The 144,179-nt window shown below is 38.9% G+C and overlaps 6 protein-coding genes across 6 annotated transcripts; 2 read left to right on the plus strand and 4 right to left on the minus strand.

Moving 5' to 3' along the window:
- Positions 1-16,840: 16,840 nt before the first annotated feature.
- LOC149841289 (protein EXORDIUM-like 1) lies at positions 16,841-18,136 on the minus strand. Its single transcript, XM_090004743.1, has one exon. The coding sequence runs from the start codon at positions 18,023-18,025 to the stop codon at positions 17,096-17,098; it is 930 nt and encodes a 309-aa protein (XP_089860869.1). The 5' UTR covers positions 18,026-18,136; the 3' UTR covers positions 16,841-17,095.
- A 19,622-nt stretch (positions 18,137-37,758) lies between these two features.
- LOC149841290 (protein EXORDIUM-like 1) lies at positions 37,759-38,403 on the minus strand. The gene has a single exon (XM_090005236.1). It carries the CDS (start codon positions 38,401-38,403, stop codon positions 37,759-37,761), a length of 645 nt encoding a protein of 214 aa, XP_089861362.1.
- Positions 38,404-55,546: 17,143 nt separating this feature from the next.
- LOC149841291 (hydroxyproline O-galactosyltransferase GALT6-like) lies at positions 55,547-60,093 on the minus strand. Its single transcript, XM_090004744.1, has 7 exons — positions 58,769-60,093; positions 58,028-58,260; positions 57,612-57,902; positions 57,365-57,493; positions 57,104-57,277; positions 56,263-56,370; positions 55,547-56,175 (listed from the first exon to the last, which is right to left on the minus strand). Exons 1-7 carry the CDS (start codon positions 59,757-59,759, stop codon positions 55,969-55,971), a joined length of 2,133 nt encoding a protein of 710 aa, XP_089860870.1. The 5' UTR covers positions 59,760-60,093; the 3' UTR covers positions 55,547-55,968.
- An 18,720-nt stretch (positions 60,094-78,813) lies between these two features.
- Positions 78,814-79,791, minus strand: LOC149841292 (protein EXORDIUM-like). Its single transcript, XM_090004745.1, has one exon. The coding sequence runs from the start codon at positions 79,789-79,791 to the stop codon at positions 78,865-78,867; it is 927 nt and encodes a 308-aa protein (XP_089860871.1). The 3' UTR covers positions 78,814-78,864.
- A 7,206-nt stretch (positions 79,792-86,997) lies between these two features.
- On the plus strand, positions 86,998-87,912 carry LOC149841293 (protein PHOSPHATE-INDUCED 1-like). Its single transcript, XM_090005237.1, has one exon. The coding sequence runs from the start codon at positions 86,998-87,000 to the stop codon at positions 87,910-87,912; it is 915 nt and encodes a 304-aa protein (XP_089861363.1).
- A 27,854-nt stretch (positions 87,913-115,766) lies between these two features.
- LOC149841294 (protein PHOSPHATE-INDUCED 1-like) lies at positions 115,767-116,699 on the plus strand. The gene has a single exon (XM_090004746.1). The coding sequence runs from the start codon at positions 115,767-115,769 to the stop codon at positions 116,697-116,699; it is 933 nt and encodes a 310-aa protein (XP_089860872.1).
- Positions 116,700-144,179: the final 27,480 nt, after the last annotated feature.

A 144,179-nucleotide genomic window follows, 5' to 3' on the forward strand; every position in this document is an offset into this window, starting at 1 on the left:
CTCAAATGCCCATCCCAAGCTGGCTTAAATCTGTGTTTTTTGGTCCGATCAATGTTGTCAGTCTTATTGGCAGAAAATCGATACGATACTAACCTGAATCGGCTATTTTTTAATAAATGTAAAAAAATTGCTTAAAATTAAATTTGTAATATTATTTTAATGGTTTTAACATGTGTCACGTTCTGATTGACATGATTTTTTATTTTTTAGCCGATTCAGAACGATTCACTTGGGAATCAGTATCGACCGATTCACCTGAATCGTTGGCCGATACCGATACTGACAACATTGGATCCAATCAGAAGGGGAGGGTGTCAGATCAGAAACACTGGATTTGAGATCCTTGGCAATGTTATCAGTATCATATCCGTCGATATGCATCTTAATTATCCGCAGAATTTCAATACACTGCAGGGCCGACTAATTTTTAATGTAAAAATACAAAAAATATTTATTTAATATTATTTTAAAATTATTTTAATGATTTTAACACATGTCAAGTAATAATTTTTAATTCTTTTTTTAGCTGATACAGAACGATTCAGCTGAGTATCGGTATCAGCCGATACAGCTGAATCAGGTAGCCCAACGATTCAAGGCCGATACCGATACAGACAACATTGATCCTTGGTTCTCCAGTTCCTCCTATATCAGACTCGATTGCTCTCAAATGCACCCCTTCTACTGAAATCAAGAATTTCATGGAGTTTCTGCAAGTGTTAGGATATTGAAAGAATCGGAACTGGATATCCAAAAAAAACCTAAAATCTTTAATTGACTTTGTCGTACATTGCGCAAAATTCTTTCGAACTTCGAATTTTAGAGTCACTGGACAGACCAACCATTCTTATATAGAACCATCATTAACTGCCATTTTTACATTGTCACACAAACCTATGCGTTCAGATTTCACGAACCTTTCTTAAAATAAGAAATTTTATTTATTATGAAAATTTCCCTTACCAAGAAAATCCTGATACCGATATTTGTGACATTGATCTAACTGAGAACAATATCATCAGAATCAGTTTATGAATCCAATTGATTTTCCTAAAAAAGAAAGAAAGAAAGTGTGAATGGGTCAGAATTTATAAAAAACTATCCATGCATCCAAATCAAATGCTCCAAGAAGTTATTTATATAAAAACAAGCACATATATATGTATATATATATATATATATATATATATATATATATATATATATATATATATATATATATATATATATATATATATATATATATATATATGGTCAGAATTTAAAAAAAAAATACTGAAATTCAGGAACATTTCATTTAGCACAATGCCCATTTAGTAGGTTTTCATCTCTCTCTCTCTGATCAATCTTTTTTAATCTTAGGACATTTTATCTGCCAAACCAAGACCAACCCATTTAAGAGTCTTGACTAACCATTTTAGACCTAAGATCCAGTCAACTCAAGTCATTAAAGCTTCCTTTGACCCAATCCAACGTCCATGCATGACTCTTTTGTTTGCTCGTATGTTTCCAAATCCTATCTCTTTATTCCAAACAATTGACCTTGAGTTGGTCTATTTTCTAGAGGGTTATCTCTAACCCTTTGAGTTGCCTTTTTTATCTTTTTAATTATCTCAAGCCATAACCTCCCTTATGCTTACCATTGAGGCCTTTATTGCTAATTGTTTGATCATTATTCATTGCTAGTCGTTTGGCGAGATTGACAGGGTTGGGGCTAATATATACTCTTCATTCTTCTCATCTCTCTCTCTCTCTTTCTCTCTCTCTCTCTCTCTCTCTCAATGCCCCTCGTTGTGCTGAAACCACCATCGCCCAACCTCCTTTGCAGCTACACTACACCGCCCCTCAGGCAACAAGTTCTTTCAAGTTTTGGGGGTTTCATGTCTGCTGAAGAGGGCCTTCGACTATGGATCCTCAGTCCTTTAGAGATTTGGGGGTTGCATCGCCCTTGCTCACTCATCGTGCTCCAGCCCTAGGCCGACCTCCGACTACAGCCGTCCACCGCACCTCCGGCAGCCAGGTGCTCTCTCTCTCTCTCACACATTTTTTCCTCATGAATAGCTCGTCACGTGTTTTCTGAGGTCTTGCTTCCAATCGGTTTTTGACAACAAATCAGCAGGCCCTCTATATCATTCAGACTGCTCTTAATGACTGGGGCGCAACATTCGCCCTCCGACGATGGGGTTTCGATGTTGACCTGCCGTTTAGACTCAAGCATCGATTATTTTTCAATCTCTCGGAGGTCTTCCGTTTATGCTTGGATGCAGGATCTCTTCATATCTCAGACGTCAGAAAATTTATCTGCACCGTTAGGAGGGAGCCTCTCGAAGCCTGTTCAGTCATGGCTCTGCTTGACCCGCCTTTCTTTTTTCGAGAGCTTCCGCATTGGGTCACTAATTGGGGCTGGCAACAAGCCTTGTCTCCATGGCAACGCTCTTTCTGGCTCTTCGCACAAGATCTCAGTTGCATCGCACTAGACTGAGAGATTGGTAGTGCGTATCACGTTTCTCTCTGAATTTTCAGAAACGCTTTGATTGTCATAGGTGTGGTTCCTCTTTCCTTGCTCGTCGTCATCTTTTTTGAAAGTGAAGGGGAACAAATGTTCCTCAACACCATTCTACCGGAAAGCCTCTTGACTCCCACGATTCTTCTGTGTTGGAGAGTCACTTCGCCCGTCCGAGTTTTAAGCGACCTCCACAACATACTTCTTTTTTGTCATGAGTGCAGATTGGAGATCTTCAGGAGCCAAAGATTTCTTTTCATGCCATCAAGATTGGAACTATCTGGGTTCGGGTTCGGCTATCACATGCTCTGCCTAAACAGTTCACCGAAAAATCCTTTTCGACTCCTGTTCCAGCTATATCGTCACCTTCTCCGGCGCACGTTGGCAAACCCAACACGACTATTCGACTTCTCGTATCTCGCTCTCAACAGCTGTCGAACGTGCTACTCGGGGGCTTCGAGAAATTTGTTGTAGCTAATTTAGACTATTATCCTACTGGTGATCAGTCCATCATTATTCCCCATGCTCATGCTCATGTTCATGCCCATCATGGTTTCTCTGTTAGTGACTCTGTGCTTTACACGACTAGCGCCTCTTCTCAAGGTGGATTGATGACTCGGTTGGACAGTCATGCAAAATGTGAAAAAGTTGATTTTGCCCTCATCCTTCATTATTTTTTCAATCAGGCGTTTTGATTATATGACGGTTCACATTATGGCGTTTAATGCTCGTTCCACTAAGGCTCACATATGCATGATTATTGGCGTATCAGTTCCTTTTTTTTTTCTCAATGGTCGTCACTGAGGTCACTAATACTGCCCCTGCCATCATTGATTTCGTGTTTAGTTCTTGGGGGGGGGGGGGGTGGCTCCCCCTTCCGCTCCACCCCTTCCTCGGCAGTGCCCCCCTTTGTTGCCTTTGGGTGTTAAGGTTGAAGAGGCAGCCCGGATGCTTGATATTTCTCTCTCCTCATCGCAGCTGTCTCATATAACTGTCGATATGATTTCTACTATTCGCCAGTCTCTATTATCCTATGTGGCTCTCTAGGTCCTTCACTTGATGTTGTCTCTGGTCTGAGGGATGATTCTCTCGGTTCTTCGAGAGCTACTAAGCGTGCGAGGGTTGTTCGTCACTGACACGTTGGCAGTGGTAGTAGAAGTAGGAGGGGTAACCCACTCAATGTTACGACTTTCAATGGCAGGTCTCCACGAAGGTCGGCAAGGCCACACACTCCTCAGATTTTTCCTGATTGTGTGTCATGAAGTCTCTTTGTTGGAATGTGAGGGGCTTGAATTGCCTTTATAAGCGTTTGTTTCTGGCTAATTGGGTTAGACAGAAGAAGCCCAACCTGATTGCTATTTGTGAAACTAAGATGGATGATGTTTCTCGTTTTGTTGCCTTTGGTATATGGAGGGGTGCTGACTATTTTTTTAAGCCTGCGGTCAGCCATGCTGGTGGTATCCTTATTTTGGGAAAGCAGTCTTTGAATATTTCTCAGTTGGACATGGGTCTTTTTTCATTGTTTGTTGCTTTCACTTTGCAAGACAGTAACAGAAGAGTCGTGGTCACTATTGTGTATGACTCTAATCACGCCGTCATGAGGCCTGCTTTCTGGAATGACTTAAATAGGTTCATCGTCTCAAACGGGAAGTACCATTTTCTTATAGGGGACTTTAATTGCCTTTTGTCTATTTAGGATTCTAATAACCTCATTCTTCCCAATCCATCTATGCGAGGTTTTCAAGATTTTGTTCATCAACATCACCTTTACCCTATCCCTTTTATCGGGGAGTATTTCTCTTGGTCGAATAGGCGGATTCGCCCATGCTGCAGAGTTCTTGATAAGGTTTTTGTCACTCCAAATCTGTTAGACCTCATTCTCGATGTCAAGTGTGTCTTGTTAGCTCCTTCTATCTCAGATCATGGTCAATTAATCACTCTTTGGGAGGATAGTTTTAAATCCGTCAGGAGTTTTGTATTTGAACAATGGTGGCTCTAGGAGCCAGACTTTCAGACGATTATTTCAGACACTTGGAACAAGCCCTCCAATGAGCAGTGGGCAGCTATCTGGTGTCATGAGAAGTTATCTCGTCTCACTAAGGATATTAAAGCTTGGCTCCATAATCAAAATGTGGTTAAATTTCAGCAAATGGCTGCTTGGGAGCAAGAGATTTCAGCGTTGTATCAAACTATGTCTTCTCCAGAGTCTCTATCTGATTTGCACCTACAGAGTTTGCAAGCCAGATCTATTGAGTTATTAATGCTTTTGAAGAACTAGAGGGTCAAGGAGGAAATTAGATAAAAGCAGCGGGCAAGGGTGAAATGGCTTGCGGCTGGAGACAGTAACACTAAAATTTTTCACTCATATGCTTCTCATCGTCATAGAAGGAATGTCGTCCCATCAATCACCATTGAGAGTGTTTCGTACTGTAATCAACATGTTATTTCAGCTATCACTCAGTATTTTAAAGATTTATATTTTGTTTCACTTACTGCAGAGGGTGTCATTGGTCCTGTTTCTGTTGGTTTGATTCAGCAAGATCAAGCCAAAATTATGTAAATGAAGTTCTCTGAAGATGAGATTTTTAGGGTCATCAAAGGTTTGTCGGGGTGGAAAGCCCCAGGTTCTGATGGGTTTCATGTGGATTTCTTCAGAATTTTTTGGTCTTGTGTGAAGCCTGATGTTATTAACATGTTTGATGAGTTCTATCACAACTCCAGATTGCCTATTCAAACCCACTTGACAATCATTTCTTTAATTCTGAAAGATAATGTTGCCACTGATATCTCTAGGTTTCGCCCGATTTCTTTTATGAGTGTCCTTTATCGGATGATTGCCAAGGTGTTGGCTAATAAGTTGAAGGTCATGGCTAACAATTTTTTTTCAAACTCTCTGTTCGCTTTTATCCACAATAAGAGGATTCACTGTTCATTCATCTTGGCCTTTGAAGTAATTCACTCCTTACATCTTAGTGGTCAACCCTACTTTTCTCTTAAATTAGATTTTCATAAAGCCTTTGATTCTGTGCATTGACCCTTCTTATTTCAAATGTTATCCAATTTTGGCATTGGTTGTCGTTTTTCTAGGTGGGTGAGGGAATTGATCTCTAATGCTCAGGCCATGATTAAGATGAACGACATTAAAGATGGTTAGATCAAGTTGGGGCGTGGATTACGACAAGGCTGCCCTCTCTCGCCTTTGCTATTTAATGTCATTGCTGAGGGTCTCGTGGTGTTGCTCAAGCGTGCTGCGGAGAAGGGCCTGAGAAATCCTTTAGATGTTCCGGGTTTCTCGGACAATATCCTTATTTATGCTGATGATATGATTATTTTTGGGCGAGCAAACATGCAGCAGATGCTTAGATTCAAACTTATTCTCTAGTTCTTTCTGTCTCTTTCTGGGCTTTCTCTAAATGATAGCAAATGCACTCTTACTATGTTTAATGTTGAGTCTTCTATGCTTGCAGCAGGTCAACGAATTTTTAATTGCGCAATCTCTGAGTTGCCGATGACGTATTTGGGCATGCCGTTACAAGTGAAGAGCCTCTTTTTCGCTGCTTGAGCTCCAACTATTCAAAAAGTAAAAAATAAGCTTTTTTCGTGGCAGGCGTCTTATCTCTCTATCGTTGGCCGTCTGACTTTTATCAGACATGTTCTTTCTTCTATTTCTGAATTCTTCATGTTAATGTTTGTGATGCTTGTGGGTATGGAGAAACAAATTTGTCGTTTAATGGTAGATTTTCTTTGGTCTGGGTGTCAACTCCAGAGTAAGCGCCATTTGGTTGGTTGGCGAACGGTGGTGTTACCTAGGCGTATGGCTGGCTTAGGTGTTTTTGCTCCAAGACAGAAGAGTATTGCTCTTGTGGCCAAGCAATGTTAGATGGCCCATCATCCAGGTTCTCCATACGCTAGTTTGCTTCATGCTAAATATGGTGCTCCTGATTTATCTCTTTTTCGTCATGGAACCCGAGGGTTAGCGATCTCGCACTTGCGAAGCATGTGGCTGAGAGCCTCATCGTTCTTCAGAGATCAAATTGGAGATGCAGGAAATTACGATTAGTGGTTGTAATGGGCGATTGCGCTAAATGGTGTGTTCCACACTCACAAAGTGTATAGATCGTTGTTCCCCTCGGGGGCAGATTGGTTCCCTGAGTGTGTGTTATGGGGGAAGGGCCCTTCCTTAAGATCTTGGGTCTTGGCTTGGTTAATTTTGCATGACAGAGTTCAAACTCACAGTTATTTAAAGAAGTTGGGCTTTCAGTTTCCAAGCTGGTGTGGGCTTTGTCAAGCTGCTGAAGAAACTACTTCTCATTTATTTTGGTCTTGCCCAATCTTTGTGGCCCTATTTAATAGGACGTTGAGATCTCTGGATGTAATTGTCAAAGAGGAGTCTTTTGTGCTTGATCTGCTCCTGGGCCCTATTGGAATTAGACGTTGCAAGCGGTGGAGATTGATTTGGAAGACGTGGTTGCTTACTACTTGGTGGTTTGTTTGGATGACATACAATGATGCTACTTTTCGTTAAATTTCGTTCGTCCTTAATTATCTTGTCCATAAAATCTTGGTTGATGTATATGCGATTCTACGTATGCATCTTAGAGATCTCTCATTCCCTCTTAACAACATTCACTCATCGGTGGTTTCTTCTTATCCAACGGATCCTGGTTGAGCTTGGCTTTGTTGTCGGTTGTTATCTGTCTGTAGTTTTTTTTTCTTTAGCTATTTTTTGTTTTGTTTTCTATATTGTTCGGTTCATGGGTTCAACATTTTGTTGATCTTCATGAGTGGTAATGTTGATTTTCTTTCGGCTCTCTCTCTCACAAGCTCTCTGTACTCCCTAACTCATATGAGCCTTTCTCTCTCTCTCTCCATGTCTCTATTCTTAGTATGTTCAGACTTTGAGCAAAAAATGTATGCCTAGCTTAAGGTCTAAGTCTATCTTGAGTTTAGAGTTTACTTAACCTAGTTAAGAGATTATTCAAGGTTCAACCTTTGCAAATAAGCTAAAGCTTGATTGTATTTTGAGAGCAATGTTGCACCAATACCCATTGCAGCAAAGATGTAGTCTTAAATGAGTCAACTATTGTTTTAAAAACAGTACATTTAACATGTACCTCTCCAAACATAAACTTTACTCTGAGATAATTAATTAGTGTGAACCAAGATTTTATTTTATTTTCCTATTCAGCCCAAATTGAAGCCCTAATCAAAACTGAATCAACTCGTATCAAATAGAAATAAAGCTGATTTGGTTAGATGTTGACAACATTGGATGAGCGGTCTTGTCCATTGTATGTAATTTATGCACCACACAATCACACGCAATAAGAGGAGCTTCAATCTCAAACGTCGCTAGACATGAGACATGTATGTCTATAAAGTTAATCGCGTATATGTTTGTCTAAAGAACACTTTTCCCATCATTTGAAATAGGGTGGGTTCAATCATACCTTCAATCCTAGCCATCCAATCAATAGCTAAATGGTTCTGGATGGTTAGGATTGAATGCACGATGAAACCCATCTTATTTCAAACTAATTGCTGCATGGTATATCCCTCACGCTTAAACTGTAATCAATATGTTGGGGGTTAATTTTCTTGACCCACCTTTTTTGTGGGTATCCGACCCGAGTATTTGATATATATTTTTTATGAAAAAAAAAATTCTAAAATTATGTGGGTCCAGGCTTGAAATTTAGTTTTGTGACCAGACAAAACCCAAACCTGGTTATTAGTTATATGGATGGGTCGGGGGTCAACCCTGACCCGACCAGTTAGCCCACGAGGGTTAGATCTCCACACCTGGTTAAGTGGGTTGAGATCAAAGCCAATGGAAAACTATTCTCAGTACAGCGTACAAATGAAGTTCCGACGACAAACACTAAAACAAGGCTACAGTCAACTTGACACTTCTCAGCTCAAAGCAGGACGCCGGCTAACCTTGTTGCTTTCTCCAAACAAATCGTTTTGTCTTGACTAGTTTATCCTAAGTGTTTCGTTGCTAGGGGTATCAACGGGTTGGGTTTGGTTCGGACCAGGTAGAATCAGACTTGTGCTCGATTTTCAGGTATGGTATCATGTTCAGACCCAGGTTTAATCAGGTCCACTATAAGAGAAATCATACCCAGACCCGATAAGAACTACATGAACCAGACCTGAACCATACCTCGTAAAATAATAATTTTATCATTTTACATTGAAAATTTGTGGGTCTTAATTGAAACTCTGGTCGGGCTTGGGACTGGTATAAAATTTCACAAACTATATCCTGATCCATGTATTAGTCGGATCTTCAGGTCCGGACCTGAGTATTAATTGTCTTATTATTTATCACCATACCCGGACCTTATAGGGTTTGATCCGGGTAAGCCAGACCCGTTGACACCCCTACTCTTTACTACCAATGGGAGCTCCGATTGTCTGGTAGGAGCAGTGATTGCACGTCACCTTGTGTTGAGACTTTGCAAGTTCAAATCTCAATGGTAAGGTTTTATAACCTAACCCCAGCTTGCCTATAAAAAAAATGGCACGTTACTGATAATGATGTGAAAATATATGATATCATCTGGATGTCATACATGACAAAAGAAACATGAAAACCTTTTCAATAACTGGAAAGATATGACTTGATTTTTACCGTTAATAGCCGAAATGTAACTCATCAGGGGTACCAATTTCATTGTTTAATCCATTTCTCTTAACCGATAAATAGCTTTCAATGACAACCACATGAAGAAAACTTTGTGTTTACATTGCTTTGATCATCATGCTATGGATAAACATAGTGACAAATATATTGATATTATTGAAAATCTTGCGATAATATTGCGAGATTTAAAGGGTAATTTCTCTTGATATATTCAAAATATCATGATTTTTCGTCAAAACATAAATAGCGTGCTTTTAACACGATATTTACATAAATCATTGGCTGCTTTGTTAGAAATAGGTTAATTAGGAGAGAAGAACCTCAGTAAACATTTCTTTTTATTTTTTAATACATTAACTTGCTATATAAAATAATGTAGTTCAATACCCATGTCCAGTCCACATCATGTAGAGAAGCCCACATCAATAATTTATGCCCTGTTTTAGTATAAACTTGGTTGACATCATATCCCTACCCTGTCTATGATTCAAATCCATCACCTCCTTGATAATGATTTTTTTAGAGAGAATTTGGGTCCACCATTGCTCCAACTGTTGGTCTTCCCTGATTATCCCCTTCCTCAGGATAATCTTGGTTGATATCTCAAAATAGGACACCCTTTTGACACGTGTCCATGGTGACATGACCTGACATGCATGCTCATTGTTTTATTTTTTAATAATTTTAATAATATTTCAATCAAAGCTTACTTTTATATATCGAAATGTCAAATCCTCAAGTTTTATTTATTTTTTTAATTTATGAACTTGTGTTTCCAACTCGTGCCCAAGCAGGCAAGCACACCGCTTGTCTGGCAGGAGTAGTTAGTGCACGTCACCTTGTATTGGAACGTTGCAAGTTCGAATTCCAATGGTATGGTTGTATAACTGGCAGGGGTCTGCCTAACCCAACTTTCTCTGCCGAAAAAGGTTAAAAATGCTTGATAATAATTAATGTGAGTTTGCACAAGTGGACATCATACGGCTGGCTCATCCGGAGGCAATGAGCTTGACCCAGCTTAAAAGTGGATTTGCTACCGTCTGTAGATCCAGTAGAAGAGGATCTGATCCAAGAACCACAGATCCAATTCAGTGTTGGAACTCCGCACACCCGGACACATGATCCAGTTCATGGACAAGCAATTTACACTTGCAGATCCCTTCACATAATAATTAGACTTTTTTTCCAATACATTATTTTTTATTTATCTTGGAGAAACCACTAGTATGGTTTCGACATCCAATTACGGGCCAAGAGGTGTCACATTGACCATGGACCGGCTAGGTGACCGCAGTGCAAAACTCCATGAATACTCTTCTTCTTCTGCCGACCGAGGTAGTTTCTCATTTGCTATAGGCTTTGCAATTGCGGCAAAGGATGCACACCTTGGTTATTGAACTCTTGACCTCCTTCAACTTGAAAGCCTTAAGCTGACCCACCTATCTAGGTGTTCAAAGCCCTAATAAGCTCCTTTTGTTTAGTAGGTGCTAGCTTCTTTATTTTGCTAATGGGAGTGCCGGGTACTAACATAGTAGTAAGCGTGAATAAAAAACATTGTCCTATTAAGAACAATTGACCTCAAATCCACAAGATCCTCTCTGAGTTCTCAAAGAAAAAAATTAATGACATATGCAAGTCGAGTATATTGAAAGTTGAAAAGATGTCCATATCTTTTGAAAAATCAATGGCATATGCATGATTATTAATTTTTGTGATAATATGATAAGTCTCATACTTTCTATTCTTGAGCTTGTTATAATGTTCTTGCAGGGAAACACTTTTAAAAAAATGAACAATTACCATGTCTTCTTCTTTCAATGCATTCAAGCGATTAGTTTATCTGCATCTTCCTTCTATTTAGCATTTTATTATTCTAATTGCCTTTTTACATCCCTATGCACTGATTAAATTCTATTTGTACTCGTTCTAGAAAGTTTCAGCAACTTTACAAGATCTAAAGTATGACTAAAACCCCTTTAACAAACAATTTAAAATGATGACTTGCATGTCATTCTGTTCACCATGTTGTTATAAACAAATTCTGTTTGTTAGCTTCTTAAAATTAGGCAAAAACTAGAATAAATAAATTTCCTTTAATCAAAGCAAAACTCTTTTTTACTTCTTCACTTCACTGAAACTTGCTTTTTTTCATGCTATCTGTGATTTAAGTCACAATCGAACTAAAGTTTTTTTATGAATCTTCAATTGAAAGTAGCTATACTCATGAAAACTTTGAACATCATGAAGGAACTTTGATATAAATCATTCCCTAATTGCTTTAACCTTTTCTTCATCAACCTTGATGCCTTTAGCACTCACTGTATATCACAAAATATCATATCATTATTCATAAAATGTCTCCTTTAAATTGATGTATAACTCATCTCTCAAATGCCCTACATGTTTACCCTCAAATAGACTATAGACGAGTAAGTCATTAAAATGAACAACTATGAAGTTGCCAATAAAATGTTTAAGTACTTAATTCATTAACCTTATAAAGGTACTATAGGCACGAGTTAACCCAAAAGGCATCTAGTTAATCATTAACTTTAAATACAAGTTTTTATTTATCTCGAGATTTAATTTGAATTAGGTGATACCCCACTTCTTAAATCAATCTTTGAAAATACTGTTTAGCTCTCAAATATATCCAACATATCATTTAATTGAGGTATAAGAACTTATTATTTTACAGTTATCTTATTTATAGCTGGACTATCAACACACATATGCCAACTTTTATCATTTTCAAGAGTAAAAATAGCACACATAGGACATGGACTCATGTTTTCTCTGTTGTGACCCTTCTCGACCAAGTCTTCTACTTTGCAAAATTTTATTTTTGTGGAGAATCATACGATAATATGAAAGATTTAGTAAATTTGAACCTAAGAGAAGTTCAATATAATGTAGAATATCCCTTAAATGAGGCAACCCATCTAGTAGGTCTTTTAAAGTACCAATTTAGTAGGGATGCTTGTAGGTTTAACTTATAGTCCTTTTTCTATTAAGGCATGTAATTCTTCAAATTCTTTGACCTATTTATGAAAGTCACTAACTGTCAGAAAGAATTTTTCATTCACTTTAAAAGTTTTGGGTGAAACTACTTCTTTTCACAGGAGTATAATATTTTTTTCATCATTGAAAAAGTTATACACATTCTCTTTTCCTCCTGAATGTTTACATTACTCACTTTCTTGATCCATCCAATTTTATAAGGTGTCAGATGTAGTCCAGTCTTGAGCTTCGATTTATTCACCATGGTTTTTGACACTATGTTCTCACTATCAATAATTACATCACATACTCTTTGATTATCTTTGCATCGGGTTTTGAAAATAGTATGGCGTTGAGTATTTTTTTCTTGTTTTGAAACATACATCAATCTTCTCACAACCAAAGAAGTCTCTACATCGGCATAAGTCACATCGTCATCATCGTCTTTTCTTGAATCATTTTCTTGTTATTTTATAAGTTCATCAATTTCTTTCTCGATAATATTTATTGTCCTTCTCTTGGGACAACTTTCCCCCATCGATAACGCTTAATAGGTTGAGGGTGTAGATAAGGATTTTCTTAGTTAATCTGGCTTGACCCTTGCTGCTATCTACATCTTGGTTTGGGTTGACAGAAAATCGAGATTTGCTCTCTCAGTGCTTTGCCCACTAAAATGTTGAGGTAAGATTCATGCAACAAGATCTTAGTTTGAAACTCAGTAAACCTTGCCACTTGTGAATTAATTTTTGTTTTACCATTCTTTAAAAGTTTCTAAACTCATTCATGGTTATATGTTGATATTTAGGAGTAATGTCACAAGAGTTGCGGTCCTAAAACCCGATGTTAGCCATTGAACCAAAAAAAGAAAGATGCTCTAATGCCAACTAACATAGTTGGGAGGGTGATGTCGTTTTACAAGAGTTGATATTGAATCCACAAGATCCTCTTTGAGTTTCTAAAGAAAAAATTATGATCCCTTGAATCCATGAGAAGGGGCAAATACCCAAAGAAAACTACCAATGGGTAGGAGTTGTCAGTGCATGTCTCCTTGTAGTTGGAGGTTCAAACCCCAATGACAATAATAACGGGTGGGGGATTTGCCTAACCCCAACTTGCCTTTAAAAGAGAAAAAACCCAAATAAAACTCACTTTTATATATTAAAACAAACTGAATACAAAGCAAAGAAGTCCCCCTTATTTATAGATCCAATAACCTCACTCTAATTAAAGACCAAATCCTCCTAAGGACCCTAAGACATCCACCCTAATAAAATCTCTTTGAGTCTCTTGCCTTAAAAGACTCTTTGCACTTTCCTGTGAAAATCATAACTCTAATAAGTAAACATTGACTCCATCTTGGACTTATCTTGATTCTCTAGAATTTTCTAAGCCACTTAAGGGATTAATACCAGTCTCTTGAGTTTTCTATCTCGCAACACCAGTCTTCTTAATTAGGTTTTGATTAAATATTCAATTAAACCAAATCCATTTAACTGGATTTTGCAAGTCCCTGGGATGAGGTTATCATATATGCTGAAGAGATTTTTATCCAATTAGTTCATTTTATGCGTAGCTTAATAGTAAGATAAGGAGTTGGATATGTAAATAAAGGGTTTTCTTTTTTTTTAATCAAAGGTTCTTCTTCCCCTTCAAAAAGTGTCAATCTTTCTTCTTTTTCTTTTTTGTTTTCATTTTTCTTTTTGGGTGGCTAAATGTGGGTCGGCTCAAGAAACTTAAAGTTGAAGGATGCAATGATTTCGGTATCTAGGGTGTTATGTACGATTGAAGCAAGGAGGGGATGTTCACGTAGAGGTAGGGGCACTTTGAGGTTTCACATGGGAGAGGTGCTTGAGGTCCCTAGAGGGTGCATCGGTTCCACTCATACACTATGTCATCCCTAATCTTTACAGCCTTCTTAAATTTAAAGATTAAAGATGTTTTGATCAAATTTGACTTTATAGATGGATTCAGCATGGTTGATCTTGTAGGAATCTACTCTTGGTTTGTATTTTTTCAATGGAAAATATGATTTTTTTATATCAGACGATTTAAATTTTGTTCTTCACTAAATGAATGATTTAGATCACATCCATGGAGTCCAATTTAATCAAAACAACTTGCATCAATGAAATCCCAAAGAAGGATACGAAGATAGGAATGACATAAGGGATGAGTGAAACAGATTTGCTAGAGGGTGCACCGTCCAACTCATCTCCAACCATCCTGCATGGGTGGTTTCATTTAGGGGGGTGTCAACAGGTCGGGTTTGGTTCAGACTTAGGTGAAACCAAACTTAGACCTGATTTTCTGGTATGGTATTGGGTTCGGACTCATATCTAATCGGGTCCACTATAAGAAAAAGCATATCAGGATCCGATAAGAACTGCATGAACCAGACCCGCCGGACTATACCCGGTAAAACCATATTTTGTATCATTTTTACATTAAAAATTTGTGGGTCTTAATCGAAACTCAGGCCAGGTCCAGGTCTGGTATAAATTTCACGAACTATACCTGAGTGAACTATACCTGAGTCTATGTATTAATAGGGCATTTGAGTCCGGACCGGGGTCTTAATCAGGTCTACTTATTTATCACCATACCCGGACCTTATAGGGTTTGGTTAGGGACAGGTCCGGGTCCGGGTCCCTTTGACACCCCTAGTTTCATCGTTATATAAAAGAGGAACTAGTGCTAATCTCAATCATGAATAAAGGTGGAAGGTTGGAATCAAAGTGGCTACAGTCCTTGAAAGTCTTACCGTATGTTATGGCAATGATGATGATAATGAAGATAGTCTTTTCACTTTCTCATCAATATAGGACCCATTTAGTCAACCCTTTAACTCAATCTTTTGTCATGAGAAACGTAAAGAAACGTATAAATAAGAAAAGAAATTCCAAAGCAATTCTCTGATTGGAATAGAAAGAGCAAAATTCTAAAGTGATCTTGTGGGTGAGGTCTTATTAATATAATCCCATAGGATAAGTATCAAAGCTAGTTTAAATAAAACATATAGCCTTTATTCTTGCAGCTACATATATTCGAGTATTTGATTATTTCAAATTTTATCATTAAAAAGTCAAAAACATAAGCTGATTTGGTGGTATATTTCAACATCAACTATATACTAAAATGTCTCAAAAATTAAAAAAAAAAAATCTCTAAAAAAAGGCTAAAAGGGTTCCCACCGCAAGAGACTTTGGTGATGTAAAACTGCAAGGCTGTGGAGGGGACCACTTTTGGTACGAAAAGGGTTACTAGGTTTGAAAAACCACCTCCTACCCCCCTTTCATACGAAAACTCTTTCTTAGCCTTCCGGGTGGCAAAGACTTTTCATATGAAGTGTTGAGCCCTCCCCACATGACCAAATGCACTGCCATGTAAGCTTTGTGCAGGTCTCGCATTTTCTCGCATTTTCTCGCAGGACTGTTTATTTCAGGCAGGTTGGGAGGAAGCCATTTTCTTGTGAAAATGGCAGACTTTCCAACGAATCAAAGAGGTCAGTGTATTTTTTGAAAGTGAAAACGGAAAAAAGGGAAAATTTGGGTGTTGTATGAAAGTAGGAGTATCAATGGGCCTGGTTTACCCGGACCCGACCTGAACCAAACCCTATAGGGTCTGGGTATGGTGATAAATAAGAAAACCCGATTAAGACCCGGGTCCAGACCCGAAGTTTCCATTAATACATGGACCTGGGTATAGTTTGTGAAATTTTATATCAGACTCAGACCCGATCCGAGTTTCGATTAAGACCCACAAATTTTCAATGTAAAAATGATAAAAAATATGGTTTTACCGGGTATGGTCCAGTTTGTTTCATGTAGTTCTTATCGGGTCTGAGTATTTTTTTTTATAGTGAACCCGATTAAACATGAGTCCAAATCCAATACCATACCCGAAAATCTGGTTAAGTCTGGTTCTCCGAACCAAACCGGACCCGTTGACACCTCTGTTTGAAAGGTGATGGTGATCAAGTTCACCAACTTTAACCTTTCCATTGATTGCAACTCATGAATTTGGCCATATATCACGTGCTTCCCATCGAATCACGTCGATCCGTATCAATTAAATGATTAGCTTTGAGAATAAATATTCAAGTTCACGCTACCACCACAAAATCTTATAACAACAACTACATTAAAAAAATAAAAAAATGATCAAACAAACAACCCCGAGTCCCTCACCATTATCCCAATTTTACTTTTTACTTCTTTTTAAATTTCAAGGAATTTAAGTGAACGGGCCCGGGCATGGCCTAGTGGGATGGGTCTAGGCCACTAGACGTAAGCGTCACCCCCCTTCATTATTAAGCAGAAGCAAAAAAAACTCTCTAGAAACCATGTTTATGCAAGAAGTGACACACCCATGAGAATTGAACTAGGACCAGCTGCCTAGCAGCCCAGGACCCAGCCTACCACGCCACACCACATTGGTGCAACTGAAAAAACTATTGAAGCATAAATAACATGAAGCCAACCTCTGTCTCTCTGTCTCTCTCTCTCTCTCTCTCTCTCTCATACCTATCCATTTTCTCCGTAAAGAAACCTTTAACCAGAAACACAGAACGTTCTTTAGTTCTCACTTCAATTATTTTCATACTAAAAAAAGGCTTCTATCTCTAAAAGTATCGCTAAATCTACAGCCATAATGACCACTTGCTGCCATCCATTTTTATAATATGAACATCTTATTAACAAGCTATAGAACACCCTCAACAAAAGAATGAAATAATATACTTCTCATCTATACAACCACAGAAAACAATCATTAAAAGACGAATACCCACTTCAACACTTTCAACAATTCTCTTTCTTCCCGTATGAGAGTTCATCTTTTATCTCCTTCTCCCTTATATTATATATATATATAAAACAAATAACACCAACTAAATAAACATAAGAGAGAGTAGTTAAGAAGAAGAAGAAAATAAGAGAGAAGTATCAAACAGGAGTCAAGCACTTCTCAGTAAGTGGATCCCACATTGCGGGCACCATGAACCGCTTCCCGTTCAGCCCGTGCACGTTGTAGCTGGCGTGCGTCTTGTTGTCGACGAGGACCGCACCGGGGTAGCCCGGGAAGGCGCCGGTGGCGAAGGTGCCGGTGCAGGCCGAGACGGCCTCGAGCGGGAACGTGGACGGGCCCTGAAAGTAGCCGCTGTCGAAGGGGTTGGTCACGGTTCCTGCGAGCAAAGTGGCCACGGTAATGGCCATGCCATCGAGCCCGACATCGCCGTTGGGCGGGACCAAGGGCGGGGTCTGCGGACCAGAGACGGGCTTGCTAAACGGCCAGGCGCACTCGCCCGGGCACTGGGTCGCCGGGTTGCCGACCCACACGTAGGCGAAGCGGGTCCGCCTGCCTGGGCTGGTCGACCACCCATGGGACCCGCACACGTTCATGCAGAACCCCTCAACGAGCACGTCCGCGGCGGTCAGCACCACGTTGATGGAGTAGCTCTGACCGCCTAGGGATGCGAGCTTCACGATCTGGGCTCGGGTCAGGGACAGGCCCAGCGAGTAGCCCGGGTCGAGGACCTGCTTCACCAGGGAGAGGTGAGTCCATGAACGGTGGGACCAGGGGGACCTGTACGTGGAGGTGGTGTTCCACCAGGTGGCGAGCGAGGGCTCGGGGACGCTTCGTGGGCTCGGGCGGTGCAGGGAGGCGACCAAATCGGCGATGACTGCCTGCTGGGCAGGCGTGAATCGGCCGTACCAGATGAGGGTGACGTTGAAGTTGCCCCTGAGGAGGGGGCCGTTGTGGTACTTGAGGATGATGGGCTGCTGCTGGACCAAGGCCAGTAATCGGGGGTGGGCCGACGAGGAATCGGCGAGGAATAGGAGCAGCAAGAGAGCGAGGAGAAGTGAGGGCTTCATTTGGCCCTGAAGGGAAGAAGAAAACTGAACTCCCTTTGTTTCTTGCTTTGCTTTTTCTTGTTTTTTTAGATGGGTAGAGAGAGAAAGGGTGTTGAATTTGGTTTGGGGATGAGAGAGAAAGAGAGAGGGCAAGGGAGGGAGGGGAAGGTAGGGGGTTTATATAAGGGTGGTGGGGGGTGGGTCCGAGCCTACTTGGACGTAGGGTTTTGACTGTGTGGGTGTTGCGGGCACGAAAGTTGGTTGCCAGGCTGGACAGTATGACGTGGAGACCACGTAAAGCTGAAGCGATTTGACCTGATGCCTTCGGGCTCTTGTGGTATATGAGGTCCAGTGTTTACTCTCCGGGACGAATCGGTCGTACGGTTACCGACTCGGGTTTTTGATGCGAATGAGAGCGAACCGTCTCGGTTTGTAAGGCGTGCTGTGCTTTTGAAAAATGTCGGTGTTTTTAAGATTTTGATTGTTTTTTTAAAAGCTTTTATTTTTTCGCGTTTTGGGGGAAATCTCAGTTAAATTTTAAATAAATTGAATATAAAAATCATAAGACAAAAATTAAAAAGAGAAAAGCACAGTGGCAATGTTTTTGTCTTTATCTCAAAGCACGTTACACAAAAATATTTAAATTTTACTTTCAAGTTTCACCTTTGAAAGATGTTTTCTTTTCCAACCTTTACTTTTTTGGATGTGTTTGTTTTCTTTAATGGTTTCATTTTTTCAAAGATTACTTTTGGAAACCGTTCTTGATGCATAAGAGAGAGAGAGAGAGAGAGAGAGAGAGAGAGAGAGAGAGAGAGAGAGAGAGAGAGATTATTTTAGTGAAATAATGACATTAAATGAGAATTAATTTGCCCAAAATAATATACACTACTTAATGCATCTAAAAATGTTGACTGCTTACTTTCTTTTAGGGAATCTTCCATTTCATGATAAAATTGGATATACTTGTAGAAATTATATTATCACGATATTTTAAAAATATCGCACTAAATAGCCGTTTTAAACTTTCTGACAATCTATTGCTTTTTTTCATAAAAATCGCCCATATTTGGCAGCCGAGTCACTGCCTTAGTATAATATCTATTATTTTCATGATTTTTTAATTTCTGAAAAAATGATAGTATAGATGGATTTTTGCAATTTTTGTGACTAGTTACGTTCTTACGGATTTTTTGAGAAAAACGATCTTTTTTTCAACAAAATCAGAGTTGTAATTAGTTTGGAGTGCGCACTACAAGTTTTAGAGATATTTTGATTAATTTCAAGTAGTTCTTGAAGCATTTTCGTATCAACTGCATGAGGAGATATTACCAAAATTATTTGAATTGTGTAAATGACATTCTTGTAGTGTTATTTTGGGAAAAAGGTAGACATGGGCTAAATAGGTTTGTTTGTCCAATATTTTGTTTGAGGCCATTATGGTCTTTTTGTCACCCAACTGCAACGCCAACAGGTCAAACTTGTCAGAGGACCAATGCCAAGTGGTAGACCCTTGCTTTTGGCTGTTCTTTGTTTGGTTAAGCCAACTAGGTTAAGACTTAGTTAAACAAACTAGTGGGCTAATTAGGAGCCCACACCCATAGTTAGTTGGGATTTGGTTGGAACCCAGCAGATCTAGACTTGTTGGACCCAGTATGCCCAAGTCCATACCCATGACAAGTGAGACCCTATATGAACCCCTTTGAGTTTATGAAATTTTCTTTCTTTTTTCTCTTGGCTAACCCGCTATCACCTTCTCTCTCTTACTTACTCTCTCCTTCTCCTTCCTTTGGTGGACAACCCATCAGTTCCACAACTAGCTCAAGGTGACTTTCACTATTGCTGGAGGTTTGCTCCATTTGGAACATAGTGTGGTGGCACCCCAGTTCATGCTTGGACATTGTTTTGGTGTACTCAGCTCCCTAGTGCATGTGTTGTAGCTGGGAGTTCGAATTTGTGTGTGGAACTTCTGTATAGAACATTGATAGTTAGTGTTGTGCATTGTGTGACCCTATTTTTGTTGGATATAGCGATTCAAGGTAGGTGCTCAATTTTTCTTCTCATAGGTAGTGAGCATGTTAGGATTGCATCTAGTTTATTTTATGGTGTTCTGATATGTTGGAAAGATCAGTTTTGGGTGATATTTTGGTTGTAAGTTATATTTAATCGATTTTAAATACTTCTAGATGTGTTGGGGTTGGGTTTCATTCGAATTGAAGACTTTGAGCTCTCAGATTTTGGGAGTATGAAACTTAACTAAAAATGCTTTAAGGGTCGACTCCTGTGCATTTTTATGTTCTCGTAAACTTGATGGTTGACTTTGTAGAATAGGGGACTCCTCCTCTTTACACTCTGTCTAGTGTTTTGGAAAGACAGAGAGTCAACTCCTTTTGTATAAGAGTTGACTCTTTTTGTCTAAAAGTCGACTCTTGCACATTGAGAGTTGACTCATTTTGGCTGCAAGTTGACTCCTTTGGTGAGAGAATCAACTCCTACAAGCCTTATGAGTGTTGTTTAACTTGAGGGTGGACTCCTAAAATGAAGAGTCAACTCCTACATTGTTCTTGTCTCTTTAGCTCAAGAGTCGACTCCTGCGCTCAAGAGAGTCAACTACTTAGTGGGATAAGTGATGAATACGGTGTGTGGTTGTGCATTTTCGGACTGTTTATCTTGAGACTTTGTGGAATCAACCCGAAGTAGTTACGCATTGGTCGGTTAGACCAGTACTGTTGATGCTCTCTTGCTCTGGACTCATATTTTTCATGAATTTTCAACTGAATCATGTGTTTTTTCTCGTGTCTTTGCTCAAGTTAAGATTTAAGAAAAAAAATATCTTTTATTGTTGTTGTAAAATGTGTATATGCAAATCTGGATCAGTTGCTAACTACAAAAGGGTATTCACAAACAAAATTTGTGTTTCTATCTTATGAACTAAAAATCTTATAGTTCTTTCATGTTTTCAAAGTATTCAAAATCTTATTTTTGTACATATCCGATGAACTAAAATTTTTGTAACTCGTTCATATTGTAAAGAGGGTTTAAAAATCAGATTTTTTTATCCTGTACATGAACTGAAATATTGTTTTACCGTGTTGGATGTTTTTAAGTGTGTTTCTTTGAAAAATAAACTGTTAGTTTTGAGGAAAAATCATGTTTTAAAATAGTGTTTTTACAACAAATTCCATGTGAAGACTGAATGATTTAGCATGTTTATTGAATTTTACATGCTTCTAACTGTATTGTTGTTTGACTTTTTGGGCAAAAGCTATGCCAAAAATGATAAGTAGTATTTTGTAAATGAAAAATGTGTTTGTGAACTCATTAGAGATGGATTTTAGGTTTCAACATGCATATGTCTAGCTTGTATAGCTAAATTCAGATTCATGACTATAGTTGCTGAAAATTTGTTTTATACTTGGATTTTTTTATAAATCATGTATGTTGTGATTGTTCGTTTTAACTCTTAGCATGTTGGAATGAAGTTGATGGAGTAGAACTACCGTTTGATAAAGTTTTGCAACTTTCATTGGTGTTTTGGTGGAGCTACCCAAATTCTGCAAAGCATAAGAGTCTACCCCTATTGAGCATGAGTCGACCCTTACAACTTTGGAGAGGTTGGAAAGACTCGATGGTCGACCCTTGCTTTCTGGTGATTAACTCCTCTTTCTAGACAGGGTCAACCCTTGTTTTTTATAAAAAGTAGACTGTTGTTCAGAAGAGTTGACTCCTGCTCTCTATAGAGTCGATCCTTACAGTGAAAGAGTTGACCCCTATACCTTATGAGTCAACTCCTTAACTAGGAGAGTTGACTCATGAGAGTTGTTGGAGAATTATCTACCTAAAGGTCAACTCTTATGTTTAGGAGAGAGTTGTTGGAGAATTATCTACCTAAAGGTCAACTCTTATGTTTAGGAGAGTTAACTCGTGTATTTTAGATTTTGATATTTTGATGTTTTGAGCTTGGGTAAGGGATATTAAGCCTGAGATTCAAGTGAATTATCCTGTGAACAGGTTGGGTGACCTGTGTGTTGTATTTGTGAGATTGATGCATTATTATGTATTTAATGATCCAAGGAAGACTCAGTTTGTGTTGAAATGCACAAGTTTGCAAGTATGCATATATGAGATGATGCATATAAATGTGATTCATGTTCTTTTACTTTTAGTATGTTTGATTAAAGGTTTTTGTTATGTCAATGCAAGTGTGGCATTTCATGGTTTAAGCATGAATGGTTTTGTTTGGCTTGTACTTGGAAGTATAACAATACGAGATTATGGTGTTGTTGTGGGCCCAATTTTAGTTATGTACTATGGATGAGAAATACATGGATGGACGAGTTATCGTGTTGTGAGGGTTTCTCTTTGGTTTTTTGAGTTGATCCTTTTTTTTGCTTCTGTGGCTCCCGATTAAACGGGTTGGCGGGTAAACGGGTTGACCCGCCCGCCTAACCCGTTTATTAAACGGGTCAGCCAGGTTGGCATACCCCTAACATGAACCCGACCCGTTTAATAAACGACTTAGGCGGGTCGACCCGTTTACGACACAAACCCGTTTAAACCAAAACCGAACACAGCTAAGAAGCGGGTTGGCGGGTCGTGTCAGATTTTGCCACCCTTACTAGGTGGGTGGTATAGGTTCAAATCACATGAGTGTCACCTCCCTGTGCAGGCCGAAGCGTAGTGTCTCCACCAAGGGGAGGCGTAAGCTTTTATGCTGCTAGGACAACTATTGTAAATATGGCAGGTAGAGCCAATACAACTAGGTATATGATCTTGGGGGCAGTTTCTCCAAGTAAAAATAAAAAAAAGTTTGTTCTAGCCTTCTCGGTCTAGTTTTCGTATGGTAGGGGAATTGTAACAGTTTCACTGATACCCTGTCTTCATATCTCTCTTAAATCTTATGATACAAGTTGTTTTGATCAAATCTAACACTATAGATGGATTCGACACCCTTGGATTATATATTTTAATTAACAATATGATTATTCAAACCAAACAATTTTTGTGTTTTGTCAACTGTTGATTTTTGTATCACCAAAAAATCATGCACACAAGTTGAAAATGTTGATCTTCCATTAATGAATGATGTGGTTCACATTTATGGAGTCCGATTTGATCAAAACAACTTGCATCAATGAAATCCCAACGAGTGATACAAAGATAGGGATGACACGGGATGAGTGGAACCAATTCCACTTTTTGCCTGCCTAAGGTAGGTTCGCATCGCATGGAACATAACTAAGTTCACAAACTCTAAAATTTAGGATGAAGTATCGCATCTTAAGTCGAGTTAAAGTTGTGGTTAGTGATTGTATAATTAATTTTATGCTAATCCATACTCTATTGAGTTAGGCTACGGTTGACTTGACTAATGCTTGGTTAATTTTTGGTCTTAAGTCGAGCATGGACCCTTAGACGTGCTGCCCATATCTAGTGTTCTTGTCATCACCCTCATATAAATGTTTGATGACAAAAGGAAAAAGGAGACAAAAAGTTTGAGCTTTTTTCAGAGATGAAGTTTGAAATTTGTTAAAATCAGAGATATGATTAAAAGTAGGTTGGTTTGTACAGGGCCAAATATGTTGTCGATAAGTAGAGCTGAGTCAAGATTCCAAGATACGCTTACAAGAAAAAGCATGCAGAGGCAGAAGCCAAAATAACAACAGTAGTTTTTTTTTTTTTTAAGAAAGGCAAGCTAGGTTTAGGCAGACCCCTACCAGATATCTCTTAAGCCCCATGCCGCAGAGGGATTCGAACCTGGGCCTTAAGCTTGGCACAGGACCCCGCTTACCACATGGGATACCACCGCGGTGGTAGGTGGGTTTAGTTGATAGAAGCAGTGAGAGTAGTGAACTTGGGGACTTAACTTTGCACAACTAAGATCATGAACTTGTAAGCATGTCGAGATCATGAACTTGTTCATGTTTTAGTTTGAAGCAGAAATGCATTAAAGTTTTTCACAATCTCATCTTGAATTTGGTGTTTTGGGTCAAGATTGATTCGGCTTGTGTCTTGTTCGGCTGGGCTTGAGCTGAGTGAATAAGAGAAACGTTTGGTAGATGGATGGCTGTGTGCAACCTCTTGAATTCAAGACTATCAGCAGTAGGGCATAATTTTCAAACTTTTATACAACAAAACTTACTCATAACCAATATAAGTATAATGAACAATCCTATTGAGGGCATGTTTGGAGTCTGAGCGAAATGTGACCAAGTTCATGAATCCCACGTTTCTACTTTTTTAAAAGTTAAGAGTTCATGAATATGCAAGTTTGACATGAGACTCAATGTACCCAAAATTTGCTTTTCTCTGAAATTGAACAATTGACCAAATTTTTTACCCCATCAATATGTTTTTATGTGATTCTTGTCTTAGTCTTGTGGTTAGGTTTTGGTGGGTCCCAAGTGATTTCAAATAATTCTTTTCGGTTTAATGATAGGAAAATATCACCTACACCTCTTCTTGATTCTTGAAGCAACAGCTGACATGCACCGTGGTGGTATCCCATGTGGTAAGTGGGGTCCTGTGTCAAGCTGAAGGCCCAGGATCGAATCCCTCTGCCACATGCATCGGCTGTTGTTATGGTAGGGGTTCGCCTAATCCCCAGCTTGTCTTAAAAAAAAAAACTTTGGTTTTTCCCTCCCAAAATAACCTCATATGCATGCATACATCCAAAATGGCTATGCTGATTTTTCCTCCCTAGTACTAAAGAACATCTTGAAAGTAAAAGAAAAAAGCAAAGAGGGAAATGGTTCCCATGATCTAGTTTTTGCTAAATTATTGCTTCTCAAGAACAGAGTGCATTATTGGCATTGTGAAATTCAAAGAGTCATTGTTGCTTAAAGTTGAAAAGGTGGTGGTACAAGTTGGACTTTGCCTTGGTACAGGACAAAATAAGTGTTTGGGGGGAGCAGTTGAAAAGGTGTAATTGGTTACAAGTTCGAACCCCAAATGGTATGATTGTATAACCGGTAGGGGTAGGACTAACCTCAGCTTTCTCTGTAGAAAACAAAAAGTGTTTGGGAGCACCTGTAATTTGAGGAGGTGATGAACTTAAACATGCAAATGCAAGTGTCCTTCATTTTGTGAAAGGATCAACACAGGACTAGGGATAGCAGTGGACCGGGGGAAAATAGGGCTCCGCCCGGCCTCACCCCATTTGCACTGGAGATGGAGGACACAAAATGGGGATGGAGGTTAAAATCAAAACCCGTGTGGGAATGAACTTATGCTTTTCCCTACCCTGCCCCTTCCCGTCCCGTCCCCGATCCCTGTTAATAAAATAACTAAAATACCTTTAGGGATGAAAGTGAATCGGTGCGAAAGGGAGCCCCACCTCACCTCGTTTGGATGGGGGATGAAGAACATGAAATGGGGATAGAGATTAAAATCAAAACCCATGTGAGGATGAAGCATAAGTCCATTCCCATTTTATTCTTAATTTTATCTAACCATAAAATTAAGAAGGCAGTTTTTTTTCCCTTTTTCATTCTTAAAAAAAAAACAAATTTGCCCACGCCAACTTTTAAATTATCCAATCTTTAGTTTTGGGAGAGCACATACGGTCATACTGTATAATGTTTTTTTCATAATCATCCTTGTCTTTTGGACTTATAGGCAAATTTCTCCATCACTTAGGGGTGTCAATGGATTGGGTTTGACCCTAACCTACCCGTACCATACCCTATAGTGTCAGGGTTTGGAAACTAGATTGTCTGATTAGAATCTGGGAGCCAGTTTGTGAAAATTCATACTACTTGGACCGGACCCGAGTTTTTTTTACTAAGATCCATAATTTTTCAATGTAAAAAAGATAAAAGAAATATTATTTTGTCGGGCACGGTCCAGGTTTGATTCATAGAATTCTTATAGGATTCAGGTATGGTTTCTTTTATAGAGAATTCGATTAGACCTAGGTCTGGACCAGGTACCATAATCTTAAATCAGGTCTGGGTTTGATTTCACCGGGATCTAAACCAAACCTGACCTGTTGATACATTCAATAATCCCAAAGTTTCTTTTTGATATGATTAAATAAAAATATGATCATTTTCTTTTCATGTTTAGAAATATTCAGGACTCCTGGTGTGCAAGGAGAAAGGGTTGTTTTTGACGCTGAAATGAACCATCAATAAATAACATAAGAATAAGATAAAAATCTAGACTAACCTTTTGTTTCATAGTACTATCTTGATACATAATCATGTTATGAAAATACAATAAAGATTTGCTCATATCGAACTAAACGTGCTATGCTATTATTACTTATATATTCTATATGGCAAAAGCATAGTCTTATTTTTTCCTCAAATCAAATAAAAACTCATTGGCGCCGAGCAGGAGAGAATGCTAGACGTTTTGTAAATTCTCCTCCAACCAAGATGAAACATCCCATATAAGCAGCAACTAATCCCATGCATATTGTATGGACGTATATTTGTCGGGAGAATTTATAAACTAATAGAAATCTCTAGTATTATCTTCCATACTAAGGTATACCATGAGACCAACAAGTTAATTAGATCTCACTATCAATGCCTTGGCCTAAAAAAAAGTAATCTTTCTCGATGAAGTCGGTTGATTGAAAAATATTGTATTCATGCGGAACCGTACACGCACCTTTCAAAAAGTTTGAAAAAAAAGAATCAATGTGTCAATTCCAGACCTATTCCCTTTCGGTTTGCCCTCCCAACCTAAAAAAGAATTCACTGAACTTATCATCTTTTTATTGATGTATTATTTCATCGAGATCCAAATCACGATGTTATTTTCTTGTTCGTGAGCCGGCCTCTTCACTTATTTTAAGTTTATGCTCTACTTTGGGTAAAGAATAGAGTGAATTCTATTTACACATATAAGACAAATGACCCTGTTACTACTTATTAACTTTTTTTTTTGTTCATGTCTTTCACCAACCAAATATTCGATGTATTCATCACATTATTAGTGGTTTGAGATATTATTTATGATAGAAGTGGTAATCAATAATACATGTACTCATTTGATATTTTCTGAACCGATACTTCATTTTATTGTTTCAAGTCAACCATAGAATAAGATAATATCTGTGGTCCAAATGAATTGATCCATTTGCACATTTCACGCTCCAAATTATTAAATTGACCCCTATTATCACTTCACATTTCTCGAAAAGATCCCTACTTTTCAATGTTAGGACGTTATGCCCTTCTATCAAACTGGCGTTGAACTGAAATGTTTCAGGGTAGAAATGTGATTCCAGTGAAGGAAAACTGTTCCAATCAATTCATCTGATGGGATTTAACTAGGGGTGGGCATCGAGCTGGCCCAGCCCTGCGGCCTGCCGAGCTTTAAGTGCAATCCAGCTCTCAGATGGCACCGACCCGTTGACTAACAGGCCAAGCTTTGGTCCGGTTCTTAACGGGCTCGGGAGACCTAATATGTTCAGTTTCCAGCCTGTGGCCACCCGGCCCAGTGCCTACCTCTACCTTATCTGATGCAACCAGGGTCAAAGTCTTCTGAATCTCGCAGTAGTCCGATTGAGCTAAGAATCGTGACAAAATGTGCCCATAAAAGTCAGTCAGTAGGTGAAATTTTTTATATTTAGCTGCCCGGTCAGTATATCAATGACAGGAATGCTGATTACAACTGGATGCACATATGACAATAATGAAACTGCTGTTTTGTTTTCGTTTAGATGCTCATATATATATATATATATATATATATATATATATATATATATATATATATATATATATATATATATATATATATATATATATATATATATATATATATATATCTGAAAATGAGAGAGAGAGAGAGAGAGAAATGAGTAACTCCTAAACAGCCTATCTCTTAAACCATCCCAGACGACCTAAACAAGGACAAAGTTTCTGTTGTTTATTTAATTCGAACTCATGCATATATTCTTTATAGCTTACACAGAAGAAAACATGTATTACATTAAGACTTTTTCGTATTTAGATGTGTATTTAGAAGCCAAATCAAGGTTTCTCATAGAATCGATTCGATCCAAAGTTTGTTTTTTAATAAGCAATGATGAATATATCTGTAGGTTACCAACGGGGTTTAGTAGGAGTAGTTTATGCAAGTCACCATGTTACAGGACATTGCAAGCTCAAATCCCACTGCCTGATTGTATAGACACCAGTAGGGCTTGTCTACTGGAAAGGAGGGCTTTAAAATCCCTCAGTTTGATCATAAAAATAAATCTACAGGTTAAGATAGTAAAAAATATGTCAGTCCATTTTTTTTAGAAGTTTTTTAAGAACGGTTTAGGACAAAAAATGTTTAGGAGCTATTCATCTCTCTCTCTCTCTCTCTCTCTCTCTCTTATATGATGATTTTTTTACGTTTTAAACTATACTTGGTAAATCTAACCTCACAGATGTACTCAACACGATCCATTTGCCACGAATAAGCGGTCAGTTTATGTTTTTTAATGAAAAAATATAATTTTATGTCTTTAAATTTATAAAACATTTAAACTGTTAATTTTTGAGGTTTTATAAAAAACTGCTCATATGTTATAACCAGCTGTTCCAAAAGTTTATTCTTACTAAACATCTCATGTAGCTCACCTCTGTAAAGTCATATTTCAAAAAGTGAAGAACCTACTACAGTTTTGGTTAAACAGCGACGGATCACACTCAATTTGATGGTCACACGCTTTACAGTCGCAAAAAGAGCATCCACAAGGCTTTAGAAGACACACCTTCACTCATGTCTCACCAAGAAGGTGGTAGGCAGCTGCCACCTATATATATATCATATATGGCAATAAAATTTCAGTTCTCCACAAACATACATTGTTGCCATTCAAGAATATTACATCTTAGTGGGGCTGCAGTTCAACATGGAATTGGTTCCACTCTTGGGATAAGCCACACATCGTAGCAGTTACCCACAATTTGGTAACTTTTTTCTCTTGTATTCCTTCCGATAAACATACGGAAGATTAGGAAGAGAACAATTACGCTAACCAACCCTCCTGCTACAGGCTATATAAACGAGTGTCAATGAGAAACCCGTATGAGGGAAAAACGCAGGAAAAGGGTTAAGAAAAGAAAACTACATTTTCTGCATTTTTCAACTAAAGAGGGAAGAGGAATCCTGCTCACCGTTGTTGAAGGAGCCTGTGCTCATTGGAGGGCTGCAATCTGAATGAGGAGCGAAGCTCACCCTGTTCCAGCCACCAACGCCAACTATCAATTGTTGTCGGTTCTCAATGGCTTCTTCAGGTACACCGCCTTCTCTGCTTTTGTTGTGCGCAGGTCCCAAGATCCCAACATTGGGTTATAGGCCCACGCCATGCATCCGCTGTGAGGGCTCAATGGCATTTTTTTGGTGATTTTCATCATGGGGAGACAATGTTTTCTGGCAGAACAGAGTCATCGTGGGGCGATGTTGCTGGCAGTCGACAACAGGTCGCCGTGGGGCGACATGGTGTCACCAATAGACGACGACTGTCGTCGTGGGGTGATAGAGTAAAAGAAAAAATAGATCGGGGTTTTACCTATGGCCGTCGGGCTGCAGAAGCTTCAGTTGTCACCGGGGGCAGTCGCAGACTATCGTCGAAAGGGGGGGTTGCTTTCGCCAGATCGTTGGCATTCGTCCGACGACGTGCAGCATAAGGGTTTTAATAAACCCCCCTTTTCCTTGTTGCATCTGCCGTCAGGCAGTGGGGTTTTCTCGCTGTCATATGCAGGACGTCGTGGATGTGTCATCAGGAAGAGGCGACCTTCATCGGCCGCTTTATCGCCATCGTGGTCCGTCTGACATCATGCGGCATCCAGGGTGGCGAAACCTCTTTTTTGGCTTCCCCTCTACCATCGAGCGAGGTGGGTGGAGATGTCGCCAGAGGCCGTTGGGGTTGATGTTTTTCTGCCATGAGTTGACCGACGACATGGGTTGCCGGCCGACGATGTGGGTCGCCGACCGACGACATGGGTCATCGACAAGCGACATCGGTCAACGACAGGAGACATCAGTCATCGGCAGACTGGATGGGAAAAAACCCTTTTTGGGTTTCACTAATTTTAAACAGAAACCCTTTCTATTTTTTGATTTTTATCGGTGGGACTGAACAGAATTGGGTTCGGGTATGGGTGTGATCTGGAAAGATCGGGTCCAACCCAGATATGGTTCATACCGTGCCGGACCCGGATCTGATTCATACCAGATCGAACCCAGATCTGGTTCATACTGGGTCAGACCCAGATCTAGTTAGTACTGATTCGGACCCAGATCCAGTTAGTACCGGGTCAGACCCAAATCAGGTGAGTACCGAGTCAGACTTGAATTCAGTTCATTCCGGGTCAGGCCCAGATCCGGTTAGTACCAGGTCAGACCCACATCCGGTTCATTTTGGGTCAGACCTAGATCTAGTTAGTAACCGAGTCAGACTCGGATCCAATTATAACTGGGTCAGACCCAGATCCAGTTAGTAACCGGATCAAACCCAGATCCAGTTATAACTAGGTTAGACCCGGATCCAGTAAGGGTCCAGAAACTATTTGGCCTGAACCGGATCAGGGACTGATTCGACCCTTTTTTAGACCAGTTCAGAGCCATTTTGACCGGTTCCTTCCAGTTTCTCATCGGTTCCGAGATGCTAAGACCATGTTTTCATAAATATAGGAAGATACAGGGATTTTGGCATAGAGTTATAGGTTTTTTATGAACTTTTATTCATACTTGACACTGGTTCATAAGGTTCAGAACCAGTTCGAACCCTTGGATGATCGGTTCAGGGTTGTTTCATACCGGTTCGTGGTTATTTCAGATTGGTTCAGATTGTTTTCAGACCGGTTTCTGCTTGAAGACCCAGGGTTTTACCCATTTAAGCTTGGCTTTTGTTATTGTTCATGCATTTTATTTGTAATTATGCATGCATAAATGTATGTATAATATTGGCATCAAGGATAGCTAGATGACTTAGTGAATTCATATCACCAAAGTGACTGAATACACGTATATTATCAAAATTTTTGTATTGTCATATAGATTTAGCCAATATTACTATTGTACTTAGATTCATGAAATGATAAATGACCCAAAGGTAGTTTTATCGTGTTTGGAATTTAGGTAGAGTAAAATGAGGCAAATGTGTTGAGATACATCACACATGTGTATCCAAATATACCATGTATTGATGGTCTAGCTTCACATGAGCCTCAGTTTTACCAATTATAGTCGGTAGGCATAGTGATTATGCGTGTTGGAGCTTTTACCAAAGTAGGATTCCGATGACTCCCTACACTCGCTCGAAAATAAGCAAATTCAGGGCCTTTTATTTATTGCTTTTTTCATCAAGCTTGTTTCATATATGCTTTCTTTTGATACATGCATTTTGTCATGCAGTTTCTAGTTCTGTGATTTTAGATGACTCAAGTTCTATATCTTTTCTTGATGGATCTAATTTTAGTGATTGAAAATAAACTATTCTTTTTACATTAAGGTATATGGATTTAGATCTGGCTCTAAAGATAGATGAACTCGTTGCCCTGATTGATCAAAGTACTCCTGATCAAAAGAATGCTTTTGAGAAGTGGAAGCACTCAAATAAGCTTAGCCTACTGCTTTTGCAATCTAAAGTGGTTAAGAATATTCGCAGTGCTATCTCACATTGCAGGTCAGTGAGGAAATTCCTGAGTGCCATTAAAGCACAATTTGTGAGTTCAAATAAGGTCAGAGCCAGTACCCTAATATCAAAGCTTATAACAATGAAATATTCTAGAGGGGGTAATATTCGCCAGCACATTTTGGAAATGAAGAACATAGCGTCTCACCTGAATGACATGAAGTTGACCATTTCTGACTTATTCATAGTGCATTTGATTCTGGCGTCCTTACCTTTGGAGTATGGACATTTCAAAATCTCTTACAACACACATAATGATGAATGAAGATTCAATGAACTTATGTCCAAGTATGTTGAAGAAGAAGAGAGGTTAAAAGGAGAGAAGATGCAAAGTGCACATATGGCTTCTCATGGCTCTAAAGTAGGACCAAAGAAGAATGCATTCAAGAAAAATGCTAGGAAGAAGTTAGCAAGAGATAAGACAAATCAGAGCAAGCAACATGATTCTGCTTCCATAAAGTGCTTCTTTTGCAAGAAGGAACACAGGAAGGCGGATTGCATAAAATACAAAAAATGGTTGGAAAAGAAAGGTAATTTGTCATTTGTTTCTTATGAATGTAATTTATTATAAATTCCTGAAAATAGCTAGTGGATTGACTTTGGTGCTATTTCTTATATTTTCAGTTATCTACGGTCGTTCCTAAACAGAAGAGAACCAACAATACATGAGAAGAACATCTATTCGGAGAACAAAATGTGTTTGCATGTGAAGGGTGTTGGGATTTGCAGGATCACTTTAGATACAAGCGTAGATTTGGATCTTCATGAAGTCTTTTATGTTCTATCATATAGTAGAAACTTGATTTCAATTTCAAGATTGGATAAATTTGGATATTGTTTTAAGTTTAGAAATTCCAAATTATTCATTTACAGAAATTCAATTGAAATTGGTTCTGCATCAGTTTATGCTGGTTTGTATAAATTGAACATGAAGATCCAAACTCAAGAGTCTTTGACTTCTGAATACGCATTGGTTGAGAATAAACGTAGCATGATTAATGATAAATCATACATGCTTTGGCATCAAAGGTTGGGCCATATCTCTAAAAGGAGAATAAAGAGACTTATAAATGAATGGATCTTGAAATCTCTAGATTTTACTGAAAATGACCCATGTGTTGATTGCATAAAGGCTAAGCATACAAACACATATAAAGAGGGTGTCAAACGTAGTAGTGATATATTGAAGATAGTTCATACGGGTGTATGTGGATCATTTACTCACTATTACACAGGCGATAAATATTTATCACTTTTATTGATGACTATTCGTGGTATATGTATCTCTACTCGATCTTTGAAAAACCTGAAATTTTTCGGATGTTTAAGAAATTTAAAAAAGAAGTAAAAAAACAAACCAATAAAGTTATTAAGATAGTCAGGTCTGATAGAAGTGGCAAATATTATGGTAGGTTTACTAAGATGGAATAAAGAGAAGGACCATTACCGTGATTTCTCAAAGTGAAAGACATTGTATCTCAATATACCATGCCTGGTAGTGCCTACCAGAATGGTGTAGCTCAAATGAGAAATTATACGCTTAAAGAAATGGTCAAGGCCATGTTGAATTATTCAACACTTCCCATGAAGTTGTGGGGTGAAGCCTTAAGGACTGTTGTGCATATTTTGAAGAAGGTTCCTATGAAATTTGTGCCTAAAACTCCCTACGAGTTGTGGACAGGTAAAAACCCATCACTGTCTTATATGCACATATGTGGATGTCCTGCAGAGGCTAAGTTGTATAACCCCCATATTAAAGTCTTTGATCCAATAACAATCAGTGTATATTTCATTGGTTATCCAGAGAGAGAAAAATGATACAGGTTTTACTGCCTATCTCATTCACCACAGATTGTTGAAACGGATATGGCAAAATTCTTTGAAGGTGTTTCAATTGGATTAAATGCACTTTAAAACCTTGGTTTTGAGAAAATATAGGATCCAGTTTCATTACTTGTTAAGGAAAACACTGAAAGATACCATATTGTTATTCCTAATAATGATGTGGTTGATCACTAGGTTGTTGATGCACAAATCCAAAGTGAACCTATTGTGGACAATGCAGAAGAGCACGAACAGGATGAACAAGTTCAATTTGAGCCTGAAGAATGACATGTTTGAAGATCCATAAGAGTTAAAAAAAATTCCATACATCTTGATTATGTTGTGTACCTTTAGGAGCCTGATGATTTCATAGATATAGATGATGATCCATTGACTTTTATGGAAGTTGTTGAAAGCAAACAATCTTTGCACTGGATAAAGGCCATGAAAGAAGAATTGGACTCTATGGCTAAGAATCAAGTGTGGAATATTGTTGAGTTACCTAAGGGAGTGAAACCCGTAGGGTGTAAATGGGTCTTTAAGACAAAAAAGAACTCCAAAGGTGACATAGAGATACATAAGGCAAGATTGGTTGCTAAAGGATTCACCTAGACGGAGAGCATTAACTATAATGAGACATTTTCTTTAGTCTCAACTAAGGAGTCAATGAGGATTATTTTGGCCCTCGTAGCTTATTATGACTTAGAGCTACATCAGATGGATGTGAAAACGTTCCTCAATGGGGATCTGAATGAAGAGGTATACATGGAACAACCTCTTGGTTTATCTGAAGATGATCGTTTGGTTTACAAGCTTAACAAATCAATATATGAACTTAAACAGGTCTCCCGACAGTGGTATATTAAATTTTCCCAAGTCATTATGACTTTCGGGTTTATAGAAAATATTATTGATCAATGTATATATCTTAAGGAAAGTGAGAGTAAGTTCATTATATTGATATTGTATGTGGATGACATTTTGTTGGCAACCAACGATATAAAGTTACTTACAGAGATCAAACAGTTCCTTGCATCACATTTTGATATGAAAGATATGGGGGAGGCTGCTTATGTACTTGGCATTGAGATCCGTCGAGATAGAGTAAAAGGTTTTCTAGGCCTCTCTCAAAGATCCTACATAAATAAGGTATTAAAGCGATATAGGTTGAAGAATTATTCTCCTGGTGCAACACCCATATCAAAATATGACAAATTGAGCCTAAAGGATTGTCCACAGAACGAAATTGACAAAGCACATATGAGTGCTTATTCATATGCATCAGTTGTTGGCAGCTTGCAATATGCGCAAACTTGTTCACGTCCAAATATTTCTTTCGCAGTAGAGATGTTTGGTAGATTCTGGTCTAACCCAAGCATATCTCATTGGAAGACTGCTAAGAAAGTTTTGGGTATTTTCAAGGGACAAAAGACTATATGTTGACGTATCATAAAGTTGATCACCTCGAGGTCACTGGCTACTCAGGTGCGGACTTAGGAGGATGCCTTGATAGTAGAAAGTCTACTATTGGGTATGTCTTCTTACTTGCTGGAGGCGTGATCTCTTGGAAGAGTGGGAAGCAGACGATCACTGCTGCTCACACCATGGAGGCAAAATTCATAGCATTATACGAGACTACTTTGCAGGCCATATGGTTGAAGAACTTCATATCACAGTTAAAGGTGGTCGATTCCATCGAGAAGTCACTCAAGGTCTACTATGATAATGAAGTTACAATATCCTTTTCGAACAACAACAAAAGTACTACGTCATGTAAGCATATGAAATTAAAGTATTTTGTTGTTAAAGAAATGACAGAAAATCATCTATTGCATATTGTTAATATTGGTACCAAAGAGATGATTGTTGATCCTCTTACTAAAGGGCTAGCACTGAGATTATATTTTGAACATGTATTGAGGATGAGCTTGTTAAACTCTTTATTTTGATATATGCATATGAATAAAGTGATCACATATAGTTTATTGATTCTCATTATAGTTATTGTTAATCTCATAAGGATTAGAGATTTAACTAAGGATTTGTAAAATAGATTTTTTAAAGGCCAATCTATTCATCAAGAAATTCTCATAAAGTTTACTGATTTATCGCCGAAACAAGTGAGAGAATGTTGGGATAAGCCACACATCGTGGCAGTTACCCACAATTTGATAACTTTTTCCTTTTCTGTTCCTTCTGATAAACATACGAAAGATTAGAGAGGGAACAATCATGCTAATTGATTCCCTTGCTACATGCTATATAAACTGGTGTCAATGAGAAACTCGTACGAGAGAAAAATGCAGGAAAAGGGTTAAGAAAAGAAAAATACCTTTTTTGAGTTTTTCAACTAAAAAGGGAAGAGGAATCCTGCTCACCGATTGCTGAAGAAGCTTGCGCTCATTGGAGGGCTGCAATCCGGTTGAGGAAAAAAGCTCACCCTGTTCCAGCCACTAGTGCCAACCATCAGCCGTTGTCGGTTCTCAATGGCTTCTTTAGGTACACCGCCTTCTCTGTTTTTTGTTGTGCGCAGGTCCCAGGATCCCAACATCCACTACATATAGGATGTTAATGAGCCTGCTTCAATATTGAAGGACCATCAGAACTGCATAAGCAAATGTGCAGATAGGATTGGGCTTCGGTGTGTTGTGCGCTTGGCTGATGATAATGACTTGTTTTGAGGTCATTAATATTTTGCAACACAACATTTTTTAACTCAAGAATAAAAATAAGTGTCATTTTAAGGACACGCCAGAGGCATAGTTGGACTAAGGGATCTTATAATCCTGGGCCAAGCGTCGTACTCGATAACATCATTTTTTTTAAGAAGGCAAATAAAAAAAGAGTGCAACATGAGAACTTCACTGGAGGTCATATTATTTTTACCTAAGAAAGCTTGACTTTGGAGTTCTTATGGGATCTGGTACATTAGTGACAATATGATTGCACCCCACTCTATAACATCATTACAAATGAAATCTCATGTTTGGAAAAATCTCAGCCAGGACAATGATCGTAAGTACGGTAAGGAGAGCCAGCGGCTAGGTCTTTGATCATGAGAGCGGTTTATCCATGTAATTATAAAAAAGTTTATTACATCCAAACGTTTGAGTCAGGTGGAGGGAGACTGCTCCTTAGAGGATGTTGTGTCGTTGTGCAAATATGCTTGATCCTTGCACTGAAGGCAAATTCGCGGCAACCATAAAATGCATCAAGTTGCCCAATAAGTAGGGCATGAAAACAAGACGATCTGCTTGCTCTTTGGCTCTGCTCTGCTTATGAAATGCTTGGTTCAAATTGGGAATGGAGCTAGGCCAGCCAAACTATGAGCCAAATCATTTAGGTACCAAAAATAGCTAGTATGAACAAGGGAAGCTCGACTAGGCTCTTTCAGACTCGTTTATATATTATATATTTATATATAATATTTTACACATATTATATATATTGACAAATTTGAAAAAGAAATACTTAAAAAAAAAAACTTAGAACATAATCCACCTCGTGATTGGCTTATAATGAGCTTGGGCTTGAACTCAGCTCATGACAAGCTCACTAGCCGAGCTTGAGAAGGGGTTTACCCTTAACAAGACAAGTCTGAACAGCCTGAGCTTGGCATACCATTAGGTAAAGGAGAGATTAGAGCCAATATTGTCTTTTATTTCAATACTCTCTGCACTGGCTTTGCTTGTCGTACTTACAGTCTCTATCCTGGCAGTGTAAAACTCCGTGGGCTTACCCCGTGCCTCCAGGGAGTTGCCACGCTTCAGCTTTCTCAGGGGGTGATGCCTGTAGAATTTGAACCTAGACCATCTGCCTAACAGCCAAGGTCCCATCCCACTTAGTGGTTTTGGGTTTGTCTGATAAAGGATGGGACGATTATGGAAAAAACTCACTAACTTTATAACCTAGTTAATTTATCATGGTGACAACTTAGTTTAGTCATTTGGTTTGTAGTTTTAGTCCAGTATATAGCCTTCCCCAATTGGATCTGTTTTTTTTTTACTATAAAAAAAACATGGCAATAAAAAAGTCATGATGAGATCATGCCCATACTTATCAGGGGGACATAGCTTGCTTTCTCCCATAGTGACATTCGACAATGTATGCTTATTAATTAACAATAAAAAAAAATTGAAACATTCTTATTCAAAACGTTCAGCAATTACATCCTACAACAAAACATGAAGAAAGAAGTAAAAAACTGTAACTGAACCCATGTTGTATGCATGAAAATCAGAATGACCACCATGGTGTTCTTTTCAATCTTCTTCTCCACTAAGCTCTACACAAGAGTAAAGCAACTAGATGTCTCTGGGTTCCACAATGCCGGCAACAGATACCAACGCTCGTTGATTCCATTTGCATCGTAGCTCGCACCAGTGCTCGAATCCACCAACAAGTCCCCTGCATAACCAGGGTATGCATTCTTACCATATATCCCTAGGCAAGCTAAAGCTACTTCCAGAGGAGCAGCATCTGGGCCTTGGAAGTAGCCATTCATGTAGGGGTTAGTGACTGTGCTAGCCAACATACTTGCAATGATTATGATCATCCCATCCACACCCACATCACCATTTGGTGCCACCAATTGTGGGGTCCGAGGCCCATAGACAGGCTGGTGGAATGGCCAAGCACACTGTCCTGGACATTGGGTCTCCGAGTTACCTACCCAAATGTAGGCAAACTTGCCCTTCAAACCATTAGGTAAAGGAGTAGAGTCATGGAGGTCGCAACTGCTCATGCAGAATCCCTCCACTGCAACATCCTTGGATGTGAGCACAAGAGTGATGCCATTGAGGATAGCAACATTGGCAGCCAGGTCTCTTATTTGGGTCCTCTTGAGTGACTTCCTCAATGAGTACTTGTCATCCAAGACCTGATTTCCTAGCATCACTGTAGCAGTACCCGGTTCGCCTGCCTTGACCATGTACCCTTCCATGAACTTTCACCAAGAGGAGACACATGGGTTCTTCTCTTGGCTCCCTTGGTTGAGAGAGACAAGGAAATCATCAACAGTGGACCTCTGAACGCCTGTGAATTGTCCGTACCAAACAATGTTGATGGGGAGGCTGCCTTGGAGCAAGCCACCCTTGTGGTAAGTGAGAACCGGAGGGGTTTGCTTCACTAAAGCAGTAAGGCTCCTCCCTCCAAGGGAGGCATGAACCAAACTCAAGAAGAGAACAAGCTTCACAAGAGAAGCCACTCCCATTCTTTGCTTTACTAGCTTTGATGACCAGGGATACTTCCCCACTAACTTTGAAGGATATGGAACAATAATTGAAATAAACCAAGAGAAGGTTGCTAGCTTTGCTTTGGTCTACAGGGTGCATGTGTTGTGTTTAAATAGGGAATGAAGGAAAAGAGCAGCAAATGGGTAGTAGAGAGGATTGAGTAGACAGGCCTTTTCCCCCCTCCTTCGGATCACTTTCTCTCCCACTTGTGCCAATGATGATTAGAGTATGAGGGCCTACCTGTCCCTGAAGTCCCAAGTTCCCAACTTTGCCTTTTTTTGTTTCTTCTGTTATTGAAGTCTCTACGGACCACGTACTGCATCTTGTTTGTGTGTTGTTAAGACCGACTGGTCCAAAACAGAGGACCAACCACACAGTGCTTGCAATGGGTGGTCAAATATGCCGACCTGCCTCCCTTTCTCCCTTCCTCATCTTTCTTCAAATATTGCCCACACGCCTTAAGATATGGCCTACAAACTTTAATGGGTCCCACCACTCTCGTGAGACTTTGGTTGGTGAGGGTATGTCGAGAAACACTACCCGTTCACGTGAGCAAGACAGAATATGAATCCGACAATCACATAAGCACCGGAAAAATAGACACAAGAAAATGAAAGCAAAACAAGAATCACAAAGAAAAAGATACACTAAGATTTACGGTGACAGAAAAAACATGGAGAAAATTTGAACAATTACATTGACTTATTTTTTAGAGAGCAACACAAGAGACATACTTGTCTCGGTCAATAATCAAATAAGCTACAAAGAAAAGTACCAATGGAAGCTTGAAGAAGCCATCACCCTTCTCCCTTCTCTTTTCTTCCTCTCTTCTCTATAATCTCTCTCTCTCTCTCTCTCAATGCTTTCTCTCTTTTTTTTTCATTTCTTAGTCAATGCACCAACCCGAAGGGCACGTGTGAAACTGAAAAATGTATATGAAAAGTGATAAGAGATGGAAAATTTAGTACAATTTTTTAGACCCTTCCAAATGAGAGAATTTCTTTTTGCGAGAGTTTTTGTAAAAAATATACTTTTTGATAGAAAACATTCCTTTAAGAGGGAGGTGGAAGAATGTTTCTTACCAAAAGAAAATAATAAGGTTCACTCCCCAACACCCATCTCACCACCACCACTACCCACCACCACCACCATCATCAAACCCTCATGAGAGAGAGAGATGAATAAAGTGGAGGCATGAAATCTACAAGAATGTTAGATAGGAGGATGACAAGTGACAAGAGCAACATCATCGAGCTTAGTATGGGAGGGAACGTAGGCGAACATGAGATCTCATCCATCTCCTCCTCGATCGCAGCACCGCCGGTCTCAGGGAAGCGGTGATAATCGTTGGGGGAGGTGAATAACAACTTCAAGGATGTGAATGGAAGGTGCCTCTTTAGAGGCGATTGGCCTAGATGGATGCCACTGCAGGCGGCCGAGGCTGCGATGTGCTGCCATCAAAATCTCCTATTGCGAACCCTCTTGCTTCACCTCCTTCAATCGGATCACATCCATTAAGTTATTGAATTCCCAAGATATCTCATCATTGTGAGAATCGATAGTTCAGGGCATCGTTATATGCCTGGCTCACAATCAAAGGGTAGGAAAAGAAAGCGAAAGAAGCTCGACGATGAGGGATCGATGGGAGGGAAGAAGAGGGGAGATTAGAGGGGTCGATTGGGGGCGGGTGAGGGAATCTCTCAACATGTCGTTCAGGTCATCATAGCTAGGAGAGATGAGCGACTCACTGAGGTATCCACAACTGCAGAGCATTTTTCTCATGCACACAAACAAGTGAAAATCTTTTATTTAAAAAAAATATCATATCAAAACTTTTCATAAGCACAATTTTCTCTTCCTATGAGAATTTTTCTCACTTCTAAATGTGCCTCAAGATACACGCAAACATGTAGGCTTTCCATTTTCATTTTCTTTTCCCTTTACAAAAGCGAAATCCACAATGGGAGGTGGGAGGGCCACCTCTTTCCTATTGTGTCACCCCGCCTCATGTGGGGCTAGCTAACCCAACAAACCTAATTGTACTTTAAAGACCCTTATGTAAGATCATGGAATAGGGTGAACCCTAGTCGAAGGGTGTGCACTATTATGCAATGAATCACCAATAATAGCAATATGTTTATGATCCTAACCCTTCTTGTTTCATTCTTACAAGACTTTTCCTGATAAACACAACCATCATATTGACGACCTTATGAAATAACCAAAGGGGGTTGGAATGGTCATGTCTTATGGAGAAACTCTCCTTCATATCAAGAGTCATCTTCTGGGTTATAATAGGCTATGTATTATAAGTTTATGTATCTTAATTACTTAACTGCATAAATGATTTTTTTATGAGAGACGATGGTCCTTCCCAACGGTTACCTTATGGACATAACTCAACATTTTTCACTTGGCCATAAAGGGTGATTAATGTCACAAAGTTTTCTTTCATTCATGAATTTATCTTTATACACTAATGTTACTCATATGCTAGTCATGCATTCTGCAATATTTTTGTACATACCTCATAAGACTTTTATTCATAAATATCAAAGTCTTAACAAACCACATGTCATTGTACAACACAATGGGTTAATAATCTAATTATAAGACATAACTCACATGCTATGAAATTGTCTATGCTATTAGTTGTTACACTAATTATCATCAATGTATCTCTCTTGTTCCCATCATCTCAATCCAATTGTTATCATGGCCAGCAAAGTTTTCGACCAGTCTCACACTGCAGTCGAACACAATAATCTATTTTTCCTTCATTCGGATAATTCAGAGCAGGTATTAGTCTCAAGTCCCCTGAATGACGATAACTACTCGTCATGGAGCCGTGCTGTGATGGTAGCATTACCCACCAAGAATCAAATTTGTTTTATCGATGGGTCTGTGATCAAACAAGACACAACGTCTCCCAAATTTGCTGCATGGACCAGGTGTAACAACATGGTCCTCTTCTGGCTATTGAATTCCTTATCCAAGAAGCTATCTGAAAATGTCATATTCAGTGAAATTGCTATGGATGTGTAGAATGACCTGAAAGAGTGTTTCTCATAATTTAATGGACCACAAATATTTCAAATCAAACAAGACATTGTGATGTTACACCAAGAGAACCTTTCAATTACCACCTGCTACATGAAAATGAAAGTTCTTTGGGATGAATTTGATACCCACATCGTTTAGCTTACCTGCATGTGTAGCGCATCGAAAGCTCTTATGGAAGTGTATCAACAAGAAAAGTTGATACAATTTCTAATGAGCTTAAATAAATCTTATACTACTGTTCGAAGTCAATTTTTTTATAATGGACCCACTCCCCACGGTAAACAAAACTTATAATTTGTTGCTTCAAGAGGAACATCAAACAGATCTTCAAATCTCTCAGAACCTTGAGGTCAATATGGGTGCTACTGTTAATATCCACAACTCATATCACAAAATAAGCAAGTATAGTGGCAACAACTGATAGCCGACCAACTTGCTTTATAAGGGATGGTCGTGGAAGGGGTTGATCATTTTGAAAATGGCCAAAATGTGACTATTATGGGAAACTGGGTCACACAAAGCAAAAATGTTATAAACTAGATGGTTATCCTCCTAAAGCTAATTGTAACTCCCCCCCCCCAAAAAAAAAATAAAAATAAATAAATAAATAAATAAATAAAATTTTGGACCCAGGTCGGGTCTGGACCCGACCCGGGTCCCATCCCATTGGCGGGGGCTTACGGAGGGTTTCAAGGGGCGACACATAGGGGGCGCCCGTCCTCCGTGTTTCTTTTATAAAGGGCAAAGCGGAGGAAAGGGAGAGAGATTTGAAACCCCTCCCCCCGACTCCCTCTTTCTCCCCTCTCTCTCGGCTTCGACCCTCCCCAGCGCCTCCCTCCTCTTCGGCGAGCTCCCATTCTGGCGACCCTCACCCATCGGCTCTCTCTCCCCCTCTGCATCTCTCATCTCCCCTCTCCCTCTATGTCTCTCGCTTGGCTCCCCCTCTCCGGTGAGCTCCCATCTCGGCAACCACCACCTGATGACCTCCCTCCTCTTCGGCAACCTCAGGTGAGTCCCCTCCCTCTTGCTACTTACTTTCCCGTTAGCTACAGGCAGGAGCCAAAGGGCCCCAGCTTTGTTTTTCCAAAGCATCGACAGGGGCCCCTGCCCCTTGCCCCGATGACTGTCGAGGTTGACAAGGGCCATTGGCCCCTGCCTTTTTTCTCAATGATCGTCAGGGGCCATTGGCCTCTGCTTCCTCTTCTGAAAGTCGCAGGGGGCTTTGGCCCCTGCACTCCCTCTCTTCCTTTTCCTATGTCCGACAGGGGGCCATCAGCCCCTACCCATCTCCTTGGTTTTTGGCAGGGACTGACACATCTGCCCCTCTTTTTATTCCAGCAAGGGCAAGCCCCTGCCCATCCTCTTTTACGAGCTAGTAGGAGCCATCGGCTCTTGCCCCGTTCTGTTTCAAGTCAGCAGGGATTGTTGGCCCTGCCTTGTATTTCGAAGAAGCCGAGTCTTCTCTCTGTCCTTACTTATTCGTTTAAGTGCATGCTAACAACATACTTTTGCAGTTTGCGCAACAGAGTCCATTTGCGCCCCACGAACCGAACCAACGATCACCTATGCTCGCAGATGACTTCTTTCTTGCAATACCCCAAGGTAGGGGAAGTTGCACAAGGACTTAAATAATTGAATCGAGCTTAAATAATTAAAGATCGAAAGGACTTAATTACATATTTATATACATATACGTATATAAGTACACATTTAATTCAAGGATGTGGTTTCACGATCCTTGTTCTTTGCCTTCACTTTTCCTGTTTCCTGTTTGCCGCCGCGCTTTGCGCCCAGGTTTTTGATTTTGTATTTATTGTTTTCTGTCTTTTGCTTAAGGATGCGGTTTTGCGATCCTTGTTCTTTGCTTTCACATTTCTTGTTTCTGTTTGCCGCCACGCTTTGCGCTCAGGCTTTTGCTTTCACATTTACTGCTTTCTGTCTTTTGCTCAAGGATGAGGTTTCACGATCCTTGTCCTTTGCTTTCGCACTTCCTGTTTCTATCATTTTGCTTTGTCATCGCGCTTCGTGCCCAGGCTCTTGCTTTTCGCATTATTGTTTTTTGTTTTTGCCTTGCCATCACACATGCTTTTGCCTATTGCATTCTTCACGTAGAATTTCATGGTTTTGACCTCATGGATTATGCTTCGGCCTCCTCCACTCTCGCTCTCACAATTGTGGTGGATTTGAGGCTTAACCAACACAACCTCGAAGTTAATTGGGCCCTTAACGAGGTTTTCCGTTCTTCGATTGCATAGTTCTGCCGGTAAAGTTTGAGCCCCCCTTTTTGAGTGATGTGCTATTGCATCTAAGCCTCCCCTACTCAGCGTATTCGAGAGGAGTACCTTTTCTACTATTTTCGTTTACCCGATATGTTTCGGGAAAACCATTGATCTGGGGCAAGATCAAGTTGATGGGCAATGGGTTCTTTTGCGAATCTCATTTACTGAGACTAGTGTCAAGACTTGCGTAACATCCAGACACTACGTTATCAGATGCGAGATTCAAGAAAATCGCATGCCATATATAGACAAGTTGTTGATCGTTTTAAAAGATTTAGAATGTTAAAATAACTCTCTAAAACATTATATCTTTGCAAAACACACTGCTGAGGCTCCTATTGAGGACCTATATCCTTTTTCTCGTAGTGTACTCTTGAACATGTGAGGTATGTTAGTACTACAATGATTGGATGAGATGGTCTTATGACCTCGATTAGTGCTTTGTGCACGTTGTTGAAAACACATAAAAATGGGATCGCCTTCATAGGCAAGATGCTCGTTTGGTCTAATGGACCAAAGCATGAAGAATGAGGTGACGACTAAGAAACCCCGTCGTGCTCAATTCAACCTGGCTTCGCCAAGAGAGAGGATGAAGGGTATCAACTTCGATAGATAGGCCATTAATGGCTATTTACGGGCAAAAGACCCGGCTTCCCCGGTCATCCGAGGTCAGGGGATAGGGGCTACCAAAAGATAGCCCTATGGATGCATCCCTATCAGGCCTTGGGGGTTTACTCTCTCGACCACTGATCGTTCCCTTAGGAATAAGATTCAGTCAGACAACCGAGGTATCTTAAAATAAATAGCATAATGAACTCTCAGCTTGGTCTCGTCTATTTCGACTCACGTGCCATGTATGTACCCGCATGACCAGTTAACAAGTAAGAACTAAATTGAGCATGCTCACCTTTCAGTTTGTTACACACTCAACTTTCTAGCTTTTAGCTCGTGTGCAGTTCAACTTATGTGTTAGTTCATGTGTTGGCTTTCATGCTTGACTTAGTTGCTTATCTTGCTTGTGCAAATTGTTTGTTTAAGCTTTCTTGATCATCATATTTGCTTGACTTACTTGCTTAAGTAGGATCACTTAGCTTATTTGCTTAGTTTGCTCGTTCCGCTTACTGTTTAGTTACTACTTGTTGCATTAATTATTTATGCCTTATTCAGTTCTTTCTGTTTTTGTGCTCACCTACTAGTTTTTCGTGAAACTAACCCATTTCATGGGTACAAGTGATGAATAGGTGCGCAACAGGCGATGATGTGACTGTGATATGGCCTCAGGATCCATTGTTTCTGCCCGTAGTTCTTCTCCTAGACATTTTTGGGTTTTTGTTACGGTTTCCTTAGAGGAATCCGAATTTTATACAAACTTGACATTTTCTTTTTATTGAAGAAATGGTTTCCTAAGTAAATTGCAGATCGTCCATGGCAAATCCTTGTTCTCTCGCTAACATGCCCAAAGTTGTCAAACTTGTCCTTTTTCTTTTAAAGAAATCATTTCCACTAATTTTAGAAATAAACTCTATAAAGAAAATAAAATTTTTTAACTATTTCAAAGAGTTTATAAAGTTTAAAATTTTGGGGCATTGCACTAATGCCACACAAAGAGGAAAAAGCTCAATGAGCAATATGGTACCTCAGTTGACTATGGAGCAATATACACATCTCATCTCACAAGGCCATTAGGTAGTCTCTTGGCTCTTGATGAGAGGTAATGAAAACAAGGAATGCTTTGTGTTCTAGAAAAAATTGAGAAAAGGAAAGAAAATGACACAGGAATTGACGTCTCGGATGGAGCATTGGTGTGGGCATGTAACTTGCGAGATGAGAAGTGGTGTGCTGCTATGTCTTCTAAAATCCAAGCTCTTGAGCAAAATAGAGCATGAAGTCTTGTGGATCTACCTCTCTGGAAGAAACCCATCAGATATAAATGGGTATTTAAGATCAAATTTCATTTAGATGGGACCATTAAGCGATACAAGACTCGTCTTGTTGCCAGAGGATATACTCAACAAGAAGGCCTTGACTATCATGACATGTTTGCCCCAATCGCTAAGTTGGTCACTATGTGATGTCTCTTATCTGTAGCTGTCAAATCCCACTGGCCACTCTATCAACTTGACGTGGATAATGATTTTCTTCATGGCGACCTTGATGAAGAAATATATATGAAGTTGTTGCCCGGTTTCTCGCGCGAGGGGGAGACTTGTGTTTGTCGCCTACATAAATCCATATATGAATTCAAACAAGCATCAAGACAATGGTTTGCCAAATTTTTGGCTGCCCTAAAGAAAGCTAACTTCAAACAATCCCTGGTTGAGTGATAGATGAACGTTTGTCTTCATCTATTTTGATGACACCATCATCACCGGTAATGATGATGCCATGATACAAAATGTGAAGACCTTTCTGAATCAATGCTTCCTTATCAAAGATCTTGGCAAGTTAAAATATTTTTTTGGAATAGAAGGGGCTCGGTCCAAGAAAGGATAATTCTTGAACCAAAGGAAGTATACTCTTGGGTTATTACAGGATGTTGGTATGATGGGATCGAAGCCTAGTGAGGCCAAATCATAAGTTAGACCATAGCGGTGAACTTATCAAAGACCCTATAACTTATAGAAAGCTCATGGGTCGACTCATATATCTCACCATAACTCGGCCAAATATTACATATTCTGTTCATATTCTCAGTCAATTCATGCAAGAGCTGAGAGAACCTCATTGAGAGGCTACCATGAAACTTGTGAGATATTTGAAACACTCTAGGTCAAGGGATTTTACTTGAATCCGGTAACGATTTCAATTTATTTTGTTTCAAGTTGTCCGTTCACTAGAAGAACAACCACGGGATATTGCACTTTCCTTGGTGAATCTCCTATTTCATGAAAACCCAAGAAGCAAATCATAGTATCACGCTGAAGCAGAATATCGGGCTTTGGCATTTGGCAGTTGTTAAGTTACTTAGTTAAGATATTTACTTAAAGATCTTGGAATATCACAAAGGAAACCAGCTAAGCTCAAGTATTTTGTGATAACCAATCATATTGAGGCTAATCCTGTCTTTCATGAACAGACAAACATAGAGTTAGATTGCCATTTTGTAAGAGAGAAATTACAGCAGCAAGTTATAAAAACCACTTTCATCTCCAATAAAGATCAAAGGGCCAACATCTATACAAAAGCACTGGGTCGTGATCAATTCATTTGTCTGATTAACAAGATAGGTATAATTAATCCTCACAAACCCATATTGAGGGGGAGTGTTGAAGCTCATCCAAATGGTTCAGCTGATCCAAATAAGTTGTCTTTATCAGATCACGCAGTTCATACAAATCAGGAAGATCACGCCAAACATGAAAGGAGCCAAGATAATAAGTGTGTGAAATAAAATACGATCCAACCTAACAGATCAGATCCTAAAATCTAGGATCTAGTTTTTCCTTTCCTTGTATCATATAACCATTTAGGAGATACCATTTTTGGTCCTTTAATTTTAAGGATTTTTTTTATTCTTGTTTTTTACTCAATATATTTTCGTACTCATTCCTTGTAAAAATCAGAGTTTTTTACGTGTCTTGAAGTTCACAGCTCAATATGACCCTCCAGATGTGATCTACATGTTTAGTTTAAAAGAAACCAACCTTTCGATCATGTTTTACTGACATGTATGTATGTATGTTCTAAGGGTTAAAAAAATTAAGGGCCAACAATGTAGAATGTACCAAGTTATCAACCCTCAAAAAATCACATTTTTACGTCCAAGAAAAAAGGTCCAAGTATTTATTGACCATACTAAACACATCCATGTTGCCAGATCTTGTCAATGTTCTCCTTTGTTTTTTATATTTACATGAAAAAAACATCCCTGGGATCAGAGACCTAGCCACACTCGCTGCCTGCTGGTACTTACGGTAGCTTTTCATGGCAGCTTAAAACTCCGTGGGCTTATACTCCTTGCCCCTAGGAAGTCGTCATGCTCGGCATGCGCAAAGGGTAACACCCATGGGATTTGAACTTAGACCACCCGCTTCCCACTACACCAAACCCCTTTTGGGCAGTCAATGTTTTCTTATACAAAGGGTTTGAAACCCATAAAGGGTAGCCAACATTTTCCGCGTACATTCCTCGAAATTAAGACACCTACTTAATTATGTTATATGTTATGGAGCAATGGATGGTAAGCATGGGTTAGAAATAAGAGAGCCATATCATTTTTACAAGTTTTCTCCTTGTATGCAAGTACTAGTTTCCAAAGCAGTCTCCTCGTCTCTATTGGCCAAAAGAAATGAACCCACCGTTTTTCATTTATATATCAACCCACAGAACAGCCAATGAGAACTCTCAAACTGTTGGCAACATACATACTCACAACCTTTCCACTTTCCACAAGATTGAAGCACCATCAACACAACGTTATGTCTGGCTTCTGTGATTATGGATGCAAATGGATCGAATCCGGATCTGGTCGGAACAGTCAAAAATTAGAAAACCTCTATCCTGGATCTGACACATTTGATAATCATAAAACATGAGGAAGTTGGTCTGAATAATCCCAGGCATCAAGCACCCTTTTCATTTGGGAGATTGGCATCTGATTTAAAGCTAAAAGGGTCCCATCATTAAACATATGATACAAACGATTCCTATGTCGATCTTAGCCATCTAACTGATGCATTTGGATGGCGGCTACGTTCAGTCTAATCCTAACCGTTGGTTCGAGGGCTTGGATTGAATGTAGAATGGACCTCATATCACTTGTTCTCTATCCCACCTTTCCATTTCAGGTTTCACTCCCTCTATACAAAAGGGATAATGACAGGATCAGTAGCGTTTTTCAGTTTTCCTTGTCAGCATACTTTTCAGAAAATCATTTTCTGCAAAGTATTCATACAGGCCGCACTTACACAGATGACTTCAAATTTATTAGTAAATAATATTATGCTGAAGCTCAAAATCCACCAACCTTATTAGATATATCCATTGTTCACCAGAAGCGTAAGCATCAAAACATTTCAAGGATGAAAAAGTAAGGAAATCCTGGAGGCATCTTAAGAAAAAAAAATGGATGTTACTGTCTATGTTCTGACCGCCTAAGTTTTTCACTTTGTTTATTTGATGGAATACCTTTTTTTGCTTGTTCTAAGTGTTAATGTAAACGGCTTTTCCCTAAGACCTCCCATGTATTAAGTGATATAAAACTCTTTGTACATGCTTTCTTTTGCTATAAGAAGTTTATGCATGTTTGCCTTCTTGCATTCTTGCTCCCTGCATTCTCTTTATGTGATTATACGCTGGTGTGCTTGTGTTATTGTGCCCACACACCCTTCGAGTGACTGCTTGTGCACATCCGTTGCATACTCTAGAGGTCAGCCTTCAGTGTTGGGGAGCACCGGGGTGAATCATGAGGGCCTTCACTTTTAAGCCCGTGACAAAGTAGAATTAAAGCTTTGTCGAAGCTGAAAAATGGACTCAACAGCCAGTGTCGAGCGAGCCTACTACAATCGTTTATTATGTCTTCGAAGATGACTAAACCACCTTCCAAGGAAACTCACAATCATAAGCAGAAAGAGATTGCTTCAGGGAGCCTGGTTCCTCCCGAAGAAGAGTTCATGGTGAATGACTATGTCAATTTTGCTGAATAATGTTGCCAAGCTGATGAATATTGTGTCCAACATAGAGCAGTTGGTTAATGATGCAAACACTAATTTTTCGATGCTTGATCACAAGATCAAGTCTCCAGTGAAAGGAGCGGAGGATTTTGTGGATAGTCCTACCACCAAATTCGAAGATCTTTTGGAGAGATTCAACATTATAGTCAAAGAAATGGTCGAGGTCCGTAGAAAGAATGATTAGCTAAAGCAACAATTGTGAATTGTCTTAGCTGAAGGAGGTGCAACACATGGGGATAGGTCGTATATCAAATTGCCTGAACCTGCAAAGTATAAGAGTACTTACAATTTGATGAACCTAGAGAATTTTATTTACCTAATGGACCAATACATCGATGTTGCTAGAGTAGAAGAAGATGCAAACATATTATGTACCACAACAATGCACCTTGCGAATGATGTGATGTTGTGATGCAAACAGATTATGCCCAATATCACCAAGGTGGTCTATCCCGATGTATTGTGGGACAAACTGAAGTGAGAATTGTGCAACCACTTCTTGTTAAAGAATGAGAAAAGATTGGCACATAACAAGTTGATGACATTGAAGCAAATTAGGTTAGTTCATGACTATGTCAAGGCTTTCACTTCGTTGATGTTAGACATATGGATATGACTGATGAAGACCGTAAGTACCACCTCATGTATGGTCTACAAGGATGAGTTGCTACAAAGTTGAATCAACAAAACCCTCCCAATCTCGCTTCAGCACTTGTCACTTCTGAGTGATTGGCTGAGATTGATCGAGGAGACATGACATTTCAAGGTAGACCATTTAGAAATAACAGTAACAACAACAACAACAACGACAACGACAAGAGGGATAACATAATGAATGTCCACAGGGATAATGCAAGCAATGAAAATTGACAAGATGGATAACTAGCAAAAATATGGATGGCAGGATGGACAGAACAATAATCGACACAAAAACAACTACAGACGGTAAAACTATCATCATTGTGATTGTTATCACTATCACAATGATCACTGGGCAAATATGTGTCTCAATAAGAATCATGTTCAAGGGAATGCAGATAGCCGCATGCCTAAAGCTGCAAACGTCATTCAAGCTGAAGAGGGATGTGCCATTGTAGAAACTTCAACTGTGGGAGTCATGCATATGGTGATCGTCATGAAGGTGACATCTACCATTGAACCACCTATAAGCAAAGAGTTGATGTACTTAAAAGTCCTTCTAAACAAAAGACTTACAAAAACTTTGGTAGACACGGGTGTCACATATAACTAGTTTCTCTTGAAGAAGTAGAGCGATTGAGATTGCGTTGAGAAAATGAGAGTCGAATCAAAGTGGAAAACTTTGAAGCCAAGTCTATATACATTGTTGTTTGTGATGAGCCTGAGCTGGTCTGGAAGGGCCATATTTTCTGGAGCCCCAATAGATGATTTCAAGGTCAACCTTGGGATGAAATTCCTACAAACTAGTAAGACAATGATAATGCTTCATTTGAACATTGTCATTTTTTAGGATAAGAAACAACCTTGCATGATTGTCACACTGACTTCAGAGAAGCCTTATGAGTGTTTGGTATTTGTGCTCCAACTCAAGAAAGATCTGAAGAGAGGTGACAAGACCTTTGTGACTATTCAAGAAGTGAAAGCAAAAGATGTTGTTGATGTCCCAGGGGTTTTAGTACCCATATTGAAGGAGTTCAATGATTTGATATTTGTCGAACTATTAAAGAAGCTCCCTCCGTGATATGAGGTAGACTACCAGATTGACTTGGTGTAAGGTACATGATAAACCATGATAGTGTTGTACTGCATGACAACTATTGAGCTAGCAGAACTGTGAAAGCAACTAGATGGCATGCTTGAAGTCGAGATTATTTGATCATCCAAAGCACCCTTTAGAGCGAGCACCCGTGTTGTTTTAAGCAAAGCACAATGGGTTGAAGTGCTTGTATTGACTACCGAGAGTTGATCAAATTTATAATAAAAAATAAGTATCTGCTTCCTTTGATCGTGAACTTGTTTGATTAGCTCGAATAAAACTGGATCTTCTCGAAGTTAAACTTAAGATCATGTTATTGGTAGATAATAATTGTTGAGGGAGATAAAGCCAAGACCACATGTGTGACACACTATGGGCCATTCGAGTTCCTCGTGATACCATTTGGTTTGACGAACATGCCTACAACCTTCTCTATCCTGATAAACAAGATATTCTACCTGTTCATTACAATTTCATCATGGTTTACTTGGATGACAAAGTTGTGTACAACAACTCGATGGAGGGGCATGTTCAACAACTTCTGATTGTTTTATACTCTAAAGAATAATGAGTTGTACATCAAGTGGGAGAATTTCCTACTCAGCCAGAAGGAGGTACGCTTTTTTGGCCATGCCGTGGGAGGAGGCATGCTCAAGATGGATTGCCAGAAGGGCAAGGTCATTCAAGAGTGGGAGACACCTGCTAAGGTTCTCGAGCTGCGCTCTTTCTTGAGACTTGTCAATTACTATCTGTGATTCATTCAATGATATCCATTCATCGTTGCCCCCACTCACTGAACTAGTGCTTGTTAGGAGGCCTTCGAGAAGTCAAAGTGTACCTTGATAGAAAAAACCATGCTACAGTTGTTTGATTATCAAAAGTTATTCGAAGTGCATACTAATGCATCTGACTTTGCAATTTGAGGGGTGTTACTATAGAAAGGACATTGCATTGCCTTTAAAAGCCAAAAGTTGAATGATGTTGAGTAACACTATACAGTGCACATGCATGAGATGTTGGCTATCGTGCATTATCTCCATGTGTGGAGACATCACCTTCTGGGGTTGTAGTTTATTGTATGGACTAACAATGTTACGACAAGTTATTTCCAGACTTAGAAGATTTCGAGTTTGAGACAAGCCCGCTGGTAGAAGTTCCCCCTTCTGCAGTTGTAACTCATTAATCACCAATGTTGTTGTTGATGTATTAAGTGGGAAGGCGGACCTTGCAGTGCTACCTGAAGGGGAAGGCAACACTAGCCAACCGATGAGCGATCTTCTTAAATAGATTCAAGAAGGATTGGATAATGATCTGATGGCTCGACAACTTGTCACTTTAGTGAAAAAAGGAAAACCCTAAAGGTTCTGGTTGGAAGATAAGTCACTTTGCATCACTGAGAATCATATGTATACATACCTTGTGGTGGGGTACTCTGCGAAAGAGATTAATGCAAGAGTGTCACAACATGCACTGGGCTGGTCTTCCAGGGCAGTAGAGGACATTAGTGTTATTAGAGCGTGCATACTACTGGCCACATATGCATGGTGATGTTGATGAATACATGTGCGCTTGCTTGATTTGCCATCAAGATAAGGCCATGAACCAGAGACCAATGAGATTGTTAGAGCCATTATCTGTGTTGAGTCGTCTGTGGGAGAGTGTCACCATGGATTTCATTATCAGCTTGCAATTATGGATAGGTTTTTGAAGTATGTTGACTTAGTACCTGCCCCTGCTACTTCCTTATCTAATGACACTACGAAGTTGTTAGTGTGATACGTGATCAAGCATTAAAAAATCTCATAGAGTATTGTCAGTGATCGTGATGCTCGTTTCACTAAAAACTTTTGGCAAAAGGTACTCTGCTTATGGAAGCAGACTTGCATTTCAACACGAGTTTTTATTCCCAAATTGATGGGCAAACCGAGCGGATCAATGGCATACTGGAGAAATATTTTTGGCACATTGTTAGTGCCAACTAGAGAGATTGAATAAATTTTGCTTAATTCTGCTATAATCTTTAGAAGAGTGAGTGTCAAGCCATAGTCTATTTGAAGTTGCAATAGGACAACCACAAACCCCTCACTCTCTTGTTACTCGAGAACGTAAAAAAGTGCTTTATGTATACCAATTCATCAGAAACTATATTGATCAAGCAGAGTTGGCTAAGACGTATCTAAACAAGGCGATGAAGTACATAAAAAATTTGGTGGACGAGAAGCATTGACCTGCAAAATTTCTTGTTGGGGACAAGGTGTTGGTGAAGTCATTCCCTTAACGCAAAGCTATCTTTCGAGAATACCATCAAGGCCTCATTTACAAATATGATGGCTCCACCATCACAAGGCGTGTTGAGAACTTGACATACAAATTGAACTTGTTAACAAATTTTTAAGTGCATCCAGTCTTTCACGTGTTGTTCAACAAAGATGAGAAAGATCCACAATGAAGCATGCTCTCATTCCACTATGCACACTTGAGCAACCAACCCAATGAGAAGAAAACCAAAAGTGATCTCCAATGACTCCAACAACTACATCGAAGTAAAAAGGTACTTGGGGACGTGGAAAGAACTACAAGAAAAAAGCAACTAGAGAGAAAACATCCAGCATGTAGAATCATCATCAACTCGTGAAAGAGTACCACTGATGCTGAAGATGACACCAACTTAGGTGGGGAGAGCATGTTTTAAGAAGTTTTTCACTTTGTTTTACTTCATATAATACCTCGTTGTGCTCTTTCTAAGTGTCGCAAAGAGCTTTGCCTTAAAATCTTGTTAACACTTTATTTTGCGATAAGAAGTTTATGCATTCTTGCCTTCCTACTCCTTTGCCTTCTCTCAATTTAGGTGATTATTTGTGTTACTGCCTACTTGCACGCATTCGCTGCATACTTGAGAAGCCAGACTACAGCGTTGGGGAGCACCGGGGTGAGTAACAGGAGACTTCACTTTTAAGCCGATGACAGTCCAGACTTTCACCAGTTTTCTCTATTCAGGAGATTGAGATTTCCCACAAAAATAGTCACGTTTTTAGATGGACCCACAATCACGAGTAATTGGTAAGGTGATGGAGATGGTCATAAAACAGGACCAACATGGCCCCATGAGGCAAAAAATCTCTTCAGAAAAAGATAATAAAAAACGTGTCCAATGCGCATGCACATTCAATAGAAGCACGGTCTTGAGAATCTTAGCTAATGCAAGCACATTCACTAGATAAAAAGCAAACTGTGCCTTCAGAGCCCTTTTTACTAATAAAGTTCCTGTGGAATATCCTCACGATAAAGAGGTTTAAAGCAAATAATAAATCTTGTTCGTGAATGGCTTGATGGATGTGGGGCCAATCGTCAACGGCTAGTTTCCTTTTACTGAAAAAAACAGCTAGTTTGCTTATCAAAACAAGCAAACTCCCCCTCACCAACAGAACTTCAGCCAGAAGTTGAAGCCAACGGGTACATAAAAATACAAGGGGTCGTTAGTTTCAGGCAGCAGAAACCAATATCACTCCCAAGACAAGCAATAATATCATGATATTTTAAAAGTATAATAACAATTTGGCCGATCGAAAAGGCAAGCAAAATATCATGTTTTTAACCATATTTTTCACAATATATATATATATATATATATATATATATATATATATATATATATACAACATTCATCATCCGGCGAGAGTGATTTTATGACCTCTGGAAAAAGAAAAGTGAAAGAGGATGAAAAATGCAGAATCTTGAAGCACACTAAAGGGTAGATTTGAGAAGATACGGAAAGAAGCTGATCTGGTTCTCTTGAAACATAGGAAAAGAGAAGCACTGACTAATATAGAAAGCAGTATATGTAAATGTAGATGAAACCTGTGTGCAAGAAAAATATGAGAGCTAGCTAAAACCTGAATTTGATTCTGCCACAGTGAACAATTTTACAAAGTTGACTTGTGCAAGAAAAATATGAGCGAGCTAAAACCTGAATTTGATTATGCCACAGTGAACAATTTTACAAAGTTGACTTGTACCAAAAGCACCCTACTCGCCAAGATCCAAAACTCCATTACCACAGCATGCATGAATAATTTTCATGGCCAACTAATGAAATGCAAAAAGAAAAAGGCTGGAATGCAAAGCTGGGGGCACTGAAGTATTCCAACTAACTGGAATTCTCAGAAAAGTTAACAAATATACATAGATAAATGAGCATTTGTGGCTGACCGGGAAGCTATTTCAATAAATATAAAACTGGGGGCACTGATAGTTTTTCAAATTCCAACCAACTGGAATTCTCAGATGATAAGCAATTGTGTGCACTGTGTGCTGGATTCTGTGTGCCTGCCCCTCTGAGATTCACAAGGGTAGGAGGAGAAAAAAATAAATGAATGGAGCGGAGCGGCAGAGCCTGTAGTGGGTGGCAGTGCTGCAAGGACCTCCCCTACAAAATATACAGCACACCACCCCTACAAAATATACACTCATGCCAAGGCACCAAAACTTACTCGCAACTCTCACCCGCCAGCATCATCTCATGTTGCAGCACTGTGCTTTTCCGCTCTGCAGCTTATCCCACATACAGATCATCTGTCTAGGTGACTGGTAGTGCGCTGTGAAGTAGTCGTCTATGCAACCGAACTGACAGAACTTCACATCATGAAGGTACTCAACCGGTGCTGAGGCATTGAACTGTTCAACCCACATACCCATGCTCACGTCCTCCATCTTAAACAACTGCATGGTTAAAATAATAACATTACACAACCACTGACATGGTTTTGGAACGTATAAGGGAAGGTTTAGGCTCTTGTGCATGCTTACCCTCAATGTGTGCTTCTCAAACTCTGACACAACAAACTCAGCAATATCGGATGATACTACATATCCTGGCCCATTCGCATATGGTGGATAGTCTTCCTCAGGCCACTCCTGAAACGTAGAGAGAGAGAGAGAGAGAGAGAGAGAGAGAGTTGAATCAATAAGAAAACTAAAGCTCTTGAAATTAACAATTTTCCTGAAAAAGAACAAACTTTCTCATTGACGATGAAAACCATGAGATAAGAAGGCACAACAATGAAGTGTTTACTAAAGCATTCCAAATTTTTGTCTGCCACTCAAGTAGCTTCAAAATAAACCAAATCTTTTGAAGTTTGGACCCTAGGAGGCTAGGACACTTGGAACCATAGTTGTAAAGCAGGGAATACAGAAACTCAGTTTGTCATTTAAAAAAAAAAGGTGTTATAAACTAAAGAATTGATACATTCACATAACTATTAATATCAATAGCCACATTTTATATTTATTCTACACCATGTAAATTTCATCTACCAGATCAATTTCTGTAATTGATTTAAGGAATGTCATAGACATGCTTAAGAGCCTGACAGTTTGATACTCAATAGCACAAGAAAGCCTTCTCTTCTCTTTTTCTAAGCGAGAAAACTTTCCAAGAGAGTTGTGCCACGAGAAATAGCATAAAGTAAATCAGTCCGTGTTCACAGATGTGAGCAGAAGGTATGCCTCAACAGCGATTAAAAATTAAAAAGCAGCACATTTATCATGCATTAACCCAATACAAGATTATCTTTACATGGACAACAGTGAAGCAAAACAGAGACAATGGGAAGACCCTGACAATGAGTGACAGAGTCCTAAAACACACCTCATATGTGACAGCCCATTTACCAAAACGCAATGGCTTATGATAGTAGTTCATGTTCCCCACATAGAGGCCTTTGCCTCCTGGAACCTTCTTTACTTCCTTAATCACCGTGTCTACTCGAACAAATGTATCATCATCACATTTCATTATGTATTTAGCTGATACAGAACGCACCTGTACATGAAAATGCTGATTAGCAAAATTAGTATATTTCTCAAAAAAAAAAATCCACTACATAGGCATCACCACATGTTAACTCACCCCATACTCGCATATGGCCACAGTCTTCAAAACTACAAGATCATAGCTATCCATGAAGGGCACAATTATGATATCACCAAAGAACTCTGCTTCCTTTTTAAGCTCTACATTTACCTCCTTTCTTCCATGCTGCATAGGACGAAGTTCAACATGAATAATATTCCCCAAAATGAAATCACAACACTAGAAAATTAGGCAAACTGCTAATCAAGAGAAGCGAAGAGCATGAAGGAAGACAGAACCTCACCAATGCAACAAAGAAACGTGCTACCACACTTGAAGATTTAATTAGGTTGGACTGCATCCAAGACTTTCTAACAGCCATGCGTTCAGCAAAATGGTTGCCAGCAGACAGAATTCCAATGAAAAGTTCCACTGGGCCATCAGGTAGAGGAGGTGCTTTCCACCTATCTGACATCTCAAGAAGTCTCTGGGGAGCAAAACTAGGATGAGAAGTGGGCAATGACGCAGCAAAAACAGAGTGAACATCAACATCTCCATTTAGTGACAACCCAGTTGCATCTTCAAGAACAAACCCCTGTATTTAATTCAACGAACAAAAATAAAAACTTCAGAACATCAGTTTTCAGACCATTGAGGCATTAACATCAAAGCAGATGTGTAACTTTTACTTCTCAAACTGACTTACACAACAGAACTTACCGTGCGATAAGGGAAGGACACCACATGTCTCCCATCAACATTGATATGATAACCTTCTAAACCAGCGCTAAGAGTCAGGACAAAAAGCTTATCCTCCACAAATGGGTAAGGCCAATCAAAGGTAACCTTCTTTGTCCGTCCTATCAATCGGTTTAACCACCACGTAGTTTTGGATTCCTCAGAGTGATCATCATCATCTCTGATCCACTTCTCACACTTTACGAGACCATCAACTATATCCATGCACAAAAGGAGAGCAACAATCAGTTTACAATTTCAAATACTGTTAAACTGTGAGCACCTCTCTACAATTAAGAAAATAGGAGATCCAGACAATAAGAATTAGATTGGCCAGGAATGCATCAATTTGGAGAATGTTCTACTTCCCTGCCAATTTCAACAGTCAAAATCATATGGAAAGAGGGCAGCATCACGACAAATATTCATCAGAATGACAACCAATACAAGTCCTACTTGAATTTTAGCAGGAAACAGGCAGGTAAAATCAAACAATTGTACACATAAAAGTTCTTTAACATGACATAAAAACCATCAATAATAAGTCTTGCAATTTCCACCTTAAATTGAAATGAAGGTATAAATTAACATCACTGGCGCCTAGATCCAATATATTTCAAAGAACACATTTCTAGTTTGAACTTCCAAACAGCGAAAAACACAATAATCAAGCAAAAGATGCACGAGAGAGCAAAAATTCCGATTGGTACTTTTGAATCTTACTTGTTTCTTCATCAGCCCGAGATTTCCATCCCTCGCACCGGAGAGGGGTGCCCCACTGCATTCTGTAACAAGTATTGAGCTCTATGACCGGCTTCTCACTCCAATCGCCCTTCAACCTCGGATTGAAGTGCAGAATCCTCGGCGGATCTTCTCCGTCGACTGTCTTCAGTCCCTGGAGCTCCAACATGAACTGCGAAACGAACACAGATTCTGCTCCCTCCTTCAAAGCCGAAATCTTTGGGTCGTACTCTGCGTGAGCAGGGCGAGGCTTGCCCACCAGCGTGATGTGCGACCCCAGAGTCAATCCACAAGGGAGAAACACGATCCTCCCCCTCTCGGAGAACTCCGACCCCGTCAACGTGATTGAGTGCGGGCACGACTCTATGGCCGCGGCCCGTGATTCGTTCTTCTCCTCCGCCTCCACTGCGCTTGCCCCCAACTTCAATTCCTCCCACAACTTTCCCCCGAATTTCCACGCATCCATCGCCGATTTCTGAAGTTCGGAGAAGCCCCGATTCCCAGAAGACACCAATGAGGAGGAGGAATAAGAAGAAGAAGAAGAATTCTCCCTGTCCAAGAGGAGGACCAGGTTCGAGACGGTCGGGAACTCCCTCATATGGCGCCCGTGCGATGACCGCTCCGCAGCGACCGCAGACGAAGACGCCGACGCGGAGGCTGAGACCTGCGAGACCCTAAACGGCACCTCCGTGGGCCTGGATGGCGCCTCCTTCTTCTCGCGATCCTCCTCGCTCCTCCGCGGCTCGTTCTCCATCCCCCGCCGGAGGATCCGGCGAGCGTCTCCGCCAGCCGATAACCCATCAAGCCCGGCGATCTCGTCCCCTTCTCCGCCGACCCCGAACCCGTTCTGCAGCAAGAGCGGCACCTCCAGGAAGCTCAGGAAGAGGAGGTACGCAGCCCCGCCGCATAATAGAACGCAGAAGAACGCTCTCTTCCGCGTCGCCGACGCCGGATCCGTCCTTCCCTTCTTCATTCCCTTCCCCCCAAACACAAACACAAACCCAAACCCTAACCCCTAACCCCACCCTCCTCAGCACCACCGCCACCGGACTTTTTACCTCCTCCCGGAAAACCCTAATGCCGAGAATCAGGAGCACCGTTTCCCGGGAGGAAGGAACCCACGGAATAAATAGACTCCCTTGGCTCAGCCAAGGGTAGGAAAAATGCAATCGGGATTCCTTTTCCCGACCGGGGAACCGACTTTCCCACTCCCGGCAGCTATGGCGAAGAGACGCAAAGAAGGAAAGAGTGAGGACGGAGAGGAAAGGAACGAAAAGGAAAGTGGGGAAACGCGGAAAAAGTCAAAGTCGAAGAGAGGAAAAGTTTTTCAGAGTTTTTGATGGACCGGCCGAGGTATCTTATAATTAACGTCTAATTTTTTTGTTAAATAAAAATTCAAGACACGTTGTCTGCTTCCCATATAACCGTTGGTCTCGGCATTTATTGTTACAGCCAGAAGCGTTTTTCAAGTTTATTTATTTATTTTAAAAAACAAAATTGAAGAAGAAAACGGTTTGGGAGGAAGAAGGACATGCAGGGCCCACGTGCCGATGTCGCAAATCTCGTTTCTCTCGGGAAAATATCGGAGAGGAAAAAGTCGTTATATAGAATATAAAATTTTATCGCCTTGGGAAAAATAAGCCGATATTATGGGAGCTCCGTGGTTTGTAGGATTAAATCAACTTTAATAATCCCAATATTCTTTTATATTGGGAGCTGTAACTCGAGAAGATCTGTTGGATGTAATTACGAGTTTACTCCTTTTCATTATGTAAATGACTATGATATTCTTTTCTGGGAATTTACCATTCCGTTTGACGCGTTGGTACTTTTAGTTCTGGTTCGTATCGGATTAGGATGGAATTTACCCGACTACAAATCCAATCGGATATAGCATAACTTTGATAGATTTAGCAGCTTATAGGATTGGAGTCAGGTTGCAAGACAGTTTATGAAATCATAATCCGATTTGATTTGTCCTTGACTAAATCCAAGAAAATAGATCCGGTTTTGGACCCAAACCCCGAACTAGTGTCATCATTGGAATTATTGGTGTCGAGGGCTATTTTAGGAAATTGGAGAGCGATGAATAGAATAACGCGACCCAAAAACACCCGGCTAGCCGTTGGAATGGGGTCGGCCCCTGCTTTGAAAAGCGTCCTTTTTCTTTTTCAAGCAAAAATTTGGTGGAAAACCAGTGTTCGAGTAAAAAAAGAGGGGTTTGCCAATCGCGAGTCTGGATCTGTAAACTGACCCATCGAACATCCAAAGATCTGGAACTATTGGATCATGGGTCCAGGTCTAAAGGTCTGGTTCAAAGTGAATTATATATGCAAAAAATATACAGATCCAGATCGTTCCTCATCCATCCTGAGTTTGAGGGATCCATGCCCGAACCAGATACAGATACAGCTGGATCAAGGTGGTGCGTGTGGGCATGGGTCCATCGCAACTTGACTTTGACTCACTCCTAGGGGTGTCAACAGATCGGGTATACCCTGATCTGACCCGGACCAAACCCTATAGAATCCAAGTATGGTGATAAATAATAAGACCCGATTAAAGTCCGGTTCTGGACTTGAAGGTCTGATTAACACATGGATAAGGCTATAGTGTGAAATTTTATACCAGACTCGGGTCTGACCCGAGTTCCAATTAAGACATGCAAATTTTCAATGTAAAAATGACAAAAAATATTATTTTACTGGGTCTGGTTCATGTAGTTCTTATCGAGTCTGGGTATGATTTCTCTTATAGTGCATCCAATTAGAACTAAGTTTGAACCCGATACCATACCCAAAAATCTGGCCCAAGTCTGGTTCTACCTGATTCCGAACCAAACCCGACCGGTTGACACACTTACTCACGCGGCACGCCCACCATAAATAGCTAAAACTTGATCGAATCCCCCTGCCACATGAGGCGGCTGTTGTTGCTTAACCCCGGTTTGCCTTTTTAAAATAAATAAATAGAAAATAAAACCTCAGGTACTTTGCTTTTGCCCTTTTTGGCCTTTATCGTTAGTTTATTTTTTATATTATTATTCTTTATTGTTATTTTATTTTTTATATTATTATTCAATGCCATTGAAATGCATGAGCCGGAGTTTGACCGGATCTCGATGTGGTCAGAGATGACTGAACCAGGTTCATCTCCTACTGATGATTTGGATCCTGTCAACCTGACCAGTGAGTTCATAGCAGTAGCACCCACTTTTGATGGGCCCAAGTCCAGCGTTGTTGTTATCGAGCCAGGGGTAAAGATGTAACTAGGGCAGAAAACGGGTCGGATATGTGTTATAAATCCGAATCTAACTCAGAATGCATGGTGTAATTCTGGGTCCAGATATGATCTGACCAGCTTGGATAGAATTAGATAAAACGGATCAGGTCAGACTGGGTTGTGGCCTGTTTCCCAACCCATTTATTTGTTTCATTACACCGGATAGTTAATAAACCGGACATCATTAAAATGACACTATTTTATGGACCGTATCCATCTAACATGCCTTTCGGTAGGATGTTCGATCCAGATCCGGCTGCAACCAGTTGACAGCCCTAAAGGGTAGGCTCGGAATGGTTTGGAACTGTTCCTGTTTCTGACCCCAACCTGAATATGAAAACCGGGATATGGGTTAAAAACCAATCCAATATTATTCGAACCAACCCGAAGATGACGCATACAATTAGGGGTGGCAATTTCTGACACGACCCGCCAACCCGACCCGCCAACCCGCCTCTTAGGCGGGTTCGGGTTGGGCTTAAGCCAACCCGTTTAATAAACGGGTCGACCCGTGTAACTCGTTTATTAAACAGGTTGGGTTCGGGTTGGGGGTATGCCAACCCGCCAACCCGGCTGACCCGTTTAATAAACGGGTTAGGCGGGTGGGTCAACCCGCCAACCCGTCTGCCCGACCCGCCAACCTGAAAACCCGTTTACCCGACCCAACCCATTTATTAAATGGGTTGGTGGGTCATGTCGGGTTACCCATTTATTAAACGGGACTGGTTCGTGTTTGCCACAGCCGACCCGTTTAATAAATGGGTCGGGTTCGGGTTGAGGTATGCTGACACGCCAACCCGCCAACCCGACCCGATTGCCACCCTACATACAATATTTGGGTAGCACTCATGCTATGATTTTTGTTGGATATCCGGCTCAACTGGGTCCTAGCCCCAACTTAATTTATATGTAATTTTGTAGTAAAAACACATACTTTAAACACCCTTTAGGATTTATATGGGAATAAAACCCGAACCCGAGACCCACTGCCTGTTATCTGATCGGATTTGGGTTCACCCTGAAGGATTGAATGTCCGATCCATTGACAGCCCATGCATTTGACCATCGCATTTCTAGGGTTGAAAAAAATTGGAAAAAGGAAAAAGAATTTGTCATCATTTTCTAAAATATACAATTAATGATGTCGTTTTCGTAAATTTTCTGCATGGCCTCTTGTTAATTGTCAATAACGCATGCAGAGTGGGTCTGCCAAGACTATCCTTGGTTCAACCCATAACCGATCCAATTAATTAGGTGGCGTTAAGAAAATTCAACTCTACTAAAAAAAAAAATCAAATTAGTCCAACTTGAAACAATTTGCTTGAATCTCTTTTCTAAAGTATGAATTGAACTCGTAAACGTAACCAAGTTAACAGGACATCACAAGTTCAAAACCCATAGGCTTTGCTGCGAGACTGAGTGTACAGTCAAGAGGGCAAGGGAAACCAAGGTTTTTCATTGATTATCTTGTTGAGTGAAGTGGTTTCCCTAGTTAAAATTTAAAATAAACAATTGGTCCGACTAGGTTCGAACTTTTTTGGCTAGTTCTTTAATTATTATTATTTTTTAAAAGTCTACCAACCATTTGACAGCCTCAAATGAGTGGGGCAAGACATTTTGAAATTTCCTTCCAACTTTTGTTCTTGTTTTTATTTATTTCTAAAAGTAGACTTGGGACTTAGGTATCAATTAATTAAATACTAGGTCATATATTTATAGAAGGTTTATTAAGCAATTCTGAATCTTCAGTGTAAAGCAAATACTATATTACCATTCCATGGACTATAAACAGCTTGTTTTTTGGTGTCTCAATTATTATCATTCTTATTATTCATAAAAAATGAATCATTACACTTTTATTCTCTGTCACAAATCATATCGCTTGATTGGGAGCCTTAAACAATTAGTTCACCAACTTTTAAATGGCTTACACTCTATTCCCAGAAGAAAAAAACAATAATTAAAATATAAAATAGTTATTGTGGCTTTGGGATTTTCTGAAGTTGAGGTGTTTGGTGGCCAAACTGTGTCCTTATTGTCCCAACCAATTAGCCACAGAAGTCATGCTGTTAGTTGGTCAAATTTCATCCTTCATATAAAAATATGACGCATGTTGAAACTCAAAAGCATGATCAAAGAATTGTGAAATTAGAAAATATGCACTCTAGAGAGATAATAAAACAGACTTTTTTTTTTAATATTTATACGAAGAAACCACCCCCAAGATCAGAGAACTATCTGCACTGACTTTGCCTGTTCGCTATCCTGACAGTGTAAAACTTTGTGGGCTTACCGACTTAAAAATGTTTTTGACGTTAAAAATGTATTTTACTATAAGCTTTTCATCTGTAGGTAATCTGTAACGGACGTTTCCATAATGATACTTAAAAGTGGTGCACTCAAAATGCATCCATTTTATCAAAATAAGCAAACAGTTTTCGTGATTGTAGACATATAGAACAGCTATATACAGCTAACGCCATCTCAAAGATGGACCTTACTTAACGTGAGGGTTAGCTCTGTGAGGTGGTTATGCTAGTGGCCCATCCTACTAGGAGTGTCAACGGGTCTGGTATACCCAGACTCGACCTGAACCAAACCCTATAAGGTCTGGGGTATGGTGATAAATAAGAAGACTCGATTAAAACCCAGGTTCAGACCCAAAGGTCTGATTAATATATACATGGACCCCAGTATTGTTTGTAAAATTTTATACCAGACCCGGACTCGACCCGAGTTCTGATTAAGACCCATAATTTTTCAGTGTAAAAATAATAAAAAATATGGTTTTACCGGGTATGATCCGAGTTTGGTTTATGTAGTTTTATCAGGCTTGGGTATGGTTTTTCTTATATTAGACCTGAGTACAGACCCGATATCATACCCAAAAAACTTGTTCAAGTCTAGTTCCACCTGGGTCCAAACCAAACCTGACCCGTTGACACCCCTGCATCCTAGCACACAAAACCTGGCTGGCTTCAAAACCATTTGTACCAGATCCAAAACTAATATCAACAAGAACCAATTTCTTCACGTCTTCTTTACAGATGATTATAGATATATTTCCTAACATAGTATCTGGTTGGGGCAATTAGTGCACATCACCTTGTCTTGGGACGTTGCAAGTTCAAATTCTAATGGTATAGTTATATAACTGGTGGAGGTCTGCCTAACCCCAGCTTGCTTATCTAAAAAGAAGAAATGGGAGGGGTTCTGATAAGAGATACTAGGTTTTGAAATCAGATATCAAAATAAAAAAAAATGAAATCCAAGGCTCTTAGGGCTTGTTTGGAATCTGGTAGCTTGGATAGGCGTTTATGCATTTGGTGTTCCGGAGGTAAAATCTAGGTCAAACTACCTTTGTGGTTCCGGTTGAAATTTGTTAACAGGGATGGGTGTTTATGCATTTGGGATGGGAAGTGAGGCCCTTTCTCATTTGTATTTACTCTAAACAATGGATTTGGCAAACCGGCACTTCTTCAAATGCATAAACGCACATGATTCCATCCCAACTACTAGATTCCAAACAGGGCCTTAAATGCCCTCTAAAAAGGAGTGTTGAACATTCCGGTTCAATTTCTATCTTTTTTTTTTTTTTGGATAAGCAAGCTAGGGTTAGGCAGACCCCTAATGTAGCAGAGGGATTCAAACCTGAGTCTTCATCTTGGCACAGAACCCCCCGCTTACGGGATACCACCTCGGTGGTCTTAGGCTTCATTTCTTTCATTCTCACGAATAATAAGAAAAAAATACCATGAAAAAGGCATCCCATGATAAGGTCATTCCATGTGTGAAAAGTTTCATATGTAAATCCATTAGTAGGGGGTGCCGTGAATAGATTCTTTTGTATAAAATGCATGGTCAGCATAGAAAAACTCTTGTTGACTGTGGGCCTCACAGGAAAATGGGGTTGGCATGTTTGTTCACCTGCATAAGAAAGTGGGGGATTTTCACAGGTAAACACCCATTTTCATGTGTAAAATAGGCGAAACAAATATAGCTTTACTAGATTTTCAATCACTATCAAGTGTCACGTGGACGGCATAAGAGCCATACTCAATGTGGTCATGTGAGGTGTTACTAAGAGGAACATTATGGGGGTCGAGAAAAAGATTGTATCAGGTGAACCATGATGTTGGTCATCATTTTTTCGACCTTGGTGGTCCAACCGAATGCACCTAGATGGCTAACATCATATGTAATAGCAAGTGAGAATGTAAACGGCCAAGATGCAATCATTTGGAAAAATGAATATAGAAGCATCATTTTCTTTTTTATGACGAGGAAACTGCTTAGGAACTGGGTTCGCTTAATGCCCCTTGGATCATAATTTTTGAAGAAAATGAATTTTTAAATCACAAAATTTTATATTTTGTCAACCGTTCAATTTTTTTTAATTGCCAAAAAATCCTGCATACAAGTTAGGTTTCACTGATTTAAATGTGGTTTTACTAAATGAATAATGTAGATCGCATTCATGGAGTCTGATTTGATCAAAACAACTTGCATCAATGAAATCTCGAGGGGTGGATATTAAGATAGGGATGACGTAGGGGATTAATGGAATCGATTTCTTTAATGGGCCCGACCCCTGCAAAGGAAACCTGGGGTGAGTCTGCCAACTCCCAGACTTACAGGGACCCTCCTCAAGAAAGCAATGCATCACATTCTTACCCAATGGGACTCATCCGAACACCCTTCACCTAGGATTAGGAAGCCCTTCAAGAGATCCCACTGGCCAAGTATTCTCGGAGGATGGTGCAGGTTCAAATCCCAGTGGTACGTTGAATAGTAACTGGTGGGAGTCTGCCTAACCCATGCTTGCCTTTTAAAAAAAAAGTACTCTCAGTACCTTGTGGTAGGGACGTAAATGGGTCAGATATAAAACAGCTGAATATATGGAGAGTTGGATCTGAATAGAATTCAAAAATTGCAAAAACTTCGTCTTGAATCCCACTCATTTACATCCTTAACATGGGGCACCCAAGAAAAATAAAATGACTCCCTTACACTGGCAAAAAAAAAGTAGCTCTAGTTTTTGACCGAAACATGTGATATTTAAAGTATACGGAGAACCAAGAACCTAAGCCAAGTTACCAAACCAAGTTTCAACCAACCCCTCCCATGAACTGTTAGGATGCTTGCTGTTATTAGATAAAGATCATCTGTCCTCTTTCAGAAATCTTGGATATTTGTTTTCATTCTTTATCATTTCCTTTTTCTTGCTTATCTTCTTTCTTTGTCATTTCCTAAAATTAAAGATCTGACCCCTTTATGTATCTGTAAAATGAAAGAGATCAATACAAGAGAAAAGAGCATAACAAGCTCCTTCATCGTGGATGTAGGCTACATGCCAAACCACGTTACATTATGTCTTCTTTATTTTAACATGGTATCTGAGCGAGGTTAGTCGTGATTTAAGCTTCATCATGGTGGTTGCTCCTTCCTACTTATTCGATGGCTAGTGAATCAAGTGCGTCTGGATCCAGCGATGGAAGTCAAAACACAAATATGAGTAAAGGTAGCTCAGATCATCAAGAAAGCAGTAATACTCTGAAAATCACCACTCACCTTTTGAACACCAACTACTTGAGTTGGGCAAAGGTTGCTCGCCTCTTTCTCAGCAGTCGATCCAAATTTGGATATGTCAATGACAAAATCAAGCCACCAGCCATCACTAAATCCAACTATGATGACTGGGTTTCATCCAACGACCAGGTTATGGGATAGCTTCTCAACTCCATGGAACCCTATATTGCCAACTCCTTATTCCAAGAAACCGCAAAAGAGGTATGAGACTCTCTTTACAAACTCTACGGCGAACAAAATACTATTGGTCATGTTTACCAACTCCAACCGAAAATTTTTAAATGCGCTAGAGATGACAGACAAATTCATATTTACTTGAGCATATTAAAAGGATTGTGGGATGAGCTCGTACAGTACAGGCCAGCAACTTCTGATCCAAATGTTTACAAACAACGCCTTGAAGAAGACAAAATATTCAAAGTGCTGGCCGATTTGGGAAACGACTTTGAAGGGCTTCGAAGTCAGATCTTAATGACTAATCCTTTACCCAGTTACAATGTTGTTTGTCAAGCCATTCAACGTGAGGATGCTAGGCGAAAAGTCATGAACACAAATTCAAACCCAGAAACTAAAGAAGAAATTGAAGAGAAAGTAGTTCTTCAAACTCAAAGCTACAAAAGGGATTTTTTTGGGGGACCAACAAAGTGTCGATTACAAACAAGAATCAAGGGGCCGTACAAGACCTAGATGCAGCCATTGCAAGAAACTTGGACACATTCGTGAAAAATGTTGGGAAATCGTGAGAAGGCCAAATCGGGATAAACACAACAGTGATGGCAGTGTTGAACGATACAAGGCTCGCTTAGTTGCAAAGGGGTACACACAACAGGAGGGAATTGACTACAATGAAACATTTGCTCCAGTAACAAAAATGAATTCTGTAAGGAATCTTCTCTCAATTGCTTCTAACAAAAATGAGAGCCTTATGCAACTTGATGTCAAAAATACCTTCCTTCACGGAGACCTCGAAGAAGAAGTCTACATGGAAATTCTACAAGGAATAAAAAATAAACAGGGATATGTTTGCAAATTAGAAAAATCTTTATATGGACTGAAACAATCTCCTCGTGCATGGTTTTCAAAATTAAGTGAGGCTCTTGTTAAACTTGGTTTTAAACAAAGCATGTCAGATTACATAATGTTCATCACCCAAAATAATTCTAAAATCACTGTTTTACTGGTTTATGTTAACGACATTATCATGGCAGGTGATGATAAGCATTTTATGAGAAAGGTAAAGCAACAATTGAATAACCAATTTGAAATTAAAGATTTAGGAAAGTTGAGATATTTTTTGAGAATTGAAGTGGCACATTCAGAAAAAGGCATTTTTATTTGTCAAAGGAAATATGTTCTTGATCTTTTGAAAGAAACAGGGATGCTCGAGGCCAAACCCACAAAAACTCCTTTAGAAATGAACTGCAAGCTTCAAATAGATGATGAAAAAAAGGCTGACAAATAAATATACCAAAAACTGGTTGGTAAGCTTATTTACTTGACCATGACTAGACCTAACACCACATATGTCGTGAGTCTAGTCAGTCAATTTATGCATGACCCGCGTTCAACCCATGTTGAAGTCGTTCAAACATTCTTGAGATACTTAAAAGGAAGTCCTGGTAGAGGTGTGATGTTCAAAAGAAATCAGTCTCTTACTTTGATGGGATATGCAGATGCAGACTAGGCTGGAAACCCAAATGACAGACAATCTACTTCAGGTTGTTGTACCTTTGTAGGCAACAACCTCATTACATGGAAGAGCAAAAAGCAGGGTGTTGTGGCCAGATCTAGAGCAGAAGTCTAATACAGGTCCATGGCATTGTGCACGTGTGAAATTGTATGGTTAAAAGCCGTTTTGAAAGACATGAGAGTAGAAACTCAAAATCCAGTCAAACTAAAAAGTCACAATATGGCAGATATATATTGGATCAAATCTCGTGTATCATGAACGAACAAAGCACATAGAAGTGGATTGTCACTTTATCAGAGAGAAAATTCAAGCTGGGATAATCAAAACTCCTCATGTCGCAAGTGGAGATCAACTTGCAGATATATTTACCAAATCTCTAAGCAGTGAGAAGCACAAGAATATTATAAGCAAGTTAAGGCAGATCGATATCTGCACACCAACTTGAGGGGGAGATTGTTAGGATGCTTGTTGTTATTAGACAAGGATCATCTATCCTCTTTCAGAAATCTCAGATATTTGTTTCCATTCTTTATCATTTTCTTTTTCTTGCTTATCTTTCTTCTTTGTCATTTCCTAAAATTAAGGACCTGACCCCTTTATGTATCTGTAAAATGGAAGAGATCAATACAAGAGAAAAGAGCAAATTAATGATGAACCATGTTACATTTTGTCTTCTTTATTTTAACAACTACTTTATCAATGAACAAATTAATGATGGTGGTAGTGGCAAAGACCTATTATTTTTAGAAAACTGAAACCTCTAGTTTGTTGTCATGTTCTAAACACAAAGAAAGAATTTATCTTTGTCATTTGCTAAAAGTTTTATTGTACTTTTCAGGCTTCTTCTTTATGTGGCCTCGCATAATTTCCTGTCAAACAAGAGAAAAACAATTCTTTCCTTAAGGGTGGAAATGCGCAGTTCAGACTCGGGCTAAATCTTTGCAGATCAATAGAGGTAAGGTTGAATCCAAATCAAAAATACATGTGGTAATACCAAATAATAAAAAAAATGAACAAAACTATCTATTTACATGTAAAAAATGTAATTGGGTTGGATTTTGAATTGGATCAATTCAAGATCTGAATTAAAATGCTAATTTGAATCCAACCAAAATCCACAAGTAATCTGATTAAACCAAATGAGATCTTAGTTAAAGGATCCATATAAAGAAAACATATCAAACTCAAATTAGATATCTATAGACACTCAAAATTTTCAAGATACTCAAAATACTAACATCTTTGAAAGAATCAAGATGCGGGAGGACAATGCAAGATAACCAAAAAACATTATCGGATGGCTAAAGCAGTTCATTCGTCCACTGCATTAGAACGACCATCTCAGTTCCGCAGTCCAACCTAAGATGACTACTCCAGTTCAACTGTCCAGTTTCCTTGTTCTTTTTGAATAGCTATCTCAGTTCAGCCGTACAGTCAATCCAACATTTGGTTTATCTTCTCCAGTGAACGGTCAAACTTGTTTAGCTGTCTATCTTTGAACAGACAGATCAGTTTAGTGTCCAATCAATTCAAGCAAATTAAGCATATTTGCCTTATCTCCAACCACTTTTGCACAATTTTAAAAGAAGCTCCATATAAACCTCCTCCCAAAAAGATAATGTATAGACCTCCTTAATTACATAAACAAATGCATGATAACATATAGACCTCCTTAATTATGTAGAGTTGTAAACAAAGATAAATTAGAAATAATTCACTTGACCAAAACTTATCGCTTCTTGCCAATACCATATCAAGGGAGCCCATCACACACCAAAGACTTTTCACTGAAGATGATTGTCGCTCTGTTCAGTCGAAAAGCTAGGCACAAAAGATGCAAAACCACACCATCAAATGCAAGTGTGAGAAGGTTTGGTCAAATGCAAGTAAAGACTAGTTGGCCTCCTAATACACGGAGGACTTTCTTCTAAATCCTGAGTGTCTTAAAGACTGACATAAGGTACAAGCTAGGCTTTTAACTTGTCTGCTTTGAAGATACACTATTCATTACCCCACAAGCCCATATATTCCTCTCGTTGTGAAGGCAAAGGGCAAGAGAGAAGATGGAAAGATGATGGAGAAGAGAAGCTTATTTTGAAGGGATTGAAGTACTAGATGCATGTAGACAAAAGAAAGAACAACCGTGTCGTAACAGGCCTTCTTCAGAAGGAGGTCTACTTATCACATTAGAGCATATTTTTTGAGTAAGTCCTCTCCCTTATTTAAGGAAGAGATAGAGGCTCACAGTTTTCACCTTCCTAGGTAGCATGCTTCATTTGGATAAGACCTTCTACCCGGCGGTTTCACGCGTTGGAGAGAGAGTAAGCCCACCTCTCTTCTCAGCGCATGAAATTCTACGTGAAACATGGCCACTATGGTCATGTATGACCAACAAATTTCTAGTTTGTTTTTGCTCCACGCAGAGCAATCCGCTGAGAAAGACTCACTAGAGAAAGAGTTAGGATTGCATAGGCCACCGATCTTGTTTTTTTTTTCTTAAAGAAAAGAGAGAGAGAGAGAGAGAGAGAGAGAGAGAGAGAGAGAGAGAGAGAGAGAGAGAGACTTTTGAGGGGTAGGTCAGTTTTTTTTATTGTTTGAAATATTAAAACGGTAATGGAGTCACTTCCCATGAGAATGAGCTGCCACATGTCAGGATTCGTAGTGTTAGGGGTGACGGTTGAGATTCTCAGATGATATCTACCATCATTTCTGAAATGTCCTGATCCGACTTCGGGTTTGATTGATGCTTATGTCATTTTGAGATGTGTATCAGTCTCTGATGGTTGTTATAAGAGTTGCTGGTTGGAAAAACCAATTGCTGACTTGCAAGGGTTCTTTATATCATGTGAGAGTGGTGATGCTCTTGAAGATGACTTTTCTTAGTGCATCTCTTGTCTAATCCTGTTTTGGTGATTCTGTTTCAGTGTGTATTGCCGTTATTGAGGTTCATTTTCAGCCATCTTTTGGTTGTGGTCTCACTTGAATTATTTTAATTTTTAAATTTAACAAAAACAATTTTAAAATAAGTTGATTGTATTCAATTCAATACACGACAACATTGTTCAAAGCATAGTCACCAATATCGCCAATATTTTGAAAATATAGCGATATTATCGGCAATTTCAAGGTTGCCGATAATATCGGGAATATATCATGATATTTTTTGAGTTTTTTTTTAAATTAAGTTTGCATTTTCTATTTTTTAGTTTCTTTTATATTTTAAAACCTTTAAAACATTTTTCTTTATATTTTATATTTTATATTTTATATTTTATATTTTACATTTTAAAAAGAAAAATAATATGAAACTTATTATTTTCTTAGGTTTTTTGTTGTTATTTATATTTTTTAGTTTTTTTAACTCTCGAGATTTTTCCAAGATATTCTTGAGATTTATTAACTTTTGAAAATCGCTCTGAGAAATACCCTCGTTGAGAAATTATCTTTAACGATACAGGTGACTATGGTTCAAAGATACACAATCATGTGACAAAGTTTGATTTCTTTAGCAAAATTTTGTTGATCAGAACAAGTCGTCTTGGCAACTCAAATGAAGGTTTACTTGTATATATATTTATATATATAAGCTTGTTCTGAACCAATTGCCCTAAACAAACTAGTTCAACAAATCAAAATCACCCTAAATGTGTGCTTTCATTGAGATTCTAACTCAAGACCTGTCGCAGACTAAACGGGTGCTCTAACCAACTGGGCTAAGAAAGCATGTGCATATAGTGCAATTTACCTGAAAAAATCATTAAAATATAGACCTTTTTTCTAAGAAACACTTCTCTAACCCCATTGATGGACCAAACTACAACTTTGCTAGGATACTATGTCAGAGATACAGTCAAGATAAATACAAATGATGTTGGTCATCTAGCTTCCCACTTTAATAGATGCTCTCCTAGATCAATACAAGTGACTGCAACAGCCTCCGCATGATACTGGTTCACACATGCAATAAGCTAAGCACAACTTAGACACAAACTTACTGAAAAAAATAATTAGCACAGTTGAATTTATTTCAAGAAAAAGACTGAACCTGCAAGTTGCTTATATATAGCAGAGAGGGGGTCTGCAAATCTTGCAAAAACAAACTATTAAGGTTGTGAGAACAGATTAGTATATAAGATATAGAGAAAGACTGCTTGTTAGCACAACATTGCCAATATAATCTACATAAAGTAGGCAACATAACCAGCCAAACTGACAAGAACCATCAACAACTAGAATGTCACATCTGATTGAAGCACATGAAGAAAACACTGACATAGTTGAACTTTGAATTTAAACTGAAGGCATAAATGAAAAAAAAAGTCTACAGATCCAATTATATGAAGAATAGAAAGTTAGCTTTAGTGAATCAGGTTTATTGGCAAAAGTTACACCCAACACAAATCATATATATCATAAAAGCAATAAAACTGCACTTGCACCAAATAAAACATAAACAAATACAACAACAACTGAACTATACATCAAGAAAGAAGATTTCAGAAAAGATCAACATTAACCAAGAAAATTTGTAGTTTGAAACAAATGCACATGCTTAACCAACATATGAAATAAACAAAGAAGTGGTGAACCAATTTCATTTTGCATCTAATTCCTTTACATTAGTGCCTGATACCACAGCTGGATTGACAGAGTCCAAGTGCCTCTAACTAAAAATAGTATGGTGTTGAGTATCTTATACCTGTTTTGAAGCATGCATTATTCTCTTCATGACCAAATAAGTCCCTGCTTATGCGTAATTCACATCCTCAACATCTTCTTTTAGATTAGTTTCTTGCCCTTCTATAAATCCATCAATTTCTTTCTGAGCAGTATTTACTTTTCTTGGGACATTGGTTGGACCTATGTCTAGCTTCTCTACAACCATCATACTAAAAAGGTTAAGGGAGTGTATAAAAAATTTCTTTAGTTGATCTGGCTTGACCCTTGCCGCTATTCACATCTTGGTTTGAGTTGACAAAAGATCGAGGCTTGGCCTTCATCAATGCTTTGCCCTTGTCTTTCATAGAAGGGGATGAAGACTTGAAAGTTAATGCAAGATTGCCTACATTACACCTTTTAAGAGGGCGGTACATTTGTGATTCAATCATGGTTGTCAACTTTACTCTGTCTGCTACACTTCAAACAAGTTTCAACAAGATCTTAGTTTGGATATCTCAACGTAGACCCTTGATAAACCTTGCCATTTGTTGTGACTTGGTTTCAAACAAGTCATTACGACATTTTTAATGCACTATTATACTGTCATTTCTCTCTGCTTGCAATTCTGGTATTGCTGTAATAAGACTTGATCATAATAATGTGATAGAAATCTAGCTCTCACTAATTATTTCATCTTTTGCCAACACCTAATGGGTAATTGTAAATGCTCCCACCAACCTGAAGCTCCTCTTATAAGCTTGGAAGCACAAGCTCAACCTTCTTATCTTCTCGGATATCTATATAATCGAAATTTCGTTTTTACTTTTAAGATTCAATCTAGGAAGTCTTCTATGTAATTAGCCATTAGAAGTAAGAATATCTACTTTCATCTTATAGTCTCTTTGATGTTTATCGCTATTAGGAACCTCCTTAGTTTCTCCTATGATCAAATTTTCACTATCTTCATCGCTTGAAAAGGGTGGAAGGCACATTTGCAAGTATCATGAGCACCTTCATTGATCAATGGTCTATTGTGCCCATGTCCCTGAGGTTGCAATTGTTGCACTTACTTATACATTTTTAAACTCGATTATTATTATAGGTTGATCTCGAATACATAAGATCCTCTTAGAGTTCTCAAAGGAAAACTATCATCATTGAATCCACAAGGGTTTTCTTAAGTCCACTTAAAAAATAAAAAGAGCATATAACTCAAAGAAATCATTTAATTCACAAGGAATAGAAGGGGCAAATACACAAAGAAAACTCACTTCATTAAAAAAAAAACAGAATATAAAGCAAAGGATGTCTCACCCTCTCTTAATTTATAGACACAAGAACCTTTACATGAAAATCCAAACTCTTTAAGGACTAAGATATCCACCATTATCCAAGACTTCTCTAGAAAGTAAAATCCTATTAAAACTCTCCTACCTTAAAAGACTCTTTTCACTTTCTTACATCAATCATAACTTCAAGGGCATGTTTGGTTGCTTTTTACAAATGTGAAAGTAAATCTCATGAGAATCAAAATCACCTGAAAGTAAATCTCATGAGATTTCACTTCTCATGTTTGGATGGTTTGAAAAAACTAAATCTTATTTATGTGAGATTCATTTTTTCTATTTGGTAAGTTGACCCTAAACCCTTTTCCTTCGAGTCCCTTCCCCCTTCCTCTGTTTCACAAAGAGAGAGAGAGCTCGTGGCCCACCCCTGCCTTCTTCCCTTTTACCCTTCCTCTGTTTCAGAAAGAGAGGGGCCCAAACTCATTGTCATCAGCTGCTAGTCTGATGTCGTCCAGGTCTTCAATGTCGCCTCCTCTCTCGATCTTTGCCACCTCTCTGGCCACTCACCTTTTTCATCTACTCTTTTTCTTCATATAGGAGAGAGCAGAAAACAAGGGAGACGAACGTTAGGGGCAACCCCAACACTCGTCCATGAAATATAGGTGTGATTTTGAATCATGTGATTCGAAATCACACCCCTACTCATGAGATTCAAGATCTCATGGGTTGACGTGATTTGAAATCATGTGATTCAAAATCACATGAGCCCAAATCCCATGTTCGGTTGAGCATGAGATTTGGGCTCGTGTGGGATTCACTTTCTCATTTGTATGAGAGTGAATCTCATGTGGTCCAACCAAACATGCACTAAGACGTGGACTTTGACCCCATTTTGGACTTATCTTGATTCTTTAAAAAAAAATTTAAGCCATGTGGTCAGTGCTTTTGGAGTTAAAAAGTCAACAATTAATATTGCATTAATCATTCATAACTATTTTTTCATTAAGTTGATTCAATCCAAAATATGGCTTTTTTAACTAAGAAATGATAAAACACATCTATAGGTTTGCATTAAGAAAAAAATGACACTTATGACAATGCATTTTATGGGTGTTTGTGATGTTTAATGAGGATTATGCTGCCTCTTTTTCGTTAGGTCACTATTAGGACCCTCCAAAAATCATAGTTTAGGCGTTTTTTGCTAGATCTGAGGCGTTAGATGTGTTTATCCAAAAATCAACCACATTGAACACATCTTTGATGTTAGATCAAGTCAAAACAACTTGCATTGTGAAATCGCAAGTTGACTATACCTACAATTAAATTGCAGCAAATATATCAGTTTTTCCAAGTTTTTTTGCAGATTAGACCTTACAGATGTTCATTTTGTGAAAAATAGATTTTGAGTCACGTGATTGTGATATATAAGTAGTTTTTTTCATAGGCTTCAAAATCAATAGCCAAAAATGTACCAAAAGTTCACAGGTGGTTGTTTAGTTTAGAGATAAAGATCCAGGTCTACAAGAATGGATGTTGTGGACAGTTGCACTAGTGGATGTGATGGTGCAGAAAACTGTTCTTGAATCCTCTAGACGAGATGTGGTACATGCAGTTTCCTGAATATTGGAAGAAAGGATCGAGTTTTAGTTCCATTGGAGTGTTTAGAATGCTTTTAAGAGTTTGAAAGGTTCAAATGTAATAATTTTATTCTTGAAAATTGTATCTATGTGTGATCAGTAATGTTGAGTAGTCAACTAGCTAAGATAGGGGTCATGAGAACTGTTAAGAGTTTGAAAGGATAAACTGGGGGTGGCAATCGGGTCGGGTTGGCGGGTTGTGTCGGCGGGTTGGCATACCTCAACATGAACCTAACCAGTTTATTAAACGGGTCGGCTGTGGCAAACACGAACCGACCCATTTATTAAACGGGTAACCCGACACGACACGGTTAACCCGTTTAATAAATGGGTCGGGTAAACGGGTTGGCGGGTCAGGTTCAGAGTTTTACATTGAAAAGTTTATGGGTTGGCGGGTTAGCAGGCAGGTTGGCAGGTCAGGTTCTGGTAAACGGGTTGGCGGGTTGGCATACCCCTAACATGAACCCGACCCGTTTAATAAACGGGTTAGGTGGATCAACCCATTTACAACATGAACCCGTTTAAGCCAAACCCAAACCCGGCTAAGAAGCGGGGGTGGTGTCAGAAATTGCCACCCCTAGGATAAACCACCAGATTAGTTTCCTTGTGAAATAGATTGAAGAATGTAGTAAACACTTGCTACCACCGAGGTGGTATCCCATGTGTTGAGAGGGGTCCTGTGCCAAGCTGAAGTCCCAAGTTCTAATCCCTCTGCCACATGAGGCTTAAGAGATATCTGGTAGGGGTCTGCCTAACCCTAGCTTGCCTTTAAAAAAAAAAATGTAAACATTTGCCTTGCTCATGAAATCAATAGGCGTCTGCCTAACACCAGTTTGCCCATAAAAAAAAACACGCACACAACTTGAAAAACTATGTTCTTACATTGGAAAAATACAGTTTAAGAAGGTTCCAACTAACACACAAACCATCATGAATACATCTATGATATTATTGAGTAGACATTAACTTTTTTTTACAACAAAGAACCCTTGCCCAAGCGAGAAAGCTACAGACACACCCTTGTCTTACGTCTCCCACACCTCTAAAAGCTACAGACACACCCGTGCAAAGCGGGTTTTGATCCGGGGCCTTCATCTCAGCACCCTTACAACCACTCTTGAGTCCACATAACTTGTGCCCATGATTTTCAACTCCTTAGTTTGGTACCCTTTAATAATTATTAGGAACAAACATTTTACCTTGGCAAATGCACTCCCAAACCCTCTTTAGTTTCCTGCTTTTCCACCTGTGTATGGTGATTGATGCCCAGGATTGCTCACTTCTTATCCCATTAGGGGGTGTCAATGGGTCAGAAAATCCGGCAGAATTGGGTGGAAAACACCATACACATTTTCCATAAGAATTAATTAAACCAAACTTGGTTCATATCTGGTAAAACAACATATTTTGTGTTTTACACTAATAATTTGCATATCTTAATTACAAGTCAGGTCAGACATGGGTCTGGTATATAATTTCATAAATCATAGACCTCACAGGTCTGACCCAGATAGTTACTTTAGGCCCGCCCCATCGTGTGTTACCAAACCCTGACCCTACCAGATCCGGAATAGGGCCACCACCCCAGTGACCCCACCAGTTGACGACCATTGGGTTCCCAAGCAGAGAGGATTATAAAGTTTCCAAATAAAGGTATCGGCCCAAAATCAATACAAAACAGGGCTGATTGGGCTTATTTCTAAAAAATGCTTAAAATCCGTTAAAATGTGTTTTGGATCTCCGGTTTAAGCGTTTGTGATTTGATGATTGTTTGGAGAGAGAGAGAGAGAGAGAGAGAGAGAGAGAGAGAGAGAGCCAAGGCAATCAGGGGGTGCCTGCGTTTATTAAATATGGGACAACAAATCAAAGAATGCAATCCAACCTAGATACCCGCTCCAAAACTGCTGTGATGTTGGGTCCCACCAACCCCCGAAACTAAACCAGAGTCGAGCAAGACGAGGTAGATGGGTCCCACAGGGAAGGGAGCAGGTACTTCCGCCCGGTGGCCCCCACCGCGTTGTAGCTCTCGCCGGTGGTGGGGTCAACCAGGAGGTTGCCGGGATAGCCCGGGAAGGCCCCGCTGCCGTATATCCCCGGGCAGGCGGACGCCGCCTCGAGCGGAGCCGTCGATGGTCCCTGGAAGTAGCCGTTGCCGAAGGGGTTGGTCGCCGTACTGGCCATCAATGCGGCGGCGTTGATGACCATGCCGTCGACGCCCACGTCGCCGTTCGGTGCGACGAGCGGCGGTGCCTGCGGGCCGTAGAACGGCTGGTGGAACGGCCAGGCGCACATCCCAGGGCACTGCGTCTCCGAGTTCCCCACCCACAAGTACGCGAATTTACCCCTCTGCCCCTTCGCCCTTGACCACCCGTGGGTCCCGCACCGGCTCACGCAGAACCCCTCCACCGCCACGTCGGCTGCCGTCAGCACCACGTTGATGGCGTTCATATTCCCTCCCCTCGAGGCTAGCCGAAGGATCTGCCCCTCCTTCAACGACTTCCCCAAGGAGCAGTCCTCCTCAACGAACTGCTTCCCCTGGACGAGCTCCAGCCGGTGGGTCCGGTGGGTTCGATACTTCTCGGTGGTCTTCCACCAGGAAGAGACGGATGGCTGCTGTTGGTGTGAGGAAGAGGTGGTGGTGAGGGAGGCGACGAAGTCGGAGAGGATGGCTCGCTGAGAGGCGGTGAAGTGGCCGTACCAGATGAGGTTGATGGAGATGCGACCCGAGAGGAGCGCGCCGTTGTGGTACTTGAGTATGAGGGGTTCCTCCTGCACGAGGGACGCCAGCCTCCTCGTCGCAGTTGAGGCGTTGAAGAGAGAGACGCAGATGAGGAGAAGGATGGCTTTCTGGGCATCACCCATTTCTTGGTTATCTTACAGAGAGATAGATAGGGAAAAAACGAAGGTTCAGAGAGAGAAAGTTTAAGGAACGACGAAGGATCGGTAGGCTCACGGGAGGCTGAGAATGAGATGGGTGGTGAAGAAAAGAGACGGGGGTTTGGTGCATTATATAGTGGGAGGGAACTTACTAGCGAGCACTGAGTACAACTGTAAAAAGAGAGCGGAGTGGGGCGCAGGTGAAGTTTAGGAAAATATAGCCGTTGGAGGTGATCGGCGCACCGTGTCTATTTTTTTTGAGAGAGAGAGGCACTCGAAGACTATGGGGAGTCTAGAAAGGAGGGACTAGGGGAGGCGTGCTGTAATAGTGGGACGGGTGGAGGGACTCCTAGCCGTCCATCTTGTTTGGGGATCGACTTGGCTTTAATGAGATTGGGGGAAAAGAGTTAAGGGTAAAAAACGAGGCGAAAAACTCGTGAAGAGGAATCTGTCAACAGCTGGCCATACTGGTGACGTTGCAAAAAGTGGTACAGCTGGACAGGTACGTGGGACACTGTGCTGTGGTGGCAAGAGCTAGTTCCTGTTCCTGGGTGTTAATGGGCTGATGGGGACGTTTGCTCTTCTTTGTTTGTTCTTATTTCTTCTTGATTTTGTGTGGTCGGGCGTGATCACGACTGTGTGAGAACTGAAAACCGACCAAACGCTGCATTCGAGTGTAAGGTTTCACAGATACGAGCTGGCCATAACACTCCGAAGCTTGGATGATCTGTTTGGAACTTGTTGGCTGTTTCTTACGTTTGGTCCATGGGCCCTCGGCAGCGGAGGCAAAAACAGAAAATTTTACAATATGAAACGTGAAAAAGTAGAATCCTTGCATTCTTACCCAAACTAATGAAAATTTTCATCTGGGGCATGTTTGCAAGCGGGGAAGGGATAGAAAAATCGTGAGTGGAAAAGAAAAAGGTGCAGTTTTTTTTCCATTGTTCCAAACACACGAAAGGTTTTCACATGAGAAATTTTTCTAAAAATCCAAGTTTCTGATATCACAACTTTCTTCATGCCTAGATATAGAATTTTTTTTTATGACAAACCGCTTTTTTTATATATTTTATGTATTTTTTGAAAAATTAGAATATGTAAACTAGCAAAATATGAATCAAGATTTTAATAGAGTTTTTAGCAAATCTAACCGGACAGATGCATTCAATGTGGTCTTGGAATCGACTATTCAATCATCATAGTCGGGTCAAAAAATGTGATTTTGTATGGCTAAATATTTACTAAAATTCTGAGCGGTTGATTTCCAAGTCTTAAAAGGTTCTTCTTACTAAGAGCCTGTTTCTATAAAACCAAAGCATCTAGATCACTTCCGTACAATTAAAAAAAAACTATAAATTTTTTGGTGCATACTAACTTACATATTTTGCTGGTTTACATATTTCAGTTACCTGCATTCTTCTTCTTTTTATATATTACACTTAACATATATATTAAACATAAAAAATATTTGTTATCTGTATGAGCTCTTCTGAACGAGTCGAGCTTAACATTCTGTGTTCGAGCTCGACTCGTTTAAGCAAAACATGCTGCTAGTAGCACAACAGCTATGCAAACCGAACATGAACGAGTGAGCTGAGTCGCAAGCTGCATGGTTCTTTTACTCAGACACCTTGGAGAAGTTTGTCCAACTGACTAGCAACTCTGTACCCATTTACCATTTATTAAGCTTTTATCATAAAAACGGTAGTCCTGACTGTGGAGCCTAGCTAGTCAAATAAAATTAATTGAAATTAATGGTTAGCAGCAGCAGTGGCCCAAACAACTTTCGAGAAAGTGATGCAGCCAAGTTTGATGACAAGAAAGTGAGAAACCTTATTCATTTATTTGAAGCTTTTACCATAAGATTTCTCCCATTCATACAAGCAGTAATTCTTTTGGTGAAGGTGCATTAAAAGACGTACCAATTTAGTGGGTCTCAAGTTATCACAAGGCATTTAAAACCAATTTAAGCGTAGCAGCTTTGCCAGGTCCATGACTCTAATAAAGGAGAGATGGAATCCAAGGGAAAAGATTTCAAAGCTAATCCTGTATCGAGACAGAGAATACAGTTGTGAACTTGCTCAGTCAAAGCTAATTTCTTCCTTATTTTTTTTCTTTTTGAATTTATAACCCGAACAAACCGCAACGGGCACGAAGACCTGGTCATGCTGGGTCAGCCTGTCATACCAAGACCCCTGTCCTCAGGGTGTATGTGCATTGGCTTGCCCATGAGAACTGCTTGACAGACCGTTTAGCAGCAATCAGGGCCGTACTTGTGTTTTATGGGGCCTGAGGCGGAGGGAAAAAATGGGCCCCCTATTAATAGCAGGAGTTTTGAGGCAGGGCTTTGAAATTTTTTGAGTCCCTATTAAAAATAGGCTCCCTAAAAATAGGCCTCCTATTAATAGTAGGAGTTTGGGGCAGCGCTTCGGAATTTTTTGAGCCCTCTATTAATAGTAGGAGTTCGAGGGCAGCACCTTCAATTTTTTCGGGGCCCCTAAATTTTTTTTTTGCTGTTTTTGGTCCCCATTAAAAATGAAATCCCTATTGAAAATGGGCCCCTAAAATTTTTTTTGGCCCAGGGGCCCTGAGGCCCAAGTCTCATTGGCCTCTTGACAGGTCCGGCTCTGGCAGCAATGGCCCCAGCCCACTACATCAACCCTCCTTGGGGCTAATATCTCACCCTTTTGGTCTACTAAAGAAAGACCTGAAACTGTCTCCTTTATTTTCACAACTAAAGTATGTTCATTTCAAATACGCAAGCAATCTAGAGTTCTGTGGTTCAGCACATGTAAAGATGAAAAATGCTCACTTTCATAAAAAAAAAAGAAAAAAGAAAAGAAAAATGGTCATCATCGTTAAGCCTTATTCAATTTACCAAAGGATTGGCTTTTTGAATCTTTTTTCTGAAGAAGATTTGGCTTTTTGAATCTTTTTTCTGAAGAAGATTTGGCTTTTTGAATCTTGGTTCTAAGGCAAAGTTTTGAGGGATTGTTTATATCATTCATTATTATTATTTTAATAAAGGCGTAGATGGCACTAGCTTTGGGGTGCAATATCAAGATTGGCCACGAATTAACAAATATGACAAATCAGGCCAATTGATTTCTTCGTGATGACTTTACCTTTTGTCGCCTGAAAAACTAGACGCCTTCATCTTTTTAAGTTGTCGCCTGAAAGAGTCAGGTGCCATGGCCTTTCTAAGTTGTCACCTAAAAAAATCAGGCACCAAGTTGTCATTTGAAAGAATCAAGTGTCATGTAAGTTGTTACCTGAAAAAATCAAGCACCGAAATTTAGATCAAGGCAGCTGATTTTTCAGGTAATAAAAGATAAAATTAAGGGAAAAAAAAAGTAAATCGGCTAGATTTGGTATATTTCTTGAGTTTGCAGTAGGTTATAATATGGTGCAAGTAACTAGCACCATTTATGTCATTATCTTTTTTTTAGGAAAATTAATTGACATGTAAATCTAAGTAGCAAAGGTAAAAAGAGAAATCAACCATAAGTGAGTGAAATGAAGATCTTTATATTATCATTCATTGCAGTTAACAAAATCATTGATTGCAGTTAACTAGCACCATTTATGTCATTGTCTTTTTTTTAGGAAAATTAATTGACATGTAAATCTAAGTAGCAAAGGTAAAAGAGAAATCAACCATAAGAGAGTGAAATGAAGATCTTTATATTATCATTCATTTCAGTTAACAAAATCACGTTGGGTGAAGAAACGCTAATTTGAAGAGTTTTTGGAGTTGGTAATTTTTGAAAGGGAATGTTTGCATCATTGATTGTAGATTGGCCATAAAAGGAACCATGATTTACTTGCATGCAATCAAGAACGCATTGGAGTCGTGTGGTTCAGCTAGCTATTAATTTTGCAATAAATTGAATGAAAAAGCATAATGCAGCATTTACAAGAGGAAGAACGCATACATGTCACAAGTTTAAATCTTTTATGACCAGGAGCAACCATGATTTGTCACCTGACATGGGAAGTCCATAGTTCAAAATCCATGGGAGGCGTCCCTTGCTACAAGATCAAAGCTTGGTGTACTACTCCCCAGTTGGCATTGGTGATCTCAATGATTTTACGAACTAGAGGCCAGCCAATGTGCAGTCCCCAATATATGGTTTTTCATTTGGACTAGCTTAACTAAATTAATTTTTTTTTATGATGAGGAACCCTCGCAAAAGCCAAGGAAAACTCTGGGTGGGGCCCCACGACCACCTTGCCTTACATGGCCCACCTCTAAAAGCTATGGTCACACCTGTGCTCCAGCAGGGTTTGATCCGGTGCCTTCATCTCAGCAACCTCGTAACAACCTTGCTGGCCACGCGGGTAAATAAAACATAAAAGTTTATAAAAACACAATCTTTTCAAAACAAGTGATGTGTCAGCTTTAAAAAATATTATGGTAAAGTCATAATATTTTCAAAATATAGTTGACATTTGCTGCATAAATTAGAGCCAATTTAGCAAATAGTGTGGTACAATGCAACACCAAAACATAACAAAAAATGCAAAAAAGTTAAAATGTTTGTGAAAATTAAATATTTCAAGCTCCAAACACATGCAAACGCAGTCAAATCCATGCATGTGCATGCTCGCGCATTGTTTATTTAGTCTTGTAGTCTAGACCAGTGTTGTCAGTATCGGCGTATCGGATATGTATCGTATCGCCAGAAAATCGATAAGATACTGACCTGAATTGCCTAATTTTAATCAATATAAAAAGTAACTTTAAATTATTTTGTAATATTATTTTAATAGGTTTAACATGTGTTACGTTCTGATTGACACGTAATATTTTTTAATTATGTTTTGGCGGAATAGAACGATTCACTTTAGAATCGGCCTCACCTGAATCGTTGGCCAAACAATTCCGATACTGACAACGTTGGTCTAGACTCTTAATTTAATCCACCTGAATGACATAAAGTTTGCAAGTCGAGAACGTTCGTGCAGCTCACTCTTTTCCACGTCCTAATTTTTATCTAATTATTTTTTTGGTTAGTACAAGAACAAGGCTTAATCTAATTCAAGTTGAGATCAATGAGGACCATGTTCACTGCCTATGGTTTGGCTCATGAGTTGGGGTGTCAACCGGTCTAGTTTGGTTTGGACCCAGGTAGAACCAGACTTGGATTAGATTTTGGATATGATATTGGGTCCAGACCCGGGTATAATCGGGTCTACTATAAGCCAAACTATACTCAAATCCAATAAGAACTACATGAACTAGACCCGGACCACACCCAATAAAATAATATTTTATATCATTTTTACATTGAAAAATTGCAGGTCTTAATCGGAACTTGGGTCGGGCTCGGGTCTGGTATAAAATTTCACAAACTATAACCGAGTCTTAATTGGGTATTCTTATTTGTTAGCATACTTGGACCCTATAGGGTTTGGTCCGAATCGGGTAAAACCGACCCGTTGATACCCCTACTCATGGGTCACACAAAATATGGTATTATAGCTCTCAATTGAAGAGGGTTTATGGTCAACCTACTCATGTAGGGTCCTCTGCTCTACACACAAAGTCTATACTTAAAGGAAAGAATCTCAGGCATTACCCTAAATCACATGATCAGTAGGATTATTCAAATGATGTTGTTCCCCCTATAATTCATGCTCTCTGGTCTCGAGAGATTCCCCTACCTTGTTACTAGATAAGCTTTCCTGCTAACCTAGGTCTTAATTTCTTTGATACTGTGAAAATATCATGATTTTTTGTCCGCATTTTTGGCTTTTAGAATATCAATCTTTTCAATGACAGATCCAAATCTCTTTTTTTTTTGGAAACAATAACTAAATCTCAGGATTTTGTCACAATTAACACAGCCGCAGACCACCTATAAGGGTTACACACACTTGGCTAGAGGGCCGGCTTATGGTGCCCTAGTTGAAGGACATTGTGAGTTCGACATCTGGGGTGTGCATTCCTTATCACAAAGTCGAAAGCAATACTAACTTAATTAAGCATTACATGTACACATGGGGGTGTACTCAATCAATTAAGGTTTACATGTGAACAAAGACAAGGTCACAGTCAACGTGGTACTTCTAGACACAAAACAGCACGTCTGAACCATAACGATGGTTTCTTTCCATTATAAAAATAATAATAATAACAATAACTCGAATTAATTTTTTTTACAAGCCATTTTTTTATGACCAGGAACACTAGCCAAAGCAACAAAACCTCGGGTGGGGCCCCACTACTACCCTGCCTTTCGTGACCCACCTCTGAAAACTACAGACACCCTTGCGCCAGTGGGGTTTGATCTGGTGCGCGCCTTCACAACCACCCCCCCGTGGCCATACAGACAGCCCCGTGGTGGTATTTTACAAGCCTTTAAATTTAAAAATAACAACAAAGAACCATTTTCAGCCATTTGTAAAAGTCACCACAGATTCTTTCCTGAATCTCCAATTCTTAATCTCTGTCCCTCTTTAAGAATAAATAAGTTTTTATATAATTGACAACCATGGCAATGACAACGAAGGCTTGATCATTTATAGGCTAAGCTGCTAGTACCCAAGTCTCTGCAACAGTGGCACCCATTCTATTCTACACCAAAGTTAATTAATTAGGTCGAAGCACTAAAACATAATCCTGAATTGAAAGACTGCAATGTATGGTAGCTTTGTGTTTGCGTCTGAGGAAGGTGTTCTCTAAATTTCTTTGGAATCTCCCCTGAAACCAAGCTACTCTTCGGCCATAGAGCCTAGCTTTGGTGTGAGTAGACCCCAGTAGTGAACCCAAAAGCATCTTTTTCTTTGATTCTTCCCAAACCTAGAGCCTAGCTCCGTCTTTTTTTTGTTCATTTCGTCCAACCCTAAACAAGCCATCAAACATACCTTTGGACCACGCCAGCTAGACAAGTTGTACAAATTAACACAAATATACAACTACTTCCATAGCGAATTCTTTAAATATGGAAGCAAGGTGACAGATGGTATTTAAAAGCGTCAGCCAAGGGAGTGAATCCCGTGATCCGTGCCATCAGGGAGTAGAGTGGCAAGAGGAGAGAGTCTTTCACCCCAAACCTGCATCTCTATATAAAGCACCCTTTACCTGCTCAGGCCAACAACAGACACCAATCTTATTCCATTTCTCTAGACACCACACTTCTTCTCTTTAGCCTTAAGTTGGTCACACAAATGGCTTTCCTTACGACAATGGTTCTTTTGCTTGGCCTGATTGAAGCCTGCCTTGGCGGGAGAAAGCTCACTTCACTAGTGGAGGAACCCCCTCTTGTTCTTACTTACCACAGAGGTACCCTCCTCCAAGGGAAGCTCCCCATCAGCATTGTTTGGTATGGGGAGTTCACAGCTGTTCAGAGGTCCATTGTTAGTGACTTCTTCAACTCTCTGAACCAACAGAATCAAAAGATGAGCCCTTCTGTGGCTTCATGGTGGGGGCTCACAGAGGGTTACATGGACAAAGCAGGTAAAACTGGCAGCACCTTGGTGGTGCTGGGTAAGCAGGTTTTGGATGGGAAGTGCTCATTGGGGAAGTCACTCAAGGGGACCCAGATCAGATACTTGGCAGCCAAGGCTGCCACACCCAATGGCATCACTCTTGTTCTCACATCCAAGGATGTTGCAGTGGAGGGCTTCTGCATGAGTACCTGTGGACTCCATAGCTTTAAACCTATGCTGGGACCTAAAGGAGGCATCATGAAACAGAGGTTTGCATACATTTGGGTGGGCAACTCTGAGAGTCAATGCCCAGGTCAGTGTGCATGGCCCTTCCATCAGCCTATCTATGGGCCTCAGACCCCACCGTTGGTTGCACCAAATGGTGATGTGGGTGTGGATGGTATGATCATAAATATTGCAAGTCTGTTGGCTGGTACAGTGACCAACCCATATGGGAATGGTTACTTCCAAGGACCAGCTACTTCCCCTCTGGAAGCTGCATCAGCTTGCCCTGGTATATATGGTAAGAATGCATACCCTGGATATGCAGGAGAACTGCTGGTGGATTCAAGCAGTGGGGCAAGCTACAATGCAAATGGGATCAATGGGAGAAGGTATCTCTTACCAGCATTGTGGGATCCTAAAAACTTTACCTGTTCGACGCTTGTGTAGAAGTTAGAGGGAGGGTTGCCCTCGTGCCAACCATTGTACGTGTATAAGCAACACAACCATTTCTTTCTGGCATTCTTCCACATTCTGCGTTGTTGTTGCAAGCCCTGGATGGGATTCATAGGAATTCTATTAAACTACTATTACCAAATGTGAAATCATCTAGAGAAGCGGGAGACAATGAAAAATTGCTGAAAATTAAATAAATCAAGAAATATCTCACATAACCAATCTCAGACCTGCTTAATCCTCTCAACCTCTCATGCATTTATAGATGAGAGATAGGAGATTGAGTCCAAACAACTTGTTTAGTCAGATCCTAACTCGATTGTAAATGTACTGGGTTTTTTCAGACTCAAAGAAAAACATGTTTATTCGTTTTCCACTAAATAAAAAATGCTGCGAATCTATATAGTTAGATTGAGTCAAAACAACTCGCATCATGAGTTTCCATCTGGATTGTACCTACACCCAAAACCCTATACCTACACAAAGGGATCACAAATAGGTAAGATCAAGTGGTGCTCCAAAGCACAAGGTTTTTGTGTTTTGAAATCTTCACTACCATTTATGGTGCAAATAGTGGGGTATACCAAAGAAAGCAGATGCCATCATTACACAAAATTGAAGGCAATGAATGATGATGATTTCAAAAAGCACAAAAAAATTATGTTTGAAAAATTTATAAAAACATGGTTGACTTTTGACCTATTTACAAAAACTCGCTTTAGTTAAGAAACTAATTCTCAAAGGCACACTTATCTTTATTGGGTAGGCTTTACCATGGTCCAACATGATAAAATTATTTAATTACCTTTTGATCGCTTCTAATCTTCCCCTAAACATAGGCCAAACCAAGTCTCTCTCTCTCTCTCTCTCTCTCTCTCTCTCTCTCTCTCTCTCTCTCTCTCTCTCATCGTAGCTGGATTGTGCTTTCAATCAAAGGCAGATCAAAGACGGGCTGGGGGCATAGCTAGGGTTTTGAATCCATGAGTGCTCATAAAAATCTAGTCAAGCATTTGAGGGAGGAGGCAAAGAACAAAAAGAGATGGTGATGGTGATGGATGATGATTATCATCATTATCAAGTGCCTTTCTCTTAAACACAAAGTCTGAGATGTCTTTCCCCTAGCAAATGGGAAAATAGGTCAAAAGATGGGTGTTTAAATGATATAGGTGGCAGGTATCTCAAACTCATTTGGCTAGGGCGGGCAAAATTATGTTGTTTTCGATCCATTCACACCATAAACATGTATTCCACACAAAGTTTGTTAGGCTGTTGATTCGTGCTGGTTTTGAGGTGTTGAAATGTAACGCCCTGCCAAATTTTTTTATTTTTTAAGCCATTTTTCTGCTGGTTTGACCTTTATTCCTCTCTGCGAGGTTGTCCCCATTTCCCAGTTTCCCTCGTATTGATCTCCGATGAGCCTGGGCCGTTCAAACTCGGCAAGGTTCAAAATATATCTGTTCAAGCTCGTAAAAAGTTTTTGTAGATGTGGGATTCAAAACCTCAACCTTTTTAACATTAACCAAATGATCCACCATTAAACCAAAGCACATCTTATGACTATTGTAACTGAAAAAAAATATATGCATATTAAAAATCTCTATATGAGAGACAGGATGTGAACCCAACACATATTAAAGAAAAGTAACACCGGTAGCAATACAACAACAACAACAACTAAGGTAGCAATACAATTAATAAGGTAGCAACGAACTTGTGAAATTATTTGCAAACATATTTTATATATTGTATTCTCAACCAACCGAGCCTTTCGAGCTTTATCGGACTTAACAGGCCGTTCAAGCTCAGCTTGATATAGCTCATCCGAGCATCATACACCGGTTCAAGCTCGGCTCATTTACAAAGCGGGCAAGCCCGAGCTGAACCCACGCCAGTTCAGTGTGCATCCCTAGCTACCTCTCCCTATAGGATCTCAAATTGATTCCCATGGATTCGGTTTGGTAGGTCCTTGGTTCGTTTGCGATTTCGATGGGAGATCCAGACTTGTGTCCATCCCTGGTGAACTTCTTCCCTCTCACTGATTTCCTTTTACAATTATCTGGGCAATCGACATACAAAGCAAAACATAATACTATTTGCATACACTACCTCTTGATACGCCTTCTTCAATCTCGATTGTTACTGTTGGCTGGGTTGAAAATCCATTCTGATGAGCTCTAATTGCTGCCTCTCCCTCTATGTAGGCGTCAGTACTCATCCTTGAAGAGAATCTTCTATTTAAACCGCATAGTGCCCCTTTCTACCTCCACACCACACTGCACACAACCAAAATAAACACCCTTCTTTCTTTTTGGTGCACATTATTCCTCTCTCGTCAGAAAGAAGGAAAGAAAGACCAAAAAAAAATGAATTTCCTTCTGAAGGCGAACCATCTTCCTTCCTTTGGGTGGTGCTGCATGCCTTGCAGGGAGGAGGCTCACTGCTCTAGCACAACAAATCCCTCTTTTGTTCTCGCTTACCGGCCTCCACATCAATATGGTTTGGTATGGCCAATTCATAGCCATTCCAGGAATCTGAACTAGGGTGGGCACAAACTCTAGCTATGGGAAACGATATGAACAGCTTGTCATTTGGCTCGGTTAGACTCAGAAATTGAGCTCAGAAGCCAATCTATCATCTATCTCATTTAGGTAAATGAGACGAGGACGAACATGAAAGGCTTGATTGGCTTGACTTGTATAGGTCATTTTACATATTATATATTATATATATTATAAACATATAATGCATATTATATACGTTTTTACATGAATTAAACACGTATTTATATGTATTATACATTATCAAGCTTTAAAATATACTTTTTTAGAAGACGAGCTAACTCATGATTGGCTCACAAAGAGCAGGGGTGTAGCCTTACTGAGCCAAGCTCGAACAGTCCAAACTAGGCTTGTTTACAAGCCCTAGCAAACCCCTCAATTGAAGGAAATTTTGGGTTGAGAAAAAGTCATTGGGTGGGAGAGGGAGGCACATAAAAGATCAGCGTGGCGCACCCTGATCCTTCTTCATTGGGTCAGGTTCCCACCCTTGACCTGAACCCCTTTGTTAGGGAGCTTTTGGGTCAGGGTGGGCAACGTGACTCTGCCACTGATTCAGAGGTCCACTATTGGTGATTTCCTCGTCCCTCGGAACCAAGGGAGCCAAGAGAAGAGGAACCCATCTGTCTCCTCTTCGTGGAAGCTCATAGAAGGGTACATGGTCAACGCAGGCAAACCGGGTAATGCTACAGTGATGCTATGCAAGCGGATCTTGGATAAAAAATTCTTAATGGGGAGGATCCAAATCAGTGACCGGACTGCCAATGCTACCATCCCCAACAGCATCACTCTTGTGCTCACATCCAAGGATGTCACAGTTGAAGGATTTTGTGTGAGCTGGCAACGTCATGGATGAAACGAGTGTACGCGGGTGCTTAGCGTTCTTCTTAGCCTATTGACGCCCATAGTGAGCTCAGGCCAGAACCCTAAACCCAATTGAGAAAAAAAACATGCTCAGTTGTACTCATCAAGCAACCAGGCTCCTTCTCATAATTTTTTGAGAGAAGCCTACAGTGGGCTGTAGTGGGTGGTTACCACCACTACAAGAAAAATGTGTATTAGCCACAGACTCTATTTGTCGCTAATCCATCACAACATCCATCGCTAACGTGTTTATAAATCACATATTCCTTGGTCTTTAACATTACCATGGCGGACTTACAAGCATAAACAATGACTGTGATCATGACAAATTAAGTAACTTATTGTTGTTTACACGAAAAAAATGTATGTCAGCGTCCTTACCAACTCGTTCAACCATGCCACAAACTTATTTTCACGCTCTTTTTATACTTCTGCATCAGTGGGATGTGAAAGTTTTCTTTGTAACTCTAGATTAAATCGTCTGCACTTAATAAATACTTATATTACCGAACCATGTACACACGTATAGAACTTAGTGTTATATATTAAGTATACTTACTCGATGTATGGGTCGATTGCTGAGCAATTAAAAAGGATATAGATTTGTGTTGTGTCTTGCTCTCGATCTTTCAAGAGTCTTGACCAGTAACTGTCAAATGCATGTCCAAGTGGTTGAAATATCGACAATTTGTCAGTTACAGTAAATTGTTCTCCATCATCATTACGAGGTGAGCATGTGTAACGTGTTGAAATGTAAGGTTCAAAGTACATAGATGAGAAATTTGAAATCTCTTCTAAAGTGTACGCCTCACAAATAGAGTCTTCTACTCTTGCTTTATTCTAAACTTTTTTTGAGGTCAAACAAGAATCTGTTAACAATATACATCTTGAATTACAATAAATTTTTCAATAGCATTGAAGAAAAAAATATAAAAAAATATATACCTTTCAAATGGGTATATCCATCGATATTGCACAGGACCACCAACTCATAGTTCATATGGCAAATGTATGATCACATATTACATAACATCGAAAAATGATGGCGGAAAAATCTTCTCTAGCTGACAAATAGTAGTGATGACAGAATCCTCAAGATTTTTTACCTCAGATACTACGACTTTTGATGCACACAATGTTCTAAAAAATTTACTCAACTCGAACAATACCTCCCATATAGGTTTGTCTCACATATCATGGAATGCTAGGGGTATCAACCGTTGTATAATGGCATGACAATCATGGCTCTTCAACCCATATAATTGTCCCTCGTCCATCTTTACAGCTCGAGCAATGTTAAATATGTATCCATCTGAAAATCTCAATTGTCTCAACCATTGACATACATGCTTTACTTGATCTGGTCCAAGCACGTACCTTGCCTTTGGTTTTAGTACTTTTCCATTGTACTCTTTGAGTTCTAATTCTAGTCTTTTACATATTACTTTTAAATCCATACAGGTCTTCGAATTAACCTTCATTTTCTCTTTCACATTTATTATCGTATTAAACATATTATCAAACACAATTTTCTCCACATCCATCACATCCTAATTATGTCGTATCAATAAGGTCGACCAATATGGTAGTTCTCAAAATATAGATTTCTTTGTCCAATTGTGATCCTTCCCAAATCCAAGGAAGGACGTCGGGCTACAGGCATCTGTCAGTCCACATAAAAAGTATCACAATCTTCTTAAAATCTCTATGTCAGACAACCATGTGGGTGAACCTTCTATTTTAGTTGTACCTGCTCGAAACACATTTTTTTATCATCGAAACTAATGGTCGCTGGGTAGAAATCGACGGTGACAATCAAACCAGCATGATTTTCTTATATGCGTCAATCTAAAAGATTTTGTATCCTCCATGCAGTACGAATATGCCAACCTCCATGTGTGCTCCAACCAGATAACATACCATATGCAGGAAAGTCACTGATTGTCTATAAAACAACAACCTTCATATTAAAGGTTTATTTTTTGTGGGCATCATACGTTTGAATACCGTCATCCCATAGTATTTTCAGTTCATCAATCAATGACCTTAAATATACATCAAGGTGTTGGCCCGGAGAAGTCAGACCAGGGATCAATAGAGACAAGAAAAGATTTTGACAGTTCATACACAAGCTTGGAGAAAGGTTGTATAGGGTAACAAATACCGGCCAACACGAGTATGGGGTTGATCTACCCCCAAATGGATTAAATTCATCTGTACATAAACCTAGCCTAATATTTTTTACTTCTATTGCGAAGGTCTGATGAGTACGATCAAAGTGCTTCCAAGCTTCCGCGTCAACAAGATGCATGATCTTATCTTCATCATGTCGAACTTTATTTGCATGTTATCTCATGTGTTTAGTTATCCCCAAAGACATATACAATCGTTGCAAACTAAGGGTGAGAGGAAAGTAGCGGAGTGACTTGTATAACACTTCTTTTGACCTCGTGCTAGCATTGCCCCTTGTCTTTGGCTTGAACCGAGGATGCCCACATGACGAACATAATTTGCTATTTTCTTGATCTTTGAAATACAATATGCAATAATTTGGACAAACATCTATCTTTTGATACCTCATACTTAGAGCATTGACTATAACCTTTGCACGGTAGAAATTTTGTGACAATTTCTTATCTTTGAGCAACATACTCTTCATAATAGAGCACAAATGGTCAAAACATGATTAATTCAAATTATACTCTGACTTCAAATTCAGTAGTTTAAGAACTGCAGATAAGATAGTGTGACCCTCACAACTATTCCACACTGGCTCATCAGCATATCTAAGCAAGTCATAAAATCTACTAGCTGCATCATTTGTTGCTTCTTCCTCTACCCCAGTTGGTGCATCACTATGGATCATAGCAGAACTCATTTCTTGAGTTGCAACATCAAATATCGAATCCATATATGAATTATCGTGCACCACATCTACCCGTACGTCAAAATTATTTCAAAATTCTTCACCATGAAGCATTAGATTCTGATAACCACTAACAAAACCCTTCATGTATAGGTGATGTCTAACACCATGAGGTTATATAAATCGATTGTTCTTACACATCGTGCAGGAGCATTTGATTCGATCGGTGGGATCCATTGTACTGACACTTGCCGTTGTTAATTCAATAAAACTATCAACATCATCCATATATTTATGTGACACATCATTATCAACTATTCTATGATACATCCATTCACGGTTTGTAGTCATTTAGTCCTATAATATTACGGATATTATCATCACCATTTAAAAGAGAATCTTAATAATGCTATGATGAAAAAATATCTAATTTATCTATTAATTCTTGTTTGGTGATTGTTTGTGAGTATTTTTTTGTTTCAATTAATGCATAAATTTTCTTTTCCGCTATACCACAAACATGCTTAACATAAAATATAATTCCATGAACTATTATGCATGCATTTACAAACTCAATATTTTCGTGTGTAATATCATCACATCATATTTATACACATCACGAGGATATTTAGAAATATAAAATTATATTCCATAAAATAATACATTCATTTGAAGCATGTTTTCATGATATAATTTCACATGGAAGGCATAATCAAATAGAAAATAACTCCATGCAAGCATGGATACAGACACATCAAATATTGCAATACATTCAAATCATTCATATCAAAACAATGTCAAACATGTACATGCAACAAACACACTCCAATATCCTGTTAACTACTATCATGCCTAACATGAAATTCATACTCCAAAAATAAGAACACTTCTATTTTCATACATTAAAATCATTCTCAGCATGATCTCCAAATTCCATCAAAGCAGTCTTAGATATCCACAACTAAGTGAGTGTGTGAACATAAAAGTGTTGCATCCAAGAAATTAAACAACATGTGATGCACTTGCATCACTTACTCACCACAGGTATTTATCCGATTTGAATTGCTTTTGCCTTTTAATTTTTTTCTTATTTCTTTTTGCATTGTATTTTTAGCCGCATGTGATGCTTAGCACTAAACATCGCGTAATTAACTCAGCAATGTACCTGCATAGCATAAATATACAAAACAATACAGGGAGGAGGCTTGACTCCTCCCTAGCAAAAAAGGAAACAGGGAGGGGTCAGAGTCCCTCCCTCGCATCTCGTAAGACAGGGAGGAGGCTCGACCCCTCCTTGGTGAAAAAAAAGGTAGGGGCTTAGCCACTCTCTCTCATCTCGTAAGACAGGGAGACAGGGAGGGGACACAACCCCTCCCTAGCGAAAAAAATAACATAGAGGGAGCTCGACCCCTCCCTGGCAAAAAAAAAAACACGGAAGGGGGCCGAGCCACTCCCTCGCAACCCATAAAATAGGGAGACAGAGAGGGGGCTCAGCTCCTCTCTGGCGAAAAAAAAGGAGGGGGCTCGGCCCCTCCCTGGCAAAAAAAAAAAAGGAGGGTCGAGCCCCTCCCACGCATCCTGTAAGACATGGAGATAGGGAGGGGTCTCGACCCCTCCCTGGCAAAAAAAATAGGGAGGGGGCTCGACCCCTCCCTGGCAAAAAAAAAAAACAACCTGCGAACGCCGACCGACAGGCGATAAGAAGAAAAAGAAAAGAAGGGGAGGAGGGTCAATACTTATGAATGCAGACCGGTGGTTGGCGATGTCGTCGACTAGCAGAGAGAACACGGGGGAGAAGGAGCAGGGCGGTGACTCAGGAGAATGACGATGGACACAGAGAGGGGAACAACGACATTGAGGATGCTGACAAATGAGGTCAGAGAGAGACGGTGTCAGGGAGGGGGTGGCTCACCAAAGCTCTGGTGCGGGTCGTCGGTTGTCGCATGGGAAGCGAGAGGAGACACAGAGAAGGGGGATTCTCAAGGTCGTCGGGGTGTCTGCCAGACACCGGGGAGAAGTAGGTGGCTGGGGCAATCACCGGAGGGCGTGAGGTGGGCAGGGCGGTCGTCGGAGGGCAGTAGGTGGCCGAGGCGGTCACCGGAGAGAGGTAGGTGGCCGGGGCGAGCAGAGTTAATTTCGTGCCCTAGATGGGCGTTTTACATCAAAAATTAGTGAACCACCCCCTTTCTGTATGCTTGGATCCAGATCCATTACTCATCTAGATCCATAACAGTCTGACTGAATCCATAATAGTCTGCCTGAATCCATAATAGTCTGACTGGATTCAGAATAATCTGACTAGATTCATACACTCTGACTGGATCTAGAACTGTTTGATCTAGACCTAGTTCTGATATGAATTCAGGATTGATCCAATCAGATCCAGAATAGTCAGTCTAGATCCAAACTGAGAACTCAGATCCAGTTAGATCGAACTAGTTCGGTCTGACTCGAGTTTATCCAAACTGTTTCAGCTCAAACTCGATTCGATCTGAATCGATTCCACTTGAACTGGTTCAATCAGAATTGATTTGGTTTGAACTGGTTCAACCAAAGTTCCCTTTCTTTCTTTCAAACAAGGTTGTTTCAGCTTGGGTGCGACCCAGACCGACCCGGTTCGGTCTGGATTGCACCTAGGCTGAACCGGACCCTTTATGTGTGTTTTTTCTTCTGGCTTTGTCTGGGTCGCACCCAGACCGGCCCGGTCCCCCAAATAAAAACCCAACAGGGGGTGAAAGGGGCATCGCCCCTTCCGTCATCCCGTTCTCCTTAAAGAGAGAGGGGTTGACCGTCGGAGCCGGCCTTCTCTGTCCTTCTCAGTGGCAGAGGGGCCGGCCATCGGCATTGGCCGACCGGTCCCCTCCTTCTACCCTCCCTTTGACTCTCTCTCACCCTCGTCCTCTGTGTTTTCTTTTTTTTTTTCTCTTTGTACATCACCAGCAGCCATGGTTGTCGGCCCTTGCTCACTTAAAAAGGAAAGAAGGAGAAGATGAGAGGGTACTCACCTAATTGCCACCATCACCGTCGTCGGTAAGTGCCCCTCACTCCCTCTCTCTGTCTCTCCCTCTGACACTCGTTGGGATGCGATGGAGGGAGGCTGCGTGAAGGCTTCCCTCATGGCTATAAAAGCCCTCACGTAGGGTGAGGATGAGCCTCACCCTCACGGATTTTGGGGGGTGAGGTTTATCCTCACCCCCTTTGGCAGCACGGTTTTTACCAAAAAGGGAAACCGTCGTTGCCCCTTTTTTATATATATACTTAGCCCCTCCGACGACTTCGCCGGAGTGAGTTACACTTTGGCCGACCCAGCTAGCTGCTGAAACACTACCAAGAGGGATGGAACAACACGACCATGTCGTGCCATAGAATATGTAAAAACTGTTGCATAAGAAGGATCTTCATATCTCCAGGATCTGTCATTATGCTTTTGAATCTTTTATGCCATGTGTCCTCAAGCCAATCAAAACTGCAATTCAGTTTCTTCATTGCAGGATCAATATTTGAACTCTTTGCCATCGAAACAATGAAGAACTCACTCTACCACTTGATGCAAATCGGTTGACAAAACAACTATGCTACGATCTTAGTCTATTATCTAATAAAAAATAAAAAGTTAAATGAAAACAATCACTAATTCATTCATCTATATCTGAAAAATAAAAACATCTACAAGAAGTAATTATAGATAAAATACAAAACCCTAATTCTAAATTCCAAATCCAATCTTATGCTACATATTTAATTAGATCTAATTAAAAACTTAAAAAAATCAAATGGATCTCGAACCCGGTTGACCATTGCATCACCGAAGGAAGCAATAGACCAGAATGGGCATTCATGATACAAGCCACAAGCAACCTCAATGAAAAGGGTATCAATTATTCGGTAGTTAGAAGCATTTCGTGTTTTTGCTCTCTCCATCACGTATACAGCCTGCTGGCTCTCAGTCAGAGAGTCATAGACCTACGTGTATAGCCTTTCTGCAATGGCCTAAGGTTTCTGGAAAGATCGAGTCCTCACAGAATAGTTCTGGTCACATGGGTGTTCCTACATTCCTGCCAGTGATGAGGCTGATTATTGTCTTCGTTTGCCACCTTGCCCATTTTGACAGGCTTTTAGGCCATTGGCCTTATTAACACAATTATTGGCCAACTTTTGTGATGGTTGCTGAATATGAGGTGTGCTATCATGAATTCAGCACTCTGAACCAAATGGCAGGGGGTCGGCATGGTGGGGTTCAGTCAAGGCCTTTAGACGGGAGGTTCCAAGGCAATGAAAAACTATCCTGAGTTTTACACCATTTACGGTCAACATGGCACCTCTTAGCTTGTAATGGGATGTCTGAATCATAACTGTGGCCTCTCATTATAAAATAAAAAAAGGAAAAGATTTCTTTTTTTTTAAAGGCAAGTTGTGGGGTTAGGCAGACCCCTTACCAGATATAAAATGATACCATTGGGATTTGAACTTGCAACTTCTCAACTAGCTGCTCCTACCAGACATGCACCAGTTTCATGGTCTGTTATGCAATAGTGGATCCAGCACCAGGCCACTTTTTTTTTTTTTTCGTTTATATCCCAGAGAAACCGTGACATAGTTGCATTTACCGTCGTAAAACTCCGACCTTCGCCCTCAGGGCTGCAAGATACACAGTCCAAGTATCAAACTTGCAGCATCCCTCAACTTGAATGCCTTAAACTGACCCACCAATCCAAGTGAGTCCTACACCTTTTTACTTTTGCTTTTGCTTTTTGAAACCTATTCACAAAATAATGTCCTCGATCAATTCCAAGAATAAAGTACGGTATATGGGACCTCTGTTCAGGGAAAAGGCTGAAACTTTATTATCTGAGAAAGTACCCCATTCACGCTTCTTGGACATTCGACTAATTAAGCTGTATCGCATGTTCCTTACATTTTCGATGGTTCATTAACCCATTTGCAGTTTTATAATTTTTTTTTTTTACTCAGAGAAACCGCTTCAGGCACAGAGACCTAACCGCGCTGGCTCAGCTCAGCATAAAACTCTAAGGGGGCTTACCCCCACCACCTCAGAGAGTCTCCAAGCTTTGGCTTACGCAAGGGGTGACACCCATGGGATTTGAAGCTTAGACTTTCTGTCAAACTATCTAGGCCCCCATCCCACTACGCCAAACCCCTTGGGTCATTTGCACTTTTTATAATTGACTTTATATTTCTTAAAAGAATTTTTTCCTGGAAAAAGGTAAAAGGTTAAGATGTTCAAGATCACTATTGTCTCTCATGTTTGTTTTCCCAGCAGAATTCCCAAGAAAACTTTAATTTTCTCCCCTTTTTATGAAAAAAAAAATGGACTTCTGATTCCCCTGCTAAAGTCGGTATGCATGTGGGAATTTCAAAAAATCTTCTTATACGTGTAGGACAAGCTTCCTTTTCAATTTTAATTTAAGATTCATTTCACTCATAAAAGTTTGCATCTCCTTAAATTACTCTCAGCATCATACTTTTGAACAATGGATATCTAAGCAGCTGATGTCATCTCAATGGTAATCTACCACTGTTGCACATAGTGGGTGGGCCCCTCCAGCTAATGATACCAATGCACACATTTTGATACTTTAATTGCAATTTTCAGCAGAGCAAAAGCAACTTCTCAAGAGGAGGAGTAACTTACACGCCAATTTTGAATCATATAATCTTTTGTTTATTCAAGTAATGCCTTTGCCAATAATTCATCTTTTAGGGATTCTTTCCTAATTGACTGAAGATATGCTCCCCTCCTTTGTACACTAGAATTCCATTTTCTAATGGTTCATTTCCACTCTCTGCCCGTTTAAAATATCCAATACCAGCTGATAAATCCAGCTAGCACTTACACCCTGCACACTGCAATCCAATAAGCTTTTTGGATCTGCTTAGCCGGATCCAAGTCCATTAATTAATAGCCGACACACTTTTTGTTGACGTCTATACTTTGGTCCTATTTGGGCAAAAAGATGACCCAAAAAAGTAAAATCAAGGGTGATCTATCCATTGCAGCTTGGCTTGTGCCGGACCATGTCCCAATTATCCAGCAATGTATTGGATTCAAAGAGTACATGACCAACATCTGATTTCCTCTTTTTTATATACATGGAGAAATCACTCTCATAATTAGAGACCTAGCCGTGTTGGCTTTACCTGCCGTACTTACGCTCACTGTCTTGGCAACCTTAAACTAGGTGGGCTTACCTCTTGCCTAGTAACATCTTACGACGCTATCCGATGCTAATTCGTCGCAAATTCGTCGTTGAACTCTTTAGCGACGGTAGAGCCGTACCTGTGTTTTATGGGGCCTGAGGCGGAGGAAAAAAATGGGCCCCCTATTAATAGTAGGAGTTCGGGGGCAGCGCCTCCGATTTTTTTTTAAAGAATCAAAATAACAAAAAAAATTGCTTTCACATTAAACAAATATAATATTCCAAATATTTATATTATATTAAATAAAAATAGGAGAGCTCGGGCCTTAAAAATGGGACCCTAAATTTTTTTTGGGCCCAGGGGCCCTGAGGCCCAAGCCTCATTGCCCTCTTTACAGGTCCGACTATGAGCAACGACTTAGCGATGGATAGCGTCCGTCGTAATTTTTTGGTCGCTAATTAGTGACAGAACTGATCTGTCATTACTTCCATCGCTAATTCGCGACGGATTAGAGAATGTCATGATTCATCACTAATCCATCGTTAAATAAGCACTGATTTGGTTTTGCGACAGATACATATTCATCGTTAATTCATTGCTAAAATTTAACGATGAATATGTATCTGTCTCTAATATCCGTTGTCAATTTAGCGACGGATTAGCGATGGATTACATTCAATCTCAAAACATCAACTGATTTAGCTTTTGAGACAAATAAATATCCGTCGCTAAATTGGCAACAAATATTATTCATCGTCAAATACCGTCACCATTTTGCAACAGAATTTCTTTAGAAAATCTATCGTTGAATATTAGCGACAGATAATATCCGTTGACAATCCGTCGCAAAATTTAAAAAAAAAATTCTCGTTATACAATTTATATAACCTGTGTATAAAAAACAAAGTACACATAAAAAATACATATACAAAGTAAGTGAAACAAATTTAACAACCCAGTATAATCCTTGTCAAGTTCTAATTAGTTACAAGTGAACATATACAAAGAGTTTCGTTTGAAGCAACAAGTACGTGAAACAAAATTCAACACATGAAGCTAATCATCGCCAAAATTCAGAGCATCATCCTCTTCATTGTCTCGATCTGACCCTTCATCCATGCCTCCATTAGCTCCTCTACGCTGATCATCTCCAGTATCCTACAAGAGAACCAAAATGTTAGTATTGATAAACAAAATATAATGAAATAAATTATATGCAATGCACGTAATCTAAGGCAATCAAAGTAACATGGCTGAATGGCACATAGACTATCAATAAAGTGGACATTAACAGAATTCAAAGGTTGTAAAAAAAATTTCATAGTGATGAAATCATGCTTATATGTGTTCTAAGGTTGTTAAAAAACTTGCATAGTGATTCAATCATGCATATATGTGTTATAAGGCAGTCAAATTTTTTATAGTGATTCAATCATGCATATATGTGTTCTAAGGTTGTCAAAAAAAAATTATAGTGATTTAATTATACATATATGTGTTCTAAGGCTGTAAAAAAAAATTCATACTGATTCAATCATTTATATAGTTATTCTAAGGCTGACAAAAAAATTTCATAGTGATTCAATCATGCAGATATGTGTTCTAAGGTTGTCAAAAAAATATCATAGTGATTCAAGCATGCATATATATTTTTTAAGGCTGTCAAATAAATTTCATAGTGATTCAATCATGCATATATGTGTTCTAAGGCTATCAATAAAAGTTTATAGTGAATCGATTATGCATATATGTGTTGTAAGGTTGTCAAAAAAATTACATAGTGATTCAATCATGCATATATGTGTTCTAAGGTTGTCAATGCATATATGTGTTCTAAGGTTGTCAAATAAAATCCATAGTAATTCAATCATGTATATATGTGTTCTAAGGCTATCATAAAAATTGTATAGTGATTCAATCATGCATATATGTGTTCTAAAGGTGTCAAAAAAAATTATAGTGATTCAATCATGCATATATTTGTTCTAATGTTGTCAAATAAAATTTATACTGATTCAATCATACATATATGTGGTCTAAGGTTGTCAAAAAAATTCATAGTGATTCAATCATGCATATATGTATTCTAAGGTTATCAAAAAAAAATTATAGTGATTCAATCATGCATATATGTGTTCTAAGGCTGTCATAAAAATTGTATAGTGATTCAATAATGCATATATGTGTTCTAAAGGTGTAAAAAATTTATAGTGATTCAATCATACATATATGTGTTCTTAAGGTTGTCAAATAAGATTTATAGTGATTCAATCATACATATATGTGGTCTAAGATTGTCAAAAAAAAATCACAGTGATTCAATCATGCATATATGTATTCTAAGGTTATAAAAAAAAATTATAGTGATTCAATCATGCATATATATGTTCTAATGTTGTCAAAAAAAAAATTGTAGTGATTCAATCATGCATATATGTGTTCTAAGGTTGTCAAAAAAAATTCATAGTGATGAAATCATGCTTATATGTGTTTTAAGGTTGTCAAAAAACTTTTATAGTGATTCAATCATGCATATATTTGTTATAAGGCCGTCAAAAATTTCATAGTGATTCAATGCATATATGTGTTCTAAGGTTGTCAAATAAAATTCATAGTAATTCAATCATGCATATATGTATTCTAAGGCTGTCATAAAAATTATATAGTGATTCAATCATGCATATATGTGTTCTAAAGGTGTAAAAAAAAATTATAGTGATTCAATCATGCATATATGTGTTCTAAGGTTGTCAAATAAAATTTATAGTGATTTAATCATACATTTATGTAGTCTAAGGTTGTCAAAAAAAATTCATAGTGATTCAATCATGCATATATGTATTCTAAGGTTATCAAAAAAAATTTATAGTGATTCAATCATGCATATATGTGTTCTAAGGATGTCATAAAAATTGTATAGTGATTCAATCATGCATATATATGTTCTAAAGGTGTCAAAAATTTATATTGATTCAATCATGCATATATGTGTTCTTAAGGTTGTCTAATAAGATTTATAGTGATTCAATCATACATATATGTGGTTTAAGATTGCATATATGTGTTCTAAGGTTATAAAAAAAAATTTATAGTAATTCATTCATGCATATATATGTTCTAATGTTGTTAAAAAAATTTTGTAGTGATTCAATCATGCATATATGTGTTCTAAGGTTATCAAAAAAATTTCATAGTAATGAAATCATACTTATATGTGTTCTAAGGTTGTCAAAAAACTTTCATAGTGATTCAATCATGCATATATGTGTTATAAGGCAGTCAAAATTTTTTATAGTAATTCAATCATGCATATATGTGTTCTAAGGTTGTCAACAAAATTTCATACTGATTCAATCATTTATATATGTGTTCTAAGGCTATTAAAAAAATTTATAGTGATTCAATCATGCACATATGTGTTCTTAGGCTATCAAATTTTTTTTATAGTGATTCAATCATCCATACATGTGTTCTAATGCTATAAATAAAATTTTATGGTGATTCAATCATGCATATATATGTATTCAATCATGCATATACGTATTGAAATCTAATGACATGAAACTAATGACATAAAACTTTATATATGTATTGAAATAAACGTTATACGTACCTGACGGGCACCAGAGCTCATGTTGAAGGCAGACGAAGTTCCTTTGTCCCCAAAAAAGTTGCACAACTCATTATGGACAATGTTGAGAATTACTTTATGTAAAAAGTCACGCATTGTGTCCTGAAGAAGCTGGCGGACACCATCCCAAGAAATAGCAGGGTCAATCGGATGCTGGGAGTTGATGCTGGCAGGAGAACTCTCAGAGCCCTGGCTACAGAAGGCAACGATTGGTGTGGTGTTCATATTACTTTCAAACCTAAACACATGACCTTTTTTGTGTTCACCGGTTTGCAGTCACCCATGCTGCAGGTTCAAAAGGCGGATGCTGAGTCGAGTCATCGTCATATCACTCTAGCATCTGTTGCTCGTATGACTCCTACAAAGTAATGATTACAATATGAATTAAGAATTAAGAATTATAATATTTATGATAATGTAATTCATGGTAACTTGTATATTATAATGTTTATTAATACAATAAATGCATATCATTGTCGCTCACTCCTTCTCTGATACAAACTCTTCTATGCTCTTACGTTTATGTGTTTCAACAAACACATCCTTGTAAGGCATATGGCCTCCTTTTTCAGCTTCTTGCAAGGTTAAATGATAAAAAAATTAATAAGAAAGTATGTAGAAATACGTATAAATTTGACAATATATATGTATATATATTGATAAGTTATCATTTTCTTCTAGTGGCTTTCAAAAGTCCTAGAACCATTTGTGTGTAGATGGGCATCAAGCATCTTTGCTCAGCGGTTTTAAAATTCATGGCTCGCCCACTTATCGCACATTGCGTATCAATAATCTGACCTGATAGTAGAAGGGTCATGGCCCTTCCACTGCAGTGGATCATCTATCCCACGAGCTGTTTTTATTGCTGCAGTTTTTATATTGTGAAGTATATCGACAAATCAACTGTCAACCACCTTCTACCACATAGCTTCACATCTTGCTCCTCCTTCGTAGTCGCGAAGTAATTCGAAGCCTACAAATAATTTCAGAAAGTTATTATACATGACTATAATGAAAAATTAAATATGAAATACATTAGCTATAATAAACGATTCTATACCATGAATGAGGACCATAATTTGTCCAACACCTCATTTGAGTACTCTTTTCATTGAGCGACCAGTCTTGGAAGATGCTGAACTAGTAACTTCTTAATTTCTCGAATCACTTCTTGTGGCTCGAACCTCGCACTGCATATGAATTGATACACATTAACAATCGACTATCAATATACACTATTTATAAGATAAGTATTGGACAAGTGACAATGAAATACTTACAGTCGACTATCGATATACACTATTTGAATGAGTCATCGTGTGTCAGACGTAGAAGACCCAGCATTCGTCGTTGTCTCATGATGTATATGAGTAGCTGGTGTAGGTAGGTCATGTGCTGGCGAAACATCATCTATAAAACAATGAGTTAGAAATTCACATAATGTACATTTAAACTAATCAAGTATATAATTATTTAAATGATATACCTATCGAAGCATTACGTGAAGACGAAGGCTGAGACTGACTATCACTGAGTTGGGATCCTATAAAGACGATTAATAAGTAACAATTTTCATATCAACATATAAGCAAAAACATAATGAATCCCTATATTTAAATATAACACAAAGACATCTACCTAATGTTGTCCCACGACCTTCACTTGGTCCTCGACCACTGGGTGCTCAACCATTGTGACCTCCACAAACCATATTCTAACAAATAAAAAAATATTTGGATCAATTATATAACTTTTGATTTTAGCATGAACATGATATATGCATGAAATGTAAAGATTTAAAGGTCCTACATGAATCAGTTTTATAACTATGCATGAACTGTGCATGTATATGCAAAGTATGCATGAAATGTAACATGATATGCAAGATATACTATGAATGTAGATGGTGCATATGAGAAAGTGATGTGGTATGTATTACAAGATGTATTTCACTAGCTCAAGTATGCTCCATCATCACTTATTTGACTTTCATATTCTTCTTCTTCCTCCTCTTCTTCATTGGGCGGTCATCCACTTGCTATATCATTTGGATCACACTCTTTCATACGTGTGCCATCGGACAATAGAGATGTGACATGCAGACCATGTGTGACATCGTGGCCATAAGAGAAGTCATACATATCATCTGATTGATAGTAATTACCCTCTTCAATAATCTTGTCTTTCTATAACCGATCATACTCAGGGTATAGTTTAGACTTCACCTTGCAAACCGTCCACCATTCATTTCTATCTGACTTCCTTGTATTCAGATATGAAGTATAGTAAACTTGTTGAGCTTGCAATGCTAATATGAATCGTTCATATGTTCCAAACCTTGATTTATGATTCACCTCCACAATGCCTGAAGCTTTGTTGACTCTTGTTGTTGTGGGATCAAACCAATGACACTTGAATAAAGTTACCGTATTATTTATGCCTAAGTAAGTTAACTCTATTATTTCTTCAATAACACCGTAATAGTTAAGTTTATTTTTACAGTAACTGGTACCTTTGACATACATACCACTATTCATCCTTGACTTATTTACACCATAGTCTTTTGTATGGAATCGATAACCATTTATGATGTACCCGTTGTAACATTGCACAACTTTGGTCAGACCATTTTATAAATCACATATTCCTTGGTCATTAACATCACCATGGCGAACCTACAAGCATAAATAATGACTGTAAACACGACCAATTAAGTAATATATTGTTGTTTGCATGGAAAAAATGCAGTCATCGTCCTTACCAACTCTTTCAACCTTGCCCCAAACTTATTTTCATGTTCTTTCTGTACTTCTTAATCAGTGAGATATGAAAGTTTTCTTCGCAACTTCAGATCAAATTGTCTGCACTTAACAAATAATTATATTATTGAACCATGTACGTAGAGAACTTAGTGTAACATATTATGTATACTTACTCAATGTAGGGGTCGATCTCTGAGTAATTAAAAATGATATAGATTTGTGTTACATCTTACTCTCGATCTTTCAAGAGTCTTGACCGGCAACTGCCAAATGCATTCTCAAGTGGCTTAAATATCAATAGTTTGGCCGCCACAATAACTTGTTTCCATCATCATTATGAGGTGGGCAAGTATAACATGTTGAAATGTGAGACTCAAAGTACATATATGAGAAATTTGAAATCTCTTTTAAAGTGTACGCCTCACAAATTGAACCCTCCACTCTTGTTTTATTCCAAACCTTTTTTTTGAGGTCAAACATGCATCTGTCAACAATATATATCTCGTAATACAATAAATTTCTAATAGCATTAGAGAAAAAAATATAAATAAAAATATATCTTTCAAATGGGTACATCCATCGATATTGCACAAGACCACTAACCCTAAGTTCATATGGCAAGTGCATGATCACATGTGCCATAACGTAAAAAAATGCGGGCAAAAATATCTTCTCTAGCTGACAAATAATAGTGACGATAGAATTCTCAAAATTCTTTACCTTAGTTACTACAACTTTCGATGCACACAATGTTCTAAAAAATTGACTCAACTCTGATAATACCCCCCATATAGGTTTGTCTAACATATCATGCAATGCTAGGAGAATCAACCGTTGCATGATGATATGACAACCATGGCTCTTCAACCTATATAATTGTCCTTCATCTATCTTCACAGTCTGAGCAATGTTAGAGACGTATCCATCTGAAAATCTCAATTGTCTCAACCACTAACATACCTACTTTACTTGATCTGGTCCAAACACATACCTTGCCTTTGGTTTCAATACTTTGCCATTGTACTCTTGGAGTTCCAATTCTGATCTTTTACATATTACTTTTAAATCTATACGGGTCTTCAGATTATCCTTCATTTTCTCTTTGACAGTTATTACTGTATTGAACATATTATCAAACATATTTTTTCACATGCATCACATCCAAATTATGTCTTATGAATAAGGTCGACCAATATGGTAGTTCCCAAAATATAGATTTCTTTGTCCAAATGTGATCCTTCCCAAATTCAAGGAAGGGCATCATACTACGGGTATCTGTCAGTTCATATAGAAAGTATCACAATCATCTTCAAATCTCTATGTCAGACAACCGTGTAGGTGGACCTTCTATTTAAGTTGTGCCTGCTCGGTACACATTTCTTTGTCGTCGAAACGGATGGTTGCTGGGTAGAAATCGACGGTGACAATCAAACCAACACGGCTTCCTTCCATGCGCCAATCTAAACAATTTTATATCCTCCATGCAGTACGGACATGCCAACCTCCCATATGTGCTCCAACCATATAACATACCATATGCAGGAAAGTCACTAATTGTCCATAGAACAACAACCTTCATATTGAAGTTTTATTTTTTGTGGGCATCGTACGTGAGAACACTGTCATCCTACAGTATTTTCAGTTTATCAATCAATGGTTTTAAATATACATCAAGATTTTGGCCAGGAGACGTCAAACCGGGGATCAATAGAAACAAGAAAAGATTTTGACGCTTCATACACAAGCTTGAAGGAAAGTTGTATGGGGTGATAAATACTGGACAACACGAGTATGGGGTTGATCTTCCTCCAAATGGATTAAATCCATCTATACATAAACCAAGCCTAATATTTCTCACTTTTATTGCGAAGGTCTGATGAGTACGATCAAAGTGCTTCCAAGCTTCCGCGTCAACAGGATGCATGATCTTATCTTCATCATGTCAAACTTTATTTGCATGTCATCTCATGTATTTAGCTGTCCTCGAAGACATATACAATCGTTACAATTTAGGGGTAAGAGAAAAGTAGCAGTGTAACTTGTATGACACTTCTTTTGACCTCGTGCTAGCATTGCCTCTTGTCTTTGGCTTAAACCGAGGATGCCTACATGACGAACATGATCTGCTATTTTCTTGATCTTTGAAATACAACATGCATTGATTTGGACAAACATTGATCTTTTGATACCCCATACTTAGAGCGTTGACCATTTTGTCCTATTATCAACTATCCTATGGTACATCCATTCACAGTTTGCAGTAATTTTGTCCTATAATGTTACAGATATTATCTTAAATAGTTAAAAGAGAATCATAATAATGTTATGATAAAGAAAATATCTAATTTATTATGCATTGATGGTGGATGTAATGATTATATATATATATATATCACACATAATACATTCATTTTAAATATGTTTTTATGATACAATTTTACATTGAATGCATAATCAAATCGAAAATAACTTCATACAAGCATGTATAGTCATGTTAAACATTGTAATACATTCAATCATTCATATCACAACCATGTCAAACATGTATCTGCAGCAAACACACTCCAATATCCTGCTAACTACAATCATGGCTAGAATGGTCTCCGAACTAAAAAAATAAGAGCACTTCTATTCTCATACATTCAAATCATGCTCAACATGATCTCCAAACTCCAACAAAATATTCCTAGATATTCACAACTAAGTGAGTGCGTGAGCAGGAAAGTGTTGCATCCAAGAAAGTAAATAACATGTGATGCACTTGCATTACTTACCACAGGTATTTACCCGATTTGCATGCTTTTACATTTATATTTTTCTTGTTTTAGCAAGCACTTATCTTGAATCTTTGATATAGACAAATCATTAATACCAAAGTGTCTGTCCATTTATTAGTGCTAAAATATTTCTCTACGTGAGTATGTGACAGCATGATACATTCAAAATGTTGAAAACTAAAGATTCAGGTATGCCTCTTATGTCTTTTTACCATGCATTTCTTATTTTAAAGCACAATGCTCATTGAAAGCTACCTGCCATGAAGAATAAAGTATTTTTCAATCATAAATGTTAACAATCATGTATAAATGTTGTGCTTATTTTAGTGATTTTGCAGCTTGGAGTTTGATTATTTCCATACCATTTGTGTGCTCACTAAAAAGTGTAGGGTTCTAACCCATCTGAGATAATGAGTCAACCAGCAGACCCATGAATCAGGGGTTAGGCATTGCCAACTATGTTTTAAACTAAAAAAGAAAACCAAATTTTCAAAGAAAAATTGATGCTTATTCAAAAACCAACTAGAAACACAAATTATAGAGAGGATCAGGTATACAAATGGAACCAAAATTTTTGAACTCATTGGCTAATAAGTGAAACACTAGCAACTCTACATCACAACTCAAAGATCTAAGGCACAAATACAAAATATATGTCTAGCATTGGTATCTACATCACATAAGTACAGTTGTGGATACAGGGTATGGTTGTATATATATATATATATGGTTCCTCCTATTGTCCATACAGTGTGCACAGTTTCAATTTTTTGATGTTTCAAGCTTTTTTACGCAAATCTGAACCCACAGATGTGCTCAACATGATGCATTTGCTAAGAATCAGGTGTTGGATCATATTTTTTTGATGAAAAAATATGATTTTATGAGCCTTAAAATTTATAAAAATTCTAGGCTGTTCAAATGTCATAATTGGATGATCCAAGAGTCAATTCCTAGTAAACAAACCATATAGATCACATTTGTGATTCCAAAAAATGAATCAAGAAAATGAAAAAAAATGAAATTTCAAAATATATATATAATTATAAACATTAAAAAAATACATAATTGAACTATATTTCACAAAATACTCCACACATGGAATCTGTAGATACAAACTTAACATCCAAAGCATGTTATAGATATATGATGAACTAACAATTAATAATAAAAAAGTATATAGTTAACATTGGACTCTTTTGACCACAAGTGTTGTCTACACGTTGATTGGATCATGAAATAGATAAAATAGGTCGAGTCAAGTCCAAAACTCGGTTGACCCATACCCCGAAGTACTCAAGTACCAATGCGGGTAGGACACAAGTACGAGGGGCTGGTAGAAGTACCCATGGTACATAGATTGGTATGAAAAATAGAAAGGAACATTAGTGAATGAAGGCTTGAAGAAATATGATAGCAGATCTCTATGAGAGACATGAGTTGGGTAGAAAAAGAATAAAAATCTATTTAATTAACTCATCAATTCTAAATCTCAAAATTTGTACTATAGAACTTTAATTTTGCATAAAAATGTCATATAGGTACTTTCCAAAAGGTATCTTTTGTGTACTAACCACAAAAGCAGCAACTTTTTCATTTCCTTCATATAGCATGATGTACCATGTTTTATGCAAATGTTTAAAGTACTCGATAAAAGGAATACCTCACAGGGCAATAATGAGGAAGTTTGTCCAAGATATCTAATTCCTCAAGAGTTATTTGGTCAATCTTATTGACAACATAAATGCAAGGTGTATACCCTCAATCACATCTATGAGGTCATCGGCAGTAGCGTCATAACGAAGAGATATATCAACATTATGAATTCAGTATTCCCCACATATAGCCTTCACAGTTTCAAGATCCAAGTGATTGTTTGTAACTGTTGATGTGAAATTTATTCCACCCTTGTCTTTCTTCCGGAAGGTCAAATTTGGTGGCTCCTTGTTTAATCTGCAATATAAGGGTGCAAAAGTGCAACATGTTACTCAAATAAAATCCAGAATAGAATTGGTGTAGTTAAATTCTAGACACAACAACAAACAGATATAAGATAAAAAGGCATAAAAGATTCATTCAGGGAAGATATTTTGCCTATATAACACAAGTACTTGAAGAAAAAAAAGAGAAAAATAAATAATCTAGCTGATATATTAAACGACTAGAGGCAGACAGGCTTCAGAATTTTTAAGAATTAAATTTCAAGTAGACAAAACAACAAATAGATATAAGATCAACAAAATAAAGTACAAAATTTCATCAGAGAAGGTAATGTTGTCCCTATAACAAGAGTACTTGAGGGGAAAAAAAGAAAAATAAATAATCTCAGCTGACATATTGAGGCAGATAGGCTTTCAGAATTTTTAAAAGGTTTACTGAAATGAAATATTTTATGTGCCCTTTAAAAATTAAAAGAAAAAAAAAACACTAGAGCCAGGTGACCATGACATCAATTCATTCTTTCAAGAGAGGTCCTTGCTCCTTAACAATTTATACAACTTTATATTACTAGAGATTAGTAGTGTAGTGCCCTATGTGCATCTTTGCTACTTCATTTACTTTGACATTATTTTATTAATAGATCTAGCTCAGTCAATATTTCAACCGAGTATTGTCAAGGGACATCAACCTATAAAAAGATCAAGTGCTTTGTTACCCTCTCCTGGTTTCCATGTCTAATGTTGCTTCCAAATTGGGATTTGATACCCTGCCCTGCTTGACGAAAGGGGAACACAACAGGGGGTAGAGCCCGCTCCCCCTGTCGGCAGAAGAACCACTCAGGTAGGGGCTTCCTACTCGACAAGAAAAGGCAACAACAGGGAGACAGCCCCTGCCGGCCAGAGAAACAAAGTGGACAGGGAGCAGAGGGGCTCCGCCCCCTGCCAACTGAAAGAACCAAGGACAGGGGGCTCGGCCCCCTGCCGACCGAATGAAAACAAAGACAGGGGCTCACCCCCCCCACCGAGAAGCAACAACGGCAGGGGGCAGAGTCCCACTGCCAGTCAAAAGAGAACAAAGGTAGGGGGTTGAACCCCTTGCTGCTCGAACGAAAACAAAGGCAGGGGGCGGAGGCCCCTGCCGATCGAGCAAACACAAAGGCAGGGGGCGGATCCCTCTGCCGTTGTTGCTTAAACAAGGGTAGGGGGTGGAGCCCCTTGCCGAAAAGGACCAGCGGTAGGGGGCAGAGTCCCGCTGCCAACCAAAAGAGAACAAAGGCAGGGCGTTGAACCCCCTGTCGACCGAACGAAAACAAAGGCAGGGGGGCGGAGCCCCCTGCCAGCCGAGCAAACACAAAGCCAGGGGGTGGATCCCCCTATCGTTGTTGCTTAAACATGGGCAGAGGGTGGAGCCCCCTGTCAAAAAGGACCAGCGGCAGGGGGGCGGGGCTCCCTGTCGACAGATTGAAAAGAGGGACAGAGGGGGAGGTGCTCATCGGCGTGGTCGCTGGTGAACTTTGGCTGAGTTGCCAGAGCGGGAGGAACAAGCGGTGGGTCGCCGACGGGGTCGCTGAGGGAACAAGGGGAGATGACGGTGATCGAAAAAGGGGTGGCCGACGGTCAGTGGTCGTCGGTGGCAGCAGGGAAGGAGACAATGGTAGTGTTCAGAGGGGTGGTCGGTGGCTTCGGTCGCCGGCGTCTGCTTGAAGGATGGGAGGCGACAAAGGGGGATCGAGCGAAGGAGGAGAAAGAGAGGTAGATCGGCGGAAGAGAGGAGAGAGAGAGAGAGAGTAGGGAGAGAATTTTGTGCCCTAGATGAGCCGTTTTACATCGAAAAGTAGTGATAATTTAGCGACAGATAAATTCTGTGTCAGAATTCATCACTAATTAGCGATAAAAAAATTCTATCACTCGTCCATCGCGAAGTTGCGACAAGATTTATTCGTCGTTAATTAGCGACGGAGTTTGAAACAGAATTGTTTCGTCATTAATTAATGACGGATTTTGAGAAAAAAAATTTGTCGCTAATTCTACAACTAATTTTAATTTTGGTGATGACTAGTTTTCTCTAGCTAATCCGTCGCAAATTTGCGATGAATTATTTTCATCACAAATTTTCATCGCTAATTAACGTTTTTCTTGTAGTAAATTAGAGATCCTTAGAGGTTACATGTTAAAGAATCATGCCTGAAATTTGATATGGACTTTGGTTGAAAACATACTCATGTCATCTCGGATCAATTAATGGCATAGAAACTGTCTGCCTAAGTGTCCTTTAAGCGGGTTAGACTTAGCATAAGGTCTTGCATTGTGGTATCTCAACGATGGCTCAGCACCAACCCCTTAACACCAAAGTTGCACCGTGTACTCATCCAACATGCTTGCTCAATGTCCATATGTAATAATGTGGTCAAGTCTTGATGTTTTTTTTTACTTGGAGAAACTGCCTCAGGTGCAGAGACCTAGCCCCACTGGCTCAGCTTGCGGTACTTACGATCGTTGTTCATGTCAGCATAAAACTCTAAGGGCTTACCCATCGACGCCATGGAGTTGCGAAGCTTCGGCTTACGAAGGGGGTGACACTCATGGGATTTGAACCTATACTGCCAGTCAAACAGTTTAGGCGCCATCCCACTATGCCAAACCCCTTGGGTCCAAGTTTTGATGCTTAATAACACCTTATTTCAAATTGTTTAATACCTTTCTGCATTGTTTGCCATTTTAATATATTAATCATTCCAAGGAGATGGAGTTGCAGAATATATTGTATCAATTTGCACAATGGTAATTAAAAAACTAGCATATGATCCATCCATCCATCCATCATCAATGTGGTTTCTGGACGAGCCCATCCACTTTATGACTATCAGCGAAAAGGAAGTCTGTTTGTCTGCTAGTGCGGTTTGGTGTGAGATGCGGACCCAAAAAAGGCGTTGGATTAGGTGGTGGGACTGTATCTCCAAGTAAGCTAACTGGCGCTAAAAGACAAAAAAGGATCTAGATTTCATCCCTGAAGCTTTGGCCTAATCTCTGACCCATTTCAGGTGGAACTTCAAATAGGAGTTCACCATCTTTCCAATTACCTTTGTACAATTAAGCTGACTGTGGTTTGTCATTTTTCAAAATTGACCACCTGCCTTCTAATAACATAAAATCACTAAAAAATAAGTTTTTCCATTGCATGCTATGGGCTTGTGCAGGTGAATAAACAGGAAAATGGGCCTTATTTCGATCAAACTCAATGTCCTCCCTCTGTTTTAGGCAACAAAACAGATTATAGATGCTACACATACAATATCCAATCCTCTTTATTAACGGAATCAGAATTGTCTCTAGATTGATCAAAAGATCCTTTCAATTGGCTAAATTTTATTACTTGAACAAAAACAGATTTTCCAGAATCATAGTCACTGTTAAAAACCTATCCTTTTCTACCAACTGCATATGATCTAACCAAATCAAAGTTTCTCTCAGTACCTTCTTATAAAAGATCCTATTCATACTAATTATTCCCCCATCTGGCAAAGAGATCTTATTATGACTACATATAATGGTGTTTGCCAAGGAAAAAATTGGATCCTACCTTGAGTTAAAAATCATCTTTTTCTTTTCCTGTGTATGAATACTGCAAAAACAATTTCCACCCAAAAGAAAGTGCTATGGAACTCATAATTGGTGGAATTGAGAATTCCACCATGATAACAGGCAAGTAATGTACCCAGAGTGTACAGCAACTCCACCACAGTGATGCAATCTCAGTTTCTCTGAACCCAAACAAAGCTCTTGAGAAATTGGGAAAAACATGTAAACCATCGGTGGGAAGTTGCTAATCAAATATTTATTTATTTATATTAATTGAGAGGTAATCAAATCTTTCAAATCCAACTTTTGGAAAAGAGCAATCAAACCCTAGCCATCTGGAATAGAGGATGCAAAGGAAGTTCATCCTTATCGCATTCGTCAGGAAGATGCCTAGGAAGGTACAAAACACGTGCATGAGGAGGTCCAGTCGGTGCAAAATCAGTTTGGGGCCCTGCACTGGAACAATAGAGACAGACTCTTTTACTCCACTGTCAACCACTGACCTTAAAATAAAGCAATGGTAGCCAGGTGGGCTCATACCAAATGGCCTAAGGGTGAGGGCCTGTGATACGTGGCAAACCAAGGAGTCCGTATCCAAACCCACTGTTCCACTTCAGAATCTCTATTTAAATACGCCATTTCAATAGATACCACCAAGGCACCGCCTCTCTCTCTCTCTCAAATTCTCTTTATCTCAGTAAAAAGTGCAGAGGAAATGACTTCCCTAGTGAAGATGGTCATCTTCCTCAGTTTGGTTCAGTTGTGTCTTGGAGAGAGGAGGCTCACTGCTCTGTTTCAGCAAACCCCTCTTGTCCTCGCTTACCACAAGGGTGCCTTGCTGCAAGGCGCCGTCCCCATCAACCTTGCTTGGTATGGCCAATTCACAGCTGTTCAGAGGTCCGTTGTTGCCGATTTTCTCACTTCCCTCAACCAACAGAACCAAGAGAGGAGCCCTTCTGTGTCATCATGGTGGAAGCTCACAGAAGGGTACATGGTCAAGGCAGGCAGACCAGCCACCACCATGGTGGTGCTGGGGAAGCAGGTGTTGGATGAGAAGTACTCACTGGGGAAGTCACTCAAGAGGACCCAAATCAGATACCTAGCTGCCAAGGCTGCCACACCCAATGGCATCACTCTTGTTCTCACATCCAAGGATGTTGCAGTGGAGGGTTTCTGCATGAGCAGCTGTGGACTTCATAGCTCTGCTCCTATTCTAGGTCCTAAAGGAGGCATCATGAAGCAGAGGTTTGCATACATTTGGGTGGGAAACTCTGAGACTCAATGTCCAGGGCAGTGTGCTTGGCCCTTCCATCAGCCTATCTATGGGCCTCAGAACCCACCATTGGTTGCACCAAATGGTGATGTGGGTGTGGATGGTATGGTCATAAACATTGCAAGTATGTTGGCTGGCACAGTGACCAACCCTTATGGGAATGGCTACTTCCAAGGTCCAGCTGCTGCTCCTCTGGAAGCAGCATCAGCTTGCCCAGGGATATATGGTAAGAATGCTTACCCAGGGTATGCAGGGGACTTGTTGGTGAATCCTAGCACTGGTGCGAGCTATAATGCAAATGGGGTCAATGGCCGTCGGTTCTTATTGCCCGCACTGTGGGACCCTAAGACCTCTACTTGTTCGACTCTTGTGTAAAACTGCAAACTTTAAACTGAAGAACAGAAGGAAGAAAAGATGCAGGATATGTTTACAGAAATAGCCACTAAATCAGACTCTGCTGTATAGAGGCACAGTATATGTAAATACCACTACTGTGTGTAGTGTTTCTATTACCTGAATCGTGGGACTCCTAATGCCTCTACTTTGTTTGTCTCTTGTTTAAAGCTGTAAGTTTTGAACTGAAGAAACCTGCAGGATATGTATATAGAATAAGCCACCAGAGCATCTTCTGTAAATTGAACCATATGTAAATACCACTCCTAATGCCTCTAGTTTGTTTGTCTCTTGTTTAAAGCTGTAAGTTTTGAACTGAAGAAACCTGCAGGGTATGTATATAGAGTAAGCCACAAGAGCATCTTTTGTAAATTGAACCATATGTAAATACCACTACTATGTGCCTTAATTCTTTTTCTGCAGTTTTATGGTTATACTGAATAAATATCAATATGGAAGGAGACCAATCACCAGAAACTTCTGATCCGATTTCTATGATTTGCATTGCGCATATTGCATACAACTATCAACCCTCTCTCTGGGGAGAAGCTAATATGGCCTATCTGTATGCGTCTTTTCCAAATATTCCGAAAGCCAATGGTTGAAGGGAATATCTTGAAAACCTCAACAGGGGAAGCAACCATTTTAAGATATTCTTGAAGACATAATTAGGTGAAATCTTCCAAGAAAGGCCCTGGGTTGCAATATTTTGTATGTTTGTGGAAAGAGCTCGTCAAGATGAATCCACCTCAACGATGTGATGTTCACCCATTTGTTAGGAGTAATTTGATTGCTAGATGTGTCTGCTCGCTTTCATTCTTATCAGACCTTGTGCTCTCATCGGCTCAGTTACTTGCCGACAATTCCTAGATACTGCATTAGTAATTCAGTGGATTCAGATTGCCATATTGTTTCTTAAAATCATGCACCAGGAGGAATTCATGGTTGAGGAGCAATAGTTGAATCACCTGACAAGAGCCATGAAAATGTCACACCAGATCATGATTGGCCAAATCAAACAAATCTTTAGAGTGGTTATGAATCAGCACTCCACTGGAGCTTGATTATTGGCATATAGATCATGTTTTTTCATATTTCTGACGGGGTGAATATTTGGAAGTCGAAATATTAACTTTATAAGCTCTTAACTGAATACATTTGGTATGACATGGCACATTAACAAGTACCATGAATTTTAGCTAATTATGTGTGTTACTAATGTGTGGCCCTATAAAATAATGCAGGCTATCAGTCGTCAAATTCATTCTTGTCCTAGGGTTGCAGTAAAAGCAAGCTTACTGCAACATCATTATATTTTTCATTTTAAGGCCAAGCTATAAATGTTACGGGTCGTTTTCATGGAGCATTTGAGTCTGAGTGAAGCATGAGCGGCCTGTGTATGGATGGGAATCACAGACAGATAAACAGACACATGAAATTGTCTTGCTCGCTCTCTTGCTTAGATCTTGTAGCTCATCCTTCACTGTGTGTTTGAGAGAGAGAGAGAGAGAGAGAGAGTTTAACGACCCGAACTGGGATCTCTCGAGTCCGGGTTTGTGGCATCACTTTTCAGAGAGAAATTATCAAAAAACTTCAAAACCAAGCCATTTTTTTTAATGTCATAATAAAGTCTAAAATATCTGACAGGTCCATCCATACAGGAATACCAAACCATGTTCATCACCTAAAAGGTCCAAATACATGTTCATAATAAAAAAATGCATAAATAAAAAAAAAGTCCTCTAGCGTACTTCAGGTCAACATGAGTCAAGTCTGAGTTCAGGAGTTATGTCCTCCTCACCGCAGCACTTCTCGATCCTACAATTGCTCATAGTTTGAGTTTAATTCTTTAACTAGCACACATGTTTATACATTTTATCTCTTTTATAATTTTTTTTCATATATTTTTTAAAATTATTTCTTATTTTTAGAGTAGACATTTCTCAATGTCATCCTCTAAGCTAATGGGCTATCTCGAAAATAACATACTAGGGTGTAATAACCCATGCAAACAACTCAAGAGTCTACGGTGTTGGTCAAACATATGAACCACTCAATAAACGGACTATGAAATTTAAATCGTTGCAGCTTTGCTCACCGGTTGCAAGCCGAGCCCAATATGCCCATCGATAGCTAGCCGAAGAGCTCAGAAGGCTATACGTGCTCTAAGATGTCTGATAAGCTATACATGCCCCCAAGGTTTGTGGTTCATGCTACTTCTTACATGAGTCTAATAGGTAATATTTTTAACCCCTAAGAATTACTTATTTTTTTTTTTAAATCTCAAGCATGAACGAGGTGCACATCTCTAACAAAACCCTAGACTATGACATCACTAGTAGAGTTCTTTTATCTCTTTCTGTATTGTTGCCCTAGGTATATTATTCATTTTCTTTCTCAGTGCTAATGTATTATATAATTTTAAATATATGTTCACTAACTAGTGTTCAACATGTAATCACGTAGGCATGCTACAATTTTAGAGATAACAATTCATCACAAAAGTACATTATCAATTAATCATGCTGCCACACTTGCAATACCCATCTTCAGCTATAAACGTCAGAATAAATCATATTCTGAGAAACCTAAAACTCTACATCCTTTTTCTCAAAGCCTACCATTCCTTTTCATTTTCTACAACATATTACATGTATCCAACCACTATCCTCATTTTCACAACAAGCACATTTGTGATATAAGTCACATCATCTGCTAACATTATGACATGATCAAGTACTAAGAAAAACATGTAATATATACCACAATCGACATGCATCTTATTGAAAGCATTAGAAGTATAAATTCCTAAGCAAACAATTCAGTCGATCTATTCATATATATGAAATAATCAATATGTTTTTAAAGCACATGAAATTACCTAACAATATGCATTTTATAAACAAGCTTATATCTTATTTATCTAAGAAGTTATTTACAAATATTTTCTTACCTTGAATGCAAGAATCACTACCTTACTATGCAGTCAAATCTCTCATAGTCATTGAATCTATTCATCATATAAAGACTCACTGAATTTATCAAACTGATATTTTTTTATTTAAAAAATTACCAAACTACCCTTCTCAAAGATGATATATCAGACCTCATTTTTTGTGCTATATGTTTGACCATAAAAATAGGACTGACAGATCTCTCTCTGCATCTTGGTTCTAACAAACTAAACCTCACATGATTTTGAGTCTGGAGTGAAAAGTTAAGCCCATTTTACTAAAAAGTAGGTAGAAAAGGGCAAAATTGTTATTTCACCCCTTAAGCATGTCTGGATCCGGATAACAGGATTTGCGAGAGATCCAGCCAACCCTCTGGGTCTGATTTCTTATTTTGGATCAGATCCTCTCTGAATCTGTATCCTGCAGGTCACACTCAAAACAAGTATACATACAATGTATTTGTCATTCTTGAAATGTGTTTGTCATTTTTGATGAACTGAAGCATGTTGGTCTAATGATTAGGGGTAGCTCTGTGAGTGAGAGGCTGGGAGTTCAAACCCTAATCTCACTCTCTCATACTCTTTTTCTTCTTTTTGATAACCTGGATTCACTGAACCTAACCCAGACCCAGATTGGTCTAGGTTCAGTCCAAACTGAACATAACTATTTCACTGCTTAACAAACTTAATTCTGATCCAATCTATTCTAATTTGGATCCCAAACTAAATAGAGATCCAGTCTCTATTTTATATGTTGGATCCAGAACTGGTACGATTGATCCAGACCTATTTAAAAGCACTAAACCTAACTTCCTTCATCAGTAACCCAATTTTGAAAAACATGTCACTGTATGGAGTGACACCTGCCCTACTTAGTTATTCTGCTCCTAGTCTTTCGCCTTTAACATAGTGGTCATTAAAGCAAAGACTAGTGTCCATCAATAACAGTGCACTGTTATTCACTAGCACTGCAGGGCATTCTTCAGGACATTGGCCCATAAATGCGAAGGCTAGTGACTATCAGTATCATATCATTCCATCAGTAGCCAAAGGACTATCATTTTGGCAAAACTATACATTCCTCCACATTTGGTAAGTTTTCTTCGTTCTTTCCCATTTCTCCAGCATTTTTTTTTTGAAAGGCAAGCTGAGGTTAGGCAGACCCCTACCAGTTATACAACTATACCATTGGGTTTTGAACCTGCAACGTCCCAACACAAGGTGACGTGCACTAGCTGCTCCTACCAGACAAGCCCAGCCCCGGTTGGTCCCATTTCTCCAGTCGTTCCTCGTGAACAAAGCAACACAGTTTTCAAAATGGGAAATTTTCATTTTACAGTCCCATCTTTTTCTTGACTTTTTAAAGTGCTCTGAAAAGCATTTCAGAACTGACTTTTCACGGAAACTGTCAAAGAGAGACTTCAGTTGGATTAACTGACGTTGCATAATAAAATAAGAGACCTTTTTTAAACTAAAGATTACAAATGGCGATTTAGATGGACCTTAACCATGAAATTAACTTCAGATCTCTATTTGACAATTTCAGTGAAGGTTGGGCCTTGAAATGTTTCTTCGAAAAAATGTCTCTTTGAAATTTTCCTTTCAAAACCAATAAACCATGGTCTCTTTGCAGTGAGTGGGAACTATCATGCATGCATACTCGAAGCCGAAACCAAGGGCTGTCATGTTCAGCCGATTCACGCACTAAATTCTCCATTTGAGAACCACCAGCATTGCCATACACTACCCTTACTCCATACACCCTTTTTTTAAGAAATAATACTCCCTACACCAGTTAGTCCTATTGCATACTAGTCCAGTCTTTTTTGCACATCACCCTTTCTTTAGTATCAGCCTCAGAGAAATGGCCTTTTCTTGTGAAGATTGTTATGTTGCTCATCAGACGTCTCTTTGTGCTAGGAAGCTGGCCACTCTGGTATGGGCAAACCCCCTTAGTTTCTACTTCCCATAATGGCCTTTTTAACGTAGTCAAAAGAGTGAATAGAGTAGAACACCGTCTTCCTAGAAGACTTGATCTTCAATTCACAATACCCTCCTCAAATTCCCAAAGAAAAAACTATGATTCCTTGAATCCACAAGGATTTCCTTAAGAGCACGTTTGAAAGTGAGAAAGTAGTAAAAAAAGTGAGTAGGAAAAAAACAGTACATCTTTTCCAACTGTTTCAAACAAAGAAATTTTTTCAAAAGAATTTTTTTTCTAAAAAATATGATGTTTTATAAGAAAAATTCCTCCACTTGGGGGTGGCGGATTTTTTTCTACCAAAAATTATCTCTCTCATTGGCAGATGGAACCGTCAATCTTCATCAACCCTTTGTTCATCTTTGCCATGGCGAACGAAGTCAAACAAGAAGATGTCGATCATCAATTCAGCCATGTTAGGGTGCCTTCTTTCTTCCATGCTAGATCCATCACCTCAACGCCAAGGAGTCGACAATCGTCTCCTCGGAGCTCAATTCTGTCGCGGTCTGGTGGCCTGCAGATTCGATTCTCCGTCAATGACAAATTAAAGAGGCAATGGAGGTTTTGGCCATGAATTAGAGGCCGGATTCTCGAGTTTAACTCACCAGGGACAAAGCTGCATGCGAGGAGGCAAAAATTTAAGGAAACAACCGTGATCTTAGGTTTGATTGGAGTGTTTTTCTTGCTGAATTGGTGGATGCTCTCTCTCTCTCTCTCTCTCTCTCTCTCTCTCTCTCTCTCGGCATATCAGCGGCCAACCTTTCTTCTCTCTCAAGCTCAACTTCCATAAAGCCTTTGACTCGGTCCATTGACCTTTATTATTCCACATGCTTACCAACTTCGGTATCGATCGTCGTTTCTCTCGATAGGTGTGTGAGTTGGTATCAAATGTTCACTCTTTGATTAAGCTTAACGGAGCAAGAGGTAAGCAGTTTAAGCTTGAGCGTGGTATTCTGCAAGGCTGCCCTCTCTCCCCTTTGTTATTTAACGTCATCGTCGAGGGTCTCGTGGTGTTGCTCAAGAGGCCAGCGGATACAAGCATAATCGATCACATTGGCATCCGAGAATTCCTCCATCATATTCTAACCTATGTTGACGACATGATCATTTTCGGCCATGGTTTTGTGCAACAGATGTTGAGATTCAAGCTCATCCTTCAGTTTTTCCTCTCTCTTTCGGGTTTATCTCTTAATGACAGTAAATGCTGCTTGTCCATGTTCAATGCTCCATCTTCCTTGCTGGCAGTCGGACAATAGATTTTTAGCTGCGTAACTTCGGATTTACCTATTTCCTACCTGGGTCTCCCTTTACAAATAAAGTGCATATCCCCTCAGCCGCTTGGACTGTCACTATCCAAAAAGTCCAGACCAAAATTTTTTCATTGCAGACTTCCTACCTTTCCATCGCCGGTTGGCTTACCCCTTATTAGGCACGTATTATCCTCTATCCCAGAATTTTTTATGTCCATGTTTCTGATGCCCAAGGGTGTGGAGAAGAAGTTCTCCAGTTTAATGGCGGATTTTCTTTGGTCTGATTGTCACCTTCGAACTAAGCATCACCTGGTTGGATGAAACTCGTTGGTGTTACCAAGGCGTATGGCTGGTCTGAGGATCTTCGCTCCCAGACTAAGAAGTATTGCTCTCATCGTGAAGCTATGCTGGATGGCGCACCATCCAGGCAATCTGTGTGCTCCTCTGCTCTATGCTAAGTACGGTTTCCTTGAGTCGATCCATTATATCTGTCATCCCCGTAGGCTTCATATCTCGCACTTGCATTGCATGTGGCTTAAGGCCATGTCTTTTATCCTCATGCAAGATGGTGATCACAGTCTTGACGTGCAGTTTTGCAATGGACAATTACGCCTAACAGTATTTTATGCACCAAAACTCTGTATCGGTCTCTTCTTCCTCTTGAGGTTAACTGGCTTCTTGAGCGCCTTTTATGGGGCGACTGAGCCAACTCCTCGCTCTCGGTTCTTAGCCTGATTAATTTTACATGATAGAGTACAAACAAACAACTTTCTTAAGAAGGTGGGTGTTATCATCGCAAATTTTTCCCCTCCCTCTGCGAAAGAGAGGAACGATTCTGCGAGTCAAACTCGACCAAAGTTTTGAAAATGGTTTTGAAAATCACTCGCCTCCATTTTGAAAATTTGCAAAAAAATTTCGTGGAATGGGATCCGCCTGTCGGTACAAGGTTCAACCATTCCTGGCGCCTTTACCAGGGGTAATCGAACCAAGGATCAATTGTGCGCTTTGACTAAGTTAAATTATCTAAATTATGCTTTATTTTCCTAGAATGCACAAAGAATTAGGCATGTGCTATGGAATTTTGAAAAGATGCAAGTTTGAGAAACATGATGTTTGCTTTGGAAAATTGAGATGTACTTGGAAAATGACTGGAAAAGTGCTTGAAAATGAAATTCCTGGGAAAATCATTGAATTTCATTGAAAATTAGAATTTTGCATTGGAAAATGAATTCTTGAGGAAACTTGAACTTTGGGAAAATCGATTTTGAGATTTGGATTGCTTTTCTGAGGAAATGGATTTGAGAACATTAAGAAATTCAGAAAATTCATTGAAAAATGATTTTTGAAATAGAAAATGGATTCTCAGGAAAATCAGATATTTGAGAAAAATGATTTTGGGATCTGAAAATGAAATTGAGAATGTGGAAATCTTGGAAAATCTTGATTTGAACTTGGGAAATACTTTGGAATCTCATTTGAAAATTCAGAGTTCTGAGAAAATCAAATCTTGAGAAAACTGATTTTTTTGAAATTAGAATTGGAAAATGAACTTGAAAATAATGCAATTTGAATGAATGAATGAATTTGAAAGAGAATTTCATTGAAGAACTGGGAAATCCTTTTTGAAAATTTGAGAAATGCAGTGCATTTTTGAAGTTAGCCTAAGAGTGTAGGCTGAATGTGACTAATACGAAGATCATAAATCTTGGTTTTCTTTGTATTCTGACTATGGCCATAAATACGAATCTCACCAAGTTTATAAACTCCATAAGAGCTTGTGCACGTGTCATTCATGTCAACCATAGTGATTTTGGAAAAATGTGCATGAATGATGCATCAGATATCAGAATTTGCAGAAATTAAACTATATGCAATGCAGTCCTATTCTAAGCAGAAATGTAAAATCTTATTCCAAATTATTATATTTTTACATTGAATAAAAATAAAAGAATAAAGCTAAGTCTTCTTCTTGGATGTTTCTGCAAAACTAGAAAACATGTTAGCACAGAAATGTAGGTTTATCTGAATTTGTCCAAAAATATTAGAAATTATCGGATATTATTCAGATATAAACCCAGAATCATACCCCCTTTGATATAAACATGAGAAATAATGAATAAATTTTGAAAATAAACTTGGAAATTTGAAATTGGGGTCAAAATGACCAAAATGCCTCTGATAACTTTGAAATCAGGGTTTTCTGAAAGAATTTTTGTAAAATTTGGAATTTTGAAAATCAAATGAAATAAATCAAACATAATATGATGAAATATGATGATATGCATGAAAATTTATGGAATTAAAAATTGAAATTTTGAATTTATGGTCAAAATGACCAAAATGCCCCTAATAACAAGACTATGGCCTTGAAACTACGGTTTTCTGAAAGAATTTTTATAAAAATGGAAAATTGAAATGCAAATGAGATTTAAATTAACCCTAATATGATTCTATATGCTTATGTACATGATAAAAACCCTAAAATGACAAAAATATCATAAAATATCAAATTTAACTTGATTTTCGCTTGATTTTTGCTTCTGAATTTAAAGACAAACTAACATATATAGAAAATGAACTTGGAATTGAGCCAAATTTGGCATGGACACCTAGACTAATCCTAGAAACAGAATGGAGCTCGAAAATCTATTTTTTTTGTATTTTCGTAATATAGAAAATAGCTAAAAATCTCAAAAAATCAAAATTTTGCCTAAAATGTTGATTCTAAATGGGATTTCGGATATCAAACTTCCATAAAAATTTCCCAAATTTTATGGGGTGACAGAGGACAGTAAGAAAAGGATTTTTTCCTTTTACACATTCTGGTTTTGACCTGTGGTCGGAGTTGTACAGCTCCGACAAGTCGGATCGGAATCCAGCAACTCTAGGATTTGGGGGAAATAGACAGGTTTCGAGAGAAAATGTGGGAAAAATAGCAGACAGATGGGAAAATGACTGGAATTGTGGGAAAATGTCCCTGGCAAATAGAGAAATATTGGATCTTTTCACATCATTGAAATTCGGGTTACAGTCTAGAAATGGTCACACTGTTATCAGAGACCCAAATCTCTAGAATTTCTGGATATTGGAATCTGTTAGACAGAAAATATAAATCCGGGAAAAATACTGGGATAATTCAAAAAATCCCAAAATTTTGGAAAATGACAGAAAAATGGGTTAGGAACAACTTTGTGTTAAAAGTTTTTGCAGACGGGCTACGGGTTGAGCGGACACAGTGCATTAGGGTCTGTCTATACCCTGACAAGGAAAAATCAAGGTTTTCCCAGAGGTCTGGGAAAATCAATTTTTGACAGAGGACAAAACTGTTTGGAAAAATCCCGAATTTTTCAGATAATTAGTAGATTCCATTATAAATCTACTGTAATTTTTAGGGGGAAAACCGAATCCCCCACAGAGGTGATTTAGGAGGTTCTTGTCTGCTAAAACAGAAACTGGAAGTTCTGGAAAACAGAAATCTCAGTTTGGAATTTTATTTGTTTGAGAGGGTTTCAAAACCCAAATGGAATCAAAATTTTGGCAGAGAAACAAAGACATGTAAACCTAATTACTCTAAAATTTACAGAATTTATTGGTGCAGAAACTCACATAAAATAACACATGAACTTCGTATAAGAATGAATTCTAATAAATTCTAAGTTAAATGACATTGAAATATATAAATAGATGAAATAACTAACAAACTAACCTAAATGCATGTTTTTAATGAAATTTCAGAGAATATAAAACTAAAACAAAACCCAATGGGGGTATGAATCGATCTTGATGTTGCTCTCGAAACAAGAGATTCAATCCAATAGATGGAAGAATTCTATCGTCCATATAGCCTTGATACGCGAGATGAAACTCTTATCATATTTTCAATTTAAAAAATATGAGAAAAGCATTCATATGACTATCCATTTAATCTTTGATTTGATTCCATAGCATCCATAAAAAAATAAAATAAAACCTAAAGACCTCAAGCCAATGGGCGACAAAGATGAATTTCATAGGAGCTTTATTAAAAGTGAAAGAGCATGAAATAAGGGGACGATGGGCTCACCTTGGATTCACCCTTGTGCCAGTGGTAATGATTGTAGTGAGGGTTGTTAGAAACTTGCAGTTGTAGTGTGGAGGTTGTTGGATGAGGTACTTCAAGATGTGCGGCTGCAAGAGGGCTGCCAACAAAAAAGTGGTTTGAGGTATGGCCTTGATGGTGCCAAAGGGCGAGCTGGAGATTAAAGGACATGACTCTTGCTGTGTTGCCAATAAAGGTTTGCTGGAAGGTGAGTTCCACCAAGAGAGGTCACGGTTGTAGCTGCTTCCAAAAGGGGCGGCTGGAAGAGTTGAAGGAGGCTGCAGCCAATGGTGGAGATGCTGGAGCTCTTTGATGAAGGTGGTTGTCAGCTGATGGAAGCTTGGAGCAATGGTGGCAATGGCTGCCACAAGGTTGGGGTTGTTGCAATGATATGAAGATAGGGAGAGAGAGCTTATGTGAGAAGAGGGAGTCTTTTGGGCTGAGAGAGGATATGAGAGAGAGAGAAGCGTGAGATGGATAGGGAGGCAACCGTTCTTTCCTTTTCTCTTTATGATAACTTAGGTTTTAATAAATTAAAAACCTAAGTTTCTAATAATATGAGATGACCTTGATGAGTAGCTCTACGTGAGTGGCTGAAGGCTAGGGAAAGGAGGGGAGGAAGGAAGGGAAGAAAGAAAGAAAGAAGGAAAGAAAGGAAAGAGGAAGGAAAAGAGAAAAGGAAAGAAAAGGGAAGAAAGAAGAGGGAAAGAAGAAGGAGGATGGGCTGGATGGGATGTACGTGAGTGGGGAAGGAAAAGAAAAGAAGGAAAAGAAGAAAAGAAGAAAAGAAAAAAAGAAAAGGAAAGAAAGAAAGGAAGAAAAGAAAGAAAAAGAAGGAAAAGAAGGAAGGAGAAGAAAGAAGAAAAAGGAAGAAAAGAAAAGAAGAAATAGAGGGGCTGGAGGTTTGGGCGACCACCTTGTGGGTCCCACCTCTCTAAAATAAAATAAATAAATAAAAATCAACAAAAACAAAAACAAACAAATAAAAAGAAACATCTTTTTTTTCTTTAATAAAATAGAAATGTAAATGAATGGGCCATCTTAGAGCGGGTCAAAATTTCAATTTTGAAATTCATTTTGAAGATTAGAGGGGTAAAATGGTCTTTTTAGAAGATTTTTGGACGAAACGAGCTATTTTTGGCAGTTTTTAAAACGAGCTCGGATTTTGAAGTTCAATACCCCGTTGTGAAGCAGATTCAACGTAGAATTTGAAAATTTGAGTTTGAAATGAATCCGGATTGTTTTTCTAGAGAAAATATTTCCAAATTAAGACTCCCGGGAGTAAAAATGTCAATTTTAAAAAACTCAGAGTTTGAAATGGATTTATGAAAACTTTTAAAACTCAATCTGGATTGAAATTTATAAAATTGGAGTTCTGGACTTTGAAAATGAAATGCAATGTGATGAAATGTTATGAAATGTTGAGAAATGACATGAAATGATGATAAATGACATGAAATGCCATGCAAAATGTGATCCCTGAATAAAGAAATTTGGATATTAGACCTCGATTGGCACTTGTACCAGTTCAAAAAGTGTTAAAATTGATGAAATTTGCAAAATGGTTAAAGAAATGGTTTTCGGGCTCTACCGAGCTAGAGTGACACTGAAAATTAGGGTCTGAGCTGAATTGAACTGAAATGAGCTAGGTTTTAGAGTTTCAGAACTCAAGTGAATTGACCAGACACTGACTCAACTGACCTTTCAAACTAAATTTTCAAGAAAAGCTGTCATTTTTAGAGAAATGGTGCGAAATGGTCACTGAAGTGAAGTGAATTACAAATCTGAACTGGGTTTGAGCTGAAACAAAGATCAGTAATACTATCATAAACTAAAATTTAAGCTCGAACACTAGCTCAACTGACTGGATTTAGCTCAATTTCAGCTAAAAGAGCTGAAACGGGCTAAAATGGGCTCCTGGACACTTGGAAATGGTTTTGAACTGAAACCGAAGCACTTGAACTCCTAGTGAGCTCAAGTTAGACTCTGGGGAATATGACTGACTGTGAATGACTGACTTGGAGACAATTGGCTTGGATTTGAGTGAGAAATGAGCTCATTTATGAAGAAATGATCTCATTGTGGCAGGAATGGTCAGAAATGAAAATGGTCTGTTCATTGTGAGCTCGAGTGAGCTTGAGATGACTGATATTCTTAACTGTTATAAACGGACCAACGAACTTGGTTGACTCCAACTGACTGGGGTTCGGGATTACCTAGGGGTAAAATGGTAATTTTCCTAATGAAAGTGGGTAAAATGGTAGTTTTCTAACACAGACTCGGGATTGGGCTCCTATACTAACCTAACAGGGTTGGTACTGCACGAGGAGGGTTGTCCAGAAATGAATGAGGAAAATTTGGGGTGTTTACAGTGGGTTTTCAGTATCCGAGTAGGTGTTTCCTTTGTCAAGAGGCAGAAGAATCCACCTACCATCTATTTTGGGCCTGCCCAATCTTTGTGGATCTCTTTAAAAGTATGTGGAATCAGCTTGAAGTAATTGTGAGACAGGAATCCTTCACGCTCGACCTTCTATGGGGTCCGCCACAGGTTCGCAGTTGCAAGTAGTGGCAACTGATCTGGAGAACTTGGTTTCTTACTTCTTGGTGGGTTGTGTGGATGACTCGCAACAATGTGATCTTCCGTCAAATCTCGGTTGCTTTCAATAAGCTCATCCATTGTATCTTGGCTAATGTGTACGCAATTTTGTGCCTCTACTCCCATGTTATCCACCCCCTTCAGCCGCCTTCTCTTCCTGAAGACCCTGTCTGATCTCTGTGTTCTTCTATTTTTATGTTTTGCCTTCATGCTTTCGGCACTTTGTTTTGGGTATGTTGTTGTTGTTGTTTTTTGCGGGCTCAACTTTTTGTTGATCCCTTGCCTTAGTAATGTTGATCAACAAAAAGTGAGAAATTTTTCATTTTTCTCACATTTTTCATTATATTTTTCTCATGCTACACAAACAAGTGAGAAATTTTTATTTATAAAAGTTATCACATCAAAATTTCTCATAGGTAAAATTTAATTTTTCTGTGAGATTTTTTTTTTGGCTTTCAAACGTACCCTAAGTCCACTTGGACAAAGAAAAGAGCATATAGTTCAGAGAGATACTTGAATCAATAAGTGAATGGATAAATGCCCAAAAGAAACTGACTTTATTAAAAAAAAAATGAATTTGAAGCAAACGACATCCTTCTTATTTATAGACCCAAGAACCCCTACTTGAAAGTCCAAACTTTTTAAGAACTCCAAGATATCCACCATTATCTAAGACTTCTCTAGAATGTAAAATCTGATCAAGACTCCCTTACCTTAAAAGATTCTTCACACTTTCTCATGTAAACCGTAACTCTAAGACTTGTACTTTGACCATATCTTAGACTTATCTTGATTCTCTAGAATTTTTCAGCCATGTGTTCTACATCACTCTCCTTCACTTATAGCAAACTTGCCCTCAAGTTGATGTTTGAGTAGACCAGATCTTCTGGAGGATGGTATGTATATAAGTAGGCTACATTGAAAGTTGGAGAGATGTCTTCTAGAAGATCATTGACATGTGAATTATTATTAATCTTCTTGGTAATATGATAAGGCTCATACTTTATATCCTTGAGCTTCTTGTATGTTTTTGTAGGGAAACACTCTTTTTGGAGATGAACTATTACCATGTCTCCTTCAAATGTCTATGCTTATTTGCATCTTCTTTGTACTTAACATTTTGATTTTCCAATTGCCTCTTTACATCCACATGCACTCATTGAATTTTATCTACCATATTCGTTGTTGCTACACTTATTCTAAGAAGTTTCACCAAATTTACAAGTTATAAAGTATGCTTAGGCACTCTTTCATAAACAACTTAAAATTTCGACTTGCCTGTCGATCTCTGAAAAGACATCTAAGAATATTGCCATAGTTTGATTAACCATTTTAGTTTTTCCATCAGTTTGTGGGTGATAAGCACTGCTATATCTTAGGGAAGTGTCAAATTTTCACCATAGTCCTCCAAAAGTGACTACGAAACTTATTATCACAATTAGTTGTAATGGTTTTAATACCCTATATAGTCTAATAACAATATTTGTGGCATCTGAGGCCTTCTTACAAGGTATAAAATGTGTCATTTTAGAAAATTGATCAATGACTACGAGTACACAATCCATACCTCTTTGTGTTCTTAGAAGTCCAAGCACGAAATTCATAGACAAATCTTCCCATGATTCTTCTGGCATAGGTAATGGTACGTGAAGTCCGTAATTTTGATATTCCCCTTTATACCTTTGACATACATAACATCCCTATTTAGTTGAGGCCGACAATACCTTCTACTATGAGAGCAATACTTTTATCAGGTCCCAAGTATCCCCCTAAACATACAACTTGCAATTCATTAACAACCCTTTCTCGTAGAGAACACCTTGGAATACATAACATGTTTTCATAAAAAAAAATCTTCTTAGAGAAGTAAATTCTCATATTGACCTTTTTAACATTTTCCTCAGTCTTTCTTGAAGTCTTCATAATCCCCATATAAATCTTTAAAGAATCTTAAACCTTCTATTTCATTCATCAGGATGACCAACAAATTTGCTCTTTTACTTAATGCATGTACTGCCTTGTTCTATTGACTAGGTTTATGCTTCAGGTTAAAAGTAAATTCATGTAATAATGAAATTAATCTAGGATGCATACGACTAAGGTTAGTTTGACTATTCACAAACTTCAAGGCTTGATGAGTATGTCATCAAAATAAACAACCAAGAAGTGACCAATAAAAGGTTTATGTACTTGATTAATCAATCAACCTTATGAAGGTACTAGGGGCATTAGTTAACCCAAAATGCATCACTAACCACTCATATAACCCATTCTTGGTTTTAAATATATTTTTTTATTCATCTTCCGGTTTAATCTGAATTTGGTGATACCCACTTCTTAAATCAATATTTGAAAACACCCTTGGGCCCTCCAACATATCCAACATATCATCTAATTGAGGTATTAAAAATTAGTATTTCACAATTATCTTATTTATGGCTCGACTATCAACACACATACAACTTTTATTCTTCTTAGGAGTCAAAAGAGTAGGTACAAAACATGAACTCGTGGTTTCTCTTATGTGGCTTTTTTTTAGCAAGTCTTTTACTTTACCTTGCAAAATTTTATTCTCTTGGGGACTCATATGATAATGTGAAAAGTTTGATAAGCTTGCACCTAGGATGAGATCGATATGATGTTGAATGTTCCTTAAATAAGGTAACCCATCTGGTAGATCTTATGTAGTGTTCCATGTAAATTCTTTCATCAAAGATACCAATTTAACAAAAATGCTTGTAGGTTCAACTTCTGGTCCTTTTACTATTAAGGAAAATAATTATCCAGATTTTGTAATCTCTTTTACACTAATTGTAAGAAAGAACTTTCCTTTCACTTTAAAAGTTTTGTGCCAAATTGCTTCTTTTATAGGTGCAAGTGTAATTTTTTTTTCCATCTTTGAAAAATAATATACACATTCTCTTTTTCTCTATGAGTGACATTTAAATAGACGCACAACCACTAGTTTGAGTGTTTTTATAGGAGACGCACAACCGCTAGTACAGTTGATATAATTATTAGAAGATTTGAGAGTTCACATTGCAGAACCCTCGAGATTATGTTGTGACAACAAGAGCGCAATATACATTGCAAGCAATCATACATTCCATGAAAGGACCAAACACATTGAAATGGATTGCTACTATGTTCGTGAAGAATTTCTGAAGAAGACTATCACATTGCTTTATGTTTCATCTGAGTATCAATTGGCAGATTTCTTCATTAAAGTGCTCCCATCACCTAGATTTCACTTCCTATTTGCCAAACTCTCAATTGTTACATCGTGAGTTTGAGAGATGAGGGTGTTAAGATAAGCTTCTTATATATATATATATATATATAATGTATGTATGTAAACCAAAATACCCTGTAATAGGAGTCAGCCCATTAGGGAATGACTTTATAATTTTTTTTTTCTTTTGGTACCTTTGATTGGGGCAGCTCTAGCTAGTTGTTGGAGCTGCTCCCAACAGTCACAAATCTGATCGATGGAAGCAGCCCAACAGCTAGTTGGGCTACTCCCTATCCCTCTTGCTTGTTATAAATAGGGTAAATTCATTGCTTTTTAAGTATTTTGAGGAATACAAAAGCATTTGTCTTTTACCCTTGTGTGGGTGGTTGAATCAATCAATTAGTGTTTTTTATTAATTGATTGTGTTATTGTAAGTCCATAAGAGATGCTTGTTTTGCCTTTGTTCTTATTTCATTTCATGTAAAAGTTAAGACCTTTTAACGCATGGTCGACCAAGTTGTATCTGACAAGCATCCATATCAACTATGTCACATATTACTTCATCCTTATAATGCTTTCCAATTAAAAAAGAAATTCGATAATGTTCAATTACCTTTACGTCACCTACTTTCTTGATACATCCAATTTTATGAGTTAGATGTGGTTCAATCTTGAGCTTCAATTTGTCCACCATGATTTTTAACACTACGTTCTTGCTATTGCCACTATCAATGATCATGTCATATACTCATTGATTCACCATACAATGAGTTTTAAAAATAGTATGACATTTAGTATCTTCTTCCTAGAGCATATATCAATCTCCTCTACATCTGTATAAGTCACATCCTCATCATCAGCTTCTTCTGAATTAGTTTCTTGCCCTTCCATAAGTTTATCACTTTCTTTCTCGATAATATTTATGGTCCTTTTCTTGGGGCATTGGTTGGACCTATGTCCAACTTCCCTACACCAATAACACTTACTAGGTTAATGGGGTGCATAAGAATTTTCTTTAATTGATTTAGCTTGACCCTTTTTCTCTATCCAAATCTAGGTTTTGGGTAACAAAAGATTGAGATTTGTCCTCCATTGATGTTTTTTCCTTGTCTTTTATAATAAGGGATATGGACTCGAAAGTTGACGTATAATTTCCTACACTATGCCTTGTAGGAAGTTTGTGACTCAATCCTGGTTGGCAACTTTGTTGCATATGTTAGAGTCCAAAAAAGTTGCAACAAAATCTTAAGTTTGGATATCCCAACATAGACCCTTGGTAAACCTTGCCACTTGTGACTCAGTTTCAAACAAATCATTACGAGAAGAGAGACAATAAAATTATTCAGTATTTGTTCTTACTGTGTGATCTCACTTGCAATTATGGTATTGTTGAAATAAGATTTGATCGTAATCAGATAGAAGAAATCTGACCCTCAATAATTGTTTCATTTTTTTTCAAGACTTGACCAGTGCTTTCCCTTGATGAGTCCTAGTTAATTGTAAGTGCTCCCACTAAGCTAAAGCTTCCTTCTTAAGTTTGTAAGCAACAAGCTTAACCTTCTTATATTCTCAGATGTCTATATAGTTAGAAAAAACTTTCTACTTCTAAGATCCACAATTGACCATTAAAAGTAGGAAGGTTTACTTTTATCCTGTAGTCTCTCTGGTATCGATCTCTATTAAGAACCTCTATCACTTTTTCAATGATAAAAAATTTCAATATCTCCATCACTTGAGTAAGATGGATGCACATGCTTGTAGGTATCATGAACACCTTCATTAATCAATGGCTTATTGTGCCCATGCCTCTAAGGTTGCAATTGTTGTTGCACTATTACTATCAATTGTTCTACTATTCTTTAAAAATTTCTAAACTCGATCATAGTTACAAGTTGATCTTTAGGAATGCCATCTCCAGAGTTGTGGCCTTTAAACCTGTCATTGGCCATTGAATCAAGAAAAAATAAGGCTATGATATCAACTAACGTAATCACAAGCATGAATAAAGAAGAAAATTCCTTTTAGAAGAGTTGACCTTGAATTCACAAGACCCTCCCCGAATCCTCAAAAGAAAAAGTATGATTCCTTGAATTCACATGGGTTTTCTTTAAGTCCACTTGGACAAGAAAAAGTGCATATAGCTCAAAGAGATCCTTGAATCCACAAAGAAAAGAATATGTATATACTCAAAAGAAACATACTTTATTAAAAAAAACTGAATACAAAGCAAAGGACATTCTCCTATTTATAGGCCCAAGAAACCATACTTGAAAGTCCAAACTCTTTAAAGACTATAAGAACCGTTATACAAGACTTCTCTAGAAAGTAAAATCCTATTGAGGCTCTCTTATCTTTAACAACTATTTTCACTTTCTTAAGTAAACCATAAATAACTCTAAGACTTGGACTTGTCTTGATTCTCTAGAAAGTTTCAAACCATGTATTCTACAACACTTATGCTCCACGGAGATAGGACTGTTTTGACAACTTGGTATGGTGGTTTCCCAGCCTGCCAATGTTTTGTATTCCTGGATTTCCTCACCTCTTGATCTCCTACAAGAGAAAACAGATCAATCACCCATTTGTTTCTTCATGGTGGGACATCACTACAAGGTATACGGCCAAAGCTAGCAAGCTCAACAACAAGGGTGATGGTAGAGAAGCAGGTTTTGGATTAGAGTACGATTGCTCAAGTCCCTCAAGAGGGACTAACTCAAAGAGGTAGCAGCCAAGGTGTTGCTTCTACTGATGGTGTCACACTAGTTCTCACTGCCAAGGATGTCACTGTGGAATGCTTTTGTATGTGCAGTTGTGGGTTCCATGACTCTGCTCCATTGGGTCTAAAGGAGATATTTACATACATTTAATAGGTAACTCAAAGGAGCGTGGATCACATAATGTCACCCACCAACCAAAGCCACTAAACCTTGCCCTTTGTTCAAGTGAGACTCAGGATAAGGGTTAGTGGTTATCGTTGGTGGGTGACACACTACAAGAAAAAACGTCAATTAGCGACGAAAATTTATGACGAAAATAATCTGTCATAATTTTGCAACGGATTAGCGAGAGAAAATGAGCCATCCCTAAAATTTGATTTAGTTGCGGGATTTGCTACAGAACAATTCTGTTGCTAAGTAGCGACGGATTAGCGACAAAATTACATCCATCGCAAACTGTCGCAACTTAGCAATGACTTTTTCTGTCGCTACTCTGTTGCTGATTAGCAACGGTGTTTGCGATGGAATGTTTCTATCGCGAATCTGTCGCTAAGTATCGTCGATGTTGGCGACATAATTGTTTCGTCGCAAATTTTTGATGTAAAATGACATTTAGGGCACGAAATTAACTATGCTCTCTCTCTCTCTCTCTCACCCGCGTTGCTCGCCCCAGCCACCTACCTCTCTTCAGCGATCGCCCCGGCCACCTACCCCCCTCCGATGACTGCCCTGCTCACCTCCCGCCCTTTGGCGACTGCCCCAGCCTCCTCCTCCTCTTTGTGTCTGGCAGACACCCCGACGACCCCGAGACCCCCCCCCCTATTCATGTCTCCTCTTGTTTCCTTAGCGGCCACCGGCGACTAGAGTCGTCAGCGACTGCGTCGACGATCTCCCTGTCGTCGTCCCTCTCTGACCTCGCTCTTCAGAAGGCTCCCTCAACTGACAACCTCTTTTCCTCGGCGACACCTCCCCCTTCGGCTTAGGTAACCCCCAGCTTCCCTCTCTCTTTTCGTTGCATCGCTGGTCGTTTCATTTTTCGCCAAGGAGGGGTTGCGCCTCTCTGTCTTACGGGATGCGAGGGAGGGGTTTGACCCCTTTCCTGTGCTTTTTTCGCCGATGAGGGGCAGAGCCCCCTCCCTGTCTCCCTGTCTTACGGGTTGCGCTGGAGGGGCTCGGCCCCTCCCCTTTTTTTGCCAGGGAGGGGTCGAGCCCCCTCTTTATCTCCCTGTCTTACGGGATGCGTGGGAGGGGCTCAGCCCCCTCCAATATTTTTTTTCGCCAGGTTGGGGTCAAGCCCCCTCCCTGTCTCTCTGTCTTACGGGATGCAAGGGAGTGGCTCGGCCCCCTCTCATGTTTTTTTTTCGCCAGGGAGGAGCCGAGCCCCCTCCTTGTTATTTTTTTCGCCAGGGAGGGGTTGTGCCCCCTCCTTGTCTTACAGGATGAGAGGGAGTGACTGAGCCCCCTCATTGTCTTACAGGATGCGAGGGAGGGACTCCGACCCCTTCTTGTTTCCTTTTTTGTCAGAGAGGGGTTGAGCCTCCCCTTGTATTGTTTTGTATATTTGTGCTTTGCAGGTACATTGCTGAGCTAATTGCGTGATGCTTAGTGCTAAGCATCGCATGCGGCTAAAAATGTAATGCAAAAAAAAAAATGCAAAGGCAAAAGCAATTCAAATCGGATAAATACTTGTGGTGAGTAAGTGATGCAAGCGCATCATATGTTATTTAATTTCTTGGATGCAACACTTTTCTGTTCACACACTCACTTAGTTATGGATATCTAGGGCTGCTTTGATGGAGTTTGGAGATCATGTTGAGCATGATTTTAATGTATGAAAATAAAAGTGTTCTTATTTTTGGAGTACAGATTCCATGCTAGGCATGATAGTAGTTAGCAGGATATTGGAGTGTGTTTGTTGTAGGTACATGTTTGACATTATTTTGATATGAATGATTTGAATGTATTACAATGTTTGATGTATCTGTATCCATACTTGCATGAAGTTATTTTCCATTTGATTATGCCTTCCATGTAAAATTGTATCATGAAAACATGATTTAAATGAATGTATCATTTTATGGAATGTGATTTTATATTTCTAAATATCCTCGTGATGTGTATAAATATGATGTGATGGTGTTACACATGAAAATATTGAATTATCAATGCATGCATAATAGTTCATAGAATTGCATTTTATGCTAAACATGTTTGTGGTATAGAGGAAAAGAAAATTTATACATTAATTAAAATAAAAAATTGCTCACAAACAATCACCAAACAAGAATTAATAGATAAATTAGATATTTTTTTCATCATAGCATTATTAAGATTCTCTTTTAACTAGTGATGATAATATCTATGACATTATAGGACAAAATAGCTGCAAATCGTGAATGAATGTATTGTAGGATAGTTGATAATGAGGTATCGCATGAATATATGGATGGTGTTGACAATTTTATTGAATTTGCAACGGCAAGTATCAGTACAGTGGATCCCACTAGTCAGATCAGATGCCTCAGCACGATGTGTGAGAACAATTGATTTATAGAACCTCATGGTGTTAGACATCACCTATACATGAAGGGTTTTGTTAGTAGTTATTAGAATTGGATGCTTCATGGTGAAGAATTTTGGAATAATTTTGATGCACGGATGGATGTGGTGCACAATAATCCATACATGGATTTGATATTTGAAGTTGCAGGACCAGAAATAGGTTCTGCTATGGTACATAGTGATGCACCAACTGGGGTAGAGGAAGAAGCAACAAACGATGCAGCTAATAGATTTTATAACTTAGAGATGTTGATGAGCCACTATGGAATGGTTGCAAGAGTCACACTATCTTGTCTACAGTTCCTCAACTACTGAATTTGAAGTCAGTATAATTTGAGTCAATCATGTTTTGACCGTCTATGCTCTATTGTGAAGAGTATGTTGCCCAAAGATGAGAAATTGCCAAAAAATCTCTACCGTGCGAAGGTTATGGTCAATGCTCTAGGTATGGGTTTTCAAAAGATAGATCCTTGTCCAAATCACTGTATGTTGTATTTCAAATATCAAGAAAATAGCAGATCATGTTCGTCATGTGGGCATCCTCGGTTCAAGCTAAAGACAAGGAGAAATGGTAGCACGAGGTCAAAAGAAGTGTCATATAAGTTACTCTGCTACTTCCCTCTCACCCCTAGATTGCAACGACTGTATATGTCTTCGAGGACCGCTAAACAAATGATATGGCATACAAATAAAGCTCGACATGATGAAGACAAGATCACACATCCTGTTGACGCGGAAGCTTGAAGGCACTTTGTTCATACTTATCAGAACTTTGCAATGAAAGTGAGAAATGTTAGGCTAGGTTTATGTACAGATGAATTTAATCCATTTGGGGGTAGATCAACCCCATACTTGTGTTGGCCGGTATTTTTCACCCCATACTACCTTCCTCCAAGCTTGTGTATGAAGCGTCAAAATCTTTTCTTGTCTCTATTGATCTCTGGTCTGACTTCTCTAGGCCAAAATCTTGATGTATGTTTAAGGTCATTGATTGATGAACTGAAAATATTGTGGGATGACGATGTTCTCACGTACAATGCCCACAAAAAAATATATACAGTGCGAGGTTCGAGCAGCAAGAAGTTATACGAGAAATTAGGAAGTCACTACTGCAGCATCTTCCAGGACCAGTCACGTAATGGAAAGAGTACCCGACAGAAGTGTTGGACAAATTAATGTCCTCATTTATGGTATATAATTGTTTATCATAACTAATGTGTTTCATATTTAATTTTTTGTTATACTCATATGTGCTAACTTTCTTAAAGTACTTATAGGCTTCCCATCGTTTCGCGATTGCGAACGAGGAGAAAAATGTGAGGGTAGTGTGGCAGAAGGTGGCTACCAATCGATTTTCTGACATGTTGCACAGTATGAAGACTGCAGCAAAAAAAGCAGCAGGTGGGATAGATGATCCACTACAGTAGAAGGGCCATGAGCCTTCTACTGTCAGGAGAGATTATTTGGAGGGCATGTGCGACAAGTGGGCGAGCAATGAATTTTGAAACCGCTCAGCAAAGGCTGCACAAAACCGAGCGAAGATGCCCGATGCTCATCTACACACAGGTGGATCTAGGACTTTTGGGAGCCACTAGAAGAAAATGATAACTCATCAATATATATATATATATATATATATATATATATATATATATATATATATATATATATATATATATATATTGTCAAATTTGTAAGTATTCTTGCATACTTATTAATTGATTTTTTTTATCATTTAACATTACAGGAAGCAGAAAAAGAAGATATTGTGCCTTACAAGGATGTGTTTGTTGAAACACATAAATGTAAGAGTACAAGAGATTTTGTATCAAAGAAGGTGAGAGCGACATCAGTATGTATTTATTGTATTAATAAATATTATAATATACAAGTTACTGTGAATTAATTTATCATAAATATTATAATTCTTAATTATTAATGCATATTCTAATCATTACTTTGTAGGAGTCATACGAGCAGTAAATGGTAGAGCGATATGGCAATGACTCTACTCAGCATCCGCCTTTTGATCCTGCAGCATGGGTGACTACAACCGGTGAACCCAAAAAGGGTCGTGTATTCGGGTTTGGGAGTAACATGAACACCACAACAGTCGTTGCCTTCTGCAGCCATGGCTCTCAGAGTTTTCCCGCCAGCATCAACTCCTAACATCTGATTGACCCTGCTATGTCTTGGGATGGTGTCTATCAGCGTCTTGAGGACAACATGCAGTACTTTTTAAATGAAGTCATTCCCAACATTGTCCATAATGAGTTGTGCAACTTTTTTCGGGATAGAGAAACTTCGTCTGCATTCAACATGAGCTTTGGTGCCCATCAGGTATAAAGATTCATGTCATTTGTTTCATGTCATTAGATTTCATGGTAGTATATGCATGATTGAATACACATATGCATGATTGCCTCACTATAAATTTTTTTGACACATTTAAAATACATATATGCATGATTGATTCACTATACAATTTTTACGACACCCTTATAACACATATACGCATGATTGAATCACTATGAAAGTTTTTTTACAACCTTACAACACATATATGCATGATTTCATCACTATAAAATTTTCTTAGTGCCTTATAACAGATATATGCATGATTGAATCACTATGAAAGTTTTTTGACAACCTTAGAACACATACAAGCATGCTTTCATCACTATGACAACCTTAGAACACATATGAGCCTGCTATTAGCATATATGAAAGTTTTTTAATGCCTTATAACCATATATGCATGATTGAATCACTATAAATTTTTTTTACTGCCTTAGAACACGATACGCATGATTGAATCACATATAAAGTTTTTTTACTGCCTTAGAACACATATGAGCATGATTGAATCACTATAAAAGTTTTTTGACTTCCTTATAACACATATGAACATAATATTAGCATATATGAAAGTTTTTTTACTGCCTTATAACACATATATGCATGATTGAATCAATCTGAAAGTTTTTTGACAACCTTAGAACACATATATGCATGATTGAATCAATATGAAAGTTTTTTGACAACCTTAGAACACATATATACATGATTGAATCACTATGAAAGTTTTTTGACAACCTTAGAACACATACAAACATGCTTTCGTCACTATAGAATTGTTTTATTGCCTTAGAACACACATATGCATGATTGAATTACTATAAATTTTTCCTTAGAACACATGTATGCATGATTGAATCAATATGAAAGTTTTTTTACTGCCTTAGAACACATATGAGCATGATTGAATCACTATGAAAGTTTTTTTACAACATTAGAACACATATAAGCATGATTTCATCATTATGAAATTGACTACCTTGTAACACATATATGCACGATTGTGATACATAACACATTTATTTGACATCCTTATAAACCATATATGCATGCGTGAATCACTGTGACATTCTTTGACAACCTTAGAACACATATCTGCATGATTGAATCACTATAAAAAAAAATTTAGTCTTAGAACACATATCTGAATTCTGTTAATGTCCTTCAGTTTATTGCTATTCTATGTGTCATTCAGCCATTTACTTTGTTGCATTAGATTAGGTGCATTGCATATAATTTATTTCATTATATTTTGTTTATAAAATGCTAACATTTTGGTTCTCTTGTAGGATGCTGAAGATGATCAGCGTAGAGGAGCTAATGGAGGCATGGAGGGAGGGATAGATCGAGAAAATGAAGAGGATGATGCCCATAATCTTGGTGAAGATTAGATTCATGTGTTTAATTTATTTGACGGACTTGTAACTAATTATAACTTGGCAAGGACTGTATTTGGTTGTTTAACTTAGAACTTGTGTTAAGTTTGTTTCACCTGTATATGTATTTTTTATGTGTATTTTATTTTTTATAAGCAGGTTATATAAATTGTATAATGAGAATTTTTTCTCGAGTTTTAGAATATTTCAAAAAAAATATTTTTTTTTTAAATTAACGACGGATTAGCGATGGATATTATCCGTCGCTACTCCGTCGCCAATTTAAATCAGTCGATGGTTTGTGATAGAATTTAAGCCATCGCTAATGTTCGTTGCCAAATTGGCGATGGATACATATCTCTTGTTACAGATTAGCGACAGATTAAATTCCGTTGCATAACCAAATCAGTCTCTATTTAGCAATGAATTCGCGACAAACATGATCTACTGCTAATCTGTCGCTAAGTAGCGATGGATTGGCGACAAATAAATTCTGCTGCAGTTTAGCGACTAGGGTTATGCGAAGGACGCTATCTGTCGCTAAACACGTTAGCGACGGATTTTGCGATGGATTAGCAACGGATAGAGTCTGTCACTAATACACATTTTTCTTGTAGTGACATCGCTAATATCACCCACCGTTTTATATGATTTGCTTTCAACTCAAAGACCCAATGCCCAGAACAATGTGATTGATCATTCCATCAACATTTCTATGAGCCTCACACCCCACCATTGGTGGCACCAAACAGTGATGTGGGTGTAGATGGAATGATCACAGACATTGCTAGTATATTGGCTGGCGCAGTGACCAACCCTTACTAAAATGGCTATTTTCAGTGACCCTCCTCTCAAGGCAGTTTCTGCTTGCCTTGGTACGTATGGCAAGGAGTCATGAGAGCTCTTGGTAGACCCTAACTAGGGGTGGCCATCAGGCTGGCCAGTGCCGACCCAAACTGAGAGACTGTCCCTTGGTCCATAAGTCCTGGCACAATGTTAGAATTCTAGCTCTTCTAAAGTGGTATCTCATTGATGGCTCGAGGCCCAAAAGAGGCCTTCTTTGCCTTCTACCTAAGCTGCACGGGAAAGGCCCAAAGCCAATCCTAGGGGGCAAAGTGATGAAAGCACCTGATCAAATACTACCGGATCATGGGTGTGTGTACTTTCAGAGGTGGATTACGTACGTGAGACATGGTGGTCATGGAGCCCCACCCAGGGTTGTCCTCGCTTTGGCAAAGATTCCTATCTTAAAAAAATTAATTAATTAATTGGCTTAGACTGGCATATATCCCTGAATTCATGGTTTTTGTTAATAGATATTTTATGAGTTGTCACACGATGGATGATCGGGGACTGACTAACATTGCACCGCAACTTCATTGCCTCCCTTGTTACACCATAATTCCCATCATAAGAGTGATGGACTTGAATGGCTGTCCCAACCTACTTCTGACCCAACGGCTTCTATGTTTAGATTGAACTACTATAATCCACCTTGGTTTATTTTATTTCACATGCACACATACAAACTTGAATGTGCATATGCATATAATTTAAAAAGAAAATATGCAAACAAATAAATCAAAAAGGGAGACCAAGGAAAGAAAAAAGAGCAAGAAATGTTATATGCACTACAAAAAAATCGATGTAAAAGGGACATAGATATACAGAAAAACCACCATGTAAGCAAGAAGCAACAAGAGGTTTGACAATCCCACATAGCAAGTAGTAAATACTTGCGACCATTCAAACCATGTGCATTGTAAATGGCATCAGTCTTGGAGTTAGGTGTGGCCATCAGGCTGGGTGCATGACGGGCTGTCGGGTGCCCGGCCCATATAAGGTTGGGTTCGGGCTGCAAACTGCAGCCCGGGCCTGAAGCAAGTCAGGCCCAACCTGATAAGATATTCGGGCCCTAAACAGGTTGAGCCTCTGTGTAAATGACACAGGGCTTGACAGGCCCAGTCCATTAACTGGGTCAGGCATAAAGGCCCTGGCCCAAGACCAGCTCTAGCTCGACCTGACTGATTGGTTGGATGGCTAGGACTGAATGTAGGATGAATCCCATCATATGTCAAATCAAGAATTTTATGAATCGTGAAGTTGTTGACTGATGGAAGAAACCAAGAATTTTATGAATCGTGAAGGCGAGACATATTGGTGGATATGAGGCAGGAACCATAGCCAACTTGATAATCTCATAAAGAGGAAGACAATTTTTATATTTTTCTTACATCGTAATTCTTTTTAAGAATGGAAAAGAAAAAAGTTAATTTAGAACTTACAATATTGTGCATTATAAATAACAAATACCAAGTTGTTGACTGATGGAAGAAACCAAGAATTTTATGAATCGTGA

The sequence above is a fragment of the Nuphar pumila genome, chromosome 4, assembly GCF_984573655.1.
Source record: "Nuphar pumila chromosome 4, dmNupPumi1.hap1.1, whole genome shotgun sequence".
Lineage (NCBI taxonomy): Eukaryota > Viridiplantae > Streptophyta > Magnoliopsida > Nymphaeales > Nymphaeaceae > Nuphar > Nuphar pumila.

Bases quoted from the DNA above. Each gene is read 5' to 3' on its own strand.
- LOC149841289 (XM_090004743.1), bottom strand. From the start codon at position 18,025: ATGAAGCCCTCACTTCTCCTCGCTCTCTTGCTGCTCCTATTCCTCGCC.
- LOC149841290 (XM_090005236.1), bottom strand. From the start codon at position 38,403: ATGGTCAAGGCAGGCGAACCGGGTACTGCTACAGTGATGCTAGGAAAT.
- LOC149841291 (XM_090004744.1), bottom strand. From the start codon at position 59,759: ATGAAGAAGGGAAGGACGGATCCGGCGTCGGCGACGCGGAAGAGAGCG. The intron at 58,261-58,768 runs GTAAGATTCAAA...GCATGGATATAG, and splicing joins TCGGGCTGATGAAGAAACAA to TTGATGGTCTCGTAAAGTGT. The intron at 57,494-57,611 runs GTGAGGTTCTGT...CGTCCTATGCAG, and splicing joins CACGTTTCTTTGTTGCATTG to CATGGAAGAAAGGAGGTAAA.
- LOC149841292 (XM_090004745.1), bottom strand. From the start codon at position 79,791: ATGGGTGATGCCCAGAAAGCCATCCTTCTCCTCATCTGCGTCTCTCTC.
- LOC149841293 (XM_090005237.1), top strand. From the start codon at position 86,998: ATGGTTCTTTTGCTTGGCCTGATTGAAGCCTGCCTTGGCGGGAGAAAG.
- LOC149841294 (XM_090004746.1), top strand. From the start codon at position 115,767: ATGACTTCCCTAGTGAAGATGGTCATCTTCCTCAGTTTGGTTCAGTTG.